Source organism: Crinia signifera, chromosome 9 (assembly GCF_055691185.1).
Source record: "Crinia signifera chromosome 9, ASM5569118v1, whole genome shotgun sequence".
Taxonomy (NCBI): domain Eukaryota; kingdom Metazoa; phylum Chordata; class Amphibia; order Anura; family Myobatrachidae; genus Crinia; species Crinia signifera.
In genome coordinates, this window is record NC_139225.1 from 78,230,876 (window position 1) to 78,359,537 (window position 128,662).

Consider the following 128,662-nt stretch of genomic DNA (forward strand, 5'->3'; position numbering starts at 1 on the left):
ACTTTTAATATAAACATCTGGGATTTTCTGTGCATATGTGTATGTATGTAACACATATGTATATTAAAATGGTGAAGATGGAAAACATCATTAAGATAAATAAAACTGGAACTAAAGAAATAATAAAAATAAAACTAACATATATATGTATATAGAAAAATGTAGGATAGTAATGGGAAGATATATATGAGCAGTATATATAGAAAAATATATATATACACACATATAAATAAATAAAATATCACAAATATAAAGAATTCCTCTGTATATGTATATAAAAATATACAAATAAGAGACTGGTAAAGAAAGATAATTAAAAATTAAAAATTAAAAATTAAATAAAAATAGTCAATAAATAAATATATATCAACTAAACAGATGTATACTGTATTTTGTAACATTACATCACATAGTGGGTATAATTATCATCAGTAAATTCTACTCTAGTTGGGGTAACTATCTGGGATCCTTGGGATTTTGAGATCCGTGGGGGTCAGGGGAAATTTCATCTACACACCCGTGGCGTCATGGAGAGAATAATCTCTAACCAAGCGCCACGGGTAGATGTCCTTCCCCCCGATCCGCACGGAGTCAAGAATCAGAAGAAAAAGTTCAGAAAGTTTTTTGTAGAAATTTTTATAGAAATTTTTGAATATCATAATAAGACCCTCGAGGGGAATAACAAAAGAAATGATTAATTATAACAGTCAGGTATAGACAAGATTCTAATCCATACATGTTAAATCTAGGGCTTCATTTAGGCCCTGTGGGCTGAGTGTGTCTAATTTAAAAATCCAGGAGGTTTCAGCTAGGCATAACTTTCTAAACCGATCTCCTCCTCTTTTGGTGTTTGGAATAAATTCGATGGCTGTAACGGTTAATCCACTGGGATCACTTTGATGGTACTGGGAAAAATGGCGAGGAATGCTGTGGTTCACATAGTTCTTTAGAATATTTGTTCTGTGTTCCCTGAACCTGGTTTTAATGCTCCGTATTGTTCTCCCCACATATTGTAATTTGCAAGGGCACTCGAGGAGGTATACACAGTGGGTTGTATCACAATTAGTAAATTGTTTCAAAATAAAGGTTTTTTTATTGTGTGATGATGTTATATTTTTTATTTTATTTCTCATATGTTTGCATGTTAAGCAGATGTTTTTGTGGCATCTGTAATTACCGGGGGGTTTATTGGGGATCCAGGTTTGGTTTGGAATTACCATTGGGGCAGGTAGTAAACTAGGTGCTATCTGATCTTTTATGTTTCTGTTCCTCCTAAACACAATTTTCGTTTTTTCTTCTAACTTTCCCTCTAGAATTTTATCATAATTCAGAATCTCTAGATTTTTACGTAATATTTTTTTAATGTTATGTGATTCTCTATTGAATTTAGAGATAAATATTAGTGATTGAGAGTCATTTTCCATAAATTTACTTTTATTTTTATTTTTAATCTCAAGTAGACTTTCTCTATTAACTTTAGTTACAGATTGGGATGCTTCTGTTAAAAGTTTGTCAGGATAACCTCTTCTTTTGAAATGGCCAAGCATTGATTCCGACTGAGTTTGAAAATCTGAATTTTTTGTACAGTTGCGACGAAGTCGCAGTAGTTGGTTTTTGGGGATATTCCGAATCCACGGTCTATAGTGTCCACTATTAAAGTGGAGATAGTTGTTTGTTCCGACCGGTTTAAGGTAGTTGGTGGAAATAAGGAGACCTTCATGAACTGAGAACGCAATATCCAGGAAGTTGATGGAGGTGTGACTGAAGGTGTGGGTAAAAGTAAGATTAAAAGTGTTATGGTTAAGATAGTTAACGAATTCAAGGGCTGTTTCGTGACCCCCTCTCCATATAATGAAGAGGTCGTCAATGAAACGGCCGTAGAGGACCAGATTCTCTCTATATGGGCCGCCCCATATAAGTTGTTCCTCAAGGCGGCCCATATAGAGGTTAGCAAAACTAGGTGCAAATCTGGTCCCCATGGCCGTTCCAAGTGACTGAAGGTAGTGATGGTCTTCAAAAATAAAATGGTTATGTGTAAGGATAAATAAAATGGAGTCTAAAATAAACTGCTTTCTGGGTGAAGAAATGGTGAAATCCTGGTCCAAATAGTGATTAATAGCCTTAATACCCTCAGTGTGTGGAATGTTCGTGTAGAGTGCCTGGACATCCAGTGTGAGAAATGCCCAACCTTCAGTCCAGGACAGCTCGTGAGTTAAATTTAGAATATGGGTAGTGTCTTTGATGTGCGAGGGGAGTGAAGTGACGAATTTCTGAAGGTGAGAATCTACAAAATGTGACAAATTGGACGTGAGGGACCCCATACCTGAAATAATGGGTCTACCCGGAGGTGCAGTGAGGTGTTTGTGAATTTTGGGTAAAAAATAAAAGGTGGGAGTGATGGGGTGATAAGGAAATAAAAATTGTGATTCCTCCCTGGATATTGCGTTCTGTAGCTCAGCTCTTTCGAGTAGATCTTTAAATTGGGACTGATATAAGGGGGTGGGGTTGGACTTGAGCAATGTATAGTAATGTTGGTCGTTAAGTTGTCTTAAAGCCTCTGCAACATAGGCTTCACGGTCCATTATCACAACCCCACCCCCTTTATCAGCCTGTTTAACTACCAGTGATAAATCTTTCTTTAAGGAGCTCAATGCTTGGCGTTCAGATTTGCTTAAATTATCTTTTCCTGATAAATAAGATTTATTATTTTTTCTTTTTTGAGTTTTAGAACATAATCGTTTGAAGTCATCTAAGGTTTTGTTATAGAAAATGGTTATTGCAGGGCTTTTGTGTTCTAGGGGGAAGAAGTTAGATTTCTTTTTAAACCGGGGTACGGGTTGGGAGTCAGTTATCGTATTAATGTTAAAAGTTTCTACTTCTTCTGGGTGACTTTCACTCAGCAAAGATTCGAGAGTAAGGAGGGATGGTAGATCGTCGTCATCCAGAATCACAGGTGCAGCATCTGCATCTGTGTTCATAGATTTAAGTGCTTTCATTGAAAAGTATCGTTTTCTACAAAGGTCCCTAGTGAACCGATTTAGGTCCACAAATAAATCAAAAATGTTGGGATCTTGTTGTGGGGCAAAATTAAGTCCTTTACATAATAGGGATTTTTGGGCTTCACTAAGGTCCTGTTTGCTCAGATTAAATAGCCCCGATGTATCTAATTTAGTCGCGGTTTTCTGGGATCTCTTTCGACCTCCTCTTCCACCCCTCCTTCTCGGGAACGTTTTGGTGTGTGATTGGTTAGGACTTCGTACGGATTGTAATCTTTCCAAGTCCCTAATTGAAAAACCTGGTCCTTTTTATTTTTGTAATTATGAGTAGATTGTGCTGACTGTTGATATGATGGTCTATTTTCTTTTATATGAGTATTTTGTCTGGGTTCTGTGTGATTATGATTTGATCTCTCTTTATAAGAGTTGTATCTCTCTCTACCCCTCGAATAGGATGATTTTCTTTGGTGGTACAATGGTCTTTGTGTATATGTTGAGGAGATCTCTCTATTAGAATTGGAGTTCATATTAGTATTGGTTTTATGGTAAGTTCTTACTATACCTTTTTGGTAATCATTATGGTCCCTATCCCATTTGCGTTTTTTATTTATTAGTAGCTCCTTTTCAAATCGCTCCACTCTATTATTCACCTGTTCATCTCTCTCTTTAAATGATGGGTTGTCTTTAAATGGTAGCAACTCATCCTTCAATTTATCGATTTTAGTTATGGTTTTGGTGACCATTTCTTCTCTATATTGTATAAGGGTTCTCATCAGAGCATATGAGCAGCTGTCTAAGGTCTCATTCCATTTGTTTAATAATTCGGGGTGATCGTTTATAGACAAATGTTTAAAGATCCTTAATCCCCTTGGGATGATTTTGGCATCTAGATACTTCTGGAGTGAGACACTGTCCCACCAGTTTCTCATTTCATCCTTTAAAAGATCTTCCAGATTAAGGAATAATTTATTCATATTTGGATTTGGGCCTGGCAGCTGCTCATCGCTCCTTGAGTTCACATTGAATGAGGATAAATAACATTCTCTTCTGGATTTGCGGTCATTATAACATTTAAAGTCATTCATTCTGTCCAGTGGTATAGTGGACTACCAATGAGTCTAAATAAATCAGCTGCACAGAAACGATTTTAGCAACAGATTGGAAAACAAAGGGAGGTGTGTGCAAGGTGTGGGGAACGGAATCGCCACAAGTTACACTGTGCCTCTGGCGCTGTTGTAAAAATAATAAATAAATGAAATATATAAAATCACTTTAGTGGTAACTGCTGCTGCATGTGGTTTATGTGAATAGGCAAAGATTCACAAAAAGGAGGAAAAGAAACTGTAGTGTTTTAAACCACCTTGCGCTGCTAGTACACCAATTAGAAGCTAATACCACTGGATAGAATGACACTGGACACACTGCTGAAAATGTACAAAAATCTTTTTATATATAAGAAAAACAAGATAAAACAATTCATACATATAGATTAATAACATGAATGTATACAACAAAATAAAATACCTAAATGGCCATTAGGTTTACGTTAGCAAGCTATGGAGTACTCCGTGATGGGTTAATAATACCAGTCACTGGGGGTAGCCAGAATGATGAGGGAATGGAAGGGGTGGAAAAAGATGATGCAAATGGGTGAATAGCAGAGTTAGTAGATGAATGCACAGCACATGCGGGGTTAATAAAGCTGGTAAATCGGTGCCCAGAATGAGGCACTTTAAATAGTGGATGTTATCTCACCCTCCGTTGATATGGTAGTGGGAGGCGTCGGGGAGCTTTAGGTTGGTAACAGCTCGTACCCGGAAGATGATGCTGCTGGCGGGGAGCTTGAATTGGGGAAGCTCTACCCGCTGTGTGCTGGATCTGATGGTTTTAGACCAGCTTGTTGGGGATAACCAGGAGAAGTAACGGCAGGATGGAATAGCGGGAGGGACGCTCGACCGCTAGATGGAGAGGTAATAGCTGCTGCCAGATGACGGTGGCTTGTGGGCTGAAGACCGCGGCAGACCAGCTGGTGGTGGTGTCGGGGAAGCAAGGGAATCACGGAGGCTTTGCTGACGCAACCGGATGTGACGTCGACGCGTTTCGTCTCTATGGCAACGGAGACTTTTTCAAGACGGATGTTAGACAGGCTTTACACAAACCTATTTAAAGGCTGTATGGCAATCATTAGCCAATCAGATCATAAAGGCAATCAGCATATAATTAAAACAGTTCTAAAGCTCGTGTGTCCAGTGAAATGGCTTATTTACTGGTTTAAACAATAATACATTCGATTCTTCGTTTTAGCAAATCACTTCTACCAATTGTGGTAAGATTAGATCTTTATATAGTGAACAATCTGGTGATTATATAACATTCAAATAATTGCATTTAGCGTATTTAGGTGTTATGACCTCATTTAAAGCGGTATACACATACGCGATAGAGTGGAGAGAGATAGGGTACGATAAATTGAAGGTACTTTTAATATAAACATCTGGGATTTTCTGTGCACATGTGTATGTATGTAACACATATGTATATTAAAATGGTGAAGATGGAAAACATCATTAAGATAAATAAAACTGGAACTAAAGAAATAATAAAAATAAAACTAACATATATATGTATATAGAAAAATGTAGGACATACAAACATATGAGAAATAAAATAAAAAATATAACATCATCACACAATAAAAAAACCTTTATTTTGAAACAATTTACTAATTGTGATACAACCCACTGTGTATACCTCCTCGAGTGCCCTTGCAAATTACAATATGTGGGGAGAACAATACGGAGCATTAAAACCAGGTTCAGGGAACACAGAACAAATATTCTAAAGAACTATGTGAACCACAGCATTCCTCGCCATTTTTCCCAGTACCATCAAAGTGATCCCAGTGGATTAACCGTTACAGCCATCGAATTTATTCCAAACACCAAAAGAGGAGGAGATCGGTTTAGAAAGTTATGCCTAGCTGAAACCTCCTGGATTTTTAAATTAGACACACTCAGCCCACAGGGCCTAAATGAAGCCCTAGATTTAACATGTATGGATTAGAATCTTGTCTATACCTGACTGTTATAATTAATCATTTATTTTGTTATTCCCCTCGAGGGTCTTATTATGATATTCAAAAATTTCTATAAAAATTTCTACAAAAAACTTTCTGAACTTTTTCTTCTGATTCTTGACTCCGTGCGGATCGGGGGGAAGGACATCTACCCGTGGCGCTTGGTTAGAGATTATTCTCTCCATGACGCCACGGGTGTGTAGATGAAATTTCCCCTGACCCCCACGGATCTCAAAATCCCAAGGATCCCAGATAGTTACCCCAACTAGAGTAGAATTTACTGATGATAATTATACCCACTATGTGATGTAATGTTACAAAATACAGTATACATCTGTTTAGTTGATATATATTTATTTATTGACTATTTTTATTTAATTTTTAATTTTTAATTATCTTTCTTTACCGGTCTCTTATTTGGATATTTTTATATACATATACAGAGGAATTCTTTATATTTGTGATATTTTATTTATTTATATGTGTGTATATATATATTTGTCTATATATACTGCTCATATATATCTTCCCATTACTATCCTACATTTTTCTATATACATATATATGTTAGTTTTATTTTTATTATTTCTTTAGTTCCAGTTTTATTTATCTTAATGATGTTTTCCATCTTCACCATTTTAATATACATATGTGTTACATACATACACATATGCACAGAAAATCCCAGATGTTTATATTAAAAGTACCTTCAATTTATCGTACCCTATCTCTCTCCACTCTATCGCGTATGTGTATACCGCTTTAAATGAGGTCATAACACCTAAATACGCTAAATGCAATTATTTGAATGTTATATAATCACCAGATTGTTCACTATATAAAGATCTAATCTTACCACAATTGGTAGAAGTGATTTGCTAAAACGAAGAATCAAATGTATTATTGTTTAAACCAGTAAATAAGCCATTTCACTGGACACACGAGCTTTAGAACTGTTTTAATTATATGCTGATTGCCTTTATGATCTGATTGGCTAATGATTGCCATACAGCCTTTAAATAGGTTTGTGTAAAGCCTGTCTAACATCCGTCTTGAAAAAGTCTCCGTTGCCATAGAGACGAAACGCGTCGACGTCACATCCGGTTGCGTCAGCAAAGCCTCCTTGATTCCCTTGCTTCCCCGACACCACCACCAGCTGGTCTGCCGCGGTCTTCAGCCCACAAGCCACCGTCATCTGGCAGCAGCTATTACCTCTCCATCTAGCGGTCGAGCGTCCCTCCCGCTATTCCATCCTGCCGTTACTTCTCCTGGTTATCCCCAACAAGCTGGTCTAAAACCATCAGATCCAGCACACAGCGGGTAGAGCTTCCCCAATTCAAGCTCCCCGCCAGCAGCATCATCTTCCGGGTACGAGCTGTTACCAACCTAAAGCTCCCCGACGCCTCCCACTACCATATCAACGGAGGGTGAGATAACATCCACTATTTAAAGTGCCTCATTCTGGGCACCGATTTACCAGCTTTATTAACCCCGCATGTGCTGTGCATTCATCTACTAACTCTGCTATTCACCCATTTGCATCATCTTTTTCCACCCCTTCCATTCCCTCATCATTCTGGCTACCCCCAGTGACTGGTATTATTAACCCATCACGGAGTACTCCATAGCTTGCTAACGTAAACCTAATGGCCATTTAGGTATTTTATTTTGTTGTATACATTCATGTTATTAATCTATATGTATGAATTGTTTTATCTTGTTTTTCTTATATATAAAAAGATTTTTGTACATTTTCAGCAGTGTGTCCAGTGTCATTCTATCCAGTGGTATTAGCTTCTAATTGGTGTACTAGCAGCGCAAGGTGGTTTAAAACACTACAGTTTCTTTTCCTCCTTTTTGTGAATCTTTGCCTATTCACATAAACCACATGCAGCAGCAGTTACCACTAAAGTGATTTTATATATTTCATTTATTTATTATTTTTACAACAGCGCCAGAGGCACAGTGTAACTTGTGGCGATTCCGTTCCCCACACCTTGCACACACCTCCCTATGTACAGAGTGCACGCAGTGGAAAAATCATTTGATGGTGAGTGAGTTGCAAATAGATTTACAGCTAATTGCAGGACTGCGATATTTGAGCAAGCTTTTGCTTTTTGCAAGCTATGCACATCAATTCGTGGGCGTCCACAGGGCGGGAATTCAATTGTTCCTGAGACGTCAGTTATTGGAAGCAAAATATCGGGCAATAATCACGTATGCACATGTTCAGAATAGGAAACCTGCTCAGAAACATAATTGAATAGGGTGGTTGTGGTATTGCGCTCCGCTCTTTGTAAATGCAGTGCGGCGCAGCAAAGTCTGTAGAACCTGGTAGTTCAATGGTATTTTTGGGGGGTGAATTGCGCACTCACTTGTGTGTCCAGTGTGAGTGGACCTCTGGGGTATTTGGTGAAATAAAGATGAGGTGAGAGGCTGATTATGTGTAAAATCATTTTACACAAATGATTTTACACATAATCAGTCTCTCATCTCATCTTTATTTCACTAAATACCCCAGAGGTCCACACACACCAGAAACCTAATTGCCAAGTCTACCCACCTCACTGCCAAGCACTGTAGCAGCCACATGCACCTTGTTTATTGGTATAACTTAGGGAAGGTCAGAACAGTATTATAGTCAATTGGACCCATCTCCTTCCTTGCCCAGGCTTCAGTTTATTTCTCTTTTCTTTGCTTGTCCATATTAGGCAGCATAGGTGGAGAGGTTCCCTGGCAACCAGAAGAAACTATTTAAACACAAACTTTGGGGTAAATTCAATACAGTGCGCTGGGAATATCGCCGGAAGTGAGCTCCCAGAACTATTTTATCAGCGTGCTGCAAAGTCTGACTAGTGGATTATGCTCGCTTCCCTCATGGGGTGCAAGCAGAAATTTGTCAAAACTAGGGTGGCACAAAGAGTTTTGTGGGGGACACCTAAGTCAGGCAATGCCGATATTTGCTAACACCCACGAGTACCGACATTCACGGACTTAGCAGGATGCTGATTAGAAAAGCTCCAGAAGCAGTAATACTGGGAAATAAGGTCTGATTTCTTTTGTATCTTATTTAATTATTGCAGCCAAACGCATATTAAAAATGATATTCATTGTTATACTTTACAAAGCACCATTTTAATATTCCTGTATTTTAGTTTAAACAGACAAACCCATTAGATTTATAATACACTGATAACAACAAAGTGATAAACTTATAGCAGTTCCTGTTCACAATAAAAACAGCTTTATCAGTAAGTAAAAAATAATATAATACACTACTCAGAGATTTGATTGTTAGTAGGAAAATCTATTACAAGACGAAGTAAAGTGCTATTTTTAAACGCCTATATTACTTGGTTTTATATACAGGTTGAGTATCCCTTCTCTAAAATGCTCGGGACCTGAAGAATTTTGGATAATGGATTATTTCGTATTTCAGAATATTTTTATATTTCAATGAGGTATCCTGAGGTTTCTTGCATGTTGTATACACACATCAAACACATGAAATACACACAAATATATTTTATTTGTGCATAAAACAAGGTTTCAAGACATGTTTGTGTATTTTCTTGCACATATTTAGTGCCAGTTATATATCATATCCTCCGTAGTGCTGTTAGATGTAGGGATGGCCATCGTTGCCATTGCCATCGATGGTTGGCATCGATGGCAATTCGGCAACTGGCCATCGATACTGCTAAACTATGCAATGGATGTCCATCGATATTTTTACATATCGGTGGTCATCCATTGTGTTTGATTGTTTGGCCTGTGGGCCAATCAAACCATGGGGGCGGGGCTTCACGGGTGTCGGGGGCGGAGCTATGCTCCGTGTCCTGGCACTTTGAGAAAAAAAAATAGCAAAACATTGTTTTGCTGTTCCATCGATGGAGGGAAACATCGGCCATGGACCATCGATGATTTCGAATCATCGATAGTCGATGGCCATCCCTAGTTAGATGTCCCCAGTAGTTCCGGTTACATATCATGTCCCCAGTAGTGCTGTTACAGATGTCCACAGTAGTGAATTTGGATAAGGGATACTCAGGTACTTATGTAATATCTGGGCTCCCATTTTTCTTATGAGACCGCGTCCGCTCGCCACGCTTCGGGCACGGTGGCTCGCTGCGCTCGTCACACTATATAAAATCAACTCCATGCGTAGTTGGATAGTAGGGGTATGAAAAAATGGGGTGCATTTAACATGGGAGCCCAGATAATACATAAGTACCGATACTCAACTTGTACTATTAAAACCAAATGCCTCTAGTTTTAAACCTCAGTGACAATAGCACATTAATTTCATTAACATGGACAGTACAAAACACAGCAATGTAAAAACTACTTTCAAAATGACTTGACCAACAAGCATAATCCGACCATGTCCAGAGGAAAAGAAAACCCCATTTACAAGTGCTTATAAAATGTACAGGGCAGAAATCCACCCTTTAACTCTATTTACGAGCTGTGAAGTTGTCATGTCACCAATCAATAGTAATGGATACGTTGACACCTCCTGTGAACACCCCCGGTGGAAGTGATTTGAAGCAGAGAAACATTTTGTATTGTCAGCAGTTGTGCAGATGATGAATTCCAAACACTTATTATCGAGTGGATACCAAATAGTCAAAATATATCAGACGGCACATAATAAAGGGGGGCAAAAAAAAGAACGAAAATATTTTTATAACCCACGTGCCCATAGTCAGGGGTTATACTGCAGAACTACATTTCCCAACTACTAGCTGGCCAGCATCAGACTCTGTAGTAACAGGAGTCACAAAGATTGCCTGTATTTCATTTAAGTCCCGAGAGGTGATGCAAGAAGAATAAAATGGGATGAGTTTATACCTAAAGGATAAAAAAGATGTGTTTTGTTTAAAAGGAATAGAAATAGTATCATGTGATTTCTTTTTTGGTCTATAAATGAAGTGCATTCATCTGATTTCAGTTATTTAAGGGGGGATAGAATTTTAAACAAAGGCTGCATAATGACTGCTGGATTTCAGGCACTTTGTGGCCAGTGGAACGGTTTCTTTTCACTTGCACGCCATAGAGGTGCACAGGAAAATGTCTGATGTTGGGCTACGCAATTCATATATCCTATTGTGATGTACAAAGCCAAACATTGCTCAATGATAAATTGCAACTATATACACACACATGCTGTATATTTTATAAGAATGGGTAATCATATATAAAAGTGTATTGTCTACCACTCATTTATGCACTAAACTAAGATATTCTTGAAAATAATTTTTTCCTAATTGTGGCTGGTTATTTAGGATTGTTTTGTCAGTGACACTTGTCCCTTGTTTCATAAGATCAGACTGATACAAATGTAACAATATGTTAAATAAGGAAATGGGTAAGATGCAAAAGTACAAGACATCATCCAGTGATAAAGCATTGGCTCTGAGTCACTATGCTTATATCAGTGGGGCAGATGTATTAAGCCTTAACAAGAGATAAATGCAGGGGTGATAACGAGAGATAAACGTCCGGCCAATCAGCTCCTTACTGACTTTTTTCAAACACAGTCTGTAACATGGCAGTTGGCAGGTGATTGGCCGGACGTTTATCTCTCCGTATGACCCTTGCATTTATCTCTTGTTAAGGCTCAATACATCTGCCCCAGTGTTCTCAAACTCTGTCCTCCGGAGCCCACACAGTTCACGTTTTCCAGGTCACCCGGCAGGTGCATAGGTGCATTCATTACTAAGTGACCCATTTTAAATGATCCACAGGTGGAGCTAATTGTTTCACTTGTGATCCTGTGAGGTGACCTGCAAAGCATGCACTGTGTGGGGTCCTGAGGACCGAGTTTGAGAACCTGTGTGCTAGAGCATTGCCAGAATGCATATACTGTACACATGTCACCACTGACATTTCTGGCATTTTACTGTAGGTGCTCTTGAGGATCTATTAAACAGTACACAGCTTTATGCTCAATATTGATTATTCCCTGAGGTCACGCCGAGTTCCTCGAGGAGCAGGCTCCTCATCCCCACTCTTCTCTTCTTTCCCTCTCTTGCTTTTCTTGCGCTTGTGACGTCGGTGTGTCTCTCTTTCTTCACTGTCCTGCTTTCTGAAATTCAGAGATAGTTATTTACCTATTATCGACATATCACATAGCATTGTACATGTAGGAGGTAAGGATACAAATAAATAAATAAAACTAGTTATTCTGTGTCAGTCACACACTGGTGACCTCATATAGCCACACTGTAATTGTGTGCCTGGGATCCCAATACCCTCACACTCTGCGTGTAATAACTTATACTATTGGTAGGCCTATACACAGAATGAGAACAGAATAAAACAAGAATAAACATAAGCAGAGAGAATTAGATTTGGGTTGGGTTTTACTTCAAAGTGAGATCTATATTGCAGTGTAAAAATAAAGCAGCCAGTATTTACCTTGCACAGAAACAAAATAACTCACCCAAATCAAATTATCTCTGCACATTTTACATCTGCCCCCCTGCAGTGCACATCGTTTTGTCCATCTAAGAAGGATTTTGTCAGAAAGAGTGAACTAGAATAAGGCCCATAGTGAGGCCCTGCACAGATGACCAAGCAGTGCACATGTCGCTAATTGCACTCCCAGGGAAACTAGAACAGGCGTATCACAAACAGGAACTCATCCATCTGTCTCAGAAGGAGCACCTCTGATGTAGCACCCAGACCCTCCATCAGGTGAGTGGGGATTGGGGAAGTGTATGAAGCCATCAGTGTGTCACCTGCATGAAGTCATTGATGTGTGATAAATCATTTTAAAATATAATCACTGAGAGATTATATTGCTCTAATGACTTTTTCATTAGTTTTTCACTATTTGGCATTAATGTAAATTTTACTCCGTGTTCATATTTGATTACTGATTTTAAAGAGCCTGTTCACCAAGAACCATGGGCCTGATTCTGGTTGACTCTGTAAGCTGCGAAACTCACAGTTTACTGAGTCACAGAGCTACAACAAGAGTGCAGGTCGGTGAAGGTGCCCGCACAAAAGCCCTGCGCATGCGTATATGAGAATATGCACATATGCAGGGCACCAACATTGGTCCCCCATGCGAATACGCGGGGAACCGATCAAATAAGAATCAGGGCCCATATGTGGTATATGCTGATTATATAGGCGTTATGTGACATCTAAGGTAGCAGGTATAAGTTTCTTTTATTTTATTGTTACGGTTAGAAATACAGCTTCTAATTGTGCAGTGAAGCTCAGCAGATCCTATATCTGGTCAGCTACACAGTAATATCCTCTGAGAATTGATGTGCAGCCTCAATACAATGACTGCAGCACTTGTTTCACAAGCAGACATAGACCCAAGAGAGAATCATATAAAAACTCTCCTCGGGGATCCCCCCTGTTTTCTGTATAGGAGCACAGGTGTTTGTAATAGTGTATGTAGAATTTTCACATGTGTTTCGCCGCCAAGTAATTATTAGTGGTTAATTGTATTATTGTTTCAGTGTGTGCAGTTGTTATGTGTATATATTACCTCTGTTGTCAGTATGTATTATGCTGTCTTTGAGAAAGGTGGAAACAACGAAACATGTAGGGTTACCACCTAGTCCCTTTAATTCCGGACACATATTAATTACACAGGTTCTGTGGCTGGCTGACTTCAAGACTCCACTTCACCTGATTTTAAACTGCCACAGAACCTGTGTAATTAACATGTGTCCGGAATTAAAGGGACTAGGTGGTAACCCTAGAAACATGTCTTGTCAGACAGACATTGATCAGTTGGCTGCACAGGGATTGGTAACTATCAAATATGCCAATGCTGAAAATATTCCACTGTTGATACCAGAGTGTATTATGGGATAATAAATAATAATTTATGCATTTAAATTGGTGTGCTGATATTCTTGAGGAGATCTGGGATTTTATTGTACAATCTTCACATGATATTTAATCTTCAGTCAGCAAAAACTAGTACTGCTGGTGGAAGGAGTATTACAGGAGTCTGGTCTTCCATGTACAGGCTAAACTTCCAGTTTGAAATACAAAGAAAACCCACTACAGTCCCTAGCTGTTCATTACAGTCTTGTCCTGGAATAATGAATCCGATTTCTAAAGCCCTTTGCTTAGGTCTCATTCTTTTCTCACAGCTGTCTTTTGTTCCCCACATTCAGTCTGTTTCCAAATCCTAATACAAAAATCTAAGGCATATTTAGAGAATACACAACTGTATCTCACATGAGACACTGCACATGCATGCACTAATTATATCCCATATTGACTGTTGCAATAGCCTCCTAATTGGTCTTCCCTTAAACAGACTGTCATGCCCACAATCTATTTTGAATGCAGCTGCTCAACTATGCTTTGCAAAATCTTCTTCTGCCGCTGTTCCACTCAGGATTTCTAAATTTAAAAATGCAGTCCAAATTTTTTTCACTGGAACATTGGAGCAAGAGCTGGAGTCTGGGGGAGCCCTAGTAGAACTTAGTAACGACCCTAACGACATTAATTTACACACTAGTCTTTTTATACACTGGATACTGCAGGCTTTCCCAACCACGGTCCTCAAGGCACACCAACAGTGCAGGTTTTAGTGATATCCAGGCTTTAGCACAGATGGTTTAATCAGAATCACTCAGGGACTAATTAAGTCACCTGTGCTCAAACCTGGATATCACTAAAACCTGCACTGTTGGTTTGTCTTGAGGACCGTGGTTGGGAATGCCTGCTGTATGGAATACGTACTAATATTATGCCCCCTCCATCATACAGTACTTCACATTTGGGATGAGGTTTGGAATCAATGTTGGCATGCTGTGCCTTTTTCTCTCCACACATAGGGGGAAATTTACTAAAATGTGAATTCTACTTCACATGTGATGTTGCTAATCAGATCCTGTGTACTATCTTCTAGAGCAGCAGTTCTCAAACTGTGAGTCCTGACCCCAAAGTGGGTCCCCGACCTTCTCAGCATGAGGTTGCAACTCCATGCTGCTGACCATCAGGCTGATGACTTTTTTTAAACTCAGTCAGTGATTCAAGGAGTGAGAAAGTTCTGTTGAATTATTAATAATAATAATTGTATTTATATAGCGCTCTTTCTCAAATTGGACTCAAGGCGCTTAACAGATAGAATGAATGTAATACAGTACAGAAACAATTAAGTACAGAAAAGCTTTTCATAAACAATACTTAAGGGACTGAAGGAAACATTTGAGTAAATAGGAAAGTCCTGAAACTGTTTTTGACGCATTCTAGAGTGGGGGTCTCTCGAACTGTGCGGGGAAGTGAGTTCCATAAAGTCGGAGCTGAATGGCTAAAAGCTCGACCCTCAGATGAATTACGGGAGATCCTAGGGTATACGGTCATTTGGTCGATTAAAAACATGCTCAAGGAATAAATAGAAACAAAATATCACATGTAAGTGAAGCTTACTTCGGAGGTGGTTTCTTCACTGCAGGGGATTGTCTGTTGTGGAAGAATAAGTAACTATGTTAACATGCACATGATTATGCAAATTTTTACATTTTTAAAAACAACACTCAGGGGTAGATGTATGAAGCAGTGATCAGGGAGAAGAAGTGATAAACTGCCTGGTAATTTATCACTGGTCAATCAGCTTCTAACTGTCCCTTTTTAAACCCAGTCTGTAACTTAACAGTCAGGAGCTGATTGGCCGGTGATAAAGTCCTAGGCACTTTATCACTTCTCCTCCCTTATCACTGCATCATACATCTATCTACTATGCGATTTTGGCCCGATTCCACGCGATTTCGGCACTTGGGACGATAAATCGCGAGAAATCGGCCCAAAAATTGTATGCGTGTGACATTTGATCTGATCCGATGCGCGGTCCCGTGGGGGGGGGGGGGGGAGGGGGTTTACCGGTGACAGTGCGGCAGGAGGCGGTGATATGTCTGTGCGCCCCACCGGGTGGGTCCCGGTGATATGTCTGTGCACCGCAGCGGGTGGGCAGCAGCGGGCGGGTGCCGGTGACAGTGGGGCGGACGGCGGTGATATGTCTGTGCGCCGCAGCGGCTATTACAACTTTGAAATAACATTGTCAAATGACTGTCTGGCTTCCGCTCGGAAGGAGGCCGCTGATTGGCTGAGAGTGCTCTATCTCAGCCAATCAAAAACCGGACAGTCATTTGACCTGTTATTTCAAAGTTGTAATAGCCGCTGCTCGCCCGCCCGCTGCGGCGCACACACATGTCACCGCCGCCCGCCCCACTGTCATCGGCAAACCCCCCCCCCGCTGCTGCCCGACCCCACTACCGCCGCTGCCCACCCGCCTGATCCTCACCGCCCTGCAGCTCCCCCTTTTTTTTTTACATCTGATAAATCGCATGCGATTTATCAGATGTAAAAAATGGCCAAATTGTATGTGACCCGCCCGGGGAGCTGCCGGGCGGCTCGCAGGAGAATTGGGGACAAGTCGGCCTAATGTATGGGGGCCTTTACAGTCATGTCTACATTCCCAAAGAGAGAACCTACCGCCGAGACTTGTGCTTGCTGCCCTCATCTTTCTCTCTTTGCCGATAGTCTCCACTGAGTTTATCCTCTCTCTCCCAGGGGTGCTCACGACTGCGCATAGACTTACGCTCGTAGTCATAACTTTTTCCCCGTCTGTAATTTGTGTAACGATCACTTTCACTTGTGAGGTAAACATAAGCAGATCAGACATTCAGTTAAACTAAAGGAAGCAATGCAATTTGACACAACAGACAAATGGGTCCAAGGGAGAGTGAAAATTACTTCAGGACTCCACAAAGTGTGTAAATAATGAGTCACTTCCTTTAGACCCGGCAGAAAAGAGATAACATAAAGTATAAGAAGAATATATAAAAGATGATGAGCGCTAATAAATGGTTTAGAAGAGAGGAGAATAGAGATTTTTTTCCCTCTTTTACCTATTTCTATTCTCCTCTCTTCTAAACCATTTATTAGCGCTCATCATCTTTTATATATTGCCCTTATTTAATTGAGCAGCTTTTTTAAAGATTTAGCGCAGAGTTACCCCATTTTTATAAAGTATAAGAAGACCTATTTATATGATAAAAGTGAAAGTATGTATATGTGTTCATCATAGGCTCATACATGGCTTGATGGATCTGGGCAAAATTTAGTACACAAACCCTTCATTATCCAACTTAAAATAATAATCTAAGACAATACACCCCTTTAGAGGCCAATGCCATGTATCTTACATTTTATAGTTGTTAGAGTTCTGGTTCCTGACTCTGTCCAACTCTCTATCCCGCTGTCTTCTTGGTGTCCAGTCATGTACCCTTAGGCTATTGGTACCTTTGCTTATGGTGGTCACCCAAGAGCTCTGAGTGTTGGAGACAGGATGGTAACTCAGCATACCTGGCCCTGCAATGAAACAACAACAAGTCTAATTGTATTCATAACTATCAAAATTAAATGTAAACTCGTACAAAAAGTTGTGAGAAAGCATATTTGGTACTTGTGTATTATCACGGCGCCCACTAAGCTATTTGCTTTGTGGGCTACTCTGCGTAGGAAAACCGCGTCGCATCTCATGGGCCATTATAAGTACCGATGTGATGCAATTTTCCTATGCAATTTATTCAGTGCTCTTTTATTTATATTGTATAAGGTGTACAATGCCATTAGGTATACAATAATGACATACAATGAGGTTTTAGGCACCCCCCCCCCCCACTATCCACGCCACCCCAAAGCGTGGCGAGCGGCGGCGGAACGCGTCCTCCGACCTTTTCAAACCCCTACTATCCACGTTGGCGTGGAGTTGATTTTATATAGTGTGGTGAGCGTAGTGTGTCCCGCAGTTTGTGAGTCCGGCTGGTTACCGTATGTGTCCGCAGCACCCCGGATGGTGGTAGGAGCTTTTCCTGGCTTGTATATATTGCAACTTGTGGTATCCAGCCCACACCTGTTTTACTCCCAGTACGAGTCCATTCTGACTATACCGGAGCATTGTATATATGCTTATTAAAAATTCACAGTTTTACACTATGGAGCGCTCCTCTTTCATTGTATTTTCAGATTGTTATTTGATCCCGTGGGTCCTGGGATTGTTTGGAGTGAGCTACAGTCCGGATTGGGACTTAGTGTTTCACAACAGGGGCGGCCATACCCCTGCATTTGCTGGACTTTGGATTGCATTTTAGCGCTGATTGCTACACCTGTGTTTTTCTATATATATAATGGCTAGTTATGTGCACAAGAAATGGATATAGAGAGCGCTATATAAGAACCTCCACCTTAGTGTGTTATACAACAGTGGGTACAGATTTTTACAACTTGTAAAATGATTTTATTAAAACATGAATGGTGTAATCGATGTCAGACATTATTGGCAACATTGATGGTACATTTATGATACACGAATTTCAGATGAGTCGGGACCCAATGCGTTTCGTCGCTGTACGACTTCCTCAGGTGTGATAGACTCGAATTTTCTGAGCTTTAGAAGATGTGTGTAGAGTTTTTTTAAAAAACTTTTTTTTGACGCTGTGATGACGTCCTTTGATGCCGGAAAGTGAGTTCCTGCAAAAAGGCTGGATTCGCTGTCCGAGATTAAAATAAATACCGGAGGTGTACCACTAGATCCTTTCCCGTGTCTGACTGTGTCTGACTATAATGGCTAGTGTCTGTTTGTGTGTCTCTTAAACACTGCCATCTGTTGGCAGGGAGTGACACTGCACCTCTTTCTCTCTCACACATGCACAACAAACACAGAAGCAGACTAGCTTCCAAAGCATTTATATATATATATATATATATATAGAGGTCGAGAGGACCGGCACTTAGTATATCCAATAGGTCAACAGGTGAGGTGCCTTCCACATCAGAAGTATATAATAACGATTTTCAAAAAAATGAAAACAGGAGGCGGCACTCAAAGAAAACGTGGGTAAATTGTATTAAAGCATAAAAGTGCAAAACTGGTCAGTATACATGGTCAACAGTTTCGGAGCTGACGCCCCTTCCTCAAGACCACTGACACATCAACTGAATCAAACAAAACATAATGGTGAAGTGCAGAAAACTTCTGCACTTCACCATTATGTTTTGTTTGATTCAGTTGATGTGTCAGTGGTCTTGAGGAAGGGGCGTCAGCTCCGAAACTGTTGACCATGTATACTGACCAGTTTTGCACTTTTATGCTTTAATACAATTTACCCACGTTTTCTTTGAGTGCCGCCTCCTGTTTTCATTTTTTTGAAAATCGTTAATATATATATATATATATATATATATATATATATAAAATTGTGCACTCCAATTTTTGTGCATCTCCAATTTTTTCCTATGTACCGTGGGATCGGCTTGTGGGTGTAAAGGCTGCACCATACATCAAGTTGATAAAGTAAAACTGTTAATGAAAGAAAATTATTACTCACCAGAAGATAAGTAACTGTGGCAAGGTGGTGGTCTACTGTTGTAGGTAACAGGGGGTCTTTAAAAGAGAAGCCACAAAACTTTAACATAGAAAGAACCATTAAATGCAGTAATTATGTTATTTTCCAGTCATTGACAAGGCCTCAAACTTACCCATTAGGGGGTGGCATGTGTGAAGTAGGTGGGGGAACAAGTGGGGGAGGCATCAGTACTAGAAATACAAGGCAGTGAGAGTGCACATTTAGGGATTCTCTAATTACATATCATATACTGTATATAACTACTGCCACTCAAGGTTACTCAGTATAACAAGAACAGGATTTGAAATGCTAAGAAAACATATTCCTATGTACGTGAAATGAAAACAATTGACAGAGGTGCAATCCTGCGATACAATGAAAAGATAAATGAAATAGTATGCGCTAAAGATTACAGATATGTGGTTATTATGCCAGGAGCACACAAGTAGGGCCCTCTACTTCTCATTCTCTCCCAGTACTAGCCCCAGTGTGCTCCCTCTCAGGGACTCTGTGCGCTGTTCCTCTGGCCTTGGGTAATGTAAATATTCTGCTGTTTGATTTTTCCCTTGTAACATCTTTTTGTACATTTTAGATATACCATATATACTCGAGTATAAGCCTACTTTTTCAGAACAGTTTTTATGCTGAAAAAGCCCCCCTCGGCTTATACTCGAGTGAGTGTCCCACTTGAGTCAATATGTTTTCCCAGTTTTTTTTTGTAAAATGATGTGCCTCGGCTTATATTCGGGTCGACTTATACTCGAGTATATACGGTAATTGTTTGTGTTACATTGTAACTTTCTCTGTATGGAGCTTCTTTAAGGTCACTTGGTGGCATCATAAAAATAAAAGATAATATAAAAATAAAAAAATGTCACAGACACTAAGAATTTAAAATAATAGATATTTCTCTGGTCCTTTGTAGCATAGTTTATACATAAGTGACACCAAATCAGACTCTTATAATTAAACATAGAAACATAGAATTTGACGGCAGAAAAGAACCCCTTGCCCCATCTAGTCTGCCCCTTTTTTTAACCATATTTGATCCTTATTTCTATGTAAGGCTATCAATATGCCTATCCCAAGCATGTTTTTAAATTGTTCTACTGTATTTGCCTCTACCACCTCTGATGGGAGGCTATTCCACTTATCTACTACTCTTTCTGTGAAGTAATTTTTTCTCAAAGTTCCCCTGAATCTTCCAACCTCTAGTGTCAGTGCATGTCCTCGTGTTCTGTTGCTCCTCTTCCTGTGAAGAATATCTCCCACCTGTACCTTGTTAATACCTTTGATATATTTGAAAGTTTCTATCATGTCCCCCCTTTCCCTTCTCTGCTCTAAAGTATACATATTAAGATCTTTTAGTCTTTCCAGGTAATTTTTGTGATGTAGGCCATGCACCAATTTAGTTGCCCTTCTTTGTACAGTGTCTAATGTATTTATAGCCTTCTGGAGTTATGGCCTCCAGTACCGAACACAGTTCTCTAGATGAGGTCGTACCAATGACCTATACAGTGGCATTATTACTTCTTTCTACTGCTGATACCTCTCCCTATGCAACCAAGCATCTGACTTGCCTTCTTCATTGCTTTGTTACATTGCCTAGCTGCCTGAAATAGTGACACCTAGATCCTTCTCTTCCTCAGTAGTTTCCATTATAGTGACATTTATACTATATTTAGTATTTTGCTTTTTGAGACCCAAGTGCATAATTTTGCATTTTTTGGCATTAAACTGTAGTTGCTATGCTCTTGACCATTCCTCTAATCTACCTAGATCATCAATCATTTGTTTTACCCCTCCTGGTGTGTCTACCCTGTTGCATACCTTTATGTCATCTGTAAAAAGGCACATTTTACCCTCAATTCCATTTGCAATATCACCAATAAAGATATTAAAAAGCACTGTTCCAAGTACAGATCCCTGGGGTACTCCACTGGTTACAAATTCCCTCCTGTGACTGCACTCTGTTTACTACAACTCTCTGTTTTCTGTCCTGCAACCAAGAACTTATCCATTCAACCCTCTTAGAATCCAATCCCAAGCTTTCAAGTCTACAGCCCCACCTTCATCTATTATTTTAGTCAAACAGTTCTATGTGTAATAAATAAGAGAATGTTTTCTAATTATCATTAAACACATCTGGTCTATGCCATGACATGTCCTCCCTTAACTTGATAAACATGAAAAGAAAAATGTACTCTCTAGCCACCAATTACCAATGGGCCTGCATTCACTTGGAGGGTGCATGGCTGGCGGGACCTGGTTGACTGGAGGGGGACGTTGGAAGAAAATAGGCGGTGGGGGGAGCCTAGGGAATGGTGGAGGATTTGGGGAAATGGGTGGTGGAGGGAGAAGAGGTGGAGGAGGTTGCTGATGTTGCATCATGAGATGGGGTTTGTATTCCTGATTACCAACCACCTTTAGGAGGAAATAAACATTTACAATTAAAATCTTATATCTACAAAATACAATTTCAAAAACATACAGTTATGAATTGTCTAACTGCCTCATGTCCAACTGATTCATATGTCCAAATTACATATATCCTATATTATCTCTGCAATTACTCTGCACAACAGTGTGAATATATATGTGCTTGAACAACAGACTTAAATAGGAAAGCATATGAGGACACAGTAGAATTGGTTGTGGACCATTAGGTCGAACAGTTTCATGTTGACAGTCACTAGATTGATCCCATATGGTTGACATGCACATGGTAGAAAGGGTCAACTAGTCAAAATTAGTCAAATTTTCCAACCTGAAAAGGTCGACAGGCACCAAAGTTTGACATGGAAATGATCAAAACAGAAACGGTTGACCAACTTTATTTTTGGCATTCATTTTGTATGTTAAACCATGTAAAAGACAAATGAGTGGAAATGTGGACCCTCATGGGCTTGCTTCGCTCACCACGCTGCAACAAGTCCCTATTCCCAATCATAATTAACCTGGGCGGTGGTATAGTATGAAAAAGTAAAAAAGAGTACATTTAAAAATTGTGTCGACCATTTGAATGACTCAACCTTTTGAATACGTTGACCTTAAGCACTGTCAATATTTATATGTTGACTTTTTGGTACCTGTTGACCTAATGCATGGCGACCATATGGGGGACTGTTGACCGATCATCTGAATACCAGTAGAAAGAGTAGCAAAGACTGCATAATATGCTGTGCAACAATATTAACAAAAATACCCTAAAATACAACTTATACCATAGACCATAAAACAAAGGGAGACCGTTATAAATATTTTAGTATTAACAACAGTGGTTGAAAAAAAAAAAAGTTTCAGTCACCTCAATGGGATGGTCATCTGACTGAACGTCCCATCTCCGGCCTTCAACCCGGGTGATATTACAGATCTCCCCATCAGTTTCATAGGGGGCCCCAACCTGCTTCCTAACAATAAATCACATACATTACCTCACAATGAATTATTGCATTCAATGGAAAAGATGTACTGGCTGGCACAACTATGGCAGGTTAGTGTACCTATACCCAGGGCTATTTTTCAGCAGGCTCCAGCAGGAACTGAGGCCCTTATTCTAGTTCACTCTTTCTGACAAAATATTTCTTAGATGGACAAAACCATGTGTACTGCAGGTGAGGCAGGTGTTACTTGTGCAGAGATAATTAGATTTGGGTGGGGTTTTACACCTGCCTCACCTGCAGTGCACATGGTTTTGTCCATCTAAGAAATATTTTGTCAGAAAGAGTGAACTAGAATAATGGCCTCAGTTCCTGCTGGAGCCTACTGAAAAATAGCCCTGCCTATACCAATATATAGCTATTCACACCAGACTTAAGGAATGAGAGGGGAAAGTTGCTGATAATATGATTTTTACTATACAAATTAACAATATTATGTACTGCTGTACAGAGAATATTATTATCATACATTATAGGGCAGTGGTCTCCAACCTTATTTGGGGCGTGAGCTACTCGAGACAAAATAAACCGCCTGAAGAGCTACTAAAACACTTGAATTCATCTCATAAATGTGAGGAACAGCGATGTTCTTTAGTTATATAGCATATGGGAGGACACAATGGAAGTAGAGACTAGGTCATATTTATAATGGGTGCAGGGTGTGATATACAGGTATATATAGATAGATGGAGGGAATGTATATTATTCACACCTTTCCTTGTCCCACCAAAGCTTATAATATACATTCCCAACCACACACACATAATATTAATTAGGTATAGTTAGGTATTTTTACCCATTTATGGAGATTTCGGATACTCTTGTTCCTTCTCTACAAACAGGATTATTAAACTTCAAATTGGTATTGTCAAAACCATTTTCTTCTGTGTCTGCATTACCCATCCTGCCTTGCTGCACCTGAGTAGACAATACAAAGCTTACTAGTGGAAGCAACCAAGTTTTCTTGACTAAGATAAAGAAATGAATTGTTTTGCCTCTATTTAAACCCTTTGTGTGCCAAGTGAATTTGTCAAAATAGGTGTGAACATTGGCAAGCAAACATTTTTATTCATCGCAATGACCTGCAATGTTACCAGGAAATATAATTTTTTTTACACAACATTTATTTGACTTTATATAACATATGTGAGCGACAATGGCATTTTCAGCAGATGTTTTGAACATCTCTCACAGAGATGTTGGCACTCATAGGATTAAACACTCTTATTTTGTTAGCATTTTGTTCTGTGTTTAAGAGAACATCCAAATCAGAAATATTAGTAACACACATTAAACATAGATTGTGTGAGAATGTATTCAAGACTTCTTGTTGGGATGGCAGAGTTCAGACTAAAAAAGGGCAATGTGGATGGACATACAGTATGTCACACAGACACCGTAAGACCATATCAATTGTAAGTGCACTTGGTTTACAAATAAAACTAACTGGAGGCTGCCTGGCCCCTGCAGGCTTGCTGAAATTGCCACACTGTGATCTAGGTGGCTTGCTGCGCTCGCCACAGGTTCTATTCTCTCTATGGGGGTTGTGGACCCCATGAAGGAGGCTATCCCCTGTAAGTCAGAATCCTGACTGTTGGGCATTTCACAGTCGGGATTCCGATGAGGGTAAACTGATCGGTGGAATCCCGACTGTCAGAATGTCATCCGGCACCCCAATAAAATAACCCCAATAAAATAATCGGCAAAGTTTCCAGAGGTTCAAAATTGCTCTATGGGTCAACACTGTATAAAAATGCTCTAAAAAATGGTTTTGATTAATGAGTACATACTGTATACATATATCATATACTTAGTGGCCACATTACTTCACTATTGTCTTAATTATAGCTTACTCCTGGGGGGTGTCAGCCCGTGGCACAAGTGAGTGCGGTTATACAGTATGCCATAGATCTGCGTAGAAATATCCACTGGAGGGGCAGTGTAGAACACTGTTGTCTGTGTAGTGCTCTATTGCAACGCGACTCACCCCCTCAGCCGGCTAACTTAGCCCCCTACAATAGGATTTTAGGTGTGTTTCTGTATTTTATCCATGTTAGAGCAGAATATAAACCAGATAAATAAGATATTTATGGCATACAGGTTTTTTTTCATGACATTATGGGACGTCCATAACACTTGGAGAGACATATGTTGGTAGAGCTTTGCTTACATTATCTAAATGAGTGCACACAACATTCTATACATATACTAAACATTAGGACTAATTCAGACCTGATCAAAATGGACTGCAATTTAGATTTCATTTGAACACACCTCATCCAAATCTAACTCTCTCTGCACGTTACATCTGCCCAACCTGCAGTGTACATGGTTTTGTCCATTTGAGAAAAAAGGTGTTTTGCGATCAGGTCTGAATTAGGCCCTTTGTCCGGTAGACGAGGTCATGTGAAGATTGCTATACCGTTATTTTATTCTCCTTGATGTGTGGGTGATAAGTACTGTCCAATCCAGACTGGAGTCTCCTCTGCTTCTCGCAATACACTTTCCATGTTGCTTCATTGAATCCATAATTGAAATAATCAGAAAGATCTGCACCTTAAAAGCAACAAAGTTAAGTAAGTAGACAAAGGGCAGAATAAAAGTAAAACTTCTAACTTTCCTGTAACAAGATGTGAGACTTATTGTTTACTAGGTATAGTCAACCATGTTACATAGCGATATATTGTAAATTGGCATCAACATTCTTTGATGCCCCGTTACATGCTATGGTGGATATTTCTGGCAAGCAGGGACTCGCCTATGCAGATTCCAGTTTTTAAAAAGTTGATTCTGAATTGTTGAAAACAGCCGCTGGATTTTGAAATCTGCAGCCGTTTTCGCAGATCCACGGGCTTTCCGTCTGTCAGAAAAATTGATCTAACATTGAATAGGTCGAATGTAGATTAAAGCTATTTTTGTTGAAATTAGCCGGATTGAATACCCCCCCCCCCCCCCCTCAACACCACCACCCCCCATGACAAACCTGGTTAATAATATTATGAATGAAAACCTGCAGTGTGTTGTCTTCCCTGTCATAATGGGCCTTATTTTGGTTCATTCTTTCTGACAAAATCCTTCTTAGATGAGCAAAACCATGTGCACTGCAGGGGGGGGGCAGATGTAACCTGTGCACCAAAGGCTTGCTCACAAGAACCTGATTTCCCTGTTCAAGGCTTTGATGAAAAAAGTGAATCTTGAGAACCTGTCTGATAGGGAAAGAGCTGCAGTGGTAGCAGAGAGTGCAGCTGCTATAGGGCCCAGAGCAGAGAGAGTGTGACAAAGCCCCTGGAGGGGTGACGTGCGATGGTGTACCTGGACTCTGGACTTGCCGACTTCAGATCTTCACGGCTTCTTCTCGGAAGAACCTGTGGCAGGGGATGGCACAACCCAAGGAGAACCCCCGGAAGCGACACTACTACAATTAGCAGTGACAAATATTTATTTAACGAAACACCTGTGCTAGTCACTGCGATGCATTTGTACACATATGCAGAAATCAATAAGAAAGAGGTGCAGCATGTAAACATTTACTTTAAGGCATTAGACACTCAATAATCACAAATACATTTAAAGAAAACCATATCAGAGAAAGCAATATTACTACCGCCAGGTGGCGCTTCACACCCTGTGGATGCTGAACTACAGTCTCTCAGCTCCTGCACGTGCCAGACCTTTCTCTTCCTTCCAAGCTGCTGGGATCACCTCTGACCTCTCTCTTCCTGTCATGCTCTGCTGATGCTCCTCACTAGAGTGCTCCCCCCTCAGGAATGCAGGTAGGGACAGATACAGCAGGGTCCTAGCTCCTGCTTTGGCTGTTTAACCCTTCCTGTCCTGGACAGTGGACAGGGGTCTTCTTAGGCAGCGTTGGCTGCCAATGTTTAGGTCCTTTGGGGCACAGGGGCACACCAGAGGTACCCTGGAGTGGGGTACTACATGCCACCCCACTGGAAATTTGCCTGTCCTCAGGCAAACAACAGGGGCATTAAGTCCTTTCAATGTCCATGACACCACATTGAACCAATGAAAGAAAACAGATGCAAACAATTATACATTACATGACAAATACACGTTAATACCTTTCTGCTGCCACCTGGCTATCTAAAGTGGGCTCCCTGGGTCAACCATCCCTCCGCCACAGGACTCCCATCCCTCTGCGGTCCAGGTGCTTCAATGATGAGCATGGATGTCGCCCACTCTCACAGTGCGACTGGCACTAAACACGTCTCGCCTCTTGGTCTCGCCTCTTGGACCTCTGTATCGCCTGTTGTATCCTGAAGACAAACTCTTCTCCAGAGATGGTCATATATTCACTGTTTGTCACAGGCCTCACTTCGGTGAAACAGGTCTCGGCCTTCTCAGCTGTCTTTGCGATTTCCATAGTGGCCTTTGCTTTGGGCGGTGGTATAGTTGCCTTTGGGCTTTCAAGTTCCAATGGCTCCATTTTCTTTGCCACGGTCATGTGGGCCACAACTTCGAGGCATCTCTTCCGTTCAGCGTTACTGGCATCTGTCTGCTGGAGGCTTGCTGTCTGGTCACCCGAATTTACCATTCTTGGGGTGTACTCCTTGTCGGTTCCTGGCCTCACTTCTTTAGGCTGAGCTTCGGCCTTCTCCGCTTTCCTTGAGGTTTCCACAGAGCCATTAGGTTGAGACGGTGGCCTAGTGGGTTCTGGAGGACACTGCAGTCTAATGGCATTTTCATGGCACTGTTGCACTACCTCATTCTGACTCTGTACGTCTGTTCTCTCATTGATCTCCAGCCGTCCCTTTCTCATTGAGCCTTTAGGTTCTGGTGATCGTGGCATCTGGTCAGGCCGGGGGTGATTACTGATGGGCCGGTCAATCTTGCTACAAACATCCTGCGACCTTCTCCTCTTCAGGTGGTGCTGACCATATGGCTGGTGTATGAAGCGTCGATGTTGACTGTGGATAGTTGCATATCTGCTGCCTCTTACTGCAGCACCACCGGGGCCTGTTACGTTGGTTGCCTTAACACCTCTCCTTCCATTGGTCACTTCGAATTCGACCCATTCTCCTTTTTCCAGGCTTCGGAAGTATTTGTTCCTAGGGGTCTTCTGGATACCGGTATAGTGCACGTATACGGTTCTCCTATTGTCTGCCCTTATGAAGCCATAGCCACGTGCTACACTGAACCACGATACTTGGCCGGTCAAGTTTCTTGTTCTGACTTGCCGCTCCTCAGTGTCAGGTGGTATTCTTGCCGTGGTCTGACTTTGCATGAGTTCTCGGTGACCTAGTAGTGGGTCTCTTCCCAAGGGTCGGTCCTCCTCGTCGAATTGACCGGTAGAGCGTCTTCCCGTTTCTCTATACATACTCCTCCGAGGTCGGCCTCCTCTCTCCCTTCGTGGACGCCATTTGTGGTGTCTGGATTCGCTCTGTTCCAGTCTTTGCCCCATTCGGGCGAGATCTAAGGCCAGTTCTGTGAGCTTACTGTTAATGGCGGACAATGGGTCTGGGCCTACTGGTGATTGCGTCTCTTGAAGTACTGTTCTCTTCTTTACACTACCAGGTCCCTGGCGTTTGGCTTCCCAGTGATCCTCCGTCTCTTCTTCTTCCGCCGTAGCTCCTTCTTCTGGCTCTTCATTCTGGACTTTTTCCAACACCTGTAGTGCCGATTCCTTTAGCTCCTCAAATGTGCAGCCTTGTTCTTGCCGCTTTATCATTCGGAGCTGGGCGCGGGTGGTCTCTTCTCTTGCCCCTTCTACGAAGAGGTCTATCAGCATTTCCTCCGCTAGTGGTACTTCTCTCGGGTCTGCGGCTTGTACTGCCTTCATGGCCTCGTGTAATGCCAGTGCAAAATCACGCAGTGATTCTCCCTGTTTCTGCTTCCTGGCATATAACCTGCTCTTCAGCACTGGCACGGTTTTGGCATTGAAGATCTTTGCCAGTTTTTTCAATATCTTGTCCGCCGTCTCCTTGTCGCCTTCTGACCATGATTTGACTTCTCTCAGGGCGGACCCTCTCAGTTGCGCCAGCAATATTTCTTTGCTTTGTTCTTCGTTCAGTTGGTATAGGGTGAACGTCGAATTCATGCGGTCCTTGAATGCCTTAAAAGTGCTTGTGCCTTTCGTCCGCGTATCTCCCGAGAATGTGAGTAGCCACGTGGCTCCGAAGTAGTAGGGCATCGTGATCTGTGCTGCCGCTGTCTTCGGCGGTTCTCTGTCCTCTGGTAGTAGCGGAAGACGTCTGCGGGGGGACGGTGGTGGAGTGCCGGTTTCCGACATGTTTCCGATCCTGTTCGTGGACGCCACGTGTGACAAAGCCCCTGGAGGGGTGACGTGCGATGGTGTACCTGGACTCTGGACTTGCCGACTTCAGATCTTCACGGCTTCTTCTCGGAAGAACCTGTGGCAGGGGATGGCACAACCCAAGGAGAACCCCCGGAAGCGACACTACTACAATTAGCAGTGACAAATATTTATTTAACGAAACACCTGTGCTAGTCACTGCGATGCATTTGTACACATATGCAGAAATCAATAAGAAAGAGGTGCAGCATGTAAACATTTACTTTAAGGCATTAGACACTCAATAATCACAAATACATTTAAAGAAAACCATATCAGAGAAAGCAATATTACTTCACTAAAAACACTGTACTGTACATGTGACACGGTAACACCAAATGTCCGCCAGGTGGCGCTTCACACCCTGTGGATGCTGAACTACAGTCTCTCAGCTCCTGCACGTGCCAGACCTTTCTCTTCCTTCCAAGCTGCTGGGATCACCTCTGACCTCTCTCTTCCTGTCATGCTCTGCTGATGCTCCTCACTAGAGTGCTCCCCCCTCAGGAATGCAGGTAGGGACAGATACAGCAGGGTCCTAGCTCCTGCTTTGGCTGTTTAACCCTTCCTGTCCTGGACAGTGGACAGGGGTCTTCTTAGGCAGCGTTGGCTGCCAATGTTTAGGTCCTTTGGGGCACAGGGGCACACCAGAGGTACCCTGGAGTGGGGTACTACAAGAGGCACACTGTCACTGTCAAAGTTACATGTGCCATATACATTTTTTTAACATTGGGAGGAAAATACTGCAGGTGCCTTACAAACCTTTGTCTTGGGGCTACAGTACATATGTAATTACATCCCTGTACCTGTTCTTTGTAATGTGGTATAAAAAAAGAACTGGATGCCATTACAATTGCATCAATACATTGCATTAGATGTACCCAGACTTATACATGTCACACATACTGCATGTACAAGTGCATTCAGAGAAATCAGAGGAAAATGTACTTATAGGTCGCTTTGCTTTCACTCTTCTATCAAATTCTTTCCAGAGCAGCTGGATGGGTTTTAAATCTCAAGACTGTGCCAATTTTCCCATGATTTGGATTCCGCAGTCTTGTTCTTTTCTTATTCTTAGTTTGAACATAGCCTGGGAACATGCTTTTAGGCTAGTGGAGGGGTTTCTCAAACTTTTTGAATCACAGCCCTCCGAAGCATCAGAAGTTTCTCATTGAGAAAGTCAGAAACAAATATTAAGTTAAATAAATTGTGCTTACAGAATATCTAATCCTTAGGATCAGTATTGTGGACAGGATTAACTTCTGTTTGTCCACAATTTGACTAATGTATTGGGCATAAATAACTTGAATTGACCCTGAACCATCAACACAGGGCATCCCTGCACGTCCCACAAGGAACTCCAGGGTGCCATGGCACAAAGTGTGGGAACCACTGGACTAGTATCTTGCTGAAGGAGGAACCAATAACCAACTAGGTGTAGACAACCTTTTTGGTTGAGGGTGCACATCACTCTGCAAGATGTCAACTCAAGACCCTGCAAAAAGCACCAGAGATCAGACTTTCTCCTCCATATGTCCCAGTTCATACACTGATAAATAACCCTTTCTCCTACATGACAGTGAACAAGTTCCCTGTGAGTTAAAGATTCACATGTTGATGTATTAGTCCATAAGACCTTCTTCCAGTCGCCAGTAGTCAACATCCAGTGCTTCATGGCCCAGGCAAGCCTTATTTTCTTATTTCACTATCTTAGCAATGAATTTCTTACTGCCACATGACCTGTCAAACACAAGTCTTCTCTTTACAACTGAAAATGGGCCTTGCTTACTTTCACCAGTGTTCAGCTGTGCTTAATGCTTTTATCCAGGGAGCTGCTTATCAAGCGCAAGCTGTTGGCTTTCGTTCTGCCAGACACTTAAGGTGCATACACACTGGGTATTTTTGCCCAGAGTGTATGCACAGTTTTGATGGAGAAAATCACTGGGCTGAAAATCACTCAATGCATACACACTGAGTGATTTTCGCTGGGGTGGACAGCTTGCCATAGCAAGACGCTATGAAAAGTTGCCCACCCCATTGCTCATCTGCTGGTATTACCAGCAAATGAGCGGCGGGGGCTGACTATGATGAGGGAGTGTGCATCAGTGCTCACCTTCGGCTCGTACACACTGGCCAGCTGTTGAATTGAAAGCAGCAGATACAGAAAAACTGAGCTGCAAAACAGCTGTAAATTCTAAACCCATTACATGTTTTCTGACAAAAGCCCTTTTTATTTTACGACACTCTGGAAGTAACGTTATTTTTCAGTTTTTCACTGCTTGCATTAGTACCATTACATTCACTGGACTAGAATTTCTTAAGGTTCCAAAAAAACTGGAAAACATAGTAATGTATTACTTGTCAGTATTTTTATATGGAATCTTGGTGCTGTAATCTTATCCACCTAATTGTTAATATGGCCCTGAATATATGAGATGTCACAGTAAGAAACCTTCACTGTATACCTGGCTTCCTCCAAGGCTTTTCTTCGAAAGAATCCAGATCCACCTCTAGAACGGGGACTCCATTAATACAACCTGGAGCAGCAAAGTCGATTCCTCTTGGTGGCAATTTACCTATAAGAAATATATTACTCTTTCTGTATTCCTCCCCCTGGCAGTAACTGCCAGCTCCCATCCTTCCTTGAAGTTTAGCTTATCTAATGTGATGTCATTACAATGTATGTCATTTGTTTGCTATTGTTATAAGCTGCAGGGTGCTGACAGCTGTGACAGGCCCAGGTACTGTGAGGTGGCATGGCAAATACAGGGAGGTGTGGCCACCTCCATCTATAGGGACTGTCAAAAGTGTTAGCCTTTATGCTGCAGGTAAGGGGGGGAGTTTGTGGGTGTGCCGCAGGCAAGCGGCTAGTGGGTGTGATCCCTCACCCCTCCTCCAACACACACAATAAGTCTACAAAGTCGGATGGAGGGGGGAGGTGTCAGTTGGACCTTCAACAGACGGCCCCTTCAACAACCTCAGGTAAATAGTACTGTGCCTGCTCCCCCACTTTCTTGGTACCATTGATAACCAGAAGCAAGATAAATATTGGGGCCCCCCAAATAGATCAATCAGTAAGGTGTCTGTCTCCAGTAAGAAAAAAACAACAAGACACCCAGTGTAATACAAAGGTCAAGAGAAAGAAAACATACTACCAGCTGCCCCGTAGCCTCTACTTCCTTTTACATTTGGATTTCCTATAGATGTCCTAAAAATAAGAACAATTACAGTTATTTTGTTGCCGCATGTCATCGTGTAGTAAAAGCCATAAGATAAAGAAAAACATGTTACCATCTTTCTGCTGGTATTCGGATGGCTGACAGACTAGGGGGTATTCAATCTTGGATTCCGACTGTCAGAATGTTCTGACAGTCGGAGACCTGGCCCATTTTCGCTCTGCTCGATAGAGACTAGACAGGTGGAATTCAATGTTGCACCTGTTGAGTGTCGAAAAGTGCGCGTGTCGAAACCGCTGGCACACACCTATGAACAGAATCCCACTCGCCCACCCCACCGCTGTGTGAATATCCCCGCCTCTTTGCGAATGGATGTTTTGTATAAACAGCCAATCGCATGGTAGCGTACGGGGTTGAAATCATTCGATGGTCACCGAACATCAAATGATTTCTACCCTTCTCGCAAATCTAAGTCTGGGCTGACTTAGACTTGTGGTGTTCAGGTGTGGCGTCCAGGTCCCAGAACTGGGCGGGTAGCTGATGTACTGGGACATCAGCCGCCTGCCCCCAGTTAAGCAGCTGCCTGCATTCCCATGGGGATGCCCAGCGGTTTCCTGGGCACATGTGCATATGCAAATGCGCAGTAAGAAAACATCGGTCTCTTGTGCGAAGACGCCAGGGACCGAATCAATTAGAATGATCAACCTTGCGTAGTTTGCATGCAATATATTGTTAATGATGTGTTCTTCCGCTTTCCATGAAAACTAATATTTATATGGTCTTCTCAATGCATCGTTACTGCCATTGCCTGAGGAAAAGTTTCACGTTTTCCAATTAAAGATGTGTTGCTAAATGAGTTGCATATAATGTAGTGAATGTTTTGTAAAAATCTTCAAATACTGTAAACTGTACTTGAATTATTGTGTGCATAAAAGCATACAATACCGTTCAAAAGTTTGGGGGTCACTTAAAAATGTACTTTTTTTTATAGAAAAGCACAGGTTTTTTCAATGAAGATATCATTAAATTAATCAAAAATAGACTATACAATTTTAGTGTGGTAAATGATTATACTAGCTGCAAATGTCTGGTTTTTAATGGAATATCTACATTCTGTTGCATAAAGGCCCATTTCCAGCAAGAATCACTCCAGTGTTCTAATGGTACATTGTGTTTGCTAACCACATTAGAAGACTAATGGATGATGAGAAAAGCCTTGAAAACCCTTGTGCAATTATGCTAGCACAGTTGAAAACAGGTTTGCTCTTTAGAGAAGATATAAAACTGGCCTTCCTTTAAGTTAGTTGAGTATCTGGCGCATCACATTTGTGAGTTCGATTTATCCTCTCAAAATGCCCAGAAAAATAGAACTTCCAAGTGAAACTCGAGGTCTATTCTTGTTCTTAGAAATGAAGGCTATTCCATGTGAGAAATTGCAAAGAAACTGAACATTACCTACAACAGTGTGTACTACTCCCTTCAGAGAACAGCACAAACAGGATCTAACCAGAGTAGAAAGAGAAATGGAAGGACTCGTGCACAACTGAGCAAGAAGACAAGTACATTAGAGTCTCTAGTTTGAGAAATAGATTCCTTACATGTCCTCAACTGGCAGCTTCATTAAATGGTACCCTCAAAATGCCAGTGTCAACTCTACAGTGAAGAAGCGACTCCGGAATGCTGGCCTTCTGAGAACAGTGTCAAAGAAAAAGCCATATCTGAGACTGGCCAATAAAAGGAACAGATTTATATGAACAAAAGTACAAATACATTGCACAGAGGAAGATTGGAAAAAAGTGTTATGGACAGATGGATCGAAGTTTGAGGTGTTTGGATCATACAGAAGAACATTTGTGAGTTGTAGAACAAGTGAAATTATGCTAGAAGGGTGCCTAGAGGTAATGTGATGGTCTGGGGCTGCTTTGGTGGTGGAAAAGGGGAGATTTGTGCTATGTAAAAGGGATTTTAATAAAGGTAGACTATCACTCCATTTTGCAATGCCATGCCATACCATACCATGTGGGCAGCACTTGATTGGAGACACTTTCCTCCAACAGGCCAGTGACCCAACGCACACCTCCAAATTATGCAAGAACTATTTAGGGAAGAAGCAGGCAGCTCGTATTCTGTCTGTAATGGAGTGGCCAGCGCAGTCACCAGATCTCTACCCCATTGAGCTTTGATGGGAGCAGCTAGAATGTACGGTACAAGAAGTGCCCATCAAGCCAATCCAACATGTGGGAGGTGCTTCAGGAGGTGTGGGTTGAAATTTCTTCAGCTTACTTCAACAAATTAACAGCTAGAATGCCAAAGGTCTGCAATGCAGTAATTGCTGCAAAGGGATAATTGATGAAAGCAAAGTTTGAAGGAAAAAAATATTATTTAAAATAAAAATAATTATTTCTAACCTTGGCGATGTCTGGACCATATGTTATATTCATTTTGAAATGCATTTGATAAATAAAAGTGAGTTTTCATGGAAAACACAAAATTGTCAGGTTATCCTTAAACTTGTGAATGGTAGTGTACATTATCCCCATTCCCCATTCTACAAAGCAACCAAAAGAGAAACGCACATGCAGGATGGAGCCCCTGTTCGAATGTCACCAATTGTAACTTTCACATCATCACTATCTGTGCTGCTGTCATCTTCATCACTGCAGCTCTGAGGGACCTGTTAGAAAATATTGATAGCATATTTCATTAGATTGAGAGATCATAGTAAGATATAGACTTAAAGTGGCCATACATCTACAGATCGATTGTCAGATTGGGCTGGTTGGAACAAAACCTGGTAATATCTGAGTGACAGTTTTTGGCAGTTTTCCAGCATTTAAAGCAAATGGTCAACTGTCATTTGCTCTAATCCATTACCAGGATTTTGTTCCAACCAGCCCAATCTGACAATCGATCTGTAGATATATGGCCAGCTTTATACTTGGACACTACTTATTTTGGCCTGTGGACTTTTACATTTTTTTCATGTACAAATGTACCAATTAAAGGACAAATGGACTGCTGTAGTGTACACACCATTCACTAATATATCTATAATCATTTAAAATAGGCAAGAACTGCATCAACTAATGCTTCTGTCATACAACACCGAACTGGTGACAGTACTCTCAGGCGCTGATTCAGAGGTGGACGCAATGAGGATCGGTGCTGTGACTTTAGACACAGCAGAACAGGGTGTATATGCTAATGCAACATATTTGTAAAAATACGCCAACTACTGGCTTCCTCTGATCTATGTTTCTAAAGACACAGCATGGGATCCACAGAATAAAGATCAGGGGCCATCAGATATCTGGGAAATCCTCAGATTACTCAGGATGTCTGGCAACATGAAACTGCAAGGCCCAGTAAAACTGCGTCTGACTTTGTTGATGCGTTTACTACAATGCACGTTCCCTTGCCCGCAAATGCACTGTGTACAACATTGCATGACTAGAGCTTAGCAGTGGGGGAGCTAAATCAGCTCCTCTTTTATTACATCTGTAGTATTGATAAGACCAGAGTGCTGACCAGAGATGGATTTTCCACAGGGCAACCTAGGCGCCTGCCTAGGGCTCAGCAGATCCCAAGGGGCCCAATAAAGATATCCTGGCTATCCAAAACGTTACCCGAGGAGCATTGCATGACTGCTGCGTGACATCATAACATCACATGGACCTGCTCACACTCCCACAGTCCTTCTGTTGTTGTTTGATAGGATAAAAAATATTTTGACACACATAATGGTTTCATCCACTGCACAGTATGTGGGCAGCCAGTTTCAAGTCTAAGTCAGGTATTAAGCCTACTTCCAAAAGGCCTAGATCCTGATTCAGATTTGTACACAATGCTGATGTTCATGCATCTGAGCATTTATCGGTAGACTGTGCACGTGCCAAGGTACTCCATCAATCAGCATCAAAAATAAAGTGCTATGGGTTGTTTGAGTAGGGCCCCAATTCTCATGGGGCTAAAGCCGTCTCTGGTGCTGACTCTGTGTACTGATCAAGCTCTAGCCCATGGTTTGGCAACACCGGCCCTCCAGATGTTGATGAACTACACATCCCAGCATGCCTTGCATCAGTTTCAGCATGGGCACATAGCAAAACGAATGCAAAAGCATCCTGGGATGTGTAGTTCATTAACTTCTGGAGGGCCGGTGTTGCCCAACCCTGCTCTAGCCTATGCTAGCAATGAGTTATGGCTCAATCCATGTTGCTGGCCATCAGGCTGATGACTTTTCTTATCTCAGTTGGTGATTCAAGGAGTCTGAAAAATCTGTTGAATTGTCTGTTATTTTAGACTCCTCCCATAATTTTGTGCCTCCACAATGCTGCCATGTATGTGCTGTCTGCTGTCCACACATGTGAATACACTATGCACCCACTTGTCCGCTGCTACCTGTTGTCAGACTAGTGGGTGTGATTATATGCAAATACTAGTCTCAGCCTTCCCAGAGTGTATTAGTGTACACCTGAATGTGCAAGCCCTTAGACGCCCATTTTTAATGTTCATGTGTTCACCGGTGGTTCCAGACATTCCACCATTGGCACACCATTTTCTTTTATTTTTTGCCCCCTTACCCACACCACTCAGACAGGAATTGTTACCTTTACCTGTACTGACGCATTATGGTCAAGGCTCCCACTAGAAATATCCTGCATCGTATCAGATGCCCTTATATGCCTATGGGATTAAAGGTGAAGACAAATAACAGCGGATAAGAACTTATTGTACTATAAATATCAGAAATCAATAGGTAACCATACAGCAGGGTTGCCGACTTTTATATTCTCCTCTCCGGGAGAAGCCCGGAGAGGAGACTTTCAGCAGCCGTCCGGGGGCAGGGCTTGGACGTGACATCATTAAGCCCCGCCCCCATGATGCAAAATAGCCGAATCTCCGTGGAGGTGGTGGGGCTAAAATGACGCGATTGTGCCGTTTTAGCTCCGCCCCCTCCTCTGAGACCCACGGATTTCGGCATTTAATTGCCAAGGTAGGGATAAGATGGCCGCGATTGGGGGGCGCAGTGGGGATCCTGCTGAATCCGGGAGGGTTGCCCACCTTTCCGGGGGGGCCGGGAGGGGGACCCGATTTTCGGGAGACTCCCGGCCATTCTGGGAGGGTAGGCAACCCTGCCATACAGCTGACAGAACTTAAATATAACCTTAAATGTAATAGAATAGACAAAACATGGCCTCTTGTAAAAACTAAACCTGCAACCAAAAAATAACTGTTTGAAGAAATTTGCATGTACAATGATCCAGTATTTCTGCAGCATTTAATATGGAGTTATTAGTTGCAGTACCCAAGGCAGGAGATTTAAAAAAATAGTGAATAAGACTATAATTAGGATCCTGGGAAAGAAAAGGACATTGGGGTTATTCTGGTTGATTCTGGTTTAATTCGCAGCCTTGCGAGTCCACCAAACCTCACCCGGCGAATGTCTGACCGCCCGCCCCCCCATCGCAGCGTGGGTTCGCCCACACAGGCTGCAAATGGATATTTAGCATAAACATCCATTCGCATGCTTCGGGCAACACCCACATCTTTCGATGGTCACCGACCATTGAAAGATGTGGGAGGTACAAGCATATAAAAGTGACTTACAAGTCACCCTCATATGCGTGCACGCTGGGACAGATATGGGCGTGCAGCTGAGATCTGGTGATGTCAGCTGCCTGCCCTCCGCACCCGCATCATGGCCTCATTACCATGAGAACAGTCAGCTCCCCCGTCCTTCTCGCTGTGTAGGGTGCGTGCACCCAGCAAACCAAATATTGGGTGCACCCAGACGCACAATATCGGTCCTCCGTGCAAATGCATGGAGGACTGAAGGAATATGAATAAGGCCCATAGGCATATTCCTGCAAAAATATAGCTGTGCAAATTGGTTCTACCTGGGAAACAGCAAATTGCCATACATGACCACTGCAATTAATAGTATCTGGTTAACATATTGTACCTGACACATGCACACCACATCAATCCTACACTGGGCCTACTACAATTGTGCAACAACCTGGAACCTTGTACCCTTGGATCTCCCGTAATTCATCTGGGGGTCGAGCTTTTAGCCATTCAGCTCCGACTTTATGGAACTCACTTCCCCGCACAGTTCGAGAGACCCCAACTCTAGAATGCTTTAAAAACAGACTCAAGACTTTCCTATTTACTCAAGCGTTTCCTTCAGTCCCTTAAGTATTGTTTATGAAAAGCTTTTCTGTACTTTATTGTTCCTGTACTGTATTACATTCATTCTATCTGTTAAGCGCCTTGAGTCCTATTGGAGAAAGAGCGCTATATAAATAAAATTATTATTATTATTATTATTACTGGACGTTAATTACTTACCAAATAAATGTCATCATTTGTTTAGGTGTACTAGATTTGAGACTTCCCCCCACTCTTTCATTATTATTTGTTGGGGGGAATTCTTATCATCATCATCACATTATTATTTGTTGGGGGGAATTCTTATCATCACATTATTATTTGTTGGGGGGAATTCTTATCATCATCACATTATAATTTGTTGGGGGGTATTCTTATCATCATCACATTATTATTTGTTGGGGGGAATTCTTATCATCATCACATTATAATTTGTTGGGGGGTATTCTTATCATCATCACATTATAAATTGTTGGGGGTATTCTTATCATCATCACATTATAATTTGTTGGGGGGTATTCTTATCATCATCACATTATTATTTGTTGGGGGGAATTCTTATCATCATCACATTATAATTTGTTGGGGGGTATTCTTATCATCATCACATTATAAATTGTTGGGGGTATTCTTATCATCATCACATTATAATTTGTTGGGGGGAATTCATATCATCATCACATTATTATTTGTTGGGGGGAATTCTTATCATCATCACATTATTATTTGTTGGGGGGGTATTCTTATCATCATCACATTATTATTTGTTGGGGGGGTATTCTTATCATCATCACATTATTATTTGTTGGGGGAGGTATTCTTATCATCATCACATTATAATTTGTTGGGGGGGGGTATTCTTATCATCATCACATTATTATTTGTTGGGGGGGTATTCTTATCATCATCACATTATTATTTGTTGGGGGGGTATTCTTATCATCATCACATTATAATTTGTTGGGGTTATTCTTATCATCATCACATTATTATTTCTTGATTATGCAGATGATTTGCAGAACTTACCCTGGAGTCCATCCATTTTCTTCCTCATGAGTGACTGTAGGTGAACCTAAAAGAAGTATGTAGCACATTGCTTTTATTGGTATATGTATTTTTACTTATATGCAAAAAATCCATCACTGATGACAGTGTTTGAAATATACTTAGAAAATTGTAATGAAAACTTGTAAAAAAAAAGAAAAGAAAAGCCATACTGGATTTCCCTACAGACCTGTCTAAGGACCATATTCAGAGTTGTACGCTATGCTGATATTTCCGCAATTGAGCAGTTATGGGTAGACTGTGGTCGCATTGCACATGTAGAAAAGTACCTTAGCGATTCTGCTCGAAGTCATGGTTTCTTTGCAGAGCAACTGACATGAAGGTACCACTTGGGGATGGTAAGGGCAGAGGCGGGCTGGGCCGGGGGGCAGGATGCCAAGTGCCCCCCCAGGCCAGTGCAGTTATGCAGCATTGGGGCCACTGCTGCACTGATTGTATTTACCTATCAGCCACAAAATTTCTGCCTCCCGGCTGTCAGGGCAAAGCTGTGGATGGAAGCTGCGCACGGGGCTAGTGTCCGGCATCTAGAACAGTGGTGGGGCTTAGCAAATACAGGTGTTTATAGGGGGAGGAAGGCTGCTCTGCCTTTGGTGTTGAGAACTACCTGCGCTGCATTACTGGGTGCATCCAGTAGCCTTCCCACAAGTCACTTCCCCTTCCTCCATTTCCTGTTGTCTGCCGAGATAAGCTCCGCCCCCCCCCAGACATCGAGGAGCAGATTTATGCTGCTGCTACCTTGAGAAGAGGGGACTGTCAGTTATTTAGAGTGCATGTAGCTGTACCCACGGTAAGATACATTTAAAGCCACTCTTCCCACCCAGTGGCTGTGACAATGTGCCAGCATTTGTCAATGGGCAGTATTCAATGTGAATACTGGCGACGTGCAGCGAATCCTGTTTAGGATTCGCTGCACATTCGCCACTGCTCGCTGCGTTCCGGAGCCTCACCGGCTCCGGTATTCAACGAGTCAGGGGCTCGCTGCCCCTGACCAGCGAATTTGAGCTCCTGCGGCGGACGCCGCAGGGAGCCTGAGGACGGTGGCAGGCAGGGAGATGGAAGTCTCCCTGCCTGCCCCAGAACGTTTGTGGGGGGGAGGTGGGCTCCCCGGGTGCCAGGCAGCACAGGCTGCCCCCCGGGGGTGCCAGCAGGGGACCGGGTATATTCACTACACCCCATCATGCATATGTAATGATCGGGTGAAGTGAATATATGAATATGTAATGAACGGCTCGGCTCCGGCCCCCTGCTGGCTGGTCTGTGTAAAAAATATATATATATATTTTTTTGTAAATTAAATATATATTCATGTGCTTACAGCACATGAATAAAAATAGCATGCCCCTCCTCAGAATAAAATTCCAGATTTATTGACACCAATTGTAAAAAACAAAACACTTTATTTTAAAAGTTCACCTTCCACTTCACCATAAAAAGATAGCGATTGCTACTCAGTGAATCATGGCGAAAAAACCTTGAAATGTATTCGCCATCTGGTCATTGAATAGGGTGATTCACCGTTTTAGTCAGAAATTCGCCTTACAGCACAAAATCGCCATAAAAACCTGGCGAATCAGCCTCATTGAATACCGCCCAATGTGTAACTGCCTGTCAGTTTGTCAGTGTCCATCTATCCACTTCTATCTGCCTGTCAGTGTGTCAGGAACTGTCTGTGTCAGCATTTGTCTGCATATCAGTGTATGATGGTCCGTGTGTCAGCATACATGTCCATATCAGTGTATGTGTGTGCTGTGTGACTTAGATGCCCATTTAACAAGGATTGCATTTAGAATGCAATATGGGTGATATCTTACTGCCCAGGAATGAACTTTAATATGCAGTCCTATTGGCGGCATGTATGTTCCTATGTGCGGCTACTGCGATGCGCTCAGCCTGGTGCCACTGTTAGCGCTCACCATGCTGCCCTGGCGGGGGTGCGGTATGTAGCCTATAGGCTACAATGTTTTACTCACATGTCAGAATAGCGGTAGCCTAGGGACCTGATGCGATGCTGCCTGATATTTATACATCAGGCAGCATCACATCCCCTAGGAAACCTTAATATTTGTAGCTAACCATTAGCCGCAAATAAATGGGCCCCTAAGAGAGTTATATACAGTATACAGGAAAGACCCACTTTAAAATTTCCACTTCTACCTCTGTATATATGAGTGCTAGTGGAGAAGACAGGGCCACTTGTTTGTGTTTGCCCCCCAGGCTGAAAGTTACCAGCCAGCCCCTGGGTAAGGGTGAGTGGTGGCAAAAACCCAGGCATGGCGCGGCAGTTTTTGGGACGTGGATATGACGTCATCTGCGATTATGTAAGCAGAGAAAAATGGCGCCTGTGTTGCTACTCCTGCAGTCAGTCTATGCATAGACCTAGTCAATCAGTCAATGTTCCCAATTGTTGCATGTAGCCTGTGAATGGGCAGGGCCGAAACTAGGGTTTCTGGTGCCCGGGGCAAGACATTCATTTAGTGCCCCCCCCCCCCCCCCCCCAAAAAAAAATAAAAAATATATATATATATATATATGCTTACAGACAACAGAAGGGTGATATTAAACCAACAAACAAGACAATATATCATATATTATATATACACTGTATTCTGAAATGAAATATATATTTATAAATGATCCCTCTAGAAACTATATGAACCTGAAAACAGGGACAGTGCGCGCCGAAGGCGGGTGCTAAAAATTTAGGGCATGTTTTTTTTTTTTTTGGGGGGGGGGGAGAAGTGGTGTGGTCACAAAGTAGTATCAATTCACATTATAGCACACACCGTTATGCCCAGTACACATTCCAGCACACACCGTAATGCCCAGAGCACATTACACCACAAACCGTAATGCCCCCCCAGTACACATTATAAGCAATGGTTAATTGCTGCTGCCACTGGATAGAACACTGTCCCTGAATGATACACAATGTGCCACACACTGCAATGTCCAATATGTCACAAACATACCTCCCAACACTGGAGGCAGAGGAGAGGAGGCAGAGTAGAGGAGACATCTGCGCATGCCGAAGGCACGCGCCCAAAATTAGAGCGTTCACCTACTACCGTGGTACTCCTGCGAGACTACATCCCCCATTTTTTCCGCTATGAGGGCATGGTCAGCTCTCTAAGAGCTGTAGCCACATGGGGTGCGGCCATGGAAAATGGAGGTGTGATACACATATGCCCACAATAGTGCAGTGCCAGATACACATGACCCCAAAAGTGCAGTCCGTGATGCCCAATATACCTATGCCGCATACTGTGATGTCCATTATAAATATGATCTGCACCGTGATGCTCCATTATACATATGCCCCACACCTGGATGCTCATTATACATATGCCACACACATGATGTCCATTATACATATGCCCCACAACGTGATGCTCCATTATACATATGCCGTACACCGTGATGCCCATTATAAATATGCCGCACACCGTGATGCCCATTATACATATGCCGCACACCGTGATGCCCATTATACATATGCCGCACACTGTGATGCCCATTATACATGACACACACCGTGATGCTCCATTATACATATGCCACACACCGTGATGCCCATTATACATATGATGCACACTGTGATGCCCATTATACATATGGCGCACACCGTGATGCCCATTATACATATGCCCCACACCTGGATGCTCATTATACATATGCCGCACACCGTGATGCCCATTATACATATGCCGCACACTGTGATGCCCATTATACATGACACACACCGTGATGCTCCATTATACATATGCCACACACCGTGATGCCCATTATACATATGATGCACACTGTGATGCCCATTATACATATGACGCACACTGTGATGCCCATTATACATGACACACACCGTGATGCTCCATTAAACTTATGCCACACACATGATGCCCATTATACATATGATGCACACTGTGATGCCCATTATACATATGCCGCACACCGTGATGCCCATTATACATATGCCCCACACCTGGATGCTCATTATACATATGCCGCACACCGTGATGCCCATTATACATATGCCGCACACTGTGATGCCCATTATACATGACACACACTGTGATGCTCCATTATACATATGCCACACACCGTGATGCCCATTATACATATGATGCACACTGTGATGCCCATTATACATATGACGCACACTGTGATGCCCATTATACATGACACACACCGTGATGCTCCATTAAACTTATGCCACACACATGATGCCCATTATACATATGCCCCACAGCGTGATGCTCCATTAAACATATATGTCACACACACAGTGTGTATATGTATATATATATATATATATAGTGTATATAAATATATATATATATATATATATATACATACACACACACACACACACACACAGTGTGTGTGTGTGTGTGTGTGTGTGTGTATATATATATATATATATACACTAATGCACATAAAATAATTGCCTTTTCCTTACTTAGCAGCCGTTTTGGCATCTCAAAAATCCTACTGCGCCCGCCCTGCACAGATTCAGGGAGCCTGGGAGGGGACGTGGAGAAACTTTAAAACTGCTTGGAGTCGATAATGTGGCTGCCGTCTGTGCTTGCCGCGCACACCATTTCTGGGAGCGTGGGAGGGGACGCGGTGACACGGCCGCGCCAACCAATGGCTGGGGGGCGGCTGCCGCGTCATCACGTCCCCTCCCACGTTCCCAGTAATGCTGTGCGCGGCAGGCACAGACGGACAGTAACGCGGCGTCGGCGGCGGCAATGGCATTTAAAAGTCAATGACAAGCGGCTATAGTCGGGCCGCTTGTCATACTAATATGTGTCAGAGTGGCGTACCCGTCGCTCGCAAGCGACGGGTTAGCTAACAGCAGCGGGACTCGGGCTACATCAGTCCCCGAAACCCCGCTGGCTGTCACTCTCCCGGACCTGACAGCGCCCCCCCCCCTCCAGCGCCCGGTGCGCGTGACCCCCCAGCCCCCCCCTAGTTACGGCCCTGGAATGGGTATGCAGCTGCAACTGTGATTGTCTCTTCCATTCTGGGATGTAGCTTCACTTGCTAATACAGGTTGAGTATCTCTGATTCAAAATGCTCAGGAGCAGAAGCATTTTGGATAACAGATTATTCCGTATATCATAATATTTTTATATTTCAATGAAGTATCATGTGAACACAAAACACATTTATGTTGTACAGTATAAACACATCAAACACATGAATACGCACAAGTATATTTTATTTGTGCATGAAACAAGGTTTTAAAACATGAAACAAAGTTTGTGTACAATCTCAGACACTGGGCAGTATTCAATGAGAAAAATTCGCCCTGTTTTATGGCGAATTTGTGCTTTTTTCTCCTTGGACGGAGCATTTTGCTCTCCAAAAGCGAGCAACCCTATTCAATGTGAAATATTCGCCATCTTTCTAAGTTATTTTCGCCGTCTCTCCGTGTAGCAATTCTCCATCTTTTCATGGAGAGCTGGAATGTGAACTTTTAAACTAAAAGGTTTTTTTTTTTTTAATTTTGGTGTAAAAAAATCAGGATTTTTTTTCTGTGAAGGGGCATGTTATTTTTGTTTATGTGCTTATAGCACATGAATATATATTTAATAAAAAAAAAATATATTATTTTTTTACACCGAGCAGCCAGCAGGGGGCCGGAGCTCTCGAGCCGCTCATTAGATATTCATATATTCACTGCATCCGATCATTACATATGCACGATCGGGTGCAGTGAATATTGGGTCCCCCGCTGGCTATAGGGGGGGCAGCTTGTGCTGCCTGGGTCCCGGGGAGCCCACCTCCCCTCCACATATGTTCTGGGGCAGCCAGGGAGACTTTAATCTCCCTGGCTGCCACCGTCCCACGGCTCCCTGCCAGCTCCCTGCCGCGGACGCTCGTCCGCTGCAGGGGTTAAGACTCGCTGCGAGTGGTGGCGAGTCTTAACCACATTGAATAGAGGGAGCAGGAGTGGCAGTGAGCCCTCCGAAACAGGGCGAGTGCATGGCGAGAGAAAAAATCTCTCGCCATGCACGGCGAATTTTTTTCATTGAATACTGCCCACTGACTTTGAATGCTAAGCAATAATTTTCTTGCAGATATTTAGTGCAAGTTATGCCCCTTTCCCACTGCAGCTCTAAAACGGTAATTTGCCATTTTTTTAGCCTTTTTAAACGGGTAGAGCTGCAGTGGGAATGCTTTACCCGGTTAAAAATACCGTTTTTTTTTAAACGGGTAAAAAAGCAGAGTTTTACTCGTTTAAAAGCCGTTTTTTTCGGCAGTGGGAAAGGGGTACCCCTTTTACCCGTTAAAAAAAACCTGGCATGGGGTCCCCCCCCCACTGCCGTAACCAGCACCAGGCTGAAAGAGCCGGGGCTGGTATTAAAAAATCAGGAAACCCGACAAATAGGGCTACGCTGATTTTTTAAAATCAGCTCCAGGTCCGGGGCTGGTTCCCAAAATACAGGGGACAAAATGACTAGGGGTCCCCCGTATTTTAAGAACCAGCCCCAGGCCAAACCAGCCAGCAGGGTAATGCCACAGCCGGGGGACACTTATGATATAAGTTCCCGCGGCCAAAGCATTCATCCCTACTGACCAGTCAGCCTGGCCAGGGGCCCTGGGGGAGTGGGGACCCCCCAATGAAGGCGTCCCCCCCCTCCAGGACTTACCTGACCAGGCTGAAGCCTGGTGCTGTCCCCGATGCCCCTGTGCGGTGGGCATCGGGCTGATGGAATGGTGTAAAAATAATAGATTAAAAACTATTGTCTTTTACTGTGGAACTATGAGTCCCAACAAGCCTCCCCCGCAGGCTGGGACTTGGAGAACCACAAGTCCCAGTCTGCGGGGCATTAAAGGGCCCGCTGGCACTTGTAGTTCCACAGTAAAAGAAATAGTTAAATAAACACACACTGACACACGTGAAAAATAAAAGTTTAATACATCCACAGCCCACACATACTGATACTTACCTATCTTGAGCCCGTAGGTAGCCTTCAGTCGGTGTGGGCATCCGGTGTCGGACCCCACGTCGTTTTTTTTTAAACCCCCCCTCTCCATCTTTACTATCATTTTAAACGGGTCTTTAAACGGGTAAGTGGGAATGGGACAAAAACGGCTTTTAAACGGTAATTTACCGTTTAAAAGCTGCAGTGGGAAAGGGGCTTTATGGCTCTTACACGTTTAAAGACCCGTTTAAAAAAAACGGGTCTTTACCCGTGTAGGCAATGGGAAAGCAGCATTAAATATCATGTCCCCAGGAGTACCAGTTATATATTATGTCCCCACAATAGTGCCAGTTACATATAATGTCCCCAGTAGTGCCAATTATATATCATGTCCCCACAGTAGTGCCAGTTACAGATGTCCCCAGTAGTGCCAGGTGAATATCATGTCACCAGTAGTGTCAGTTACATATCATGTCCCCACAGTAGTACCAGTTACATATAATGTCCTCAGTATTGCGTTATATATCATGTCCCCACAGTAGTGCCAGTTACAGATGTCCCCAGTAGTGCCAGTTACACAGGGCCGGCTGCACCACTAGGCAATTCTAGGCATTTGCCTAGGGCGCCGGCCACTGGAGGGCGGCATTTTGCCCCCCCCCCCTGCCACCCGGGTACCTGTCCTACGGCGCTGTGTATTTAAATCTGGCGGCAGAGGCAGCGGGGGTCCCTGCAGTCCATTACAAATAACGAGCGCTATCCGCCGGGCTATGCGGAAGCGCTTCTGTTGTGAAAACACTGGCAGCACGGCGCACGCTGATCTCAGCCAATCAGCGTGCTGCCAGTGTTTTCACAACAGAAGCGCTTCCGCATAGCCCGGCGGATAGCGCTCGTTATTTCTAATGGACTGCAGGGACCCCCGCTGCCTCCGCCGCCAGATTTAAATACACAGCGCCGCAGGACAGGTACCCCCCCGGCACCGGGGCGCCCCCACCCCGACTCGCCTGGGGCGCTCCGGTGCCTTGCACCGGCCCTGCAGTTACAGATGTCCCCAGTAGTGCCAGTTACAGATGTCCCCAGTAGTGCCAGTTACATATCCTGTCCCCACAGTAGTGCCAGTTCCAGATGTCCCCAGTAGTGCCAGTTACATTTCATGTCCCCACAGAAGGGCCAGTTACAGATGTTCCCAGTAGTGCTTTAAGCAAAAAAAAACAGATCTCTGGATAAGGGATACTCAACCTGTACTAGCAGTTCCGTATCCTAATTACAATTGCTTTCGCCCTAGTATCTCAAGAAAACAAAAAAAATGTTTGATGCACAGTGAGAATATAGAAAGAGCTGCATCATAACACGTATTTATATCTGAACTTTTCATTGGTATAATGTGGATAAACTTTTTTTTAGAATCAGTCATAACTAGACTTTTTGGTTTCCTGTGCCAGAAAGGGAATTGGTGCTCTCCCCCATTTTTCCAATAGGAACATAAGGCACATGGGAAGGGGCATTACAAAACATCACAGAAAAAGTCCATGATATGATGCCCCTTCCCACAGATTTATTTACAGCTATATAAATAGCACATGCACTTTGCGCAGAGCTTTACAGAGAATGTTTGGACATACACATCAGTCCCTGCCCAGAGGAGCTTACAATCTAATGTATATCCTTTTCAAATGTACATGCACACATATTCACGCTAAGGTTCATTTTATTGGAAACCAATTCATCTACCAGTATATTATTTTTGAATTGCGGGAGGAAACCACAGTACCCAGAGAAAAACCATGCAAGCAAGGGAAGAATATACAAAGCCACACAGTTAGGATCATAATGGTAATCACACCCTCACTACTATGAGGGAGTAATGCTCACCATTACACCGTCCATGCATGCTGATAGATATAGCGTGAAATGGGGTCCCAATCTGCATCCCTTAGTTATGGACCATTTTTAAATGTTCTCATATTCATAGTACATATAACCGGTAGCATTGGTATATCTGAATACAGTAGCTGTATTATTATTTTTAACAAAAAAAAGTAATGGAAGTTTTAAATAGGTTGCGGTGGGAATATATGAACACGAATGCATAAAATCAATAGAGAATTTAATAGTAGAAAAATAGGGTGAAATTTAATAGGATGAGAGATTCAGAAAGTGAGAGATTTGGTAAGAAATCTCCAGTTTATTTAAAGCAGCAATCATTTACACTGCAAAATCAAACTGGTTTTGCAGTGTAAATGATTGCCGCTTTAAAAAAACTGGAGATTTCTTACCAAATCTCTCACTTTCTGAATCGCTCATCCTCATGGAAGCGGCGGGGGCACTAGTCTGAATGACTACCGGCCGATAGCTCTGACGTCTGTGATCATGAAAACATTTGAGCGCCTGGTACTGAACCACCTGAAAGCTGTAACTAGCCACCAGCTAGACCCCCTCCAGTTCGCCTACAGCATTGAGGACTCAGTCAATCTGGGCCTGCACTACATTCTGCAGCACCTGGATATGCCTGGTACCTATGTAAGGGTCCTGTTTGTCGGCTTCAGCTCGGCTTTCAACACAATCATCCCCAACATCCTCCACCCCAAATAACTCCACCTAGGAGTCCCTGAAGCTACGTGTTCTTGGATTGTGGACTTTCTGAATGATATAAAATAAGTTGTGAAAGCGGGGAAATTCACCTCCCAAGTGCGGTCCATCAGCACAGGAGCCCCCCAGGGCTGTGTACTCTCACCCCTGCTCTTCTCCCTGTACACCAACGACTGCACCTCAGAGGCGCAATCAGTAAAGATAATCAAATTCACCGATGACACTACCGTCATTGGTCTTATCAAGGACGGGGACGAATCGGCCTACAGACAAGAAGTGGACCAATTGGCCCAGTGGTACAGCAGCAACCATCTAGAGCTCAACCCACTCAAAACCATTGCGATGGTAGTGGACTTTAGGAAGAAGGCTGTTGGTGTTCCTCCGCTAACAATTGCTGACAGTGTGGTGTAGCTACTGGACTTCTTCAAGTTCCTAGGAACCACAATCTCCCAGGACCTTAAATAGGGGCCCAACACTGATACTATTGTTGGAAAAGCGCAGCAGAGGCTATTCTTCCTTAGGCAACTGAGGAAGTTCAACATCCCACAGAAGCTTCCGCTCCTCTTCTACTCTGCAATTGTGGAGTCTGTACTGTGCTCCTCAATACTGGTCTGGTACAGCTCCGCCAGCGAGAGAGACAAATGCAGACTCCAAAAGGTAGTCAGAACTGCGGAGAAGATAATCGGGAAAGACCTTCCCTCTGTCCAGGACCTGTACCTGTCCAGAGCAAAAAAGCGGGCAACGAAGATAGTCAAGGACCAACTGCATCCTGGCCATGGCTTGTTTAACCTGCTGCCATCAGGTCCACCAGAAGCCAAAAAAGTTTATTTCCTCAAGCGGTTCACCTGTTGCCACATGAACTCATGAACTCCTCACTGTCTAGTCGCGCCATAACCCTTTCCACATAATCTAACACGGTGTCCCCTCGGAATAACTTGCTATATGACTGTACATGTTCCCCCACCTGTTTATATTGTTTATAATGTATGCTGTTTACTTGTTGCCCACCTGGCTGCTGCACAGCAAACCGAAAAAAAATTCATAGTATACGCAAGTATACCTGGCCAATAAAGCAGATTCTGATTAAATTTCACCCATAAAGTTAAAAGTGGAGCTATAAATGCAGTTAATTATACATTGAAATTGCACAGCTAATGAAGCTCATTTCTAGTTGCAGAGTGTACAGTATGGTGGTGTTTTTACTGCTAAGTACAATGCCTAATAAGGGGACAGGGATTAATTATTTTCCAGAACTTCTTTTTCTAAAGGGAATTTGTGTCTATTTGGATGCACACACTAAGGGAGTTGTGGAGGTTTTATGCCTAGATTATTATTTAGCTAACATAGCAGTCACTGGAGAAGGAGGAATGTACCCTGAAATACTAAGTGGCCTATGTATTAACAATATTATAAGGGAAATACTGACAGAAATAGGGGGAGATTCTCCAAACTAAAAATGCAGTAAAAACCCTGTTATCAGGTTTTTACTGCATTTTGGGATGCTCTAAACATCCCCCACCGAGTTACCGTGATAGAAGCCTATGGGCTTCTACCGCAACCCACCACCGCCCCTCACTGACCCCCCCCCCTCACTTGTGTCCTGCACTGTTATCCTCTTCCGGGTGCAGGGAGGAGGAGAGCCAGTCCCCGCAGCAGCAGCACCAGCGCCGGGTAAGGGAGGGAGGGGGAGCCGCTGGGACGCAAGAGCTGTCCTTTGTCATAATTATCGCATATGTTAGAGCATATGCGATAATTATGTCGGCGATGGGCGGCGGAGGGGGGCTGCGGATATTAGAACATCCTGCCCATATTCTGAATAGCCCTACAAAAATCTTGCCTGTTTATATAAAGAGGGTGTTCTTCTGACCACCACCGCTGGTTCTCCTACAGATGGCCATCGTTGCCTTTGCCATCGATGGCAAAAGTGCAATTGGACATCGATAGTGTATAACTATTCAATGGATGATCAATGTTTTTGTATATGGATGGTCATCCATTTTCTGTGATTGAGTGGCCTGTGGGCCAATCAAAATGCAGGGGCGGGGCTTCGCGGGTGTCAGGGGCGGAGCTATGCTCCATGTCCCGGCACTTTAGGGAAAAGGCAAAAACGAAACTATTAGTTTAAGCTTTACATCGATGGTGGGAAACCATCTGGTTCTCCCTTATCAATGGCAAAACTATTCAACATCGGCCATAAACCATCGATGATTGCTAATCATCAATGGTCGATGGCCATTCCTAGGTTCTCCTACAGGAAGTTGGCACCACAAATGGCTGCCTGGGATCTGTGCACTCAGCCATATGTAACCTCATGTCCCCTGTGTGATAACTGTAATGTCTCTGCTGTAACTGTGCTGTCTTTGCCCATAATGGGGCAGATGTATCATAGCAGCGCTTATCGCGCCGCTATGATACTTCCTGCTTCACCTCAATAGCGAGGCGAAGCAGGAAGGGACATCGACAAGATGTATTAACATCTTGTCTGCCGAAGCGGGGGAGCGTTAACTCCCCCCTTCGGCGATGTCCCTTTCTGGAGATAGCGCATCAGTATTAACTGATGCGCTATCTCCTGTCCCCCGGCCGGCCGCACTGGGCATGCACGGGATCTCGCTGTTCACGCGAGATCCCCAGCGCAGCCCAGACCTAACAGCAGGGACAGCGCTGTCCCTGCTGTTTAGATAGGGCTTCGCCAGCCTGATGCTGGAGAAGCCAAACCCGGCTTCGTGCGGAACGGTCAGCGATGCTGACCGCTCATACATTCGGCCTGCTATCATTTTGATAGCAGCGCCGATATGGACAGGGGCGCTTCATACATGGGGGAGAAGCGGTATCAGTGCACATAACGTGCGCTGATACCCTTCTCCCCCATATCGACACATCATACATCTGCCCCAGTGTTACCTATCTGGCTGCGACAACGACCAGTGGTGCCGCTGATGGCTGCCTAGGCGCTGTGCAGCTTGGCAGGTATATGTTCTCTGTGTGCCATTATACTGTCCCTGCTTATATTGTTACCTACCTGGCTGCTGAAGTGACCAGTGGCGCCATGGATGGCTGCCTAGGCGCTGTGCAGCTCAGCGGGTATGTGTTCCCTGTGTGATAACTGTACTGTCCCTGCTTATATCGTTACCTACCTGGCTGCTGCAGTGACCAGTGGCGCCGTTGATGGCTGCCTAGGCGCTGTGCTGCTCGGCGGGCATGTCGTCCCCGCATGTAATGTCTCAATGTAATGTATGTAATGCCTCCCCCCCCTCATCCCTGCTTGATGCTGCACTGTAAATCCACAAAAAATTCCTAGTGTGCTCAATATGGCCAATAAAGTTGATTCTATTCTATTCTATTCTAAAAGAAGCCTTCAACCATGCTAAAATGCACTGCACGTCCTCAGTAGCTAATGCATTGTAGCCTTTGAGCTGTACAGTAAATGGAAATCTATCACATGTTACAGCCGATATTTTTGTATGTAAAATAATAAAGTCAACAAACTATGAAAACTACAAGTTGCGAGAACAAAGACCATCTTCAGACAGCACTTGTTCACGGAGCTCCGCTCCTTCCGGGTACGGATCATTATATAGACAACAACTTGGTCGACACCACTAGGTCAACATGACTGAAGGTCAACATAGGGTTAGGTCAACAGGGTCATTTAGGTCAACACAAGCATTAGGTCGACATGGGGTTTTCACTTTTTTTGGGGCGCACTGCGCTCGCCATGCATCGGACATGGTACCTCGCTATGCTCAGCACACTATTTTATTCTCCCACCATGCCCTAGAGCAGGCATTCCCAACCACGGCCCTCAAGGCACACCAACATTGCAGGTTTTAGTGATATCCAGGCTTCAGCACAGATGGATTAATCAGAATCACTCAGGTACTAATTAAGTCACCTGTGCTCAAGCATGGATATCACTAAAACCTGTACTGTTGGTGTGCCTTGAGGACCGTGGTTGGGAATGCCTGCTAGTGGATGGTAGGGCATGAAATACCGCCTGTCGGCACCTGTCTGCTTAAAAAAAGTTTAAAAATCCCATGTCGACCTTTTCACAGTTGACATTCCCTATGTTGACCCTATCCCATGTCGCCCTTCATGCATGTCCACCTAGTGGTGTTGACTCAAAGCTTGTAGACCTAGTGACCGTATTCCGGGGATGCTATGTCTATAGGACAATTTTATCTGTAAATAAATAGGAGGTATATTCATATGAAAATGTAATTGTATGAAGTTCTGGGTGATAATATTAATGTTCTTAGCAAGGGATTATTATTAATAGTGTTCCCGCTAGGCTGTATTAGCGGGGCGCTGCGCCCTGCCCAATTTTTAAAGGGCAAAATGCGCCCTGCCCCTCTAGCAGCGCCCCGCTAAAACAGCCTGGTGCCTGCCCGACTCCTTGCACGGGGAAGCCCAGCTCCGCCTTAGACGGCGATGCCCGGCGCTTCCCCGGCATCAATGCACCTTCCCCCGTGGTGACGGCATCTTCGGCAGGGCCGGGCCCGCCATCTTCGGCAGGGCCGGGCCCGCCCCCTGTACTGATGTCGGCGGCCGGGCCCACCCCCTTTAGTGATGTCGGCGGCCCAGCCCGCCCACTTTAGTGACGTCGGCGGTCTGGGACCGCCCACAAGTGTGCCGTCGGCGGCCCTGGACCACCCCCCCCCCCCCCCCCGGCGCCTTGCCCGGCAAAATTTCTACAGTGAACACTAATTAATGTAATATCAAATCACAGATATACATTATTGTTATTTTTACCAGCGCACTCCAATCTTGTATTTTATTTTCATTTTTGGGATTAATAAGGGGCTTTTTATATATTGAGTACATAACTTATAGTGTGTATACACAGTGAGACATACTGATGGAGATGCTCTCATCTGAGCCTCAGCCATAATTTACTTTACTGATGGTGTGTAGACACGTGAGGTTTTCTATTCAATTTGGCCCATTCGATTTCTCTTCTGATATTTGATTTTATTTATTATCAGTTATTTATATAGCGCCCACACATATTCCGCAGTGCGGTACAGAGAATATCTTATGTTAGTCCCTGCCCCAGTGGAGCTTACAATTTATATTTCCTACCACATGTACACGCAGACGCAGACAATTTAGGGTTCATTTGTTGGGAGCCAATTAGCCTACCAGTATATTTCTGGACTGTGGGAGGAAACCGGAGTACCCGGAGGAAACCCACTCAAGTACGGGGAGAATATACACACTCTGCACAGTTAGACCAATGGTGGGAATCGAACCCATGACCTCAGTGCTGTGAGGCAGGAATTCTAAATATTACACCATCCGTACTGCCCCGGTCTTACCTGGCAAGTTTACTTTTCTATATGATTTACACTACACGGGAGCACGCATCGAATCTGCATCGAATGTTGCAAAGATGAAAAACATTCGATGTATGATCGATTTGAACTATATATTCAAAATCGAAGGAAAAGTCTCACTGTGTGTACACCCTATTAGACCTACAGTAAGGGTGCCACTCTTTATGTTCTATATAAATGGGAGACATCTCTTTTTCCAAGGGCGGGATGTACTGAGCCGAAAATGCGGTAAAATCCCTGTTTTACAGCTTTTTTATATGTACTAACACCCCGCCGCATCACCGCAGGTCAGGGTAGAAGCCTATGGGCTTCTATCGCCGCCTGCAGCAGCCTCGTTACCCTCCCTCCCCTGCTCCTCCCAGCAGCATGTCACAGTCAGCCGGGGATGTCCTTCCAGCTGCAGGGGGGAGGAGGAGACGCCGCATAGCCAAGGAGGTTGACGGAGAACCCCGGAAACCACATCACAGGTATCAAGGGGGTCTCCGTCGCCGCAATGCCAGCCACATATGTTAGAACATATGCGCTGGCATCGCGGCGGGGGTGGCAATGTATGTTAATATATCCCACCCCATGTGAGGGCACCTGGGGATCTAACCTTCCAGAGGGATTAACTGCCAGTACTTTGCTGTCTCTCTACAAACAGTATATTATATATTATAGAGCGTAACACTACTGGCACAATGTGACACTGGCATTCTTACATCTTTAATTGATGGTACTTTCACCAGGATACAAAATCCTGACAAGAGAGTCATTAAGTAACGGTGTGGGCACTGGAAGACTGATCAGTATGGTTGCAGTTTGCCAGGATGGTTACATTGATGTGAGCTATATACAGCTGTTTCTGTCAACTTTCACCAAAGTTTGTATCGTGCCTCCTGGTGGTTCCTGGCGTCCCACCGGCAGTAGTGAGTGAGAGGAGTGCCGCCCCTTGCCTTGTGTCCACCATCCAGCACACCGTGTGTAGCTGTCACTGAGATGTACGGAGCCCGGGCAGGCATCGGATGACATAACCCCCCATCCCCTCCCCGGAGTACGGGTGAGTCCCGTGGCCGGAGGATTACCCATCACGCAGCGCGATGCACTAAAAGGGTGATGCTAGCAGCGGTGCCAATACCGTGCTGAGGTACCGGGCGCGGCGCAGTCTCCTACCTCCGTACAGCCATAGCTCCTCCGCCAGCCCCTCGCCGGCCATGGGGGGCGATGAGTCCGCGCAAGGAACGGTGACCTGGTCGGGAGATGGGGACCCGGGCCCCGTGCCGGTGACAGGACCTGACGGCTCCTGCATGGTCGGATGAGCAGGGTGTAGAGAAGCAGGGGAGCAGTGCACCAGGTGCAGCCATCTCTAGGGGCTCTTCTACCTGCACCCAGCCTGTCCTAGTGCCGCTGGTTACAGCTCTCTCTGCAGCCCGGGGAGGGGGTGATGCTGCTGCTGGTGCACGCAGGCTCTAGGGACCAGGGCACTTTCCGCCAGTATTCCTCTATCTAGTAATATGTCATCCATACACATTACTGGAAACCACCTGTCCGGGCACCAGTGACCAGGCTGCCTGCAATGCTGTGCTCTTATCTTTATGTATCTCATATATAATTATAATCTGAATTTTCATTGCATTCATTTTACTCTGCTTGTATAGTTATTTATTAACAGTATCTTATATAGCGCAGCATATTCCATTGCGCTTTACAAATGAGACAGTGTTAAAACAAACGGTATTTACAGTCAGTCAAAGGTAGGAGGGCCCTGCTCGCAAGCTTACAATCTATAGGGAAATAGGCATTGATACATAAGGATAGATACCGTATTCTTTATTGCATTAATTCCACCAGAATGCACGGTTTCCTGGTGTGCTGTAAGAAACTGACCCAGCAGTTTGGCCATGGGTCAGGAGGATGGAAAATGTGAAGCTTGCAGCAGGGCCCTCCTACCTCCAAGTCTGTCTGTTGTTACCCAGTTTGTTTTATCACGGTCTACTATTGTAAAGCGCAACGGAATCTGCTGCGCTATATAAGAAACTGTAAATAAATAAAAAGAAAGAGTGGATATGTGTGGACTGTACAGTGGGGCTGTGATTAGATAGGAACAGTATATGAAGGGTAAGTGACTGGTTCTGAAATTTGATAAGCTTGCCTGAAGAGGTGAGTTTTCAGGGAACACATTCCGCAGAGTGGGCGCAGCCCAAAGAAAGTCCTGCAATCGGGAATGAGTGTGGATGAGAGATGCAGATCTTGGGAGGAGCGTAGAGGTCATGTTGGAAGATCTTTTGAGATAAGAGAAGATATGTATGTTGGTGTAGTTTGGTTTATGGCTTTGTGTGTAAGTAAAATAATTTTGTATTAAGTAAGGTAGACTACAGGTAACCAATGAAGTGACTGACAGAGTAGCTTTGCAGACGATGAACGTCTGGCTAGGAAGATAGCTGATTAGTTTGCCAAGAGATGAGGTATAGATTGAGAAAAGCAGAGGACCTAAAACTGATCCCTGTAGTTCTCCAACGGAAAGAGGTAGCGAAGAGGAGGAAGAATAAGAGAAACGAACACTAAAGGAGCGGTTAGAGAGGTAGGATGAGAACCAAGAGAGGGCTTTGTCTTTAAGACCTAGGGATTGTAGTGTTTGTATGAGAAGTGTGTGGTCATTTCTGTCAAAAGCAGCAGAGAGATCTAGAAGAATTAGTAGTGAATAGTGGCCTATAGTTTGGAGGTGCATGAAAGTTGAGAGATGGGACGGTAGTTTGAGAGAGCTTGGGTCAGAATTGTGTTTTTTCAGAATCTGAGTAATAACTGCGTGTGTGAACAATGAAGGAAAGACACCAGTAGAGAAAGAGAGGTCACAGATTTTAAATAAGATTGGTATGAGCACAGGAGACAGAGATTTACTTATTTGTGAGGGTATAGGGTCAAGAGGAGAGGTAGCAGAGTGGGAGGAAGAGAAAAATGCAGATACTTCATATTCATTCGTGGGATCAAATGAAGTAAATGCGTCAGAGGGCTCAAGTATGGAATTGAGCAGATCACCAACTGAGTTGGAGCATACCCATTCATCTTGGATCTTGTCAATCTTATCCCTGAAGTAGGAAGCAAGATCTTGTGCATGGAGAGTGGCTGGTGGCTTGGGTAAGGGAGGGTTAAGAAGGGATTTAAATGTATTAAAAATACATTTTGGGTTAGAAGCTTGAGCAGAAATGAGGGTACTTGTGTATTTTGGCGGCGCCCATCACATACCATAAGGCATACGATGGTATGCGATGCGACGCGATATCGCGCGATACTGTACAATGTCATACAGTTTTAAAATTGTATGACATTGTACATTGCATACAATGCGATGCAATGCGATTAAACATTGTATAAGCACCCTAATGGGTGCTTACAATGTGAAATGCACCCCCACGTCACCCCCCCCCCACTATAAACGTGAACCCGAAGCGTGTAGAGCGAAGCGAGCCCGCGAGGGGCGGCGGTACGCGTCCTCCGACCTTTTCATACCCCCACTATCCACGTCGGCGTGGAGTTGAGAATAGAAAGTGTGGCGAGCCCCACGAGGGGACGCGGATACCTGTGAAGCCCGCGAGGGGACTCCGATACCTGTGAAGGTATCCACGTCCCCTCGCCACACTTCGGGCTCGGTGGCTCGCTGCGCTCGCCACACTTTCTATTCTCAACTCCACGCCGACGTGGATAGTGGGGGTATGAAAAGGTCAGAGGACGCGTACCGCCGCCGCTCGCCACGCTTCGGGTTCACGTTTATAGTGGGGGGGTGGCGTGAGGGTGCATTTCACATTGTAAGCACCCATTAGGGTGCTTAAAAGCACCCTTTATGGTGCTTATACGATCTTTCATCGCATAGGGGGCAAAAATCGCATCGCATGCGATGAAAACATCGCGCGATGCACATCGGGGGCGCCGCTATAATACACAAGTACCGAAATGAGTTTGGAAATACGTTTGTTTGGCAGTTTCCAGGGCATAACTATAGGACTGGTAGATAGACTAGTATATGTTGACATTCAGCAGTTAAACACATTGTGAATGTTGTATTGTATTGACATGCATAGCAACGTGCATTATTCACTATTACACTATTTTGACATTATGTGTACATGCACAATGCCGACATTTATGTATGTCAGCATATCTATAGTGACATTCAGAACATGCTGACAAAAAACCCAATAGCATGAATAAACCGCAAGTCTAGTCATAAGCATCATTAAGAAAGTGATGGTGACGTGAACTTAATACTTAGGTGAAAATACCCGCTATGAATAATAAGAAAGTGTTACTTTGCTTTGTTGCCATTTTATTAGTTACACCTGCTATAATTAACGCAACTATCTAGTCAATCAATGGTAGCAATCATAGCATGCAGATATTTTCAAGATGTTCTGTGGTTAATCAGACCCGAATGAGAAAAAAATGGGATATAGTGATTGTGGGAACATTGGGTGTACCAGATGGATGTGGGATGACTGCCCGAATCCCGACTTACATGGGCTCTTCTCCCTTGTAGGGGTCCATGACCTCCATAGAGGGATAATAGAACCTGTGGTGAGCCACCAAGCCCGCAAGGGACTTCTTTGTGCTCGCCCCCCTGTTGGCGCACCGGCAGTCGGGATACCCCTGTTGGACTGTCCTACCACACCCGTACCAGATAGGGACTAAGTACCAACATTGTGGTGAGAGATGTGCATAATATCTGCTAGAAAAAAGATTTGCCGCAATATTTAACTAAACTTCAATAAATTGGACTTCAGATCACTTGCCGGCAATATCTAAAGTTATTCATATTCCTCGATTACAACCCTGGCATTTTTAGCAGATATTTTGCACATCTCTCACAGCAATATTGGTGCTCAAAGGGTTAATTATATTAGGAAGTGTTGCTCACCTAGAGGTTAGAGATTGGTACACAAAACAAAGACTGCAGAAAAGGCTAAAACCTTGACATAGATGAGTTACAACAGTAACAGAGCAGTCCTGTCCACTATGAACAGAAAACGGAGGCTACACTAAGGCTCACCAATTTTGGAGGTACTTATGTTAGTTGGGCGCCCACTATAGTAAGTACACTCATATCCCCACTATCCATGTCGGCATGCAGTTGATTTTATATAGTGTGGCAAGCGCATCGAGAGTGACGCGTAAAACTAAGCAAATAGCTCAGTGGGCGCCCAACTAACATATAAGTACTGTTTTGGACAGATAACGACTTTGGTGGTAAGAAAATTTTTCGGGCTGAGCTGCGCTGCTGGCACAGGCGGTGAGCCTGTGCCAGAAGATTTCCATTGTGCCATCATCGCTCACCCCGGCGACCATACGCCACCCCCCTACCATTGCTCCCCCCACCTATCGCCTGGGAGCCAAAACACTCGCGTGTCCCAATACCCAAGTTTGGCCAAACACCAAAAGCACCCAAGTCCCATAGATCATTAGCTGCATAAAAAGATCGGATTGCGAACGATTTTCAGTAAAATCATCCGATCGGCTCAAAAATCACTGTAGTGTAATTTAGGGAACTTTGCCATGGCACATCTAATGTGGCATAATATCAATTTAGCATTTAAATGCCAAAGTCAACCAAGTTTTATGAATACCTTATTAACCTTCAAACGCATCATGGGCTCGTTCAGATTCATGCAACTGAGCAAATATCGGTGGACTGCACATGCCAAGCTATCTTTGCAATGCAGCACACAGTGACTTTATACGTAGAGTAATTGACTGAAAGGGACAGTGTAGTGGAGGTAATGGGGATTGGTGGCAAAACGCAGGCAGAGCAGAGTTTCTGCCCTCAGCTGCAATCATGTACATCGAGAAACATAGGGACAACGTCTACTGCCATAACCTATCTGCATGGCCAGACGAGGCAGCTGATGTCCTTGTTTCTGCATTGAGTTGTGTACGTGTAAGCAGTTGTTGCGGACTATGCAATGGCTCTGGGAAGCTGCTTGACTTGCTATAAGAAAGTCCATAGGCTGAAAAATCATGGCTGTATAGGCATGTGCATGAAATAGGTATCATTTCCCACCCCATGTCACAAAACAATTCTCAACCCCCACAAACATATGCTCCAATGACCTTCACAGTTACAAGATCTGTTTTACTGAGCACCTTTAGGATGAGATGGAAAGAGCGATTTGCAGCGTTCATGTGCAGCTACTGTGTAATGCTATCAATATGGATCAGATTCTTCATAGTTCCAGCACCTTGATGTACATATCGTACAGAAATCGGGCTTGTTCTGTGTAAAAAGGAGGTTCCTGTTCAGTAGTAGATGATACCCCTTTTACACCAAAAACGCCGGGTCGCACCTGGGTTTTTGATCCCCGCTGCAAGCCAGGTGCGACGCGGCATTTGCTCCATTTTACACCGCCACATCTCCGATCGCCGGGACCCAGACCGCTGCGCTGGGGGCAAGCCCAGTACTAAGGTAATCTGCTAGGCTGTCCCCAGCACCACCCCAGCCCCCGTCCGGGAGGTGAATGGATGCCGCACACAGGCATCCATTCACCTCCTCCGCTGCTGTCTGCCCAACCTGCGGACGCTGCGGTTGGACGTCCCCCATTCATGTAAATGGGAGCCAGGTCGGGTGACCCGGCGTACCCGTTTACACCGCCCTCTACCCAGGTCCTAGCCATGTTCTACCCAGGTCAGGACCTGGGCAGAAGTCCTGTGTAAAAGGGACACAGCATGACCCATTTACACCACTGATGATCCGGATTTTTGCAGCAGGGTAAAAGGGGTATAAGTGACCACTGGCTGTATCACTAAGTCTGTAGTTAGACCATGAAGATCTTGCTGCACACAGGCTTTTGCCCAGCAAAAGGGATTTTTTTTTTTCACATTGGGAACAACCGTGCATAACAGAGCAATATCATATTGGAACATACCACTTTAGTAAATTTTGAGTCCATAGTATAAACACAAGTCAAAGGAAGTTTAATTTGTTAGCTTTTATTTAAAACAGTTGAAATGTGGTTTATTTGACCAACAAGTCGAAAGTGACAATTCCCACATTGAGTTCCACTCATAGGTACAGTTAGGATCATATGTTTGGCACATCTATGTTACTTCTGTCCTTCCATTTGCTTATCCCACGGCTGGCAACAATGAGGCTCAGTTTATGTCCTGGTGTTACTTTTTCAATTAAGAGGCTGTTTTATAAGCAGACCAGATGAAAGTTATCGAGTACAAAGTCTTTAAATGGGGAGAGTTCCACATAAATTCCTTGTGCCACAAAATTGGATTTGCAATGCGAATACTGTTGCTAGGTAAAAACTGATGAATAATAGTATTTGAAGGTCACAAAATATCTTCTTCAAAGTATAGGAGCTTATCTTTATTAATATGTATTTGATATACTGTAAACAACTAAAATAGAACATTAGACATATTTTTAAGCGAACAGTGCATCAGGCAATGAGATTTTACATTTAAAATCAGAGAAATGTTAGATATTTCTCCGGCAAAAGAAACAATAGCATGACAAATATTTACAAGCAGGGAAAAAAAAAAGAAACCAAAATAATGATTAAGTGCTGCCAATATCTGTTAACAAACTTATACACCTTTCAGGTTGCAGCTAATTACCAAGTTCATGACAGTTTGATAGGTGTGATGTGAAAGGGCTTACTGGGTCCAGCAAACCGGCATAATGAACCGGTAAAAAAAGCAGTCTTCTTACTGGTTCATTGCCAGGTTGCTGTGCAGTATTAACAATTAATTAAGTCAAGCGACCTGCTACCCTTTCACACTGATGCAGGAGGCAGTGCTTGAAGCAGCATCAGCTCCAAGTGCTACCTCCTCTCCCGCCCCTGATGAAGTTCCACCGCCCTGCCTCGCCCCCGCATGATGTCAGTGAAACAGCAATATTGCAGAGTTGCTGAAGGGGCCAGAGAGCAAAAGGCATGTTCGCTTTGGGAATGAACTGTTTCAAAGACCTGGTGTGACCCTGCATTTTTCGATGTGAAAGCGATATCACTTGCCTGGTGAATATATGACATTTTGATTGCAGTGTCTATTCATATTAGCCCTATATACAGGGCAGCTATGGTGAAAAAAGTTGGACAAATATAAATAAACCACCCAATCTTATTTAGGGTGTGGTCTACTTTAGTTACCTGCATGGTAACAATCAGTATGCTGTATAAATATTGAATTATACAATGAGGATGAAACTTTTATAATATATATTTTGGTGCATTTCTTTTTAGATCTTCCTACAAGAGGGGTGGTAGTGCACCATATATACTACCACCTAATTATCAAGGCATTATGGGGAATAATAGTGCAGGTGGGACACAGCGTAAACCATCAATAATATAGGACAGGTACACAAAGTATTCTGAAAATGCAGAAGTAAAATATAAAAAAGGACAAAATGGTGTAAATTGCAAATGCCCAATTTTAACACACAGCAAACCCCTGTTGTATGCTTCGACTACTAATAAAAAGCCAGTAACTGATCAGGTAGTGTTATTGGCTAGCACATTTAAGAAATACACAATATAATGTTTTAGTAAAATTATAAATAAAAATGTAATGAATAGATAAAAAAAAGAAGAAAGAAAGAAAATGTGTGTGTGTGTGTGTGTGTGTGGGGGGGATTACACTACTAAAGTAATAGAATTCTATTCACCGTATCAAGGTCTTTTTAACACATTCTTCCTCCCTGGGTGACAGTATGTCCCACCCCTCCCTTTGTTACACTGAAGAGTAATGTATAAACAGAAACTGATGATCTCAACAGAATCAGTGAAGAGGCAGCCTGTCATTGCAGTATATCCAGAAGAGGAAGTAGTAACAAGGTGATGGAAACTCTCCACAGACAATTAAACTATATTGATGGCCACACACACGCTCTAATATCTGAAGTAATATATCAAAATGACCACAAATATTCTGGTCAAAAGTGATCATTATCATACATGATAAATGCAGCTGTAATGGGGCCCATACATGGTGCGACGCACATTACATAGTACATCAAGGGCCAGATGCACTAAGCTTTAAAAGTGATAAAATGGAGTGATAAACAGCCAGCCAATCAGCTCCTGCCTGATAGTCTTCAAGTACAGTCTGTGACATGTCAAACAGGAGCTGATTGGCTGGCTTTTTATCACTTTTGAAGATTAGTGCATTTGTCCCACAGTATGTTGTGCCTGTGCTTTTTGAACTAGACTACATCGCCTCTAGTACAAAACGCACAGTGCTCATTTCATCATTTACGTTTTGAACTAGATACGATGCAATTAGTACAAAACGCACAGTTTATCTCTCCATGTATGTAAGGCATTAGATGTTATTTGGGGTGGGGGAGCATTGCCAAACGGACAGATCTGTGATGAAATGGAATTCAGAAGTTGTAGTGTGTGTGGCCAGCATCATTCAATAAGGCTATGGATAGGAGTATCTTTGTAATACAAAAGCAACCAATATATTTTAATGGGTTATATTAGATTTCCATGTTAGTAAAATATTTTTTTCAAAGGAAACATTTTATTTAACATGTTTGTATACATCTATTTAATTAAGTATAAACCTATTATAATTACATTTTCAGACAAGAACAAGAGTAGATGGCTAGTTTTGCACAGAATTATACATTCAGTTTAGTGGTTCAAATAGCACGTCTGGGGCACATTATTGCTGTTTTCGTATAAAAATGAACAACCAAATACCCATTGCAAATGCAATTTTTAGAACTAAAGGAGAGGACAATACCAAACAAATGCGGAATGCAAGTAAGAACCAAGGATGGCAGCATCCACACATCAGCAGGGACCTATGGTGGGCTAAAGAACTTGAAAAAGAACATGTTTATGCACAAAACATAGAGGTTGCAAATAAAGAAATGGGAAGAGCTACCGCATTGTTTTTCTTTGTTACATCCATTTTCTTACTTTTCATTTTGCACACAATCTTGATCATTGGTCTAGTGCAAAGACTCTGGCCAAGAATTTATTTTCCAGTCAAGATGGCTTTCTTAAGGTCACAACTGGCAATAATGTTCCTTTCAGCTCATGGCTGATTCAATCTCATACAGTCATGGTCAAAATATAAAATCGCTTTTTTAATTTTAAAATAGAGAACTGATTTACAGGACTAAACTTAGGGTACACATTGTGTGAATAGGTATTTGCTCTTGTGTCATGTTAATTGCACCACCAAAAAAATGCTCTGGATTTTACTTCAGAAAAAGTCAACTACCTATAATATGAGTTAATATTGTAATGAAAGATATTAGAGGCAACTCTAGAGCAGTATATCGCAGAAAGAGACCATGCCAGATGCAGCCACCTGACATTGCATTTATTGACCATACAGTGAAAGCAGCTACTTGAATTACAACAGGGCTTTTTAAATGCCAAGATCTTTAATCTTTGCTTCACCTACCGATAGAACGGCAGCATTAGTACATGGTTTTAAACCACAAAATGCACTATAGCCAACCTATACTATGCAAATATAGGACAGCACCAGGATGCAAGAAAACACAGACATACTTTTCTTCCCATAACAGTTTATAATACTTTTAAAAAAAAATTGAGATTTTTTTTTTTATATTTGAACAAATTGGTGTCTTGGCATTTAGAAATACTGGGAGCAGTTAGCTATACATTAGGGTCCATATAAAGCCAATGATTTTACAATGCCATTAGACCAGGCATGTCCAAACTATGGCCCTCCAGCTGTTGTGAAACTACAAGTCCCATCATGCCTTGCTACAGTTTTGCTATTAGGGAATGCTAAAACTATGGCATGGCATGATGGGATGTTTAGTTTCACAACAGCTGGAGCGCCACAGTTTGGACATGCCTGCATTAGACAAAAGCTTACCTACACTTGGTTCAGTTAATGTCTATGCAATGAAAGAATTAAAATGTCTGCCTCTGGCATCACCAGTATAAGACATATCCCGTACCTTCCAAGTAAGGGGAGGAGATAAATTAAAGATAGACACCAAATATATCCAGCCAACACGGTAATGTTCCGTCATGTTCTCCACAACACATCAATAACTATAATGTTCAAGTTCTCTGGGTAGGTTCTGACAAACATTTACAGGACGGTAGAGGTCTGCTGCCCGCCCACATAGGAGTCTGCTCTTTCTTCCCCTCCATAAACCATCTGATTATGGCTTTACAAAGAAACAGACAGACAGTTGGTTGCAGCTGATGAGAGACCAGCAGAACAAAGCAAAGTTTAAATACAAGAGAGTGAAATGGTTCATACAATCAAATGATGCCTACAATTACAATGACAATTGACACAAAATCATTGGCAACATTGTAACAGCTATATTACATTCTGTAAACAGAAGTATAACACTTGCAGGTCTGAAAAAGGCAATATTTACAATTTTTTTGGTTAAATAATCCATTTCAGCTTGCAATATATATACTGTATATATATATATGTGTATATATATATATATATATATCTCATTTTGAGGTCTTGACACATAACATCTCTAACTAAATCAAAGAATGTTTAGTTTATATAGATAGAACTGTGCAGCTATACATGAACCTCATTCTTTGACAGGCTTGGGCAATTTGTGACTCACAAGATGTGCTGAGCTTTGAGTCCCAGCAACACGCAGAGCCTGCACAGGGACTAGAGAACAAGCGCTTACTCGCTAACTGTATAACGGTGTGTGGTTTTGAAGTAGTGTATAAATGGAAATGGATTGAACCATACATTATACTAGTGGAAAATAGATGTAGGTACAGTAAGGCAACAAGCTAGTTAAAGCAGCACTGATGTACATCCCTAACCGCAACTATATACATTTATGTGTATAGAACATTAATTCCAGGTGTGAGGTGCTGTGAGTGTTATGCGAGCTGCTTGACACTTTTGCACTGCACAGGCTAAAATGAAGTGCAACATGGAAATCTTCCCTTAACATAAAAAAATAAGTGTGCAAATCTTTTTTTTTCTTTTTTCCTACACAATAAAAAATACTGGAACTATTAGGATACCATATACTGCTATACAAAAGACAGACTTTTGTGTTTTTAATACACAGTAGTAGTATACCTTTTCTTTCCAAGACCATCTAAAAAAAGGCACAAAGGGTAGGAATGACAGGTAACAAAACAACATGAAATGAAGTGGGGGCGTTTTCTTTTCAGTCCGGTCGGAATATCGGATACTTTGGTAAGAATTCTATAAGTATGACCTGTAACAGAACAGAAACGCAAATGCTGTCAACAAATCTGCATTAAAAATTTCTACTGTATATCATTACTTTTATTCAGTGGCGGATCTAGACTTCTCTTCTAGGGGGGGCCGTTTACTGTTTAAACTTGACCCTCCCCCTCCAGTCCTGACTCCTCCCATTATAAGACTCCCCCCCCCCCCCAAATAATAATAATAATAATAATAATAATAATAAATGTAAAAGAAAAAAACTTGCATGGGGGGTCTGTGTTGCAAACACACTGTATGTGCAGCTGGACACACCAGCAGCCGGACAGTGCACACACATGGGAGCTCCAGGCTGTGCCTGCTCCCTCTTATCAGGCGAATTCATCCTGAAACCAGGCCCACACCCACCGTGTGCCCGCCGGGCATTGCTGCAGACACAACCCACCCCACACTGTATGTGAGCAATCAGGATGGCAAACCACCTAATTTACAGCCCACCAGCCAATGGGATGGCAGGATGGGGAAAGCCCCGCTATATCAGCTACTGGGTGAGAGGCGGTGTCATGATCTCCCCATCAGCACTACAATCACTACTTAGTAGGTGCGGGTGCAGATACGACCGGCAGCAGTGAGAAGTATACCCCTCGCCCCCTGCAGTGATTCCACTGGCCTAGGGGGGGGGGGGGCGACCTCCCCATTCGCCCCCCCCGCCCTTAAATACGCCCCTGCTTTTATTGCAAATCATGCATTAATAGGAACTAATAATGGACAAAAATGCACTTTAGAAATGGAGAACCTGCACAACTAGTTAGTGCATTTGAGGATGTTATTACTAATATAGAGCAAAAGACACCGCTAAAACAATTTAATTTTAGTAATTATTAACATTCTTTTACACTGCTTAGCCAGGTGGCACAAGGAGTTGTGTTCCCAAATCCAACCTGGGTGCGACCCGGCTTGTGAACCTTTTTACACTGGTGTCAAAGCCCGGCATAAATGCTGGGTGGATGACGTTATCGGAGGCGCGTCCTGAGACGGTGCTTGGAGATTAGATCTCCCAACAACGGCTATTTCACTGCTGTGGGCAGGTCCAGGGTTAGAATTGGCTTGAGTTACCCATTTACATTGCACTGTGAGCTGGGTTGAATCAAAGTTTAACCCTGCTCACTTCTTGGGTTGAAAGGTCGCTCAACCCGGTTAATTTCAACCGGGTCCATTTACACTGCACATTATCCAGGTTGCTGCACATTCATGTGCAATAAGACAGGATATTTATTGCAGTGTAAAACTGGTATTGGATATTTTAAAACCCAAAGCTCCAAAGCAAAGGTTTCTGAAGGGAGGTTTCTTGCAATTACTGCTGTGCATGATATCAGCAATGGAGACTAGCGCATGAAGGCATATTGAACATGCACTGGTCTCACCTACCCTGCTGCATCCAGATGCGCACATACACATAAAGCTTCTGCATATTCTGGCAGCCAGGGACGTGCAGTAGTGCTAGCTGGAGCAGGCAAAAATTTAAAAAAGCCACTATATGAAGATATAAAAAGAGAGAATAAATGACGGAGGTACCCTGCAATTCTGTCATGCCTCATTTTCATGCCTTGACACAAATACAATGAAGTGGTAACTGCTGCACAGAAAGTGTACCATTACTGATAATGTTTGCAGATCTCCCAAGTGCAGTATAAGCTCTGGGATGCTAACTGTAGGGAAATGGGACAGAATGAGAAGAATCGGAGGAGGGGTTGCAATATATGTGAAAAAAAGCATAAATACTACCTTTAGACCCTTTGAATGACTATAGAAACGGGAGAAGGCGATTCTTCCTATAGGGGTGATCTACAGACCACCAGGTCAGGAAGAGGAACTTGACAAGAGCCTATTGCAGGACATCAATAAAACGGCATTAAAAGGAGGTGATAATCATGGGTGTCATCATCTACCTGATGTAAACTGGGAGGTGCATGTTGCAAGTTCCACCAGAATTAGAGACATTCTGAATTCCTTGCATGGAGCATTTATCCAGCAATTGGTGAGGGAGCCCACTCGTAATGACGCAATATTAGACTTATTACTTACAAATGGTGACGGAATATCTGATGTAAAGGTGGGTGAAAACCTGGGATCCAGTGACCATCAAGCAGTATGGTTCAAAAGAAAGACAGAGACCAACTCATCACACACAAAAATAAAGGTGCTAGATTTCAGGAAGGCTGATTTTGTAGAGATGGGAAACTATGTAAGGGATTCTTTGTCAGATTGGAGGAACTTGGAAGGAGTGCAGGAGAAGTGGGGAAAATTAAAAAGTGCAATACTAAAAGCAACAGAACTTTGTGTCAAAAGAATTAGGAAAAACACAAGGAAAAGGAAGCCAGTGTTGTTTGCAAAAGAAGTAGCAAGTATTGTGAAAGAAAAAATGCTAGCCTTTAAGAAATTTAAGCAGATGGAGAATAATGAGGAAAAAGTGGTGTCTCTTGTTAGACAGAAGGAGGCTAAAGAAATAAAAAGGAGAAAATGGCAGTCAGTGGGTAAAGGGGCAAAACTTTTTTTTAGGTATAGAAGTGAAAGGAGAAAAACCAAAAGTGGAATAATAAGAATAAAGACAGAGTGGAAGTCTTCTTGAGGGGGACAATGTAATAGCAGATCATATTAATAATTATTTTTGCTTAATATTTACTGCTGTAAGAGGGGAAGGGGCCACAATTAAGTTGCAAGTATAGTCAGAAAAATGAGGGAGAAACAAGTACAGTTACAGAGGAGAAAGTCCTTACAGAATTCTCAAAACTGAAAGTGGATAAATCAATGGGGCCAGGTGGGATACATCCAATGATACTAAAAGAGCTTAAAGGGGACCTGGTAAAATCAATAACAGAATTATTGAACCAGTCATTAGCTACTGGAGTAATACCAAAGGACTGGAAATCAGCGAATGTAGTTCCACTGTACAAAAAGTGGAAGCAAGGAAGAGGTAAGCAACTATCAACCAGTGAGCCTTACATCAGTAGCAGGGAAATTGATGGAAACACTCTTAAAACAAAGTTTTAGAATATCTCAAAATTTCAGGATCCGAAACAGCATGGGTTTACTGGCGGAAGATCATGTCAAACAAATCTTATTGACTTTTTTTGACTGGGTAACTAAAGTAATAGATCAAGGTGGGGCTGTAGATGTAGCTTACCTAGACTTTAGTAAGGCTTTTGACACTGTCCCACATCGCAGACTCTTAAATAAACTTGAAAGCTTGGGATTGGATTCTAAGATAGTTGAATGGATAAGATCGTGGTTGCAGGACAGAAAACAGAGAGTTGTAGCAAATGGAGTACAGTCAAAGGAGGGAAAGGTTACAAGTGGAGTATCCCAGGGATCTGTACTTGGACCAGTGCTTTTTAATATCTTTATTGGTGATATTGCAAATGGAATTGAGGGTAAAATGTGCCTTTTTGCAGATGACACAAAGGTATGCAACAGGATAGACACACCAGGAGGGGTAAAACAAATGATTGATGATCTAGGTAGATTAGAGGAATGGTCAAGAGCATGGCAACTACACTTTAATGCCAAAAAATGCTAAATCATGCACTTGGGTCTCAAAAATCCAAAGACTAAATATAGTATAAATGGCACTATAATGGAAACTACTGAGGAAGAGAGGGATCTAGGTGTTTCTATTTCAGGGGACTTAAAGGCAGGTAGGCAATGAAACAAAGCAATGAAGAAGGCAAGTCACATGCTTGGTTGCATAGGGAGAGGTATCAGCAGTAGAAAGACAGAAGTAGTAATGCCTTTGTGTAGGGCATTGGAACGACCTCATCTAGAGTACTGAGTTCAGTTCTGGAGGCCATATCTCTAGAAGGATGTATATACATTAGAGACTGTACAAAGAAGGGCAACTAAAATGGTGCATGGCGTACATCACAAAACGTACCAGGAAAGACTAAAAGATCTTAATATGTATACTTTAGAACAGAGAAGGGAAAGGGTAAACATGATACAAACTTTCAAATATATCAAGGGTTTTAACAAGGTACAAGTGGGAGACCTTCACAGAAAGAGGAGCAACAGAACACGAGGACATGCACTGAAACTAGAGGGAGGAAGATTCAGGGATAATTTGAGGAAGAATTACTTCACAGAAAGAGTAGTAGATAAGCGAGAGATTTGCCCCATCAGAGGCGGAAGAGGCAAATACAGTAGTACAATTTAAACATTCTTGGGATAGGCATATTGATAACCTTACAAAAAAATAGGGATCAAATATGGTTTGAGGTAACGTGTTTAAAAAGGGGGCAGACTAGATGGGCCAAGTGGTTCTTATCTGCCGTCAAATTCTATGTTTCTATGAAATTATTGGTTGAGAAAACAAACTGGAAATGTTGCTGCAGTTGTCAGCATTAACAGCACAACCTTTTTCTTAGTTAGTTATTAGTATCGCAAAGGACAGCTCACCCAATAAAGAGCTGTCCTTTGCAAACACAAGACTTCCATGGAGAGCACTTGAGCACCACAGCAGCCACAGGGGGTGCTGGGAGGGATCTGATTGGATCCCTCTCAGGAAAAATGTGAATACAAGTTTACAGGCTTCTATAGCAAAGCTGGCGTTACCCACTGCATCTAAGCCCTGGAATGAACTGACACATTCTGGAGCTTGGTACATAAAGGAGATGCAGCCCAAAAAAGTCCAAAAATTGCAGTTTTCGGCCATATTTTCCCTTTAGTACTGGGGTAGCCAACACTAGTCCTCGAGAGCTACCAACAGTGCATGTTTTGCAGGTCTCCTCACAGAATCACAAGTGAGCTAATTAGCTCCATCTGTGGATCTTTTAAAATGTGTCAGTGATTAATGAGTGCAGCTGTGCAGCAACTAGGTTGTCTAGAAAATGTGAACTGTTGGTAGCTGTCGAGGGCTAGGGTTGGCTACCACTGCTTTAGTACATCCCACCCTAAGTGAGAACTAAAAAATGTGCTTGAAACACAGACAATACTCACATATTCCATCAAATTGTTGGATTCACATTTCCTTCTGCTTAATTTCCAGTGCAAGCCAAGCTGGGGAAAAACACAGTATATGTTGCAATGTTAAAAAAAAAAAAACAATTGAAAAAAACAGTTCCTCTAGACCTGGGGTAGCCAACTCCAGTCCTCGAGAGCTACCAACAGTTAATGTTTTCCAGATCTCCTCACAGAATCGCAAGTGAAGTAATTAGCTCCACCTGTGGATCTTTTAAAATGTTAGTGAGTATTGAGTGCACCTGTGCAGCAGCTAGGTTGTCTGGAAAATGTGAACTGTTGGTAGCTCTCGAGGCTGGAGTTGGCTACCACTGATTTAGACTATATAGTACAGATCTGTACTGTATAGTCTTGTCTGCGCAGTCATTTTTCGATTCTATTTCGATGCCGCGGATCGATATCAAATCAAAGTCAATGTTCATTCGATCACATTTTGATTATATAATCAAAATTGAATAGAAAGCTAGTCAGAATCAGTGTGTACGGGGCATCAGGTACATTTACCATTGAAGGTCTTACCTTGTGATACAATCTGTTGTTCTCCCAGTCCAAAAGCTTGTGAATGGATCTTCTGGTCTACCATAACATAAGATTCAACATTGGAAATTAGCCTGGATTGTTCTGTTCCTGCTGTTCCACATATAAATCATATGAGGCACTGAAATAGTTTGCAGTATGTGATCTCTCCAAAGATGCACCCAATTGGTTAAAAAGGACTGGAGAAAGTGCAATTATACCAACACATCCTTCGCAATACATTACAATAGAAGTCCTTTGCCCAGAGTAGCTGAAATCCATTTGTATTACTCAACTTGTATAGCAAAAGTAAATCCTGTTTATTTTTCAATATATCATAAATGGCCCCCAATTTTTTTTTTCTAAGTGAAATTGCTGTAGGATAGAATAAATTATTATTATTATTTAACCATTCAAAGTTCAGATTATGGGATTATAAATCAACCCATATCCATAGTTGACCGACTGTCCTGCTGTAGTTTTAATACGGTCCAAAACATGTTAAATATTGTAGTATTTCCATATTCACTGAGTTTACCACTCTACTCTTTATTGGCCCCTGATGATTGAGCTGAATTCCTAGAGCTGGGTACACACCAACAGATTTATTTGTCCAATCTATCTGGTGACAACAAAATCATGAAAATATGTGGCAGAAAAAGACAATCAAAAATGTGCTACCAAATGCAGGAAAACAGAAAAAATAAAATCATATGTTTGGATAAATTTGTCATAAAGATGATGGATCATTGTCGGTTTTCCAGTGTTTGGGAGAAAATTTTGGATCATCATTTGCTCCTTTACATTGCCAGGTTTTTGCTCCCACCACATAGATTGGACAGATAAATCTGTAGGTGTGTATGCACCTTAACAGCCAGGTAGGCTTCATCACCAAAACGTTGGTCAGCCTTGCCTCTTGCCACAGAATCATCCACCCGTTCTCAAAGTGGACTATATATGTCTGAAGAAAACATACACACAATGAAATAGAAGCAGAATTTACAACCACTAAAAGGTTTTGCAATACAAAAGATGCAAAATAGGTGCTGCTATAATTAAAAATGAAAAGCTTCCTTGTTTAATCCTTTCAGTGCCAAGTGAATTTGTCAAAATACTGTAGGTGTGTCAGGCTAAATTTTTATTCAATATAATGACCTGTAATGTTTAACTTGTATAGGAAATAATTATTTATTTTTACACATTTTTTATTTAAACTTCTATAACAAATGTGAGCGAAGCTGTATTAATGGCTATTGTGAAAATCGCTCACAGAAATATTGGCACTCAAAGGGTTCATTTTGCAGTATGTTGCCATTATTTCCTCATCCCTACCGTGACACTTTATTTTGTTTTTGTAAACAAAAACAAAAAAGTTTTCAGTTGCATAATGACAATTGTGTACTCACTTGGTTAATTATACTGTTTAATCTTTTGCAGTCCAAATTTTTTTTGCAATTCAAACTGGATTAAATGTTTATATTAATTGTAAGGTTTTTTTTTTTTTTATTATAAAAAAATGGTCTACATTGCATGTTGAACGATGTTAATGTTCTTATTTTAAAGTGGCTCACTACTGGATCTGCTACTAGTGCAGGGCTGACTAGGCATTGGACCTGACAGGGTTACTTCTGATAATTATTATTTTGCTGTTTTATAATAAAATAAAAGAAATAAAAAATAAAAAGAAGTTTGCTAACCTTAAAACTTTTGCCAAGAAATAACATATAAAAGTTTTTTTTTTTAATCCATACAATAGTAAGGAACAACTGTAAACTCATACATATCTATAAAGCCGTACATAGTACAGCTACTTACCCTTTTGTTCATGCATATAACAGGCCACAAACTGAAGCCCAACGTACAACAGCAGCAGATACAGCCACATAGTAACCACTTCACATTGAGGGGGAGATTCTTCCTTAAGCAGGCATTCACACGCCCGATACTAATTTTAAACTCTTCTGGCGCTACCTGCAATCGAGAGCCATGTAATAAATTATATAACCAGTTTTAATCTGTAGTAAATATAGAGCTAATCTTTGTACAGATTGTAACCATTACTATTGAACAAATAAATATTTTGAGGTACCCACCCCATTTTCACAATTAATTGTAGCTAATCGATACACACACAAGATACCACTAGAATTCCCTATTGAAGGTTCCATTTGACGATTCATTGTTTTGGACTCAAAATGTCTAACGGACCTATTTAAAAATCATATGGTATACACCAATTAAAGTTACTCACATGTAGTAACCCCCAATGAAGTCCGTAAAGGGCGAAATGTTCAGGGTTATCAGCCATGGGATTTTGAAAAGTGTAATTTGAACAAATATTCATCTTATTTATTTACAGTTTCTTATATAGCACAGCATATTCCGTTGTGCTTTACAATTGGAAACAACAGTGATTAAACAAACTGGGTAGATACAAACTGACATGGAGGTAGGAGGGCCCTGCTCGTAAGCTTACAATCATCTTAGATCAAGACACACATTTTTGTAAATCGACATCTGTATATACCCATGTCTGTTTTGTATGTTTTTTAGTGTGATGCCTCTGTTAATAAAATTTACATTCGGTATCTAACTTGGCCCTTGTGACCTTCTTGGGTGATTATTTGGTGAGGGGTTGTCTTACATATAAAGAACCCCATCGACATAAGGAATATAAACTCGTGAGAATCCTCTAGTTCATGGGTCCTCAAACTGCGGCCCTCCACATGTTGTGAAACTACAAATCCCAGCATGCCTTGCCAAAGTTTTGCTATAAGGGAGTGTTAAAACTGTGGCAAGGCATGCTGGGATTTGTAGTTTCACAACATCTGGAGGGCCGCAGTTTGAGGACCCATGCTCTAGTTAAAATATCCTCTACATAGCGCACTTGGGAATTTCCTTGTGTAATATCTATCTTATAACAGGAGTAACAGCACTGCATTTCAAAAATACCTCTGACATGACACAACGCTACGTTAATGAAAGGCCAAATTGACAATACAACGTGCATACAGACAATAGAACAGCAACTGTTGCACCGTGGAAGCAAGAGACTGTTTATCTTCTATGTTACTTTTGTAAAAAATAAAATAATGTTTTTGTCTCTTTTCAGAAGAAAAAGATAAGAGGCTTAATTTTGGTTGTACTCCTCTACACACCGTAAAGACACATTATTTCCTTTAGGCATCTTCTTTTCTCCTCTTTTTCTTTTAAACATTGTTAAAAGGGGGTCATAATATTTTACGACAGGATGCTAGGAGGCCAGCAAACAGCAAAAACCTAAGTAAAGCCCAGCAGGCTTGATCTGGTCGAGGGGGGGATCTGTATCATGACCCCATCAATCACCTGTCATCTCTGTTGACAATACCAGTGGAACATTTTATGACTCACACCCTTGAACTGCTGGCTTATCTTTCCATACAATTTCTTATGGTTGAGGGCATTAGGGCAGGAAACTGTGGTGTCTTCCCTTAAGGTCCAACAACTCACTTTGTTGTCACCTGGTGCATGCTAGGGCACATGGCATCATAAATCTTCAGGTAACATTCTGTAGTTGTCTGAGAACCAGAAGTACCACACAAATAACTGTACATTGCTAAAGAGAAATGAAATGCAGTCTGAAGTAAAGCGCAACAGAATCTGCTTCGCTATATAAGAAACTGTAAATAAATAAATAACGGTATGTACAAAAAAAAAAAAAAATATACTGTGCTTGGTATTAGTTTGATTAATGCGTACTCTCTGAGGAAATAATGGAAAGCTATGATTTAGATTAGGTAATAATCTCAAATACTTTTAATTAAATGACACTATCAACAGTATGTACATATATATATATATATACATACATACATACATACCACACACATACATATACATATATATATATATACACACACACACATATAGTGTTCATTCAAGCACCCGCCATATTTGAAAACCCATGCAGTTCCTCTTCCCTGCCTGGGGTGTCGCTGTCTGCTGTAGTGCTTCTAGCACAGTGTGGTCTGTATATCAGCACTGAAATGCAAACCAGACCTGTGCTAGAAGCACCATAGCAGACAGCGACACCCCAGGCAGGGAAGAGGAACTGCATGGGTTTTCAAATATGGCGGGTGCTAGAATGAACACACATATATATATATATATATATATATATATATATATATATATATATATATATATATATATATATATATATATATATATATATATATATATATATATATATATATATATATATATATATACACACACACATACACATACACACACACACACAAGGCAACCAAAAACTGTGAAAGGGCAACACAAACCGGGCTGCTGGCTTCTGTGGTTCCTTCCCAACATATAAGGTTCTGGACATAAGCTATTAACTTTGCTAGAACTACTATTTCTTTGCATGTGTTCTACTGTCACTTAAATATATTTTTTTTTTAAAAAGTGACTTTTTTAAACTGGCTACATTTTATGGGGCACTGTAACCTTGCGGACAGTTAAATTTAAGGGGGCCTACCTTTAAACTTTACTCATAACTATGTGTATTACAGGTTGGGTATCCCTTATCCGAAATGGTCAAAACCATGAGCATGTTGGAAAAGGGATTATTTCCATATTTTTTATATATACTCACCTGATTCCCTTATGTCTGCGGCGAACATCGGTTTAGTCTTCTACGGTTTTCAGAAATGTTTCGGTTTTGGGATATCTATTTATTTATAAACAGTTTCTTATATAGCGCATACATATTCCACAGCGCTTTACAGAGTATAGTTGAACATTCACATCAGTCCCTGACCCAGTGGAGCTTACAATCTATGTTCCCTACCACATATGCATGCACACAGACAATCTAGGGTTAATTTTGTTGGGAGCCAATTAGTCTACCAGTATATTTTTGGATTGTGTGAGGAAACCGGAGTACCCGAAGGAAACCTACGCAAGTACGGGGAGAATATACAAACTCTGTGACCAGAGATGCCGCTGAAGAGGATCCTGAAGGCAGCCGTGGGACACCGTGGATGTCGGGGGACCATCAGGGCACCAGATAAGGGTGAAAATAAAAATGTATTCCAAAATCCGAAAAAATCCCTTATCCAAAACGCTCATGGTCCCGAGCATTTCGGATAAGGGATACTCAACCTGTGTTAATGGCATTTAATTAAAGTCGTTTAGAATATTACCTAATCCAAAAGTACAGGTTTCAATTATTTTCCCAGAGAGAACGCATTAATCAAACTAACGACAGGAGCAGGTATATACCTTATCCCCCCCCCCCCGATCTAATGAAAGGGGATTTAGTAAGAAATAAACTCAAATGTCCCATTACATCACATGGAAGGGCCCTCTGAGTGACGTCATTCACAAACATATCGCCTCAGCTGTGCAACATTGTCATTACCAAACATGCAAGGTGAAAGGATGTATAGTGTAGAATAACATTTTTCAACGCTCCACAAAACATCACAAATATGCAGATAGTTTTGGTGTCCTTCTACTGATGAAGTCAATGAGTAATCATAAATAAAGCCACCAGGAGTGGCTAGAAAAATCAGTAAACTGAACTAGAACCATAATGCCTACCTTTCCTGTAAGGACAGAAGGAAATTCGGCATCAAATTTGTTGCTGAGGCCAAACCTATGAGAAGCAAAAATATACATGATTTTTGAGTAAACTATTTTAAAATAATGGTTATTTAACAGAAGAGTATTTTAAAGCTCTCTCATATAAATCGGTTTAAAGAGATTATCTAAAAATACAATTGTATAAACATTTCTGTATTAAGACTTTAAGTACATTCAATGAACGTTTCTAAGCGATCAGCAGATGAAATGCCAAGCTAGAACAGCGCCATAGTTTATGTACGGGAAAATACAACTTTCTTCCATTCAGTACATGGGCCAGATGCAATAAGGCCCTTATTCTGGTAATTCCCAAAGGCAAATTCCTTCTCAAATGGATAAAACCATGTGCACTGCAGGTGGGGAGAGATATGCAGAGAGATTTAGATTTGGGTGAGTTATTTTTTTCTGTGCAGTGAAAATACTGGCTGTTATTTTTACACTGCAATATAGATCTCACTATAAAGTAAAGCCCCACCCAAATCTAATTATCTCTGCACATGGGGCCTTATTCTAGTTCACTCTGACAAAATCCTTCTTAGATGGACAAAACCATGTGCACTGCAGGTGGGGCAGATGTTACTTGTGCAGGGAGAATTAGATTTGGGTGGGGTTTTACTTCAAAGTGAGATCTATATTGCAGTGTAAAAATAAAGCAGTCAGTATTTGCCCTGCACAGAGACAAAATAACTCTCCCAAATCTAATTCTCTCTGCACATGGTTTTGTCCATCTAAGAAGGATTTTGTCAGAGAGAGTGAACTAGAATAAAGCCCATGGTTTTGTCCAATTGAGAAGGAATTTGCCTTTGCGAGTGAACCAGAATAAGGGCCTAAGCTTCGACAGTGATAAAACGGAGAGTGATCAACAGCCAGCCAATCAGCTCCCTCCTGACATTTTTACAAACACAGTCTGTGACATGTCAGTTAGGAGCTGATTGACTGGTGGTTTATCACTCTCCATTTTATCACTTTTGAAGCTTAGTGCATCTGGCCCCATGTCTGCTAAATATTTCATGTCCAACCAGTGCAACCCTTCTGTTTAGACGAGATAGGACAATGGGAGGGGAAACAATGGACCTTTGAGGAACACTTCTGGCTCAAGGCCCATACACACTTAGTGATTTCAGGGCTATTACGGTCTGACTAAATCATTGAGAAATGAAGAACTGATCGCGTGTATACCCCTGGGCAACAGCATTGTGCTGTCCTGCGTGACGCTATCGCCTGTCTAGATCAGACTGCATGTAGTGAAAATCACATTGTCAGTGTTCTCGATAGAGATAACTGCATCGCATATTTGTCAGTGATGGCTGGTAGACAGATGGCTGGTAGACAGAATGCCGGTGGTCCAAATACCAACACTGGCAACCCAATGGAGGGCAAGTATACTTACCTCCCCTAATCCCTCTCCCACCCCATATCCTAACCCAGTGGTTCCCAAACTTTTTTGAATCACGGCACCCTAGAGCATCAAAATATTTTCAAGGCACCCCTAGGCTCAAGTGCATTGAGTTTATATGTCACAGTTATCTGGAGAGGGACAGGATTTGCTTCTGTTTGTCCACATATATTAGGATTGTCAGCGACAAGCACTGGATTTTCCTGGTACATGGACCATAAATAATATGAATTGATCTTGGTCCACCAACCCAAGGCACCCCTGCAAGTGTCCTGAGGCATCCCGGGGTGCCTAGGCACACAGTTTGGGAACCACTGTCCTAACCATAACCTGAACAATCCCCTGGCAGCCTATCCAAGACTAGTGAGTACACCTCACCCACCTCCTCCTGGGCCGAACGCTAACCTGCCCATAGTCTTACAAACAGAATGCCGACAGTCAGGATTCCAGCATCAGCATCTCCATCAATGTTGGGATTTCAGAGTGGGTCTTCTCTTTGCCGGCATCCTGACACCTGGGATATTAACCGCATCCCTTTGAGTCATGGGCAAATTATTACACAGAAGTAGTTCATTATGTTATACTGTACCAGCTTGATTAAATCAAGCCATGGTCTAAACAAGTCTATACAGTCAAGTGAACACAAGTGCTTAAAGAGTAGGGGTGGGCAACATGAGTCCCACGGCAGGATGAAGCCCGCATACCGATCCTGCCTGGCCCACCACCCCCCACCAGTGCACAATGACAAGCGACTCGACAGGCTGAGCTGCGTGTAACTGGGCTATAGCAGTCCCAACCTGTGGCGCCGCTGAGGAAAGCTTTGTCTCATCACGGAGGCAGTCAGAATTTCCTTTATGACATCAGATGCTGGGCGGTGTGGGGGGCAGAGCCAAAGCACCAGCTTAAACTGGTGTGCCACTTTAATCCTCTCTAACACGTTGGCGCCGGCCAGCATCTGGCAGGCACAAAGGAAATTCCAGCCGGGTGCCCCTGATGCGTGTAACACAGCCATACAAATATGAAACCAAATGCATAGCACATTGTATATATAGAAACTAATTAAACTATATTGATCTAGTGTTCATAAATTTGCTGCGGTTAAATAGCCCTTCAAATGTCGCATGCCAACTCTCATCAAATCAGATCAAAATATGCAACACAAAGTTGTGCAATTTTGTATCAATCAATATTATTGTCTAGACACGGGTAACCTTTGGTTGTCAGCTGTTGAGAAACTACACGTTCAAGCAAACCCAGGCAGTTCGCCTTCCCTGCCTAGAATGTCGCTCTCTGCTTTTGTAAGATGCAGGGTGCTAGAATTAACACTAGTTCTAGTTATGCCCCAGGCTTCCATTATGTATCTTTCACCAAAAGCAAGCAATGAGCCTCATATGATGTTTCATTGTGCCAATGGACAATTGCTGCCAGCTTTTCTAAAGTACACATTGTTTAGATATGGAAAACTGTAACCCAGTCTTGTGTATTTACGGAGATGTCATATAAGGCTTGTTCATTTTTGCCATAATAAAATCATGGTAAGACTGGTTGGTTCAATCATTTGTTCCATGAGGTGGGGGTGGCGTTGACTATGGGGAGCCATTTAACATTGTAAGGACCCATCAGGGTGGTTGTACAATAAAAAACTGTATACCATTGCATCGCATGCGGCTATATGGCATGCGATGCGATCGCATAAGATGAAAATATTGGGCGCTGTGCTAGGAAACAAGTACCCTTTTGTTACTCCACAAAAAAGTTCAGAAATCCCCTGCAGCACATGCCTAAGGGCCGCCATACACTATGCAACTTGTCCTACGGCATAAGTCACATCCAATTACCCTGGAGCTGCCTGGGACCCTCCCATATGCGCAAATGTTTTGTGACTGGTTGTAGAAGATATTGAGAGGTAAAGCGATGGGTATCCTTGGTTACTGCCGCAGAGGTGGCCTGAGGTGAACACAGAAAAATATGACTAATGGGTATGTTGTGTGAGTGTCACAGGCATGTAAGTGCAAATTACTGTGACACTTCCAAAAAGACTATGGTCAAAGATATTGCCATACGGCAGGTGCAAGTTTAGATGACACATAAGGGGTGTACACATGCTTCGATCTGATATAGATGGGCGACAGGACCCGGCATTGAACAGGAGGGAGGGGGGATGGTGGGCAGGGGGAGGCTACATTGAGCAGTATGGAACCGCTTTCGATCTGATAGATCAAAGCAGAAACAGACTTGCCAGGCAAGTCTATTTCTGCTTTCAATCCCGATGTTGTGGATCAGGATCGAATCTGAATCGAAGGTTCGATTCAGTGTTATTTACAATTCAATTTGGACTATAGCCCAAATCGAACTGAAAATTACACAGAATCCAACCGTGTGTACATAGCAATAGTTTAGAACCACTAACGTGGTTACAGCAAGCATGGATCGCAACAGTGGGTGGCTCGGTGCTTGCACATTTTGGTGCATGCTAGTACACAAGTTGAAGGCTAAAACTAGCATTTGTCCACCTATGAATTAGGCCTATAGAGATGTCCCCCAGATACACACAAAGGGCATACACCCTGTACACTGTCGTCCCCCCCCCCCCACACACACACACAGCACTGCCCCCCCCGCACACTGTTCACCCCCCACACACACTGTACACGCAGCCATACCCCCCCACACACACACACAGCGCTGTCTCCCCCCCACGGCACTGTCCCCCCCACACACTGTACACACAGCAGTGCATCCCCCACACACACTGTACACACAGCAGTGCATCCCCCCCCCCCACACACACAGTCCCCCCCCCCCCTTCCCACACACAGAGTTGTCACACACATAGCTGCGTCCGTCCCACCCCACACACACTGTACAGAGCAATGCCTCTCAAAGACACACACACACACACAGCACATATGAGATATTAAGCATGATTGTGTGACAGGATGTTATCATTAGGGGGTATGAGGAGAAGCCATGCCCCCACTTTACTATGAGCACAGCCCGGCAGGGCCTGCTCCCGCACAGAGCAACTACCTCCGTCTCTTACACGGTAATGTGTCCGGCACCCCGCACCACCACGGGATCCGGTGCATATCGGAGTAAATGCTCCTCAGCTACGACCCGACCTGCACCTGTCTCCCGCTCCTCGCACTCCTCCTCCTCCTCTTCCTCATCCTCATCCAACTCGTATATGGTATCAAAGTCCGCCATGTTGGGTAACAGGACGCTCATGACGTCACCCAGCACGGCGCTGGGATCGTACTGACATCACTGCTGGGGGCGGAGCTGAGCCCGCGCACACTGCACAGATTTGGGAGAGATCTGCTACTGCAGCCGCAGGCAGCGAGTACGTAGGTGAGGCGGTGTCTTGCTCTATGAGGCACGATATCCTTTGGACTCGGAGCCTCCTGCAAAAGTGCTGCTTGCCGCTCCGTATGCCACTGTACAAACAATGGGGCATACTTCAGGGTTGGCTACCTGACCCTCTACTTCAGGGACAAAATGCGGGACTATGTAAAAACCGGACCGGACTAGACTCCGGACCGCCGGACAGGACATCAAAATCTGCAGTCCGGAGCTTATAGGGTCCGGTCCGGGGGGTGTCCTGTTGGGGGGTGTCTTGTCCGGGGGGGTCCCTGTGATAGCTATCATCAGGGACATGGGGAAGGGGAGATTACAGCCTCCCCCTGTGGTCCGGACCGTCCGGTTTTTGCTACATGCTCGGACCATACAGGGAGACTTTATTCTACCCCTCCTCCTCTACCTGGTGACAGGTGTCACAGGCAGAACCCCCAGACAGGACACCCCCGGACAGGACACCCCTCGGACCGGACGCTACAAGCTCCAAAATGCAGAGTATGATGTCTGGTCCGGCGGTCCTGGGGTTTTGTCCTGGTCCGGTTTTTACCCATACCCACAAAAGGATCTAATTATACTTACGATAATTCCGTTTCTTCCGATCCACTCCATGGCAGCCATTACTCTGGGTTATTTCCTCTTGCTCCTATGTTTAGACAGGTAGATTTGACTCCGCCCACCTTGGGTATATATCCTCCCCTTCCTCCATACCCTGCAGTCTTTTGAGTGTCTCCTATATAAAGGATAATTACAGGGGGGGAATTCTAGGCTGCCATGGAGTGGATCGGAAGAAACGGAATTATCGTAAGTATAATTAGATCCTTTCTTCCTCACCCTCCATGGCAGCCATTACTCTGGGATGTACCAAAGCAAAACTATAATAAGGGAGGGTCAATGAATAAAACCACACAACTAGATGATGCTCAAGAAGGATATATTAAACATATCACAGTACAGCTTGTTGGAGCACCACCTTCCCAAAGGGGGCGGGAGATACATCCAAATTATAATAATTTGAAAAAGTATGAATGGAAGACCATGTAGCTGCGGCACATATTTCTTTCACTGAGAGCAGCGCTCTGTTGGCCCACGACGTCGAGACTGCCCTAGTTGAGTGTGCCTTTAGCTTCTCAGGAGCTTCCATGTTGTTTTCTCTATAAGCAAACGAGATAGCTTCCTTGATCCATCGGGCTATCGTTCCTTTAGAGGCTGCTTCTCCTTTTCTCGGTCCCGAGTGGAGAATGAAGAGTTGTTTCACCTTCCGAAATTCACTTACTCTCAGGAGATAGACTGAGATTGCTCTGTGAACATCTAATTTATGCAATCTTTCTTCTTCAGCATCCTTTGGATTTGGAAAGAAAGTTGGCAAAATCACTTCCTGATTCAAGTGAAACCCTGAGACTACTTTCGGTAAGAAACCAGGATTTGTTCTTAACACTATCTTGTCAGGAAAGATATTTAGGTACGGTTGCTCTGACCACAGTGCCTGAAGTTCGCTCACTCTCCTGGCAGAGGTGATGGCTGTTAGGAAGATGACCTTCCAGGTAACATACTTTAAGGGTACTTGATCCAATGGTTCGAAGGGAGCAGACATAAGAACATTCAGAACCAGATTCAGGTCCCATGGAGCCAAGGGTTCCTTAAGTCTTGGACGTTCTCTCTTCAATGCTTGTACGAATTGTTTGATGAGAGGATCATCTGATAGTCTCCTATCTAGGAGGACAGACAGAGCGGAAATCTGAACTCTTAGAGTAGAGGCTGCTAGACCTAGCACAAAGCCCTCATAGAGGAATTGTAGCACACAAGGTGTTCCAAACCTAATATCTTCGGGGTACGACTGAGCCCAGGACAGAAATTTCTTCCAGACCTTGTGGTATATTTTTGAAGAAACTGCCTTCCTTGCTTTCAACAGAAAGCCTGCCACCTGCTCTGACACCCCTTTCTCTGTCAGAATCGCCCGCTCAACATCCAGGCAGTTAATTTCAGTGTTTTGATGTCTGGATGGAGTAGTGGACCCTGATGCAGTAGATCGGGGATCATTGGCAGAGTCCACGGCCCCTGCACCACCATCCTGAGGACAGTTGGGAACCAACTCCGCCGGGGCCAGTAGGGGAGAATGATCACCACTGTGGCCTGTTCCTGCCGTATCTTCTTCAGGATGCGAGAGATCATCGGGAATGGGGGGAACACATAGGCGAGTTTGAACTCCCACTTTAGGGCGAACACATCGACTCCTTCTGACCCTGGGAGATGGTACCTTGAGAAGAAGCGTTGGACCTTCCTGTTTAGGTGTGTCGCCATAAGGTCTATTTGAGGGACCCCGAATCTTTGTGTTATTTCGTTGAACACCTGCTGATTTAACTCCCATTCCCCTGGCCGTACTTGTTCCCTGCTGAGGAAGTCTGCCAGCGTATTGTCCTCTCCAGGAACATGCAGAGCTGTTAGTGACAGCAGATTTGACTCTGCCCACGGTAGTATCTTTGTGACTTCTTCTAACAGGGCCTGACTTTTGGTGCCGCCCTGTCTGTTGACATATGCCACTACAGAGGTGTTGTCTGACAGTATTCTTAGATGGCTGTGCTTTACTTGATCCTGAAAGTGACGCACTGCATTTACTACCGCTCGCATTTCTCTTTGGTTGGAAGACATGGTGCGTTCTATTTTGGACCATAGGCCCTGGCAGCTTGCTTCTTGCATATGTGCCCCCCAACCAGAGGAACTTGCGTCTGTGGTCAATGTCACGTAGTGAGGCTGAGATAGTGGAGTGCTTCTGTGCTTCAGGAATGGACTTTGCCACCACACCAGAGAATCTCTTGCACCTTGACTTAAATTTACATTGGTATTTAGGTCTGAATGCACTCTCCTGAGAACCAGAGCTTCCGCCTGCAGAGTCCTCATCCGCCATCTTGCCCACGGAATTATGTCGATGGTGGAAGACATCATCCCTAGAAGGCGAAGAACTAGACGCAGAGATGACTTTGTCTGAGTCTGAACTAATGCAGCTAATTCCTGGATCTTGACGCACCTCTCTTGCGACAGAGAAATCGTGTACTGGGTAGTATCTATCATCACCCCCAGGAACTGCAGTTTCTGGCAGGGCTTGAGATGGCTCTTGTCTCGATTGACCAACCAGCCGTGAGACTGTAGAATCTCTATCGCTCTTTGGACTGCTAGTTCCACTTCTAGCTCTGATCTTCCGCAGATTAGGAGATCGTCCAGATAGGACCACATGGCTATCCCCTGTAATCTTATGTAGGCTACAAGACTCACTATGACCTTTGTAAAGATCCTTGGAGAGGATGAAAGGCCAAAGGGGAGGCATGTGAACTGTAGGTGTTGATTTAACACGTGAAGCCTGAGAAACTTTCTGTACTTTGGGTGAATGGGTACATGAAAGTAAGCATCTTTCAGATCCACCGATGCCATGAAATCTGCTTGTTTTATGCCTTGTACTATGGACTTCAGGGTTTCCATCTGAAACTTTTTGTCCACAATGTATCTGTTTAAGTCTCTGAGGTCTAATATGGTCCGAAACGCCCCTGATGGCTTTCGAACCAAAAACATTTTTGAGTAAAAGCCGGCCCCTTTCTCTCCGCAGGGAACTGGTTCTACTGCTCTGGATTTTAACAGATCCTTGATTATTTGTCTCAAGGCCTGTATCTCTTCTGAATCTGTGGGATTTCTTGACTTCAGAAATCTTTTGTTTATTGGAACCTGCTTGAACTCCAGCCTGTATCCAAATTTTAGCACTGACAGGACCCATCTGTCCTGTACTGATTCTTCCCACTGGTGGACGAACTTCAACAGTCTTCCTCCCACTGGGATGGACTCTCCCACATGTTCGTTGTCAGAATTTCTTGAACCCCCTTCTGGAGGCCTGACGAAAGGACTGCCTTGTAGATCCAGAGAATCTACCGTACTGTCTACCAGGCCTATAGGTCCTGGCTTCTTTGAACTGGTCTCTAGATGACTGACCCTGATATCTTTGCTTCTTATCTTGTGGCAATCTAGCCGATTTACCGCAGGTCATACGTTGGATAATTGAGTCCAACTTACTTCCAAATAATAGTGACCCCTCATAGGGAAGAGAGGCTAGCCTATTTTTTGAACCTGCATCTGCGGACCAGCTGCGCAGCCATACTGCCCGCCTTGCTGCCACACCCGCTGCCATAGACTTAGCAGCATATTCTACTACATCCAGGGACGCTTCACACAGAAAATCAATGGCCTTCATCATGACAGTCAGGCTTCTTTGCAGATACTGTCTTGACACATTGTCTTCAATATCAGTGGCCAAGGACGAGCCCCACGCTCTTAAGGCCCTGGAAGTTGACGCCATAGCCACTCCAGCTTTTACGGATACTGCTGAGGCGCCATGCACTTTCTTCAGTGCCCCCTCAGCTTTTTTATCCATACTATCCTTGAGACTAGCACCATCCTCCAGAAGGATTGTAGTCTTTGACACCACTTCGGCCACTGCCGCATCAACCTTAGGGACAGTACAGAATTTTTCAAATGCTTCATCCTTAATTGGGAACATCCGTTCCAATCTCTTAAAGTTACTCGACTTCCTGTCCACCTTCTGGAACTGACCAACCATTAGGTCCATAAGCACTTTATGCACCGGAAAGTTTCTGGTTTTGACAACCCTGTCTTCAAACAGAACATCACGGACCTCCTCCTTATCCTTAATGTCCATCACCTTATAAACATACTTTAGGAGATTATCCACCAAATCAGGATTGTATGATCTCTCTTTCTCAGTAATCTCTCCAGATTCATCACCAGTATCATCATCTGTATCCTGAACCAACAACAAGGAATCTGTATCATCATCATCACCAGCACAGTCTAGGCTGACTTGGGATCTATTTCTTTTAGTCCCCTGCATATCCTTTAACTCATCCTTAGTAACAAAGGATTTCTTCATCCAGTCCATTAACTGGAGCATGGTTAAAGACTGTGCCTCTGCTGGCTGCCTGCAGCCCTTGCATACATGGACATCCTTTTCAGGAGGGAACTCCTTGTCACACAGCATACAATTACTGGACAAATGCTTGGATTTAGTCTTCTTCTTTCCAGAAGCTTTAGACACACTAGGATCAGACAGATACAAAAGCCTATCACTTAACTGCCCTAAACTATGCACAGCATGTAGTAATACAAGTGCCTCACTGAGGGCTTACCTCTCCATGGCAGTTTCAGCTTCAGGGGGGGTAGAAACGCTTACAGGATCCATCTGCAGACTTCACACTTCAATCAGCATACAAGCTTCAGATAGTGTGTGAGATCCAGCGTTTTTGAATCCAGCGCCAGTCACCTGCGCATGCGCAGAAGCGACTTCCGGACGCCAGCCGCGTCACTTCCGCCTTGCGTTCCAGCCGCAGAGCGCTACTTCCTGGTTTTGCGTTCCAGACGCTCGGGGCACAGTCCAGCACACTGCTTCCGCCCACCTCCAGCCAGAAACGCTGAGCTGCTTGATCCCAACGCTGTACCAGCAAAGACTCAGCATGGAGGGGCAAATAAAGTGGATGCCACAGGCACAGCCTGATATCTGGCAGCAGTTCCAGGCACACAGCGCAGGACGCAGCCTGATGAGTGCCTCTTCCCCCGGGGAGCCACCCCGCAGCCTGGCCACGCAGGGACAATAGCTGCAACAAACGAGGTAAGCCAGGCACAAAATAAAAAACCTATCTACCTATCCTAAAACTTTGAGACAGGAAAAAGACTGCAGGGTATGGAGGAAGGGGAGGATATATACCCAAGGTGGGCGGAGTCAAATCTACCTGTCTAAACATAGGAGCAAGAGGAAATAACCCAGAGTAATGGCTGCCATGGAGGGTGAGGAAGAAATGCTCTGTTCCTGGACTTCCCTTGTAATGTAGGATTGCCATCACCTGTGGTCAAACACCTTTCTTATCAATTACCTAGCTCCCCACAGGTGATGGAAATCATATATTACCAGGGAAGTCCAGGAGCAGAGCATTTTCTCCCTGAAGGAGAGGGTCAGGTAGGCAACCCTGGCATACCTACCTGACCCTTTCCATGAGGGAGAAAATGCTCTGTCACTGGACTTCCCCGGTAATGTATGATTGCCATCACCTGTGGTGAGCTAGGTAATTGATAAGAAAGGTGTTTGAGTCCAGGAACAGAGCATTTTCTCCCTCATGGAGAGGGTCAGGTAGGCAAGTTTGCACGTGGATTACTTTACATGTATTCCGCGGGGCTCGCTGCGCTTGCCACACTTTATAAAATCAACTCCAAACTGACGTGGATAGTGAGGGTATGAACAAGTTGGGGGGACACGTAACGCATCCCCTTGCGGGGCTCGCCACACTTCGGGCTGCATGGATAGTGGAGGTGTTTCAGGAACACTTAGCTGACTACGCTGCCCATGGGAACACTACACTACTTCTGACAGGGACGCTTACTACGCTAGCAGGAACACTGCACTACTTCTGACTGACGACAATAACCGCGCGAACAGTACGCTGATTCTGACGGGGCCGCTACACTAACTATGTAACGGGAGCCGTGCTATTACACAATTACCCATTATTATTATTATGAATCTTCAGCCGTATTCAGAAGCGGGAATGTGACCAAACTGGCCCAGTAATATGTGGGTTATTAAATTGTATGTATATAATGGGGGTGGGGCGGTGAGTTGATGGCTTTCACTGGGGACATGAGAAGGGGAGATAACAGCCTCCCTGAATGGTTCAAGCTAGGGATGGCCATTGACTATCAATGTTCTTAAAACATCGATGCTTGGGACATAGTGCTTGATGTTTTGGGCATCGATAGTGGAGGGTCGAATAGTTTTATGCTATCAATGGTAAGGTTGGGGGCGCGTGTGCACTGGGTGCGCAGCGTTGGGTTTATGACCAGCACTATTCTGTTTTTAATCATTTAACGTGTACAAGTAATGTACGGTTACCCATAGATACCATGCTAGATGTTTCAACCAGTTTTATTATATGCCAGGGACATCTTAACATATTGGCAGTTGCCCAAGGGCCCCCAAATTCTGGGGCCTTCGAGCTGCGGCATATTGGGTTGTGGACCTCTGCCATCCTGAGCTTCTTGGGAGGCAGTATAGAATGCTGCCTGCCGCTCTTATTGGGAATTACACACAATCAGAGCATCAATGAAACATTCTCTTCCTGCTTCCCAGCCTGCAACCAGACAGTAAATAGCTGCCAGCATGCTGATGGGTGGATGACTGGAGCTATCCACCAATCATAGTCCAGCATTCTCTTACTGCTTCCCATCCTGCAGCCAGACAGTAAATGGCTGCAAGCATGCTGATTGGTGGATGACTGGAGCTATCCACTAATCATAGTCCAGTACTCTCTTCCTGCTTCCCAGACTGCAGCCAGATAGTAAATGGCTGCAAATAGAAAGCAAAGGTGTAACCAAGGTTACCAATTCGGGCGCTTGATATGATGTGTTTCTCTAATAGCTGCTGCTTTAATTTAGAGGGTAGTCAGTCCCCTCAGAAAATAAATAATATAAAAATATGCTGATGTGTGGGTCTCACCAGTATATATAAAGCAGTGCTGGACAGTGGTGATTAAAAATGAACAATATTTAATAAGAACAATTGGTACTTGTTTAGTTTCACGGTGGCAGCTGTACGCTACGCTAGTTTTGAATCTTGGCAGCACGCCAACGTTATCAGCGTAGCGCGGCAGCACTTTTTTAAGCTACGTGGCTTTTTTATCTAAGCTACATTATTAGTGTAGCTCATAGGCTGCCTTGAACTACGTTGTCAGCGTAGTGACTCCGCGGCAGCCCAGCGCTGACAGGTCATTGTGGCAATTATAGTTCCACAGAGAAATAGACAGCCCGGCACACCGCTAACAAAGGGGGCGTCTGCAGGGTGCGTCTAGTATTTAGATGCTATAGCGTCTAAGTACAGCGCTGGTAAAGCTACGTTATCAGTGTAGCTGCCTTCTATAGTTTCACGGCGCCAGCTTGAACTATTTCTCTGTTGAACTACAAGTGCCACAATGACCTGTCAGCGTAGTGACTCCGCGGCAACTAAGTGCTGACAGGTTGCTACGTTATCAGCGTAGCTGCCTTGTGTAGTTTCACGGTGCCAGAACTACGTTGTAAGCGTAGTGACTCAGCGGCAGCCCAGTGCTGACAGGTCATTGTGGCACTTTCCACAGAGAAATAGACAGCCTGGCACACCGCTAACAAAGGGGGCATCTAAATTTTAGTCGGGTATAGGGGTGCAGCATTATCCCAAAAAATACACAGACCAAAAAAATGTGAAAAACACTAGTAAACCTGTCGACAATGACACTTGTCGATGTAACAGCTGTCAACCTTGTTTATTCCACTATCCACGCCAGCCCGAAGCGTGGCGAGCAGACGCGTTACACGTCCTACCAACCTTTTCATACCCCCCACTATCCACGTCGGCGTGGAGTTGATTTTATATAGTGTGGTGAGCGCAGCAAGCCACCGAGCCCAAAGCGTGGGAAGCGGACACGGAATACATGTGAAGTTTCCCGTGTCCCCTCGCTGCGCTCGCCATGCTTCGGGCTTGGTGGCTCGCTGCACTCGCCACACTATATAAAATCAACTCCACGCTGACGTGGATAGTGGGGGTATGAAAAGGTCGCTACCTCGCCTGAGGGAGCAGAGTCAGCGCGTGCAGAAAGAGCTTGAAGGGGTCTTCTGCGCCCAGTGTCTTCCTCCAGATGAACTCCTGGAGATATGAGTCCAGCTGATAGCGCGCAGTCCCCCTTTGGCACTTATTGCGCCACTTGCAGGATCCCCACAGTCTTTCTATATTCTGGGTGTGAACCCTGCTTGTCGGATCCACAAAGTGGTAGCGGTGGTTCAGCCTGGCGTGGTGATACCCTGCCTGCTCTGTTTGGTACGCCCTCCAGCAGTCGCTATAAATTGTGGTCCCCGGGAGCACGTGCCTCTCTATGGCAGCCATGAGGGTGCTGGCGTCCCGCCTCTCGACTGCCCTCAATAAACACTCTCCGGTCTGTCTGGGGATGCCCCCCGAAGATCCACTGCTGGGGCAGCATGCGTCCAACATTGTCCTTGCGCTTAATAAAGAGGCTTTCATCAACCTCCACAATGGTGCCTGGGCCGCCTATTTGTTGCTGAGGCTGAGACAGGAGGTCGACAGCTCAGGACTTCCTCATTAAATTATTATATTGCACAGTGGTGGCCTGGGAGACAGATTCCCCTTTTACACCAAAACTACTGGGTCGCACCGGGGTTTTTGGACCTGGGTGCGACCCGGCAGTTGTTCCCTTTTACACCAGCGTCCCCCGGCATTATGCCGGGTAGGGAACGCCGGTGAATTCGGGCGCAGGCGCTCTGAGATCACATCATCTCCAAGCGTAGGGAAACCCGCCGACCCTCACCCCCGCAACGCCGCCTGACACCCCCGCAACGCCGACCAACGCGCTGGGGGCAAGCCCAGCACTCAGGTAAGCTGCTGGGCTGCCCCCAGCCTCCGTGCGCCCCCAGCCTCCGTCCATGAGGTGAATGGATGCATCCATTCACCTCTGCTGCTGTCTGCATAGTACCTCAGACAGCAGCGGAGGCTGTACGCAGCCTCTGCCCAACCTCCGGACTGACCTCAGGGCACTGCGGTCCGGAGGTTGGGGCTCCCCGATTTGAGGAAATGGGTCCCTGGGTCGGATGACCCGGGTTACCCATTTACACGGCCCCTGACTCCGGGGAAGCCCCGTGTCCAGCCCTGAACATTTTCCGGGTTGTACACCGGGGACCCGGGTTATTATTTTTTTTTTTTTGCCCTTTTACACCAAGGCCCGGACTGGAGTGGCAATAATCCGGGTTGCGGCTCTGGTGTCAAAGGGGTAAGAGAGGTGTCGCTGACAAAAACGTACACTAGTCAGCTCCTCAGCCCAGCAGAATATAAAGCGGATGAGGGTAACGAAGGTCAGATGACACCCTCTAAACCACTGTGCAGCCCTCAGTCTTTTTTCCTGCAGTTGCGGATATTGCAGCGCCTCATCGGGTGCCCATTGGGGCAGGTCTGTGTCTCAGGCAGGAAATGTTGCTCCTGAAGGAATTCCACTGCCTCCTCCTCAGTCTGGGGCAGAGTAAAAATTGTCAGCCTCTCTGCAGCCATGTCTCCGATACGTCTGCCTCTCAGAGAATACAACAGCTGACTGACTATGTTAACTGTGTACCACTCAATTTACCAGCTGACTGACTGACTAGTCGCAGGTACACACACTACGCTGATTTTGACAGGGACGCTTACGCTGACTACGTACTGCCTACGCTCACTACACTATGTTACTTATGACTGACTACGCTGGTCGCACGGAACACTACGCTGTACTTGTTTAGTTTCAAGGCGGCAGCGGCCGTTCGTCTGAGTCCCCTTGCGGGGCTCGCTTCGCTCGCCCACGCTGCGAACTCGGTGGCTCGCTGCGCTCACCACACTATCTAAAATCAACTCTATGCCAACGTGGATAGTAGAGGTATGAACTATCTACGTTGGCATAGAGTTATTTTCATTTATTTTAGATAGTTTGGTAAGCGCCGTACCCGAAAGTTCATGGCGGCCATGCTGCCGCCGTGAAACTAAACAAGTACTCACTACGCTGCCGCGGGAACACGAGGCCTATTCTCAAAGGGACGCTACGCTAAGTACGTAACTGCCGCCGTGAAACTAAACAAGTACCGAACAATTTCATACAAATAAAAACAAACTATATGATTGGCAGTAACTAAGAAAGCATAAAAAAGGATCTGAGGTACATTTATTCCATCATTTCGGGACATATAGTATAGCCACAATGTTCCGTAAATAGGGAGGTGCAGGTGGTGTCTCCGGAGATTTTTTGATATTTACCAAGCCGGTTGCCACAGAGTGGCAGGGTGGATGTTTCTTAAATAACAGGCAGTCCCAAATACTCCTTGTGAGATTCCGCAATCAGCTCCTTTGGTAACAATGCAGGTTCTCTAACAGAGAGAGTCCTCCTTACAAACGTACTCCTGATGTGTATAGATAGTGGCTGGTCCCAAAGATAAATTTGTCCTCACGTCCAATAGTAACACCTGACGCGTATCCCTGCTGTATCAGCAGCTTTATCACCTTTGATAAAGCTGCTGATACAGCAGGGAAACACGTCAGTGGTTACTATTGGACTGAGGACAATTTTATCTTTGGGACCAGCCACTAGATAAAAAAATCCCTCCAACAATCTATAGCACTATATTTTTGCATGCACAGCTTACTGATAAATGCTCAGCTGTGTGAACATCAGCATTGTGCACAAATGTTAATACGGCTCTAGGTCTTTTGGAAGAAGTCTTAATACATGTGTCACATTTACATGAAACTATTTGTGTTCAAACTTTTTTTATTCTGTCAAAGAACATCAAGCAGGTCCACATTATTTCAGAACGTGACATGGTAGTGGTGAAATACTTTATTAGGAATGTTTTTGACACCCAGGATACCTATATGGGACCCATTGGGTCCTCCAGGGCCCTAGGCAAGTGTCTAGGTTGCATTGTGGAAAATCCGCATCTGCTGTTGGCCCTTCACACCTCAGTCCAACACTGCCTTATGATACAAAAAGCTGGACATAGCAGGCAGTTCCCTGCTGAATATAACTATGATTGAGATAGGGGGTTGGTTGGCACAGGCTTAAAGATTATTGTTTAGTTGTAAATTTAAAGGTACTGGTTAATTAATTAATATAGACCAACATAAGTGAAGGCTGTTCAGGGAAACCCTGATTAGCGATTGCTGGTTGGTGGTGCTCCCAAAGAAAGTTCAGCGTATATACTGAAAGGGGTAGTCTGTAAGAAAAGACTGAATGAGAACCAATAGGTTTTTGGGGCACACTTTATGTAATAATATACGAGAGCGGAGACGGCGGTTGCAGCACGGGAAATGACGTTCGGCCGCACCGTTGCCGTGAGAGACACAAACTTGAGGCGAAAAAGAATATAACTATGCCAGGAATGCTGCTAATGTGGAATCCAGTGGGAAAACAAGATCATTTTGTTGTTGCAGGACAACATATTTAAATGGCAATAAAGAGGTGGAGATTGTGTAATCAGGAAGATGTACCTGGTTTAACAAGTAGCTGCAGATCTGAGTTTTACATGCCCTCAGAGAGAATGGTAATTAGGTGTTAACATATATTTCAAGTTGGATGCCTGTAGCACTATACAGGCACAATTTAGGAAAAGTGCACTAGTAGGCACAATGTAGAAATCATTAAAATGCTGAAATGAGAATTGTATTACGTGTTTATTTTTCTTTAATAAAAAATAATGTACAAAAATAGTTTTGAAATGAGAGACATGACATCCTTACAAAGACTTGAGGCCAGATGCACTAAGCTTCAAAAGTGATAAAAAATGGAAAGTGATAAACAGCCAGCCAATGAGATCCTACCTTTTGTGTCACAGAATGTGTTTGAAAAATGTCAGGCAGGAGCTGATTGGTTGATTGTTTATCACTCTCCATTTTATCACTTTTGAAGCTTAGTGCATCTGGCCCTTAAGGAGCAAATAGGTTTGAAGTTGCCCTAAGGATACATGAAAAAAGGCAGGCTAGATGGACCAAGATGTTTCTATCTGCCATTAAATTCTATTTTTCTATGACACGAAAAGCATTCTGTTATGTTTAAGACATACTTGAGCCGCCATGAGCAGTTTTATCTATACTATAAGGACATGGATTCATAATTGCACAAAATGGGCCATTTAGATGGTGATTTCCATATGTATTCAGGACCTGTTGGCCCATAGCAAAAGTGCCGTGGCTCATGGGGTCAATGTCGGAGGGCAGCATGGCCACAGCTCTAGCTCATAATAGTGCTGCCCAGCTGGCGGTGTAGTGCTGGAACTGCCTTCCAAAAACATGATTGTAGTGTGCACAGCTGTTTGTAACCTCCTCAAGGAGAATTTACAATTGGAGTGGAGTTAGGCATCTCATCCCCAGGAAGGAGCACCCATTTAGCTCTTCTGTAAAGGTGCCCATACACGCTGCGATTATCCCATGCGTTTTGAACTTTTAAAGTTCAAAAAGCATCGCATTGGATAGAATCGCACCGTGTACCTGCGGGGATGCGTTGCGCGTCCCCTGCGGGTACAATATTGTATAGCACAAAAAGTATCTGCAGGCAGTACTTTTTGTGCTACGTCGCATTGCATCACTTTTGTAGTACGAGATGCACATAACTTAACGATAAACTAAAAAAAAAAAAAGGCTAAAATCGCATTGTACCCGCACAGTACAGTAGATGGCATTCCATCCCCATTCAAGTCCCAAAATTGCATTGGCACAAATGAAGTACAAAACGCACAGCACACATATCGGCAAGTGTATGGGCACCTTTACTCCCAGTTCAAGAGCAAACCTGCAATAAAGAGACAAGTCTCCCAACAATTACTGGCGCTAAGGGAGAGTGATTTAAGTCAGAGGGCTAAAGGGGTATTCAGACCTGAAGCAAAGGACATTTTTTAACAAATGGACAAAACCATTTGGCACTGTAGGAACTGGGTTCCTGAACCTGTCCTGGGCCAAAATGTACTTTCCATAAAATTAGTTTTATTTTAAAGTTTTCTTTTAGTGCCCATAAGTTTTCTTTTTAAAATAGCTCCACCCCGGACCCAGAGTTCCTGAACCTATTTTTATAAAAAAAAAAAGCCCTGCCCCTCTAGCAGCGCCTCTCTAAAACAGCCTGGTGCCTGCCCCGACGGCGTGCACGGGGAAGCCCAGCGCTGCCATAGACTGCAATGCCCGGCGCTTCCCCGGCGTGACAGCAACTTCGGCGGGGCAGGGCCCATCCCCTTTAGTGACGGCGGTGGCCGGGGCCACCCCTTTTCATGTCATCGGCGGCCCGGGCACGCCCCTTTTGTGACGTCGGCAGCCCGGTCCGCCCCCCACCCCTGCGCCCTGCCTGCACAAAATCCTAGAGTGAACACTATATGTCGAAATTGTGCACGTCAACCACATGGTGACAGTCGACCTATCATCCAATACTGGATCTGATCATTTAAAAAACTTAATAACTATCTTTTTTTGGGTAGCTTCAGAATTTTAATTTCAGAATTTTACCTTTTTATATGTGTATTTTTCTGAATGATGTTTACAAATTGTGTGTGGGGGTCTGTGCTCTATCTTACCCAGGAAGCTAAATTGTCTGGTTAAGGTTTTAAAGCTCCGTACACACGATTGCACAGCAATCATAATGCTCAGTGTCCCGTTTTCATTAGCGACCAGAGATGGTCGCTGATAAAAAAGTGAAACTGCCGGGGGAAGAGGCAGGGACACAGCTGACTTGCCAGGGGAAGCCGCTGTTGAGAGGAGCATGCTCCAACGACCATCCGAGGGCCCATGCGTCGCCCCATACACACGGGGATATGGACCTGCATGTTCAGCAGACAAGGGGAGGTCATTAATGATGCGTGGGTATCACTCAGAAGGGCCCTTCTTTTCAATTTTCGTCTAATGGTTAGGGGGCTTCAACCTATGAATAGCCTGCAGCTCCATCTCCAAACCCACTTTGTGCATCTGCTACATGTGTACTACATAAACACACCTGAATAGTTGAGTGATCAGCAGAGATGCATATCTACGACACATATGTGTACACCCTGGAAAAAAAGCAGACTTGTGGCTGCTTTGTGCGCTTTTATGAAACAACCCCTAAGATGTCATGTTTCTTCTGAGCTCACAATCCTTTAAATTGCTTTACTATCGACTAGCCTTTTATTTTAAAACTAAAGGAGCACTGCATCTTCATGTGTTGTGGTTAATCATTGATTTTAAGCATGCAATTTTTTTCACTGTATTCCCCCCAATTAATAGTCCCATACCTTTGGAGCCAGTGTCACAACCTCCCTTACCACGGGAGTCTTTTACCGGGGGCGTGGAGTGTGCAGGCGGCAGCGCTGGGGCTCTGGGCGGATTCGGTATGGAATTCCGGCGTTCAAAATCCCGACCGCCAAAATCCCGACAAGGGGGGGACGTGGATCGCCCCCCCTTGTGGGCTTGCTGCGCTTGCCATGCAGTGGGCCCGGTGCCTCGCTACACTCGGCACGCTAATTTATTCTCCCTCTATGGGTGACACCCACGGAGGGAGAAAGTTTCGGGATTCCGGCATCTGGATTTTGAACGCCGGGATTCCGACCGCCGGGAAATTGACTGCATCCCGTCTGGGTGGCAGGTTCCCCATCCAGCGGCTCAGTCCGGGCGGCCCTAGGGCTCCGGGCATCGGCGGGCTGAGCGCTGTCTGGCTCCGGCATCTGCAGGAGTCTCCCTGCAGTGCCAGTGGGCAGTGCAGACAGGTGTGCGGCATCCGGGTCGGCGGTCACGTGCTTCTCTAGGGGCGTGCTCACCACAATGTTACGAATTTAAAGGGCCATGCAGGATGTGACATAGTCACCCTGCAAGTATAAAAGGAAGTCTCTGGCAGGCAATCCCTGCCAGAGTATAGGTTCACATTGCCTACTCCAGCATTCCTAGAGTTATTCTGTGTATTACTGTTGCTGATTTGTGCTAGTTCCTGACCACACTTAAGTATAACCCCTTCTGTACCTCCAATGTGTTTTCTTGTGTATTTGACCCGGCCTGAACTTGACTCTCCAATTTCTCAGTCCTTTGGTACCTCATCTGCTCGATTGTTGCTGACCCGGCTAGACGACCACTCTCCCATATACCCGCGGCTACTTCCAACTCACATGGGAAACCTGACCAGGGGGCCGCAACCGACGTGTCAGGCGCCTCCGAAGCCCAAATCCCAATTGGAGGGGTCATTGGCAGAAAACCCCTGGCACGGTTAGACTCCAAGCCCCTATGTCAGGTCAAGCCAATTCCCGAGTTAGTAGTGCCATCCTTCAGTTTGTGACAGGATACTCTGGCCCCATTGGAATATGGATCCTACTAGTGGTCCGTCTCCCAAGTAGCTTCTGGAAAATTTGCTGACCAGGGTGAATAAACAAGAGCAGGATTAGGCTCAGATTATGCAATGCCTGCATACCCTGAAGCAACGTGTAGAGGCTTCACCACCTCCGTTGGCACCAGCACCTTTAGTGGTCGCAGTTGGTGCTGCTCCTCTCCGCATCCCAAATCCAGCAAAATTTGATGGGAATCCTAAGGAATGCCGAGGGTTTCTGAATCAATGCCTCATCCAGTTTGAAATACAAGTGGCGTCCTTCCCGTCGGAAAGGGCGAAAGTTGCTTACATCATTTTGCTACTAACGGGTCAAGCCCTGACCCGGGCCTCTCCCCACTGGGAGAAAAACTATGCCATTATTAGTCAAAGTGCCGACTTCATTGCTGAGTTCCAAAAGGTGTTCAATGAGCCTGGCAGGGTGACTTCAGCCGCCTCAGTGATTCTTCAACTGAAACAAGGAACCCAAACCGTGGCCAGTATACGGTTCAGTTCTGGACTTTAGCCTCCGAGTTGGGGTGGAATGAGGAGGCTTTGATGGCCGCATTCGCACAAGGTCTCTCGGAGAGGATTAAGGATGAGCTGGCATCTCGAGAACCAGCAACCTTAGATAGCCCCATCACCTTGTGTACTCGGGTGGACCTGCATCACCAAGAGAGAAAAAAGGAGAGAGAGCAGTCGGAGGTACAGCTTTAAGTTGGCGCCTCAATTTATTCCTCCTGCGTCCAGTTCCTCCTCAGCTTGAGTCTGAAGAGCCAATGCAAATTGGGAAATCTCACCTTCCTTTTTCGGAGAGGTAACGAAGATTTAAAAAAACGTCTGTGTTTATGTTGCTGGGATTCTGGTCATCTTCTTTCCGGTTGTCCCAAGCGTCCGGGAAACGACAAAGCCTAACTGACTCTGGGGTGCTCAGTTTAGGCACTCTGTCAAACTCCCCTTTCGGAGTCTCCACAGTAGGATTCACTATTGATGTCACCCTTCAAAATCAAGATACTTCCGTGGTTCTCAAGGCGTTCTTGGATTTAGGTGCTGATGGCAATTTCATTACAGCACAGATGGTACAGCGTTTGGGAATCCAGTACCAAGATTTGACCAACCCCCTACATATTGTGGGGGTAGATGGTAACAAATTACCATTCTCTAGCATACATCCTAGCACCGCACCGATACTCATGACAGTAGGGGCGCTCCACCAAGAGACCATTCCTTTCTTCATTCTTTCATTCTGGGTTTACCCTGGTTGCAGTTGCACTCACCTACTTGGAGGAGTCCACAAGTGCTGGCATGGGGTTCAGAGTGCCATGGTCGGTGTCTCGCCAGGATCAAGTGTCCTCATTGTGCTATTTCCTCAACCAATTTGGTGTCTGGTGTCATGCTTCCTGCACCCTATCGAGCCTTCACTGATGTATTCGGTAAGAAAGACGCGGAGAAGCTACCAGCCCATAGGGAATGGGACTGTGCCATTGATTTGATACCCGGGAAGTCGCCTCCTCGTGGCCGGGTGTTTCTGTTATCCATGGCTGAGTCTCTCAAGTGGTGTCTGAGTATATTAAGGACAATCTGGAATGGGGTTTCATTAGAGAGTCCAAATCTCCTGAAGGCACGGGTCTGTTTTTCGTGAAGAAAAAGGATGGGGGCCTCAGGCCTTGTATTGACTACAGGGGTCTGAATGCTATCCCTATAAAGGACCAGTTCCCACTTCCTCTGATTTCAGAACTCTTCCATAGAATCAAGGGGGCACAAGTCTTTTATAAACTGGATCTTCGTGGAGCATATAACCTAATCCGAAATAGGTCAGGCGATGAGTGGAAGACTGCCTTCGATACACAGGACAGGCATTTTTAATACTTGGTAATGCCTTTTGGTCTGAGCAATGCCCCGGCAGTTTTTGAAAGACATATGAATTCAATCTTTCAAGATCTTTTGAATAAGTTCGTAGTAGTCTACTTGGACATCATCTTGATTGTTTCAGAGAATCTCCAGGTACATCGGTGCCATGTTCGTGAGGTATTGTCTCCTTCGAGAACATCAGATATATCGCAATTTGGAAAAGTGTTCTTTTGAGCAATGGGAGATACCATTCCTGGGATTCATTGTCACAGGCACCGAGCTGCGCAGGGATCCACCAAAGCTGTCAGCGATATCTGACTGGCCTCAACCAGTAGGGCTGAAGTCCATTCAGCGATTCCTGGGTTTCGGTAATTTTTACAGACAATTTATAAAAAATTACTCTTCGGTTGTTGCACCTATAACCAAGATTACCTGTAAAGGGGAAAATACTAAGAAATGGCCCTCAGAAGCCAAACAAGCTTTTTAGTTACTTAAGCAACTCTTTGTGACTGCTCCCATCCTGAGGCATCCTGATCCAGACAAACCTTTCTTCCTTGAGGTGGATGCTTCCTGAGTTGGAGTCGGGGCAGTTCTTTCCCAGAAAGATGCCGCTAACAAGTGGTATGCTTGTGTTTTTTTTCCATGAAATTCCAACCACCAGAACGGAAGTATGCAGTAGGAGACGAAGAATTGCTGGCCATCAAACTGGCATTACAAAAATGGCGACATCTTTTAGAAGGGGCAAAATTTCCGGTGACGGTTTATATGGGCCACAGGAATTTATTGTTTATCTCAAAATTGCACATTGTCTAAACTATCGACAAGCAAGGTCATTGTTCTTTGACCGGTTCAATCTGATCCTAACGAATCGGCTGGGTGACAGAACGTTAAAACAGATGCACTTTTCATGGTCTTTGGGTCAGCTTCTTCAGAAGAATTGAATGAACAAAAGCCCATCTTAAAATCTTCCTGTTTTATTGCATCTACCAGGAGAATTAAGATTCCGGCTAGGAAAACATTTGTGTCCTCAAGATTACGAGCTGAATTTATACAGTGGTTTCATTCTTCTCATTTCACTGGTCATGCTGGGGTCAAGAAAACATTAGAATTAACATTTCGCGATCACTGGTGGCCTTCGGCGAGAACGGATGTCAGGAACTTTGTGGCGGCTTGCGACGTATGTGCTCAACACAAGACAGCTACACAAGCTCCGGCAGGGTTGCTCCAACACCCTCCAATTCTGAGTCAGCCCTGGACTGACATCTCCATGGATTTTATAATTAAACTCCCTACCAGTGATGGCTGCAACACTATCTGGGTGGTAGTGGACCGGTTCTCCAAAGCAGCTCACTTCATCCCACTGAGGGGCCTTCCGTGCGCTCCCAAGTTAGCTGAAATCTTCATCAAGGAGATCTTCAGACTCCATGGCTTTCCACAAAGTATTGTGTCTGATAGAGGAGTCCAGTTTACATCTAGGTTTTGGCGAGCATAATGCGCCTCTTTTAACATTAAACTCAACTTTTCCTCAGCTTATCATCCTCAAAGTAACGGACAAACCGAAAGGGTTAACCAAGACCTAGAAAAATTCTTAAGGATTTATGTGTCAGCCAATCAAGATAATTGGGTAGCCCTAATTCCTTGGGCAGAATTCACTAATAACAATTTGTTCCACAAATCCACTGGTCATTCTCCATTTTTTTTATCCAAAACGTGTTCCATCCCAATCTTCCAGAATTTATTTCCAACCACTCAAGTCCGCTACCAGCTGTTCAGCACATGGTTAAACATTTTCTGAACATCTTGTCAAAAGTAAAAAGTAATCTAGAAAGGTCCTTGGACCGCTACAGAAGTTGTTCCAATTACAGAAGACGGAGAGGTCCACAGTTTAGTCCTGGAGACAAGGTTTGGCTCTCCACTAATCTATGGCTTAAGGTGTCATTAATGAAGTTGGCTCAAAGATTCATTGGGCCAGATTTATTAAGCTTGGAGAAGAGATAAACTGGAGATAAAGTGGAGAAAAGGTAAAAGGAGATAAAGCACCAGCCAATCAACTCCTAACTGTCTTTTTCAAACACAGCTGATTGGCTGGTGCTTTATCTCCTTTTACCTTTTCTCCGCGTTATCTCCAGTTTATCTCTTCTCCAAGCTTAATAAATCTGCCCCATTGTCCCTTCCGCATCCTTCAAATAATCAACTCAGTGGCAGTAAGACTTAAGCTTCCTGAGTCCCCAAAAATCCCCAATGTTTTTCATGTGTCACTCCTCAAGCCACTCATCATCAATCGGTTCTCTATTCCCAAACACTCTCCTTCGTCCATTCCAATAGGAGATCAGGAAGAGTATGAAGTAGGCCAAATTCTGGATTCCAGAGTGTCTAGGGGAGTAGTTCATTTCCTGATTGACTGGAAAGGGTTCGGTCTGTAGGCACGTTGTTGGGTTAGGGCCTCAGATGTTCACGCCCCTCAGTTACTTCAGGACTTTCATCAGGAAATTTCCTAACAAACCATTCATACTATAGGGTGATCAATGCCCACCCCTAGGGGAGGGGGTAATGTCACAACCTCCCGGACCACGGGAGTCTTCTACCGGGGTTCAGGGGCGTGGAGTGTGCGGGCAGCAGCGCTGGGATCCGGGTGGCAGGTTCCCCGTCCAGCAGCTCAGTCCAGGTGGCCCCAGGGCTCCAGGCAGTGGCGGGCTGAGCGGCGCCTGGCTCCGGCATCTGCAGGAGTCTCCCTGCAGCACCGGTGGGCAGTGCAGATAGGCATGCGGCATCCGGGTCGACGGGCGCATGCTTCTCTAGGGGCACGAGCCCCTCCACTGTTAAGAATTTAAAGGGCCATGCAGGATGTGACATAGTCACCCTGCAAGTATAAAAGGAAGTCTCTGGCAGGCAATCCCTGCCAGAGTATAGGTTCACATTGCCTACTCCAGCATTCCTAGAGTTATTCAGTGTATTACTGTTGCTGACTTGTGCTAGTTCCCGACCAGTGGCGTAATTAGCATACAGCAACCCCCGCAGTGGCTTGGAGGAGCCGGGGGTCTGCGGGCGCTCTCCCTGACTTGCCTTCAGTTCTCTGCTGCTGTGCAGGATAAGAGAGGGCACTGGGGTCACGGAGCTGCACTGATTTATTTCTTCTGTATGCAGTCCCGTCCTCCCGAGTCCTCTCAGGTCTGCTAGAGCTCACACAGTCACAGGCACACACTGGATTAAGGGATAGTCTGTAAACTATTTTCCACTTTACAAGTGTATTCATACACTCTTGATTACACTTGTATAGCGGCAAGTAGTTTGCAGACTGCCCCTTACTTCCAGCGTGACTTCTGAGACTTTTCTTACAGGGTGGACTTTCTGGAGCCTGTAGCACACTAGCATGGAGCATAACGGGTGTTTAAGAGGGGGTGAGTGTCACACAAAGTGTGTCACAGTGTGTGTGTATATCCCATTAACTATGCAAAACCCAGGTGTCATTTTTTCAAATGTATAGATATCTATATTTCATTTTTATTTCATTTGTTATATTTCCCTGTTTTGGCACTCAGATGAGGGGGGGTGGGGGGGGGGGGGCGCTCCAATTATTTTTGGCTGGGGGGAGCAAAATTTATAGTTACGCCACTGTTCCCGACCATTCTTACGTTTAACCCCTTCTGTACCTCCACCGTGTTTTGTGTATTTCATCCAGCCTGAACTTGACTCCTCCAATTTCTCCTTCCTTTGATACCTCATCTGCTCGATTGTTGCTGACCTGGCTAGATGACCACTCTCCCATATTCCCGCGGCTACTTCCAACTCACAAGGGAAACCTGACCAGGGGGCCACGACCGACATGTTGGGCGCTGCCGAAGCCCAAATCCCAATTGGAGGGGTCACTGGCAGAAAACCCCTGGCACGGTTAGACTCTGCGCACCTGTGTCAGGTCGAGCCAATTCCAGAGTTAGTAGTGCCATCCTTCAGTTTGTGACACCCAGCTTTTGAGGATATTTCAACGCAAGCTCCTGCAACAAACACATCCCTAGTAATAATCGTTCTGATCAGAGTTCAACAACCCCCTAGCACAGGGAACAATTTTAAGGCGTAGTAGATTTATCAGCTAGGACAAGTAAGTTCCAGACTTACATTTAAGCCTCAATATTTTATAAATTAAAGAGAAAATGGCTTATTTATTCTGTAACAAATATCTAACAATACTAATTATTTATTTATTTATTGGTCTTGCCAGATGCCACTAGCTTATCTTACCACTCAAATACCAAGAAAAAAAATGCGTGCTAGGTTTTCTGCTTTCCGAGAAAAAAATAAAGAACTGTACAGCTTTGAATGCCCCATTGTCATCTATGCCCAATTGCTGCATTCTCCGACCGCTGGGCCAGCTCCTGTACTCCCCTGCATGAAGATGGAAGCCTGCTAGCGAAGGTAAATGTGTAGTGTGTTCAGGGAGGGGGTGCAGGGTAGTGGCAGTTGTGTGTATTGTGTATGGAAGAGGGGTGCAGAGTAGCAGTGGTAGTAGAGTGCAGGAAGGGGGCACAGGGTACTGCCTGTAGTGTATTGTGCATGGGGGGGGGGGGAGGTTGTTGCAGGGTAGTACATGTCTTGTGTTCGGCTGCTCCCTGGAAGCTCTACACTTGAGAAAAGAACAGGAGGAGAAGGCAGCACTCTGGAAGCTAATTAATGACTCATTAAGCTACCTGTATTTAGAAAAGTACAATTGCATAATTAGTCATTAGAGGGGGTAAAGTAGAGGGTCCAGAGAAATTCCTGACCATTGTTTTGAAAATACAGGTCGAGTATCCCGTATCCGAATATCCGTTATCCGAATTATTCCGAAATACGGACATTCCAGAAAGTGAAAAAAAATTTTTTTTTTGCTAAAAACTCACTGGGGACATATGTAACAGCACTACTGAGGACATGATATGTAACTGGCACTATATATGTACAAGAAAATGATTGCTTGGCATTCAAATTCAGTGCTGAGATAGTACACACATTTTGTTTCACGTTTTGAAACCTTGTTTTTTGAACAAATAAAATATATTTGTGTGTATTTTATGTGGTAATAAAATATATTTGTGTGTATATTATGTGTTTATACAGCATAAATGCAAGATACTTCAAAATACATCATTGAAATATTAAAATATTCCGAAATACGGAATAATCCGTTATCCAAAATTCTCCTGGTCCCGAGCATTTTGGATACGGGATACTCAACCTGTAGTGGTTTTTGGTAAAATTGGTCATGCTCTAGGACTGTAAAAAAAAATGTGATGTTTGTACTTTCCAAAAGTCTTAAACTGATTATAATGCATTAATGTTATTAGCATGATAAAATGGATAAATACTTGCATGCGTGTGTATGTGTACGGATAAATAGCAAAAAGTTGCTGACCCTAATCTAGAGAATTCTAAATTCAAGCAGTGCTATTTGAGATCATACATGGTGTGTTTTTGCCTTGCGATGTGCACATCACATCTCAAAGTACAAAAGTACTGTATGTGCAGCCGGTATGTTTTTTAATTGATCACATCTAGTTCAAAACACTCGCTGTTGTAGCTTATCGCATGCGCTTTGATCTAGATGCAATGGGATCTAGTACAAAATGCATGGAGCACATCACACCATGGACCTTATTCTGGTCGATTCGTTCGCATGCATATTTGCACACACCCATGCAAACGGCAAACGCACGCCCTATGCGAAACTACGCCCACACCACATGTGAACGAGAGTGTTCGCTATGGTACACAAAGGGGGAGTGTGCTGAAACTGCTCGCACACTTGTGTGCATGTAGGCACATTCCCAAGAGCACCGGAGCATGCACTGTGTGAACGCACAAAGCTATTTTTTCCCCAAACCGGTAGTCATACACACGAACGCAATACATTCAAACATGGTCATCCCTACATTTTAATTATATCTATTGCATTACCTCATTGTCTGCATTTAAACTAATTAAAATAATCAGTGACTATTATCACTTTAACTGTTTCTGAAGTTTCTTTAGATATGTATAATGTCATAATTAAAACACTGCTTTGCTAATTGTGCTTCTTTTACTTTTTAGATCCACCTGTGCCTTTCCTATGTTTCATTTTTTCTTAGAATTGTGTCACTGAATATTGTAATCTATGTCATTTGGATTTCACTGACATGCCCCCCCTCTTTCTTGCTGCCCCCCCCCCTATATTTGTTAAGATGTGATTGTGTCCTACAATAAAATCACCCATGTTTTAAAAATACCAACTACTGTATGATGTTATTTAATGCCTCACACACTATGCTAGGAATGTCATGTAAGTGATCAAACTCATTCACATTCACACATTGACAATCGGTACTTGTGTATTTTGGCGGCGCCCATCGCATCGCATAGGATGGTATGCGATGCAACGCGATATTGCGCGATACTGTACAATGTCATACGAAGTGTGGCGAGCCCCGCGAGGGGACGCGGATACCTGTGAAGCCCGCGAGGGGACTCCGATACCTGTAAAGTTGCTAGGAAAGGTGTAAGTTTTGCAAAATTGTGAAGTCTGTTTTTGAGTAATTAAAGTTATCAGCTACAGACTGGTCCTGATTCACAAATACTCAGTTCTGGAAGAGTAAGTTAATAGAAAACGAATTTTTTACAATTATGAAATAAAGTATGCATAGAATGCTTCTACTTTTGTTTTTTGTATTTTTTTTTTTTAAATCAAGTGTTTTATTGCAAAAATGTAGGTAGTTTTAAGAAAAAAACACAAATTATTATTTATGGTACTTGTGTATTATAGCGGCGCCCCCAATGTTGGTCGTACAATGTTTTTATCGAATCGCATGCCATACACCCGATGGCATGCGATTCGACGCGATTTTGCCCCCTATACGATGGAAAATTGTATAAGCACCCTGCTTTTAAGCACCCAAATGGGTGCTTACAATATGAAATGCACCCCCACGCCACCCCCCCCCCCACTATAAACATGAACCCGAAGCGTGGCGAGCGGCGGCGGTACGCGTCCTCTGACCTTTTCATACCCCCACTATCCACGTCGGCGTGGAGTTGAGAATAGAAAGTGTGGCGAGCGCAGCGAGTGGACGCGGATACCTGTGAAGCCCGCGAGGGGACGCGGATACCTGTGAAGGTATCCGCGTCCCCTCGCGGGGCTCGCCACACTTTATATTCTCAACTCCACGCCGACGTGGATAGTGGGGGTATGAAAAGGTCGGAGGACGCGTACCGCCGCCCCTCGCGGGCTCGCTGCGCTCGCCACGCTTCGGGTTCATGTTTATAGTGTGGGGGGGTGGCGTGGGGGTGCATTTCACATTGTAAGCACCCATTAGGGTGCTTAAAAGGACCCTTTATGGTGCTTATACGATCTTCCATCGCATAGGGGGCAAAAATCGCGTTGCATCGCATGGCATGCCATGCGATGCAACGAAAACATCGTGTGATGCACATCGGGGGCGCCGCTATAATACACAAGTACCAGACAATCATATGCATTCATGGCCTCACAATACTACTCTAAACAAATTCACCCATGCTGGACCACACAATTTTGTTCTCATCCATCTGCATGCACATACACAACTACTACCCCAAAACATTTGCACCCTAATCTAACACATTGTACCCCACCATGTACAATAAACACAAACACAGTGTAACAATAACATATTTATTTTGATAGTAAAAGGATTTTTAATAAAATATAATAAAAACAAATAAAAAACAAACACATAAGGATGCGTCTCCAAGGTGGCCCGCGAGGTCGCCCACCATCCGCTGCATTGCCTTACAACGCTGGGGGTCATTTGTTGATGCTGTAGGGATGGCAATGGTTTGTGTAAATTAATGTAGGTGGGGACATTAAATATATATATATATACATATATATATATATATATATATATACGGTGGATGGCCGCGGCACTGGGGACTTGATTCAAATGAAACAAACAGACAAGCTTTTCTGTTTGTTTCATTTGAATGAAGTCCCCAGTGCCGCGGCCATCCACCGTATGTATCTGACCCTGCTTGGGCCTTTACCGAGGGCACGGGCCCATTAAGAGGATATTTTGGAGCTGAGTGCCGGCAACCCGTTCAAGAAGTATATGTATATATATAGTTCCAATACTGCCGGCACTCACCAATCAATGCAACTTGCTCCACGTGCCAGAAATACACATTCATATAGATCTAGTCCCAACAGGGACAATAATGGCACTCCAGGAGACAATCAACTTTTTCAAAAAGGTGTATTTTTGAAAAGTTGATTGTCTCCTGGAGTGCCGTTATTGTCCCTGTTGGGACTGGATCTATATATATATGGATCTATATATATATGGGACTGGATCTATATATATATGGATCTATATATATATGGATCTATATATATATAGTTTCCTGGTGTTGCTCGGCACTCCGGACGATAAAGCCAGCTACCGTGGTGCCCTCAATCAGATAATATAGTCCAAAGTTCTAGCGTGTCTCCCAGGGGTCCCGGATAGAACAGAGAGCGGCACTCAAACGGATTTTGAGAAATCAAGGTTTAATTTTCAAGGTGGTAAAGGTGGCATTACATGGGCATCATCATCGACGTTTCAAGGCGGTGAGCCTTTTCATCAGGATGCGCTCAAAGTGCATATAGTGCTGTAGTGTGTGAATAAAACAGAGCATACAGCTCTCTTACCTTTATAATGCAGCTGAATAGTGTAATTCCCCAGGCATGCTGCTCCTGTGTCTGCGGGCGTCGCTTCCGGGTGCCTCGGCTTGGCCCCGCCCACCTGTGACGTAAGGCCGTCACCGTGGTAACCCTAGGAAGCGTCTGCTCCATGTTAGCAGGGAGCGTGTCTCTGTGAAGGGGACAAAACAAAACGTGAAAAAAATGCCAAAGTATAAGACCAACAAAATATTTAGTTGGAGATATGTGTAAAACAGGTTTTACTGATTCAGCTGCTGTTTGCTAGTGTCTACGTCAGGTGAATATAAACATTTTTAAAAGGAGATACGCAAAAAGGCATATGTACACTAAAGTAGCATGGGGCTATACTTAATCTAGCATAGCATATAGATTAAGTATAGCCCCATGCTACCCCCGAATACATATATATATATATATATATATATATATACATATATATATATATACATACACATACATGCTGACATAAATTCACATACTGACATATACATACACATACTCATATACAGTACATACAGACATATACAGTACATACACACACACACATACATCATGAACAATTTATATTACTTACTTGCTGCCTCATCATCAGCAGACATGACTTGGACATCCTCTGTCTGGGTTGTGGCTAGGGATGCCAATCCCGGGGCATTTTTTCAATCCCGGGATCCGGGATTGAAAAATGCTCAATCCCGGGATTCTCGGGATCCCGGGATTGGCATCCCTAATACAGTTCTGCACCACACATACCCACCCCCACACCGGCCGACCCGCACATTTACTTACATAAGCGGGCGGGCGGCTGGCCGGGAGTGGGTTCGGAGGTGCACGGTGCCTCCAGGCTCGTGCACCTCCTTCTTAGCAGCCAGCCAGGCCGCAGGCCGGAAAGGATGCGGGCGGGCAGAGGCAGGCAGGCGACGTGCGGAGCAGACTGGAAGGGGGCGTGCACAGCAGAAGGCTGTGTGTCTTTGGCTGTGTGTCTTTGGCTGCTGTGTAGCGTGACCTCTACTGTCACGCTACGCATCGCCGCACGCAGGGGTCAGGATTCGGGAGCCGGGCAGCGTCTGAGCTAGTGCTCAGACGCTGCCTGGCATTAGACTGCGCATGCGCAGTCTAATCCCGAAAATCCCGGGATTGGATAATCCAATCCCGGGATTGAAATCCCGGACTTTTTTAGGCCAAATCCCGGGATCCCGCCGATCCCGGGATTGGCCACCCTAGTTGTGGCCTCTACATATTGGCTTGCAGCTGTGGGGTTTCCCGATGGGTTTTGGGTGGGGGATGGGGTGTAATAGACAAGGGGTGGATTTTGGGTGGGGGATGGGGTTGAATGGGGGGATGGGGTGTAAGAGACAAGGGATGGGTTTTGATTGGGGGATGGGGTGTAAGAGACAATGGATGTGTTTTGGTTGGGATCAAGGTCAGGTAGGGGGGCCATAATTAAAAAATATCTACTATCCTACACTGTGATTGGTTGATTCAATGAACTTTGGTATTAACTTTATTAAAAACTGCAAATGAACATTCCAAGACATATAGACATACTGTAGATAAGCATGTATGTACGCCTGGATATATACGCATACTGTATACCTGCCTGTTATGTATATTACTTGCATATATATATATATATATATATATATATATATATATATATACACACACACACACACACACACACACACCCATTACAATAGCCCGTAAAACAATAGCATTGCTTATGACAGAATGCTGGTGTAAACATACATCAATACACAGATGTGTGTATTGTCTGCACACCATCAGCGTTGATTTGGGAAACAACTATGGGCGGTATTCAATGAGGCAGATTCGCCAAGTTTTATGGCGAATCTGTGTTTTTTTCGTGCGTGCCGGCGATTTTTGGAGCTGAAAAAGCGAATCACCCTATTCAACGACCTCTATTCGCCGATGACGACCGGCGAATGACGCACCAATCGCCAAATGTTATTCACTGCAAATCGCCGGTTTTTGTCTATAGGAATTTTCATGGGGATTCGCCGGTAGTCGACGGGATTCGCCATGAATCGCCAAAAGTGTATTCAATGAGAAGTTTGCGATTCTTATTTCTTGTTTCATATCGCCGTTCCTCACCGAGTGTCCCTCGTCATCTTTTTATGGTGAACTTTGATATGAACCTGTGAAATAATTGGTTTTAAGTGTTCAATTTCACTCTGCAAGTGTAATCTAATATTATTTGCTGCCCTTGTGTGATTTGATGGTTGTAGAAGTGCTATACAAATATATATTTAATTTTTTCTGGTATTTTTTTTTCTCCCACAATGCACTGTTCTTACCCATGGTTCACCTCAATTACCCATGATTCTCCTCCCCACCTCACTCCTTCGTTTGGCCTTTGAGGAGATTACACAGCTTTTGCAGTCTGCTGTATTGGAAACGTTTTTGTAGGGTAATTTGCGTTTTTTTGCATTTCACTGCAATTTCTTTAACACTGACTACAGTAATGGAGCTGTTCAGGGATACTATTGTTGTTTTCATGCTGAATGCCAGTGTGGAGGAGGAGGCAGATATGATGGAACTTGACACTAGTATTCCGGCGATAGCTCCATTAGGTGAGTCTGTGCGGGTTTCAGTCCCACGTCCACGCCACTTTCGTACTAGGCGTGAACTGGGTGATCTCACCGAGGCGGAGGTGATTTCTAATTATCGCCTTTCGTCTGCGGCAATCCATATGCTGTACGATCTCATGGAGCCAGACCTGGTAGCACGGAAACGGGGCAATCACGCACTCACCGGTTTCCAGAAACTGTTTGGCACGTTGCATTTTTTTGCGTCGGGCACATTCCAGCCCACTTTAAGCCAAACATGCGGTTATTCACAGCCAACCCTCTCCCGCTGTATAGCACAGGTCATAAAGGCATTCCGCAAATTAACGACCCAGTATATTAAATTTCCTGATCAAGACAGCGAATGGAATGAGATCAAATTAGTTTTTTTCTCAAAATGGAAGTTTCCCAGTGTCTTGGGCACGATTGACTGCACCCATGTGGCGTTCAAACCACCGCGTGCATCAGAGGAATGTTTTCGGAACCGAAAATACTTCCACTCGATGAACGTTCAGGTGGTTTGCGACCACCAAATGAAGATTACCAACCTCCTTGTGGGTTTTCCTGGGTCGGCCCACGACTCGTTCATTTTAAGCCAGTCCGCCCTGTATGCCGATTTCGAGCACGGCCGAATGCCGGACGGCTGGCTGTTAGGTAAGTAGTTTTTTTTTGCGCGGGGGGGGGGGGGGGGGGGGGTTTGATTTGTCTTCAAATCCAAACATTGTTTATAATGTAATATTTTTTTTTTTGGTTTCCATAGGTGATGCGGGTTACCCCAATAAGGACTGGCTCCTGACCCCATTATCTGATCCTGTGGGCGAAGCTGCTGAAAGGTACCAAAGGGCTCACACGACAGCGAGGGCTGTAATTGAGCGAACCTTCGGTGTCCTTAAAAGCCGGTTCAGATGTTTAGACATGACCGGCGGAGCCCTTTTATACTCACCGGCAAAGGTTTGCGGCATAATTAATGCATGTTGTATTTTACACAACATTTGCATTGCAAACCGTTTGCCGGTGACCGTGGATGCTGCGGTTTTCCGGCATGGGGACCTTTCAACAGCTTTGCTCGCCGGCATGAAACGAGTGGATGCGAGAGCTCGACTCATCCGGTCGTATTTTGCCCAATGTGAGTATTTGTAGTCCAAAGTGTGTTGCTTGTTTGATTAGTTGTATGATATTTAACACTTTTCATTAATTTATGTTTTCCAGAGTTCCGTTTGGGCGTGTTAGTTTTTTGGCCTGTTGCCGTTGTTCCTTCGGTTTTCTACGGTTCTTTTCCAGTGTTGTGGATGTTTGCCGGTGTTGATGCGTGGCTGCTATCCCAAGGCTACGGTTCAGTTATCCCGTGAGTATCGCTCCACCTGGGGGAAGGTGGGGAGGGTTTGGGCCCTGTGAGGTGTCACTAACCCCTTCTTTCTTCTCCGCAGCCTATTCCTGCTTAATACTTTCTGCAGGACCCTAAAAGCAGCTGGATCCTGTGTGCAGCGGATGAACCCCTGATGTGTGACGGCTGCAGGCAGGTGTGGGTGCGTGATGCTTTTTCCCAGGGCTACTGTGCAGTTACCCGGTGAGTATCGCTCCACCTGGGGGAAGGTGGGGAGGGTTTGGGCCCTGTGAGGTGTCACTAACCCCTTCTTTCTTCTCCGCAGCCTATTCCTGCTTAATACTTTCTGCAGGACCCTAAAAGCAGCTGGATCCTGTGTGCAGCGGATGAACCCCTGATGTGTGACGGCTGCAGGCAGGTGTGGGTGCGTGATGCTTTTTCCCAGGGCTACTGTGCAGTTACCCGGTGAGTATCGCTCCACCTGGGGGAAGTTGGGGAGGGTTTGGGCCCTGTGAGGTGTCACTAACCCCTTCTTTCTTCTCCGCAGTTTCGTTTGCTGGTCTCTGGCCGGGGAAGTCTGCTGCGGGTGAACCCCTAAAGTGTACAAGACCTGCTGGACCCAAAGGGTGTACCTGTCATGAGCGAGCACATTCATTAAAACCAAATCGGGGGTGAGTATGGCTCCACTTGGCTATCCTGTATAAGTATGATGACTAGTGTTGGTGTTAAGGAATGGTGTTTGTCATCAATAAATTATCCATGTTCATTTACCTCTCGTCCATGAAACCAGTTCATGTCAAATGTAATATGGCTAGCTTGAGTATTTGTCGAATTTTGGGAGAGTTTTCACATTTGAAAATAGCGATCACTTTGATTTGACCATATAATTGATTGATTATTCTTAGCTATGGGAACACTCTCCCAAAATCATTCGCTTTCTGAAACTATCACCCTATAATTGGCCCAGCAATTCGCTTTTTTGCTCAATCGCCACTGTCATGGGACGGCGGTGATTGCTCCAAATATTTCACTGACACACCTTCAAAAATAAATTTTGGTGTATTTTGCAACAAAGACAAATTTTAGGAAAAGCTTAGAAGCATGAGTGTCAGTGATATATAAACCCAAAAAGCTGTGACTGTAAACCAGCCCCAATCTGGAAACTCCTAGCTTGACTGCATGTAAAAAAAAAAAAAAAAATTCCTTATTATTAATCTAACACTGACCCTTTATCATTTTTTTCAGGCGTTTCAAAAGTAAAGGTTCACAACTGAAAAATGGAATAACACTCATCTGAATCCTTTTTAATAACATTCATAAGCAATAAACCAGTCCATTTATTTTAAAAAACTTTATTTAACTTTATTGCACATGTTAAATTCCAAAATAAATTAATACCATTGTAAAGATTATCCCGGTGTCAATTATTCATCTTTACTGTCGGTATGACCTGCAAAAAAGGAGAGCAAAAATTTATTATTGGTTTAAAAAACCTGCTTGGGACAAGATGTCACTTGCAAGTTGTGGGCACTGGTGCAGAGTAAGCGTTGTGGTAACGCACAAGCCAGCCACACTTCAAATGCGCCTGGACTGTGCGTTAGCACAAGGGACATGATTTGGGGACAAGATGTCACTTGCAAGTTGTGGGCACTGGTGCAGAGTAAGCGTTGTGGTAACGCACAAGCCAGCCACACTTCAAATGCGCCTGGACTGTGCGTTAGCACAAGGGACATGATTTGGGGACAAGATGTCACTTGCAAGTTGTGGGCACCGGTGCAGAGTAAGCGTTGTGGTAACGCACAAGCCAGCCACACTTCGAATGCGCCTGGACTGTGCGTTAGCACAAGGGACATGATTTGAGGACTAGATGTCACTTGCAAGTTGTGGGCACCGGTGCAGAGTAAGCGTTGTGGTAACGCACAAGCCAGCCACACTTCAAAAGCGCCTGGACTGTGCGTTAGCACAAGGGACATGATTTGGGGACAAGATGTCACTTGCAAGTTGTGGGCACCGGTGCAGAGTAAGCGTTGTGGTAACGCACAAGCCAGCCACACTTCAAAAGCGCCTGGACTGTGCGTTAGCACAAGGGACACGATTTGGGGACAAGATGTCACTTGCAAGTTGTGGGCACCGGTGCAGAGTAAGCGTTGTGGTAACGCACAAGCCAGCCACACTTCAAAAGCGCCTGGACTGTGCGTTAGCACAAGGGACATGATTTGGGGACAAGATGTCACTTGCAAGTTGTGGGCACCGGTGCAGAGTAAGCGTTGTGGTAACGCACAAGCCAGCCACACTTCAAAAGCGCCTGGACTGTGCGTTAGCACAAGGGACATGATTTGGGGACAAGATGTCACTTGCAAGTTGTGGGCACCGGTGCAGAGTAAGCGTTGTGGTAACGCACAAGCCAGCCACACTTCAAATGCGCCTGGACTGTGCGTTAGCACAAGGGACATGATTTGAGGACTAGATGGCACTTGCAAGTTGTGGGCACCGGTGCAGAGTAAGCGTTGTGGTAACGCACAAGCCAGCCACACTTCAAAAGCGCCTGGACTGATGCGTTAGCACAAGGGACATGATTTGGGGACAAGAAAGATTTCAGAGGGTGTGCTTGCATATTACTCACCAATAGGCATGTAGATTTGGCATTCTCCCGGTTTGTTATTTCAGGAGGTGACAATCAATTTCCAATGCACCGCCACTGAAAAATACCCCAAAAAAAAATGGTGTATGCACTGGGTGTAATTTTGATAAATGTGAGCAAATGGTTTAAAGATTGCACTGAAGGGTAAAAATGTGGGATCAGATTGCTCTTTTTATGGCCCATTATTACATCCACCAAATGTAAGGAGCTTTCATCATTTCCCAACAATTATCAATGCATGCACGCGCATGCATTGCATAACTGTTACGCCCAACTCCTTAGTGAACACAGCTGTAAAAATAATTTGCAAGGGTTAAATAATCATAAGAAAAGACAAACTGAAAGTAGGAGAAAAGAAAGCTTTGTATATTAACATAAAAACAAACAACATATAAAATAAATGGAAATATACGACCGTGTTCACTGTGCAGGGTCCTCCTCCGCCGGTCCCGGCCTTTGGGCGGTTGAAGCTCGTGCAGGAGATGTGCGATGTGGTGGCGTCCTTGGTCTTTGGCTGGAGTGTGGAGGAGGTGGATACATTCCAGCGTACCCTTGGTATGCCTGAGAAGATCCGGGCCACGATGTTTGGAGATGCGCAGGCTCCTGATGCCGACTTGTTGAAGATGGTGGAATCCACGTTGAAGGGGTGGCTCTCGCTGGATGTCCCACGTTGTCCGGATTGTATCTGTGCTGCAGGGAACTGGCGATCATCATACAGCTTGCCGCAATTTGCGTCTGGCAGGTGGAGATTTGCCTTAGGGTCTCCTGTTGACACGCTGCATTCTCAACCAACTTGTAGATCCCGGTCATCATCACCTGGTTATCCTCTCGACTTCGGCGTTCTGATTCCACCCAGTCTTCATGGCGTCTTCGCTCTATTTCGGCCCAATCCTCCTGGCGTCTTCGCTCGATGTTGGACATCGTTGTGGCCAGTGTTTCCAGATGCTTCTCCATGGCTGTCATCCTCTGCTCCATCATGATCCGGTACTGGTTCTGATGATCTTCTATTTCAGACGCCAATTGCCGGACTCTTTGGATGCGCGTTGGAGCCTGTTCTCTCTGGATGTCCTCCACGAGCTGCATTCCGGCTATAAAAAAAAGAAAAAGAAAAATAAATTAATAAATTCCACACAATTTGATAAAAAAATACTAAAAAAACCCAAGGTTACAAACAAATGGCAAAAGCTTACAATCCATCAGTGGTGGTCTGGTGGGATCCACCTCCTCCTCATCTTCAGTCGCTTCCTCGATGTCCTGGATGGAATGATGATAACTGGGAGGCTGATGGGCCAATCCTCCACTTGCTGTAGATCCTTCTTCGCCCAGTGGGGTTTGCAAACTGCTGTCTTCTAATCCTGGATAGGTGTCTTCTGTTTGTCACGATCCGAGCTGTCAGACAGACTTTCTTACCGGCTAAGTGCCTCCGCAGGTTCAGCTTGCGGTCCAGACGTCATCTCTGCCGGCCTCCTGTCTCCCAGTGACAGTCCCCAGTGCACGGCAATCCACCTGTCCGCCGCCATTGCTCCCAGTATCCAGCATGGTGTGCACAAACACACTTTCCTGCCATAGCAGACATGGGGGCTGCCATGTTCTTCCCAGTCACATGTCTGTGCTGTCCAATCCTGTTGGTTCTGATCTCCCTGTCATACTTCCTCGGCCAATCCTGGCCACCCAGTGGGGATAAGTATGCTGGGAGCTCTCAGAACCATTGCTAGTGCTTCAGTTGTCTCCAGTGTAAGGTCAGCTGTCCTTGTCTCCATGCAAGTGTATTTCTCTGCTGGTGTTGTTTTCCATGCTGCAGTGTGTTCCAGGTTGTTCCATCTCCTGTGAAGTCCAGGTTTTTCCACCGCCTGTGATCCTGCCTCTCAGCCCAGCGACCAAGCCTAGCTCCGGGACTCTGGTCCTTCCGATGCTCCAGCATCATCCACCATCGATGTTTCATCGCTAGTCCGATATTCCGGATCTCCTGCTTCCGTCCGTCATTCCGGACCCACAGTCATCTCCCGTCCGTCATTCCGGACCCACAGTCTCCTTCCATATCGGATACCCGAATCCGATGTTCCCACATCATCATCGATAGTCCGATATTCCGGATCTCCAAGCTAAGCTTCCTTCCGTCCGTCATTTCGGACCCACAGTCAAGCTCAAGTCTTCCGTCCGTCATTCCGGACCCACAGTCTTCACATCCGATGTTCCACCATCGATCCCACATCACATCACATCTGTAAAGTATTGCAATCTGCATGAACTCTGTTATTTCTCCTGCATACTTTACTGTCTGTTTATATTACAACCATCTGCAAATAAACTCCGGTTGTATTTTACCTCTGACTGCTTATTGGCTCTGGGTGCACTGTCGTGCACTCCATGCGCAAGGGTCCTCTCCAACCTCCCCGGTCCAGGTCCCCACCAGAGGTCTCAGTCTCGTCGACTAAGCCCCCTGGTGTGACACTGTTTGAATGGAAGATTCAAACTGACTGACCGAGTACAGATCCAGGGTGATGGTCTCATCCTGTGTTGTGGGTTCTTCAGCCGGTTGGCTTACATGGGTGTCTTCTGTCCGTTCTTCAGCAACGACAACTGTTGTAATGAGAATACACATTTTAGAACGTTGCAAAATAATTTTATAGAGAGCAAAGTAGTACATTTAATTACCCTGCTGTTGAGTTTGCGAAGGCGCTGTTCCTGCAGGTGTTGTCTTCCGTCTTCTTCGTTGCGCTGGCGGAATTTGCGCTTCCAGAGCATTTAACACTTCTGCTCTGCGGACATTGGACTCCACAGAGCCTGGAACACCTTCCACCATGATTGGATTCATGTGTTCCTGGATGGCTAGTTCCCACGGCTGCCATGAAACTTGTAATGGAGAACCGCCTCCAGTCTCGATTGCATGTTGCCTGACTTGGCCCATCTTCCGTTTTGTTTGCCGACGACAATCATTGTATCGTTTGTGGCATTTGTCGATCGACCTTACGTTGCCACTCACTGCTGTAATCTAAGATGCAAAACATCACAATATAAACAATAATCAAATAATGCATTTTTTTTAAATGGATTTATTTAAAAAAAAAAATGAAATGAACCTTCTCTGCAATCGAGGCCCATATTCTTTTTCGCTCTCTATTGCTTGTTTCTTGTCTTCTTGGTCCACACAATTTGTCATAGAACTTGTGGACCATTTCAACCAGCACGTTGCTTTCTGCAGTATTGAACGGGTTGCACTCTTCTTCTCCCTCAGCAAGTTGGTCTAGGGGAACCTTTTTTTTCCGTCCAGGTTTCTTTCTCGCTACGGGTGGTTGGACCCCAGAACCACTGGGTTGTTCATCCAGTGTTCTGTCTGTAGCCTTTATAAAACAAACAGTGTCAGCAAAAAGACACATGGATTTGGCATATAGTTAACATTAACATCAAGATAAATTCAGTGTTTGCGAAAACCACCCAAAAAAGTGGGTCCTGGGGAACCTTCTGTGGGTCCTGGGGGGGAAGAGTATCAATTGGGCCAATCGCATAAAGGTACATATATACTCGAAACTAACTTAACCTGAAAAAGGGATAGTGTGCGCCGAATGCGTGCGCTAAAAAATAATGGCATGGTTTTTTGGGGGGGAAGTGGTGTCACATAGTAGTACACATTACAGCACACACCCCGTAATGCCCAGTAGACATTAAAGCACACACTGTACTGCCCAGTATATATTATAGCACATAAGTACTGATTACTTATAAGCTTGTTGCTAGGGGTTACATGCTCCTTGCAGGGGTCACATGCTGCGGGGGATGGGGGCATTTCATGCTGGTTGACACATGGGGAGGGGACGTTTTATGCTGGTTGCCATTGGGGGGGGGCCGCATATTAGGTTCGTTGTCAAAGTGGGGGGGCTGGAAAACATGCCGACATGCTGCTCAGCAGAGTAGGTGAGCGGGCTATGAGCACAGCGGGGGACTGGATGTGGCTGGAATAGCTGACACGCTGCTCTGAGTCGCATTAGCCACATCCAGTCCCCCGCCACCCTGACAGCGCGCTCATCTACTCTGCTGATAGCGGCTGTTACAGAATCCCATCCTGTTCCCCCCCCCCTCTCAGCAGCGGAGTGGACTTAGGATGCAGAGTTCGAAAAGTTAACCTGCTCTCATCCAGGGTGTGTGGTGCGCAGCGGCAGCAAACTGAATAAAACCAAAAGTGATCGGCTGCCGGCGGTCACTGTTCATTGGGTCCCGGCGGCCACTGCAGTCGCAGTGATTGGCTCGCGGCGGCAGCTGAGAGGATTAGTACAGCGCGTCCTCGAGGACACCTTTACTTTTAAAAACTGAGTCCCCTGGGACCGTTTTAGGATACAATAAGCACTATAGTGCATTTTAGCAAACCTTGTGTATTCATCAAGTTTTAAACAAGTTACCTGGGTCCTTCTCCTTTTTGTAGTTTGTCTTGCTTGTGGTGCTCCTTCTTGTCCTCCATGTTCCGTTTCGTCCTGCACCGGCCGGCCAGGATTACTTGTGGATATCCTATCACCATCTTCCTCCCTTGTAGTCATCTCCACTGGACTCGTCTCACCTGAAATACAAAAAAGAGGGGAAAGGGGTTCCTCGCTCCTGCTCCGATGAGACATTCCTGCGGAATAAAAACACAGATAAAGCAATATTAATTTACATTTTTGTACCTTTACTGTGAATTTAGCCAACTGTAATGCAATTTTTCAAAATGACATTTAGGGGCGAGGCAAACCCAAGTGGGGTGCACAGTGCAGGCATGCTTGTCAGGGATGCTGGGGTGTCGTGGGGGGGATCCCGACATGCTATGGGCGTGACCCAGAGCCCCCATTTCAAAATGGCTGCAGGTTTTTTTTTTTCATCTTTTTTTTTTTGCAGCAGTCATTTTGAAATGGGGACACACGACCACGCCCAAAGCATGAAGGGCACCCACCGCAACACTCCAGCACCCCAAACAAGCATGCAGCATGGCCGCACATAGCACCCACTTGCAAAAAAACATGATTTACAAATGAACTGCCCCAAACAGGCAATTTTTCAAAATGACATTTAGGGCGAGGCAAACCCAAGTGGGGTGCACAGTGCAGGCATGCTTGTCAGGGATGCTGGGGTGTCGTGGGGGGGATCCCGACATGCTATGGGCGTGACCCAGAGCCCCCATTTCAAAATGGCTGCAGGTTTTTTTTTTTCATCTTTTTTTTTTGCAGCAGTCATTTTGAAATGGGGACACACGACCACGCCCAAAGCATGAAGGGCACCCACCGCAACACTCCAGCACCCCAAACAAGCATGCAGCATGGCTGCACATTGCACCAAGCACAGTTAAAAAAAAAATTAAACACTCAAACAAGCACAAAAAAGTTACAATCCTCCCCAAAAAACGGGGGGCACACACCACCATCCACACAAGCTAAGTTACCCACTACATGCACCAAAAAAAAAAAAAAAAAAACATGACTAACACACACGCAGCATACTGCAAACAAACAAACACTCACCCACCCCATACAACAAACCCCCATAGCAATGCAATACAAATACATCTCAATACTCACCTGCAAAAGAAAATATGCACTCCACACTCCGCTCCACGCTCCACACTCCGCTCTCTCCACGTGTCCTGGGTCCTGGGAGAACTATTAGCTGCAGCAACTTACTCCACCCCTGCTGAAAGCTAATAGCAGAGCTACGCAGCAGGGAAGTCACTTATATATTCGATGGAAGAGCGGGAATATATGCTCCCGCCCTCCACCCAGTCACCAGATACGCCGGATTGGCTGAGAATCGCCGTTGGGGGCGGCGATTCTCAGCCACGTTGAATAGGGTGACACAGCTAGTCCCGGCGACTCCCGACGAATCCCTACGCGTGGCGAATCGCCGTCAAAAAGCCGGCGAATGGCTGGCGAATCTGAAATCAGAATCGCCGTGACCAACGATTCACGTCATTGAATACCGCCCTATGTTGTACAGTTGACACAGGTCGACTTGTGAGTGTGTCTAGGTTTAAGATGTTTGGCACAATAATTGTCACATATTACAGTGAATTAGTGCAAAATTCAACATGAAAGTGTACACATGGACACAGCAACAGTTTTTGTGGGCTTACACTGGGCCTGCATTGAGTAGATGTGGTTAGTTAATTGGTTTATAAGAGAAACTTGTATGGTCCATGGGGGAGTATTGGATGCAGGTGCATATATTTTAGCTATTGTGCATGCTGATTGGTGTTGCGAATATTGGTTCGCTAAGCTTCTGGCCTGCAAGGCTTGAGACTCACTTTTTTCTTGCCAATGATTTTGAGCCCAAGCACTGCAAGTCTTTGCACAGTGTTGTAAGGCCACCACCCTTCACTTGTGGTCAACTCCCTTGTATACGCCCCAGTTTCCGCCCATTTCTGCACTCTTTCGAGGCCACGCCCACAGAAACACCCACATCTTGCCTACATTGGTTGGGCTCGTTTGCAAGCATATTTCTGTATTGTATTAGCGTGTGTGGGTGATCAAATCTGCACATGCGCACTGTGGATGATGAGCTAAAAAACGTACTACATGCGAATTTGTATGCAAACTAATCAACCAGAATAACTTAATTGAATTTTAGCTTTACATGTGAAGTGACTACTTTTGAAAGTTCTGGCCCTGACTGTTTATAAAGATATTTTGTTTTACAAATGTTTGTATAATACATAATATTACAGATTGTATGTTTTCAGGATGATGGCTCCTTTGAAGAGTTAATGATCTGAGTGATTTTAGGTCATTCTTTGGACTTCAGCCTTTGTACATTATCTCGATACAACTTGAGATAAACATCTTTCTCTGTTTATTTTGAAACCTCTGTAGAGAAACCTAGCAACATTAAGGGATGTGCAATTACCTTTGTTTAATAACAGATTTACATCATCACAGCCAATAGTTATCTCCTTTTTATAACCTGCTAATCTTGTGTTAAATAATGTTAGAGTTCTATATACTGGCTAAACATGGCTATGAATGTTTTGCTAGAACAATTTAAAATGATAATTCTGTTTATATTTGAAATGTAACATTCATACCGATCTACAGTAGGTATCACAAAACCTTTAAGACTTGCTACCCCACTTGAAACCCATCATTCAGTAAAGGCCCATACACACTGAGCAACTTTGAGCCAAATGCCACTCTATTTAGTCATTTGAGCAACTTTCAGCTCGAAAGCCTCCCAGTGTGTTAGGAGTAGCGATGAAAGGGCCGCATCAATGCTGGCCCGGCCGCTCATCTTCGTCCCACTATGGAAAGTCATCCATCCTGGGGAAAATCACTAAATTGGGTGAAAAACACTCAGTGTGTTTGCTCTGAGCATTTTTCAGCCCAGTGATTTTCTGATATAACACAGCACTACACCACTGGACTGGACTGACACAGCAGAGCAGGTCATCCCCAGACTGATATAAGTAACACAGTCAGGGCCGGCGCCACCACTAGGCAAGTCTAGGCATTTGCCTAGGGCGCCGGCCACTGGAGGGCGGCATTTCGCCCCCGTGCCGCGGGTACCTGTCCTGCGCCGTCTGGGGAGTAAGGGGTGTCTATTCCGGAATCTGACAGGAGCCCGCGCGGGTACCTGTCCTGCGCCGTCTGGGGAGTAAGAGGTGTCTATTCCGGAATCTGACAGGAGCCCGCGCGGGTACCTGTCCTGCGCCGTCTGGGGAGTAAGGGGTGTCTATTCCGGAATCTGACAGGAGCCCGCGCGGGTACCTGTCCTGCGACGCTTTGTGTACCTGGCGGCGGCGGCGGGGGTCCCTGCAGTGAATAATAAATAACAAGCTCTATCCGGCGGCGCGGGAAGTGCTTCTATTTTGAAAACACTGGCCGCACGCTGATTCAGCCAATCAGCGTGCGGCCAGTGTTTATTCAAAATAGAAGCACTTCCCGCGCCGCCGGATAGAGCTTGTTATTTATTATTCACTGCAGGGACCCCCGCCGCCGCCGCCAGGTACACAAAGCGTCGCAGGACAGGTACCCGCGCGGGCTCCTGTCAGATTCCGGAATAGACACCCCTTACTCCCCAGAAGGCGCAACAGGTACCCCCCCCCCCCACACACACACAATGGCACTGGGGCGCCCCCACCCCGACTCGCCTGGGGCGCTCCGGTGCCTTGCGCCGGCCCTGAACACAGTACTGCACCACTGGACTGGACTGGACTGATACAGCAGAACCAGCCCCAGGCTGATATAGTAGAGCAAGTGACTTTAATACACTGCACAGACATGTCCTCTCACTACCCTCTCCAGGACTACAAGTGCAGCTGGAGAAATCCGTCGCCGGGTGCTGAGTGCAATGGTCATCAAAAGTGTCGCTGCTGTGTTCCTGTGAGTTATCGCTGGCCTCCTCTTCCTGCTCCCTCTCTCTCCTCCCACCCAGCAGCAGCCTCAGACGGAGCAACTCTCTCCGGCTTCCTGCTGCTGAGTGAGGAGCTATAGGCGTACGTGTCTGGGGGAGCCTCTGCCAGGGGGAAGTGGAGGAATTCTCAAATATGTATAAGATAGGGGGTGAAATTGCCCTCTGTGTGCCCCAAATGCCTAAGCATTTGTCACATGCCTCCCCCCCCCCAGCAGCATGTTCCCCACATGCCCCTTTTGTTCCCCAAATACATACATTGCATTTAATAATTCCACTGCATCACATGCCCCTATATGCTGCAATGCATTACTGCACTATACGTCTCTATATACTGCACTACATCACAACACTACTGCTGCTTACTGAGGGCTGAGAACTATGGAGTGTCAGTGAGTGACAGCTGGAGCTGTCAGAGGCAGACTCGGGAGGTGTGTCTGCACTATAGTGCTCCACAAAGAGACCAGTGTGTCTATCCCAGCTCCGCTCGGGGTCCGCCTCTCACAGCCACACAGCTGCCCACAGTGGCGTAATAATAGCAGGGCTATCAATGCACGGTGCTGCTGGGACCAGCCTTACCCCTCTGCTTGCCACCGCCGGGACCTGCAGATCTACTTGTCATTGTTCCCGGCGCTCCTCCTGGCTCCTGCTAATGAAAAAGCCCACACAAAATGTCCACTCCATTACAGCAGACACTTTTTGGGGAAGCTAGAGGAGGCACCCCTTTTGTAGTGGGTGTAGCAAATTTGATTTACAATAGATGCAGTATCATGTGCATAGGGGGCCACCTGGGTGTTTGTTTGAATGATGGCTCCTGGCTCGATTAGCACTCGGATCAGCTGAGGAAATAGAACTCAACCTTTTGCAGTAGCAGCCTCCGGTGGTTGTATAAAAAAGCTGGTACCAGACAAGACCTACTTACGCGTTTCTCCGCATTAAGGAACTCGGCGGCTTCCTCAGAGAGTGTAAGTGTAGTGGTGAGAATCTGTACCGGGGAAGGCCAATAAGGAGACTATTGCAATAATCAATGCTGAATATGACGAGAGCATGGATTAGAGTTTTAGCAATGTCTTGTGTAAGGTAAGGACTAGAGATGTGCAGGTCCGGATTTACTCGGACACATCTCTACTAAGGACTTATTTTGAATATGTTTTTTAGGTGCATGTGGCATGCTTTCGAAACAAATTGAATGTGGGGACAAAGGAAAGTTCAGAGTTAAGGATGACACCTAGGGAGCGAGTTCTCCTCAGCACCAGACTATGGAACACCTCCTGCTCATCAGTATCCTCTGTGCTGTCCTTCTCCTCACTTACAGCCAGCACCATAACATCCTCCTCTCTCCTCTGCTGTCTCCTTGAAGCCATGCTGGTACTGGCACTCACAAAACTGATCACTCTCACTCTGAAAATATTCTACTTTCCAAAATACTTTACCACCTTTCAGGGAACAAAATGGAGGCTCGGGGGTTTATATAGTATGTGTGAGGTAAAATGTATGTGACTTTTGAATGCAAATGGATGTCTTTTCTCCACCAAGTTTAAGGGACAGATGTATCAAGCTTTAAAATTGGAGAGTGATAAACCACCATACAATCAGCTTCTACCTTTAATTTTTTAAACCCAGCATGTTACAAGGACTGGTTGGTTACTCTCATTTTATCACTTTTTGAAGCTTGATACATCTGGCTCTAACTCTCATAATGAAAACGTACCAAAATTAGTGGTGTGCACCGAAAACATTTTGGTATTTGAGTGTTGTATCTGGACTGGTTTTGTCAAAACCACCCTTTTGGGTTTGGATCTGTATTTTTGCTTTAAAAAAATCATATAATCAGCTAAAATCATATAATTTTTTTTTGTTCCTACAGTATTATTAACCTCAATATCATTAATTTCCACAAATTTCAAAAACAGCTAAAAATCACAAACTTTTCTTTTGTTCCTACAGTATTTTTAACCTCAATATCATTAATTTCCACAAATTTCCAGTGTATTCTGAGCAACTCACAATATTGTTCTTAGGCAAAAGCAGGGGTTAAAGTGAGGGGGAACTGGGTGGAACTGAGTTCCACCACCTCTAATGGTAGGGGGAACCTCCACCACTGGGCCTTATTTTGGTTCATTCTTTCTGACAATATCCTTCTTAGATGGGCAAAACCATGTGCACTGCAGGTGGGGCAGGTGTTACTTGTGCAGAGAGAATTAGATTTGGGTGGGGTTTTACTTCAAAGTGAGATCTATATTGCAGTGTAAAAATAAAGCAGTCAGTATTTTCCCTGCACAGAAACAAAATAACTCACCCAAATCTAATTCTCTCTGCACATGTTACATCTGCCCCCCCTGCAGTGCACATGGTTTTGTCCATCTAAGAAGGATATTGTCAGAAAGAATGAACCAAAATAAGGCCCACAGTCCTGAACAGTAATTCCAACAGAAAAGCCTGTCCCAGCGGCTTCTTCTTCTGGCACGGCATATGTGATGTAAAGTGAAGATCAACAACTGTGGACATTATGTGTATAAGGGGCATTACTGTGTGACTTAATATAAATCAAGGGCACTACATGCAGTGTAATGTGTATACAATTGTGCTACAGTGTGTTGTGAGCCATTATCCCTTTACGGAAGGTAGGGCACAAATTCCCTGGCACTGGTCTAGGCTCTGCCTGATGTAGAAAGGGGGGGGGGGGGGTGGGAGGGGAATGGGGTTCCACCACCTCTCCAGGACCGCTTTAAGCCCTGGGCAAAAGGTTACACTGAGGTAACTGGATGACATTATTATGCGATTCAAGAGGGCAGGACAAACACTGGAAAGATATGGCACACTGAACACCACATCTGGACTCATACTGCACACTTAGCAGCACCCCTGGACTCATACTGCACACTTAGCAGCACCCCTGGACTGATATGGCAGCACCGTTCAGTAAAAGAAAATGGAAATGCCCACAATTTCATGTGCATCTCTATGCAAACATTGGGTGTTCAAAATCTGTCTGTGACATTGTGTACCAAGGGCGGGCTGCTGACATCACATGCCCACCCTGTCTTCGGTCCGGAGACCGCAAATATAAGTCATTCTCCTCTGTCTTATATTTACGAGGACAGGAGAAATCATTAGATGGTCGCCGTCCATCGAATGATTTCTACTGCTGTGGTACATGCGAGTGGATCCACTTGCATGGTTGTGAGGGGATACGGTTGGGATGGGGGGGGGGGGGTGTTTCGGCAGGGGCGGGCACTATAAGACTTGGTAAGCTGCGAGCTTCGTAGCTTACCTAGTCTACCAGAGTCAGGCACAATCAAAGATATTGGGTAATTCTAGCAATAAAACATATTGGTTGTGGCTGGATGGGGTAAATATTTTAATTAAACTTCCTATCGGCAGAGATTGAGTGTAGCCACACACATGTAACCACACACATTTAACCATATTTGCTAATGAATACAATCTAACTTACCCACCGACAACAGAAATGCCATTAAAATTAGTCAACCTTTTTATTTTGCAGCACTTTAAATAAGCATGGTGGGATAAAGAAAGAACGGACAGTTTATCAGCGATACGATGTACGCTGATCCGATGTACTTAACTATGCCAATGGGCCATTCTCATATAGAATGTGTTGAGGCCCCAACTGGATAGTGGGGGTATGAAAAGGTCAGAGGACGCGTACCGCCGCCCCTCGCGGGCTCGCTGCGCTCGCCACGCTTCGGGTTCACGTTGATCGTGGGGTGGCGTTAACAATTGTGGGGGCCATTTCAGACTTCAGGGGGACTATTAGGGCTCTGTGGCCCATTTAACATTGTTTCCTATGGAAAAATCGCGGGCATTGAGGCATTGAACAGTAAAATCGCGTCCAATCACACTTTTAACATTGATCCCTATGGGAAATCGCGGGCACACGTTTTTTTAGTGCATGCGATGGCCGCGATGCCCGCGATTTTTTACCCCCGATGACCGCGGTGGACATCGTGGGCGCCGTGCTAGGTAAAGAGTACCCCCAACTCTCCTCCCAATACACCATAATAGGCCGGCTAGACAGCCAGTGCCCCTGACCCCCAGGAGGGTAGGTCATACTAGATCAGTGTATTGGAAAGAGAACGCACCTCCCTAAAGTAGCCACTGGACTGACGTTCTTTCTTGCTACAAAGAGGTTGACAAACCCCAATGGCAAAAGAAAAGAAAAAAGGTTTGAATGGGATATGGTGGGTGGTGCATCCAGGGTAAAAGGGACGGGACAGCCATGGGAATCTGACATCATTGTTCCTGTGCGGCTAGCCCGGTGACCACTAACACTAATTGCAATTGCAAGTTATCTGCATTGATACTGTACTGAGAATACCAATTAAAGGCCCAAGATCAACTCAATTGGATGCAAATAAAATGTATTAACAATATATGGACACATCCTGTTTCAAATAGAGAGGTGAACAAATTGCTTGTGAGTATAACTGGACATTTCACAAAGATTGGTCTATTAAAAGGACAATACTTTAGAACGTTAATATGTATGTATACAATTTATGTGGTATGCTGAAGATGTTATAATAATTGAGGTTTTATAAATACATTTTAAACACACACACACATCAATACACACACACACACACATATTGGTTTTGTTTTCGAAGATGAAAGTTCTATTGAAGATGGGATGTTGCCCATAGCAACCAAATAGAATCTACTTCTTTTTTATTTAGCACCTTTTAGAAGATAATAGATAGATTGGGGGAATTGGCAGTAATTGCTCTCTCCTCACTGAAACAACCCTGG

The 128,662-nt window shown here is 44.2% G+C and overlaps 2 protein-coding genes and 1 long non-coding RNA gene across 5 annotated transcripts; 1 reads left to right on the forward strand and 2 right to left on the reverse strand.

Moving 5' to 3' along the window:
• Positions 1-11,710: 11,710 nt before the first annotated feature.
• On the reverse strand, positions 11,711-55,744 carry LOC146036635 (uncharacterized). 2 transcript variants are annotated; one of them, XM_083160571.1, is made up of 16 exons: positions 55,626-55,744; positions 39,584-39,629; positions 37,000-37,069; positions 34,963-35,060; positions 32,366-32,418; positions 31,676-31,786; positions 25,329-25,462; positions 23,703-23,824; positions 22,774-22,876; positions 21,689-21,890; positions 19,600-19,657; positions 19,449-19,504; positions 17,265-17,430; positions 16,552-16,710; positions 15,490-15,522; positions 11,711-12,163 (listed from the first exon to the last, which is right to left on the reverse strand). In XM_083160571.1, exons 1-16 carry the CDS (start codon positions 55,666-55,668, stop codon positions 12,034-12,036), a joined length of 1,584 nt encoding a protein of 527 aa, XP_083016697.1. In that variant the 5' UTR covers positions 55,669-55,744; the 3' UTR covers positions 11,711-12,033. The 2 variants fall into 2 exon arrangements, with proteins under 2 accessions (XP_083016697.1, XP_083016696.1); XM_083160570.1 differs by having other exon boundaries at positions 32,363-32,418.
• A 5,645-nt stretch (positions 55,745-61,389) lies between these two features.
• On the reverse strand, positions 61,390-82,554 carry LOC146035692 (cysteine-rich hydrophobic domain-containing protein 2-like). 2 transcript variants are annotated; one of them, XM_083159279.1, is made up of 6 exons: positions 82,223-82,506; positions 77,742-77,796; positions 73,974-74,129; positions 72,162-72,218; positions 71,622-71,681; positions 61,390-66,660 (listed from the first exon to the last, which is right to left on the reverse strand). In XM_083159279.1, exons 1-6 carry the CDS (start codon positions 82,405-82,407, stop codon positions 66,610-66,612), a joined length of 564 nt encoding a protein of 187 aa, XP_083015405.1. In that variant the 5' UTR covers positions 82,408-82,506; the 3' UTR covers positions 61,390-66,609. The 2 variants fall into 2 exon arrangements, with proteins under 2 accessions (XP_083015405.1, XP_083015406.1); XM_083159280.1 differs by lacking the exon at positions 71,622-71,681 and having other exon boundaries at positions 82,223-82,554.
• On the forward strand, positions 82,398-106,491 carry LOC146035693 (uncharacterized). The gene is made up of 3 exons (XR_014460699.1): positions 82,398-82,530; positions 104,509-104,702; positions 106,356-106,491. It is a non-coding gene; the product is annotated as an uncharacterized LOC146035693 (long non-coding RNA).
• Positions 106,492-128,662: the final 22,171 nt, after the last annotated feature.

Coding starts and splice junctions, on each gene's coding strand:
- LOC146036635 (XM_083160570.1), bottom strand. CDS start 55,668: ATGGCCGGCGAGGGGCTGGCGGAGGAGCTATGGCTGTACGGAG. Junction 39,630..55,625: donor GGAGCTATGGCTGTACGGAG/GTAGGAGACTGC, acceptor TACTTCTTTTAG/GTTCACCTACAGTCACTCAT. Junction 15,523..16,551: donor AGCAAGCACAAGTCTCGGCG/GTAGGTTCTCTC, acceptor CTTCCACAACAG/ACAATCCCCTGCAGTGAAGA.
- LOC146035692 (XM_083159279.1), bottom strand. CDS start 82,407: ATGAGCGTCCTGTTACCCAACATGGCGGACTTTGATACCATATACGAG. Junction 74,130..77,741: donor CTTCTGTCCTTACAGGAAAG/GTAGGCATTATG, acceptor TCTCGATTGCAG/GTAGCGCCAGAAGAGTTTAA. Junction 71,682..72,161: donor ACAACAGATTGTATCACAAG/GTAAGACCTTCA, acceptor GTTTTTCCCCAG/CTTGGCTTGCACTGGAAATT.